The sequence below is a fragment of the Podarcis erhardii genome (genome assembly GCF_964252035.2).
Source record: "Podarcis erhardii genome assembly, chromosome: 6".
In the NCBI taxonomy this organism is placed as follows: domain Eukaryota; kingdom Metazoa; phylum Chordata; class Lepidosauria; order Squamata; family Lacertidae; genus Podarcis; species Podarcis erhardii.
Genome location: NC_138510.1, coordinates 50,084,954 through 50,224,176, shown reverse-complemented (window position 1 = coordinate 50,224,176; position 139,223 = coordinate 50,084,954). Strand labels below are relative to the sequence as shown.

Here is a 139,223-nt window from a genome sequence, read left to right as displayed (position 1 = left end):
TTGAAATTCACAGGTTGTCAAGTCTTTTTCCATGATGGCTTTCAGAGACTGGAGAGGTGAGAAGAGTAGAGTCATATCCTGTCTCAAGTCTTCTGTTTCTGAGTATTTGTGGGGAACCACAGTCCCATGGGATGCAGGTAGGGTTGACAGCTGACCTAGCCCCATCCTTACTAGTACCAACACAGAAGGGAATAGATCACATGCAATTATATAAACAGAAGGAAAAGTGGTGTCAGGACAATTGGACTGCTATGCTAAAGCACTCGTGCTTAAGCACCCAAATACTTACATAATTAACATAACCTCTAGTTTGATCCTGATTTATCCTCCTCGCGTGTGAACAGAGGTAGGGTTGCAAACCCACACAAAGAAACCCAATTTAACACCGTGTGCTTATCTATATCTGGGTGAAACCCAATTTAACACCCTGTGCTTATAGATTGATCTGGGTGAAAGGGAGATTACAGAGAGAAAAAGACCGAAGGGTATGAGTAGGGTGAGAGCAAGTTGGGGCTAGAGAGGCAGAGGGAAGAGCAAGCCCAGGCCTCTGGGATGGTACAGGGCCTGATCCAGGACATGATGGTAGCTTACCATGATCACTGTTCCATCAGCCTTGCGCAGTTCAATGTTTTCACGCACAGGGATTGGATTGCCTGTTGCCATGCAGGTAATTACAGGCTGGGAACCTAAGTTAAACTCCAAGTGAGAGACCAAGTTCTTGATCTGGGGGATCCGATCTTAGCACAGAACACCAGAATAAGGATAAAACATCATTACAATCATAATAAAATAGCATTTTTTAAAAGGGCAATATGATATTTATTCCCTGCCTCCCTTTATCTCTAGGTGGCAGACAACGGCTAACCACTATGCAGCACCCTCTCCCATTCATGTACTCGTTTGGCAGTTCTCTGGCACTGGGCCTGGTTCCTGTCATTCCCATGATACACATTCCAGAGTGCTTTTACCTGACTTTTCACAGTGCTGTCCATGCCAACCAGATGGGCAAATGCAGCCACTGAACCGGTTACAGGTGCCTCCATTCTGGCAATGACACTCCAGGGCACAGTCAGCACCGTACCTCCCAGAGGAGCAAGCTGGGGAAAGAGCACAGGGATCGCAGGTCAGTCTCCTCTGACTATTTCCCAGAGACTGGGGCTGCATACAAGCAGTGCGTTTAAGGCACAGTCAAAGCACACACTCAGAATTATAGTTGAATAAGGGTGCTGGGAATAGTGACTCTGTTAAGGGCAAACTTTAATTCCTAAGATTCTTTGGGGAGGGACAGGCTTTGAATGGCCTTTAAAGGCATGCTGTGTGTGCCTGGGTCAAGGATGTCCTACAGATTTCATGTATGCTGCTTTTAACCCGTCTCTCATTGTAAGTTTGCAGGCACGTAAGACCGAAAAGCAGTTTTAAATGTGCTGGCTTCCTTTTTAAAAAATGGATTGGTCACCTCCAGAATGTTATTAATTTTACTGGGGAGATTCAACTGCATGCCAGAAATGTAGGTTTGCAGAAATGAAGTAGATTAAAGTGCTCTGTTGCAACAAACCCACTTTTACAAATAACAAGAAAGGAGACTTTTTGCGATTTGGAAAATGACAGGGGCGGGGAGGGGGGAGCGGAATGCACTGAAAAATGTGCATAACAATAGATGGATGGGAAGACGTCTAACCTTCACACAAACAAATCAGGATAAATTCCCACTGTCATATATCCTCCCTACAAACATGTCAGAATAAATGCTCAATAATGGGTAGGCATCATATGAACTTTGCACTGGTTATATGATGCCCGTTCTTTATTGTACTTTGTGGAAGCAAACCAGGAATAATGCTAAACGAACAGCTCAGTCTGGAGGAGCCTTTTCTCTTTGCTATGGAACTTCCTGCTCACGAGGACCCCCTTTTTCTTTTGGTTTGTTGGAGCCAAGCAGGAGGGAAATGATTCTAAAGAAACAAAGGGAGGAAGCGGCTCTCTCCTGGATACAAGCCAAACAGAGTCCCAGCAGAGAAAGTAGCCAAAACTGAATAAAAATACTAAGGAATACTGTGAGTCTGAGATGAAGGGAGGGTTCTTGAACATCTTTTCCATGTGAAGATGTTCAGGAAACAATGTGACTATGCTGTTTGTTGGTAGTAACAACAATGAAACCACAAGTTTGCACTCTGGTTACGCGATTTAATGAAATTTGCATTCCTCGGTACTGTTCCAATATCCATGGTTCCTCCTAGCCACACCTGTAGGAGCTCTTCTTTCCCATGGCTTCATTATGTCTCACTTTCTGAGAGATCACATGACCCCAATGCTCATACAGTATTACCTTTTTCAGAATGATTACAGTGTTGATTTCACATAAGGACTGTTTCCCCACCCCCACCCTGAACCCTCCCTTGTGTGCTGAGAACTGGCACTTATTGTATCAAGAAAAATTCTAGCATTTGAATGAGACTTGGTAAACATTAGTTTTCTGAAGGTAATGCCTTTTCACAAGTAATTTTTACGATGTGAAACATACAAGGGTAAAAACACCACCTCATGGTAACATTACCCTATCCAAAAGTAACATGTTAATCAGATCTGATGTCACATTACATTAATAAACCGTATTCTTCATCCCATAGGACGCTCCGTCCCATAGGACGCACCTAGTTTTTTTGGGGGGGAAATAAAGGGGAAATAAATTCCTTTATTTCCCCCCCAAAACCAGGTCGGGGAAACCAAACCAGGTCGGGGAACAGCGGTATGGCGGCGCTCCGCCTCCCCAGTGTCCCCCAAGCTTGTGGGGCTGGCGCTGGGGAGAAGCACACTTCTCCCCAGCGCCAGCCTCCAAACCAAGTCGGGGAACAGCGGGATGGCGGTGCTGCGCTTCCCCGCTGTCCCCCGAGCTTGTGGGGCTGGCCGATGTCTGCCCGAAGCGCGGGGCGCTCTGCTTCAGCGCGCCCTGTGCTCCGTGCAGCAGGCTGCTATCCGTAGCCTAGGGAGCCCTGCGGGAACTCCTGCGGGCTCCCCAGGCTTGCTGATAGCTTCCTGAAGCCTGGAGAGCTCTCCAAGCTTCAGCGAAAGCCTGTATTCGCCCCATAGGACGCACACAGATTTCCCCTTCATTTTTGGAGGGGGAAAAGTGCATCCTATAGGGTGAAAAATACGGTATATGTAACCCTATTGCTGCTCTGAACACATACAAGAAGTCAGAAGCTTCAGTTTAGCAAGAAATCAATCACATGATGGCCATGTGGGTGGGGATCTACCACACCCTTCTAAAGAAAGACATGGGTGTTATTCAGCTATGTTTTACTCTGAATAGACCTATTGTAATTAATGGACCAAAGTTAAGTCATTTTTTACTATTTAAAAATACTACATGAAAATTTGATGGTGGTGCATGACAGAGTCTTTATCGTTTCCTCCCCAACTCTGGAGTTTGTTTTCCCTGGAAGTCCAGGCGGCAGAGACTCTGGTTGCTTTCAGACAACCTGTTTGTTGAGCATTCATCCTGATTTGTTTGCACAAAGTTTGTGGGGAGATTAGGTGACGCCAGAGGTATTTATTGAGCATTTGTTCTGATTTGTTTGCAGGGAGGTTATACAACTTTGAATCAAGCAATCCCAGTGCATTCTCCATCACTTTCCTTAATGCAAAAAGTCTAATATGGTGAGGCCTTCCAGTAAACTATAATTACGCAACCTGAATTTGCTGGTATGGAATTGAATCCCACCCGAAAATAGTGACAATCTAGGAGTGCCCTAAATTTGGCTTCTGCTGATGGGTAAAAACAATTTTACTCTCCTGGTTTTTTATGTTAACTAGTAGCCACCAGTTTGCCTCATTTGGTTGCTCTGTTACTGTTTTATTAATTGGATTATTTTAACATTTGATTTTCTTTCCTCGGTGTGTTTTTATGTATTGCTGGAAACTGCCCTAATGAAGGGTGGCCTACAAGTTTGCACCCTAAGCATTACACGAGGTTTGTTTTTATGCTGCCAAATGTAACATGGAAAGCAAGGGGAAAGGCAGCACAGAGTTTCTTTGGTTCTGTGGAACAGACGCCATACACTTGCATCTTGTGCCTTTCTAAGTAGGTCAGCTTCCCCCACCTCCCCATCTCATTTATCACCCTGGTGTCCAAAAGTATCATAGAGTTGGGAGAAAGAAACTGTGGGGGACATACCTGAGCCGCACTGAAGACCACTCCATCCAGTAGCACAGGAACAGCCATAAGGATCAGGCAGACAGAAGGCCAGCCCCTTGCAGCCTTGCTTGTTATGACATTTCTCCTGGCAGTTTCGCCCAAACATGCCTTCCTTACAAGCTGCAAGGCAAGAAGATTCTTGTCAGGGATTTACTGCCACTGTACTGACAAAGCCACACATGTTCACCAACCCTGCACTACATTTGCCAGTGCATTGTTCCTTCCTGTGTCCCTATCTGCACACAATCAGAACAAATCCTACAATGAATCCATAATTCCTCTTTATTGTGATGCCAAGTTTCTCCACTGCGATCTCTGGGTTCAGTCTCAAACCCATGTACCTTTTCTCACACAACACCAGTTGATCCCTCTGCAGAGATAAGGGACTTGGGACTCGAGATGTGAAGGCTATTTGGGACTCCATGGCCTTCTACCCACGCTTCATTGCCTAAGGCAGAGGCTTTCAAACTTTTTAAGTCCATGGCTCCCTTGACCAACTACATTCTTTCTGTAGCACCCCCGTGGGGCTCAGGAGCCCAGTTATGTCACCATGTGCCTGTAAGAGCTGGCAGTCTCTCCCCCTTTCTTGAACACCCTCCCTTGTGGAGTGTTCCCTCAGCCTCCTCTCCCCTCTCCTTGGGAGTCCCCTGGGCAGCCACTGCTGCTGCCCCTGGTCTCTGAGCTCCCCCCCCCCCCAGCCCCAAAGAGAGGTGCCTCCTCACTGCCCCACAGCGGCCTGGGACTTGTCTGTCCATTCCCAACAGCAGGGGCTAGTGGACTGGCTGTCTGGGCTCCCTCACCTGCTTGCTTGCTTACTCCTTGTCTCCTGACCAGCCCCAGAGGCAGCATTTGCCTGCGGAGCTTGTAGCCAGGGCTGCTGCAACAAACAGCTGTAAGAGCCTTTGAGAGGCAGAGATGTGAGACGGCATCAGAGGAGGGAGGGAAGAAAAGAGGGACAGAGGCACCCCTGACTGTCATTCAAGGCACCCTAGGGTGCCAAGGCACATTGGTTGAAAACCACTGGCCTAAGGAGTCATGCCTAAGTCTGAGGAGCTATTCTTGGGGATTCAACAGAGCATGTCTTTCCACCCTAGTCAAGAAGGAAATGTGAGCTTTCCCCATCAATTATGATTAGTCCTGACCCCAACCAGGAAACTTTCAAAAGGAAGAATACACTTGCAACCTCTGCACACCAAGGTTTAGGAGACTGAAAACTAATGCTTCTCCCACACCTAAGGACACATTCAAAGGAAGGTTTTGGAAGGGTTAGGAATTGCATCTGATGCACTTCTGGATACTGCACTGCATGGCTGGAGTAGTGCTTATACCCAACTTGCCTCTTCTTCCTGGGCAGACCATACAACAAAAGGGGTTCAGCCAGGTAACATCATTGGCCATGCAGCTCCTGCAGCTGGATTCCCAGTTTCAAAGCAGAGGAAAATTTACATGCTTTAGTCATGAGCTCTTCACAGGTACTCTTGTGTGCTTTCCACACAAAGGGCTGACTCTATGCAGGGGCACATCACTCAGAAATACAGGCAGTGCACTACCAAGGGGTGATGTGGCCCTCATATGGTACATATGGAGATACAGGGTCCAACATCCAACTAGGTTTCAAATGGCAACCATCTATACTCTTTGTGAAGATTTACAAGTGCAGTTCATGGAGCAGAGACATCTCTTCCTACCAAGACCATGTACACATTGCTTCTAACCTTTTTCACAGCGGGTGCCCATGAAGCCTGGTGGACAGATGCATTCTCCCTCAATATGGTGGCAGATGCCTCCATTCAGGCAGTCGGGACAGTCCTTGTCACAAGAAGAGCCCCATTTCTTGGCTGCACATCCTGGGAGGTTGGGAAGAGACAGACAGACAGACAGACAGACAGATTATTGCCTGAATGCACAGGAGGCCACTGCTTTGATGAAACTAGGCAGGTCTGGTTCTGGTCACTGCCTTGAGTACCAGGACGGAAGAAAGGCAGGATAGAAACATAAAATAATTAAAGAAGATTTAAAGAAGATGTGGAAGGAAGCCTGATCTCTGGACAGCAGAAGGCAGCATTAACCACAGTGCAGTCACTAACAGTCTCCAACAGCCACTCTGCTCAGGGTAAGTTCACAACTATGTGTTCATTACCCTCTGGCAGCAACTTAAAGTGACAACTCACATATGGGTAAAGAGGCACCACAGAGAAAGCCTTCTTATGATCTCAAACAATAGTTTTTAATAGAAGCTGTACATGTTCAGCTGGGAGTCTTTAAATGATGAGACACTGAATCACACCCACCCCATAACAAAGGATGTAAACAGACGCTAGTGGGGACGTCCATGGCTCCCATTGACCTGCATCTCTTCAGTTCTGCACTATCTTACCTCGCACAATCAGCCGGAAGAAGGCACTTGACAAAGGACTGTCCCCAATGAATGTAGCGCTGTAAATCCCACCGTCACTCACGCTGACAGGCGACAGGGTCAGAGTGGACTGGCTCTCCTTCACCTCCCCCTGGTCCTTGGTGTCATAGTAGGTCCCTGCAAATAAAAGTGGCAGGGACGAAGAAAAGCATGAGAGGTGACAACTGAACTCTGAATAAGCCCTACTAAGGCTTAATCCACTCCAGCCTGTGACTGGCCTGGATAGGGCTTAGAGGCTCCTGCAACCTCTAAGGACATCACTGACAGAGCAGTTTGGGTAGGAGAAGAACTGAGGAAGCACAAGGGCATCCAGCTGCAAGCCCACTGGCAGGTCTGGGCCTAGACTGCCAGCTTCGATTGACAAGGATGACTGAGGGCGGGCCTTGTTCCAGGAATGAGGTGGGGTGGGGAAGCATTGGAGCAGGGGCAGAGCTCCCCAAAGCCGTGCAGCTGGGAGAGGGGGTCACTTGCCATTCCTTTTCCACAAAATGTCTGCATTCTTCCCATGCTTTATCTTGGCAACAAGTACAGCTGGCTGGGAGAGGCTGAATGTCTGTGTCACTTTCTCTGGGACGAGGTTGGCTGCAGGGTCAGACAGAAACAGAGAGTGGGTTAGGAAGCAGGACCTGCAATATTTTCTCTTCCCTGATCATCAGAGGGTCATACTCTGGATTGCCCAGATCTGTCATTCCATCTTTGTCTGGGATTTCCAGAACTTACCTAAACACTTCATCCTGCTCAACATGTATATTTGCCTATTTTACCCTATTTAATGGAATCTGTATACCACTTAATTGGGGGGGGGGACTCCAAACGTTTTACTTAAAATAAAAAATACATTAAAATTATTGATAGAAGTCAGATTTGAAGCCAATTTAACCTTAAAAATAATAATAAAGGAGCAGCTGAAACTACACATTATAAAATAAAGTTAAAATATTATATCATATATAAAATACATGTCAGTTTCACTAATCTGGGTAGGCTTGTCTAAACAAAAAAGTTTTTAATGGCTACAGAAAACAACACAGCTAAGATGCCTGCCTAATGTCAATAGGCAGGGAGTTCCAGAGTGCAAAGGCCACCAGGCTAAAAGATGAAATCCTTACAAGGGTGGAACAAACTGTGTGTGGCATTTTCTACACATATTGCAAGGGGAAAGGTGAGCATGTAGGCTTAGTGGAGGTACTAACTCACAGTGTTCGGAACAATATAATAATAGTAATAGTAATAGTAATAGTAATAGTAATAGTAATAGTAATAGTAATAGTAATAATAATATTGTTTATACCCCGCCCATCTGGCTGGGTTTCCCCAGCCATTCTGGACAGCTTCCAACAAAATATTAAAATACAACAAGTGAGGTGAAAGTTGATGGGCCCATTTTAGGTAATGTTAGGGTTAGGATTGTTCTACATCTTATTGTTAACATCATCCTTATTCTTCTTTCCAAACCCTCCCTTATGAGCATATCTCCCAAAGTCATGCTTTAAATTGTATCTTTAACAAAGCCTGGATTTCCAGTGGTGTGTTTGTTCCGCCTCACCCAAATCAATGTTTATCATACTTCAAAGGCCTTCTAAGATAAGAAAATCTAGTCAATTTTCAGATATTCTTCCTGGGTTCTTTGTTTAAATTATCTGACTGATGTCTCTTTTCCTGGCAATAAGAATCACTCAAATGACTAATGACTGACTAGCACCATAGCATCCAGAAATACTTTTGTAGTAGGATGCCAGGGGAAATGTGTGCCCTTAAGTTCATAGAATTATAGAAATGTAGGAATCTCAACTAAAGCATCCAAGACAGATACCCTATTTACTGCATGGTTAGATCTGTGTATGCCATTCTATGAGTACTAGTAGCAACAGTTATGAAAATCATATACAGTGGTACCTTGGTTCTCAAATGCCTTGGTACTCAAACTTGGAACCCAAACACTGCAAACCCAGAAATAAGTGTTCCAGTTTGTGAATTTTTTCAGAAGCCAAATGTGCTCCGTTTTGAGTGCCACACTTCCATTTTGAGTGTTACACTGAGGTCTGTCTGTTTTTGTGGCTCTTTTTTGTTTTGTTTTTGTGACTGTGTGGAAACCAGTTCAGCTAATGAATGATTTATTGTGTGACTGCAGTACATTGTTTATTGCTTTTATGGATCAATGGTCTTGTTAGATAGTAAAATTCATGCTAAATTGCTGTTTTAGGGGTTGTTTTTAAAAGTCTGGAACGGATTAATCCATTTTGAATTACTTTCTATGGGAAAGCGTGCCTTGGTTTTGGAACGCTTTGGTTTTGGAATGGACTTCCGGAACGGATTAAGTTTGAGAACCAAGGTACCACTGTATATAAATCAATAAAATATGCCAGAATCCCTTCCACAGATGTCAGCAGGATTTTTTTTTCCAGCAAGGGGGCAAAATAAATACTACAAACAAACAAACAAACAAACAAACAAACAAACAAACAAACAAACCTAGAATTAGAGAACAGGTCTGCCATTTCTGGTAAGTCCAGTGACTAGGAGTGGCTCACCCATTGGGGTGGAGCTACAACAATAGCCTCTTGGCAGTGATATCACCAGTGAAGTCATTCCTGTGCAGCCATGACTTCACAGCAATCTTCCCACTCCCAGTAAGTGGCAATGATGCCCTTTCCATGAGGCTATTGCTGTGGGTCTGCCTGTGCTGGTGACTGAGTGGTGACAAGGCCTAGGTAGACCTGTCTTCAGAGAAATTTCCAGGTCTTCCTCTTTGCTGTGGACCTCCTTTTCATCTATGGGTAGACTGGCCTACAGACATCTTTTTCCACTCACTGTGGTGTTTTTTCTCTAGCTTCTTTCATCCACTCCTCTTTTTAAAACCCAGCCAGAAACCCAGCCAGAGGGGCAGGGTATGAATAAAGTAAAGTAAAGTAAAGTAAAGTAAAGTAAAGTAAAGTAAAGTAAAGTAAAGTAAAGTAAAGTAAAGTAAAATACATTGCACTGCTGCTGCAATCAATTTCACACACACACGCCAACACACATTTATCTGGCTGGGCCTAAAACAAAATGAATTCCCTAGATTGATTAATACTCATTTTTGCTTTTTCCTTGTCCTGGTAAATAAACATATTGCAAGAATGACCCCAGGGTCTGGGTCTGAGGAGGGTATAGAGAGAAGACTCCATTACCTTAGCCTTGGTCTTATCACAATGATGTAAGGACCTAACATTGAGAAAGAATAACTTCAAAGTACATATCACTCCCAGTTCTCAGAAAGTGCAGACTTTCAGCCTTTAGAAACCACATATCTGCATATTATCTTTTCCAGTGTCATGTTGAATCTCTCTCAAGCTTACCATCCACATTGTTGTGCACATAAACCACCCTGGTTTGTTCTGACTCAGTCTGCCCCAAGCAGTATGTGATGCCCACCAGGTCTGCCCGGGAGAAGCCGCTCATTTGCACTGCATGGCTGCTGTTCTTGTACATCTGGAATCTGGACCTGGGGTGGGTCATGACAATTTTATTGTCTCTGTCAATCTGGAGGCTGGCATTTCGCTCACCAGTCACACACGAGAGGTAGAAGTTGGTGTGTGAGGGACTCAAAACGTTGGCCATCAGGGTGATATCCATAATTGCTCCTGCATCAGGAGGACAAGAGAAGGTGTTATTTTAGGATAGGGAGAGCAAACGATCTCAGCATAATTCACACAATCGAAGCCAGGCCTTGCCTAGGCTCTAGAAGAGGAGCAGGGAACTCTCCCACTGTGAGGGCCAGCTTCACTCAGGTGAAAGTAGCCAGGGACTGCTTACCTGTGACATACTTGTGTTTCCGCTTCATGAAAGTAACATCTGAAGCTATGTGCTTTCTTTCAACTGATATAAACTCCAGTTGTTCCTATTTAACAGGGACATTGTCTCTAGTAAATCCCTAGTAAATCCCATCCCTCTGGGAAGAGCCACTGAACGTAGAATCTTTGTTGATAAGTTGAATATGTATACGTATACCTAATTGCTTACATCTAATAACAGATACTGTGCGTAGGACTGTTTTGTGTGTGTGTGTGTGTGTGTGTGCGCGCGTGCACACACACACACACACACACAAATTCTTTTAATACAAAGGTACAGTGGATGGTGCTCAACCTCTGTTGCCATTTCAACAACACAGCAGGAAGTTCTTATCTAATATGTTAAAAACAATATTATTATTCCGTCTCGGGACACATACAGTACAGGTTTGAAAACAAATCATTATACCACCACTTAAAATATTTATCCGTGTATTTGTTTGAATTTGGAAAGGAACATAGAGATTGCTTGTATGATGAGATAGCACATTAATAGCCTTTGGGCTATTGTTTTGTCAATTATGACAAAATCCCTACATGTTAAGCATGCCTTCTTCTGTCTACATGTACATACATCACAATACACAAATGTAAACACATCATGTGACAATCAATGTGTTTGTCACACATTATTTCCAGCATAGAAATCCAGAAATCTTTTCAGGAATAACAATGATGCTATTACCAGAATACTTCTATTACACATTATATATTCTGGAATGCCACCCTTATATTTGAATTGATCAGATTGTCTCTCTCATTATGCTTGTGTGACCCTGAAGGCTTGCAACTCTTATTAACCTTTCTTAGATATGATGTTCTGATGTCACTTTTCAGAAAACAGCTAATTATATTCTGATGAAACACAGAAGACGTTGCCCTTCTGCTGTTTCATTTCGTTTCATTTCACAGTATGGGTTAACCCTTTTACCTGTGCTATTTTCCCAATGAAAAATCCACCCTACCCACCTCAGAAGCTATTTCCTGTGTTAGTAAGAAACATGTGAGCACACAGGCTTGAGTATAGCTTCAATGCACAAACTTAGCTAGAGAGCAGGGCTTTAAATAATCCATTTGTGGCCTTTTGGGACTGGATACACACAATAGCTTTTTCCAGGCTATGATGGTATGAGACAGACATGATGTGTCCACTCACTGCAATCTCTCTTATGAGGAAAAGGGATTCACGGGGCATTGCAGTGGTTCAAAACTCTGCAAGATTTATCTGAACAGAGTCAAAAGAAATGTACATGTAAACCCAAGCCAACAGTGTCTGTATCACCCAATTTTCCCGTAACAACTGTGTTCAGCCATATGGTGGTTCTTTCTATCACCCAAGCATGTGTTTGTAGCACAAATGGTGGTCAGAATGATCTCAAAACACCCATCGCCCATGGAATACCACTGACGGGCATTACCAAAACTGCTTTTCTTCCATTCTCTATTCACTGTGTTCCATGCCTGGATGGAAAAGGTTGGAGATGGCCATGGAATTCAGTCTTTGAGAATACAGACTAACCTGATCTACACCTTCCAGACCAATCTGCAGATCAGAACTTAGTTACCCATCAGCTCTTCACGTTCCTCAAATGCTCCATCACAGCTCAGCAACAGTATTAAAGTATGTTTAAAGGTGCGAATTTTAAAAGAAAATATGTCTAAGGATGCCTGCAGATGTCCTTTTTATTTCATATTCATGATTATTGGTGATCATGATGCCGTTGGGGCTGTCACACATAATCCTGCTTTCAATACTGTTTTGGCCTGCAGAAGTTTTGGGGTGGTCACCCAGCTTAATTTCCAATCAGTGCATATCCTGCCACTGCCACTGCCTGCTATAACTTTCCCGAACAACAATAATGTGGTAGCACTGGGGAAGCATCACAAAGAACAAACTAGGAAATAGAAAAAAAATAAATCCACTACCGACACACTATTTTTGTGTCCAGAACATGTTGCAGAATACACTCACGATGGAACACTAGCATAGGAGGAGCCCTCAAATATGTATCTAGATGTGGAACTCCATGTAGTTTTTTAAAACTAAAACAACAACACCACACACATATACGAGAGATTAATATGAAAATGGGATAGAAAGGACATGAGTGAAGTCATGCAAAAAAATGACACAGATCAGAAATTGAATGATTTGTCCATCACTCACCATATGGCTAAGATTTTCCACTCTTAGCTGGGAGAGAGAAAGAGGATGTTGCAGAAACAGCACATGGGGCTGCACATAACAGCATCTCTGAAAACGTTTAAATCCCAGACCCACTATTCTGGTGGCACCAGGGGTTCCTCACCCAGAGCCCAATTAAACAGGGCTGACTACTGCTGAGGGTGGTCAACCTGATTAAAATACTGGACCTGTTGGTAGCTAATGCAGCATCTACACATGAAGGAATGCAGCACAACAAAGGTGGGTGTTCAGAGAGCTCGTAACAAGGTTTCCCCCTTCGTATGCCATTCAAGGATTCTCCCAGCACCGCCTGTAATTGTAGGGTATTTTCATAGTGGTTCCCCAATTTGCTGAATAGACAACAGGCTGACGCATCAGACTACCTACCCTTAATTGGATATACGGTAATGAATACCAGTATAATTCTAGATAGGAGTAGCTTGTGGCTTCCTGTCCAGAAAAGGGGATGACCACCCCTTTTTATTTATTTCTTTAATTTCATAATATTTATGAAAACGAAAACAAACAAAAAAACATTGAAGTGGTTTACAAAAAGAATAAAACAATAAAACTACCAGTAATTTTTTTTTAAAGATAATAAAACATTTAAAAAGTAATTAAAACCAATGATGCCCTAAAAGCAGATTAAAATACATCAACCTTCTACCTGTCTGGAAAGACTTGTCTAAACAACGTATTTAACCAAAAAAAGAGTACAGCGAAGGCGCATGCCTGATATCAATATTTGGGGAGTTCCAAAGATTGGGTGCTGCCACACTAAAAGACTGATTTCTTACAAATGCAGAACAAGTATTATGTGGCACCATTCTACTGACACTATGTCCCGGTCTGTTGGACTCCAATAGTAGTAAGTTCTACCTTGGCACAGAGCTGTAACCACTAGCTCTGCAACCTTCTCCAAGTTCCATTCTTTCTGCCACCAAAACCAATAGCAACCCACCTCCCACCAACCTGTTAAGGGGGGAAAAGGACTTTACCTGCCAGATGCAAGAAGAGAGTTAAAACACAAAGCCTGCCCAGTCTCATTTTCCTGAGTATACACAGTGTCAGGAGAGCTCAGACATCACGGATCCAGAAAAGGAAAAGATGATGGGGGCATTTGCGTTGTTTTTCATTTGCAGAGTGCGCCCTCTATGCCTGATGCTCCTGTGTCTTCCATTGCTTTGAATGGGTCAGAGTAGCTCGAAGGAAGTTCACACACACCCCATGAGGAAGACAGATTCTGGTTCTCTGGTTTAGAAAATCCCGCTCCTGCTTTCTGAAGTGTATGTTACGAGCCTCAGGAAAAGAAACTCTGGCTGAGTTTCGGTCCACCTGCTTGGGAGTTCAGATTGTCCCCTCCAAGGCCCTTCCACCCATTCCAGCGCTTTGTTCCCTGCCACGTGTTGCTGCAGAAGAGATTATGACCTGCCTGTTTCTTCCATGCTTGCTTGTAGAGCCTTCCTGGGGTGCTTCAGCCTGGGGTGCATAAACACACATGCACAAGCAACCTCTGGGCAGTTCAGGAGCTGATTAAGAGTGAGACTAGATTGGGCACAGCAAGAGCTGCGAGTCAGTGGGAAGAGCTTTCTCGGCTGGGATTCAGCCAGAGCAGGAATGGCGTCTGTTGGGGGAGGGATGCTTAGAGGCCCTCACAGACAGCACAGCAATGACATGAAATCCTGTTTCCCATGCACCATTTCCTGCTCTCCACCCATTGTTCCTTGCCTGTCTCTTGCTCCTGCAGGAGGAAGCAATGCACTGCGAGGTTGTTGGACTGAGCTCCCAACGGAGAGAGGCTTGAAATGAAGAGACACCCCACTGGTGTTCAGGGTTCAAGAAACTCTCTTTAGTCATGTTTTCCAAATCCAAGGCTAAGGAACAAGCCGCTGCCAGTCTGGGAGAGAAGTGGTTTTCTTACTGCCTCTTTAGATTCTAGTCAGGAACAACAGTTTACAGTTGCTGAGGAAAGAAGGTATCATGGAGTCCTGAAGTTGATTACAGTGGTACCTCAGGTTACATATGCTTCAGGTTACATACGCTTCAGGTTACAGACTCCACTAACCCAGAAATAGTGCTTCAGGTTAAGAACTTTGCTTCAGGATGAGAACAGAAATCGTGCTCCAGCAGTGCGGCAGCAGCAGGAGGCCCCATTAGCTAAAGTGGTGCTTCAGGTTAAGAACAGTTTCAGGTTAAGAATGGACCTCCGGAACGAATTAAGTACTTAACCCGAGGTACCACTGTAATCTACAGCCCGGGGAACTGTCCGCCTCTGGAAGTTGTGCATGGCTGTGATTACAGCAGTGCTATGCAACTTTTTTTACACACTACAGGAAGCCAGAGACGTGCAGATCACAATGGATGGGCAGTACTGCCTTAAGTTCTAGCCCGTCTTGTTGTGCACAACCATCATTTGTGGATCAGCCAGGTTCACTCACGTACCACAGAGTTATCAATGGGGAGAGGGGGATGCATGACCCTCTTCTGTGCCAAGTCAAACGAACCTGTTAAAGATGTAGTTTCCCAACACTCTGTGGGTCAATTCACATGACCAAATAACTATGGTGTCAATATGATCTAAACAGAGGTCAGTACCTGCTGAAGGTTTTATAGGATGATGATAACAGTGGTGATGATTTTGTGGAATTCCCTCCTCACAGAGATGTGTCTGGTAACTTCACTACACCACTTTCTGCAAATGCTGAAGAAACACCTTTGAAACCTGTGATGTTTCTGTGACTAATTTTTTTAACTTTTAAAAATACTGAATTTTAAGTTATTGTAATCCATTCTGGGACCTGCTGGTGAAAGGCAGATAATAAATCATCATCATCCCATCCTTCCTCCTGAAGGAGGTCCAAGGTAGCAATAGCAAATTATAAAATAAAAAAATCTCTAAAAATATTAAAATCATATATTACCACAGTCTGGAAACATTGCTTCAGATGACCTTGGGTTCAAGTAAAGCAGTAACTGAAATTAATATGACCACCTATGTTCCATACTGTGAGTTCAGCAACACACTGGTGGGAAAAGGCAGACTGCATCCTTTTCACAGGGGGAGGGAAGTGAGGGTTACTACCTGGGTGAGGATGCTATTGTGTGGATGCAACACACATACAAAATATAAAGACAAAAGCAGCTTCGAATCCAGAATAAACTCCAGTGTGGATGAGCCCATTATTTGGTAAATATCCCCATTTATGGTTGAAGCCTTGTGGGCAAACTTACTAGACCTGTAATCTTGTGAAATAATATTGAGCTTAACTTTCCCCTTTTGTGACCTGTAGTTCTGCTTCTGTTTAACCCATACACGTGTGACATGACTGCTTCAGGCTGTTCTCAAAGCTGCACATATACACAGATCACAACATGTGAAATGGTGCATGAGTGCAGCTGGATTCATGTATGCTGAAATATACTCAGAGTCGCAAAGTGATTTCATGCTCTTTATTCAGCTCATAGTAGTGAGGAGGAATGAATGAGAGTCCCCTCAAAGGATCTGCTTTATATACATTATTTACACAATGGGCTGCACATGATTGGCTCATTCTGGAATTCTACTGTAAGCCAATCAGGTTGTGGATTCACTTCTATCTGGAGCACGATTGGGTGGTTCCTGCCAACCAATCATACTGCTGCATTGTTCTAAGACCAATCAGACTGCTGCATTCTGAATCCTATTGTTCTAGGACCAATCAGACTGCTGCCTTTTGGATCCTATTGTTCTAGGACCAATCAAACTGCTGCAGTTTGAATCCTATTCAATTCAGTACATAACATATGCGTTCATGAAAAATGGGATGAAGCTTTGTTTGCACGTGTGTCCTGGGGCTGGTAAAACGCTACATGGAGCCTAAACATGGTTGCTTGCATTTACAGGGTTGAGGAAGGGTTACTTCCTTATGTTTATCCTCCTAGTGCATAATGTTGCTCTGTGGGACCCACTTTTTTTGTTAGTCTACACAGGATTAAGCTTGGGCCAGGAGGGTGGGAGGAGCTAGACAGAGAACAATAGCAGTTGCCTGTTTGGGTAAATAAATATGCTTGGGAGGAAGTCCAATGTTGCTGCCAAACCACCTTTCCTTAGCCAATTTCTACCCACCTTCCACCTCCACACTTAAAATGCCCATGTATCAGCAACACAGTCAGGGGCACAGCTTATTTCAAGTGTTGCCCAGAAGATGTGTCCCACTCTGGGTTACACAATGTTAATGTACATGGATGCAGAATTGCAAATACACAAGTCTAGCCTACTGACTTCAGTTTTCAAAAGTTCTGGAAGCAAGCACCAATTCATATGTTCCTACAGTAAAATCAGAAATCGCACGAATCCCATCACGTACATTGTCATGTGGGGTGAACTCACATGGAAGGGTTTATGTGCCGAGGAACTGTGAAACACGTGAAGTGCTCCCACATTGCACTGCATCATGTGCAGTGCCTCAGGGCTGACGTCCCAGACACTTTCTTAGAGTTGGCTGTGAAACCTAGCTCTTGAGTCTAGGCTGAGAAGTGTGACCATAGTTCAGAACAATTCCCACGCAAAATTTAAGGCCACTTGGAAGAAAGGGAGAAGGGGCTAGGAGGCCTGACAGAAAGTCTGAGAGCACTCTTTATCGTGCTGATAATCTAAAGCAAGCCGGGCCAGGAAGAGGAAAGCCATTCACTGTTTCCGACTATTGACGTGGAGCTCAGGAAAGCGGGTACCCCTGCAGAGCACTGGGTGGGTGAATTACAGCAGGCCTGGACTCCCTCTCACCAGAGCCAGTGTTGCCAGCTGCCTGGGGAGGAGTGCCAAAACAACTCAGCTGCACTCCCTGCGTGGGGCATAGCACCACACTCTTTAAAGAATGGGCCACATGACCAAGAGAAATAAGCAACTAAAACAAACAGCGAGAGAGACAGTACCTAACATGTGGCACAAGAAGGGGGGTGCACTGGGTGCAGTCCGCCCCAGGTGTCATCACTGAGGGGGGTGACAAAATGGCAAAAATATGTGTTTTTAAAATAAAATTTTAAAAATTGGGCTCACGACCTTTTTTTGGAAAAAATAACTCCTGCACCCACCACCCACCTCTTCCACCCACCACCCACCTCTTCCTATGCCACTGGTAGCTAGGCGAGGCAGAGGACACTGGGTAGCACACCGTGGGGCCTGCAGCGTATGTGAGCCACGCGTCTCTCTTGAAGGGGAGGCAGAAGGCAGACTGCCTGCAAGCTCTGCGCTGCTTTTTCGAGTAGCACAGGGCTTGTGGCTGCCCACTGCGCCCTACAGCTGAGGAGGAGGCTGCAGAGAGGCTCCAAGCAGCGCGCCCTGCCTTGGCTCGCCCCGCCCCCATGGGCAGCTCGCCCCACCCCTGGCTGCAGGATGCACGTGCCACACCGGGCACCCAAGTGGCTAGCTACACCACTGCACCCCAGTGCATGATTACCTGGGGAATAAATACCATAGGGTTGTAGCAGTGGGCATAGTGTGCATAAACATGTAGCCTAAGTAGCGTTTGAAAGTTAGAAGGTATTTAGTTAAAACAGAACCCCTTAGGTTCAAAGCAGGAGGACTGGGATTGAGGGTATTTCCAGATGGGAAGTGTCAGTGAGATATTGCAAACAGGTTTCTGGCAACTGTTTTGTTTTTTGTTTTGACTTATTACAATTTGTCTAGAAAGGGTAAATCCACATGAAATGGGGAAAGAAATACAGGATGGCATCTTGAGGCCAACAGTATGTGGATTCTAAGGATTGCTTGGGAAATTGTATATATTAGTCTAAACTTCATCCAAAAATGTGTTTATTAGAATAAATTTGTTAAAAGTGCTGGAAAACTTTTATAAATTTTTTTCATTGAAAATTGCAGTGGAAATGTGGAGTAGTGAATTTAAGACTGGAAAAATAGCAACTGAGAGAAACAAATTTGACATTCTTCATCCCAAAATGACACTGCAGAAAACTAGCATGCATGAGGAGCACTGATCCCCCAACAAGTCCCTGTCTGGAAGAAGCACCTTCAGTCTCTGAACAATTCAAGATGAGGTTTTTTAGAACAAAAAAGACAGTATAAACAGGAACTATGATAACTAATTTGTCTAAACTTGCTGATGTGATCAGAATAAGAACTCCTTCCCTGAAACAAAAAATGTCAACAACACACAGGAAAAAACATCAGGAAATACATAGAAACTGGATTGCAATGGGTTTTTTTGCCCTTCCAAGTAGATGAGATGCTAAAGATAAGTAATCTTAATGAGTAAGCAAGATTATTATGTTCGCAGAACTGGAGATCAATACAGAAAGCACACCAGATGAGGTGTAGGTTCATGTCAAATCTGATAGTATTTGGTGGATGATAAAAGAACCATCCTTTTTTTTTTAAAGCAGCAGCTTTAAATACCTCAAAACTGGAGAAGGAGGCACATGCACCATGTGTCATGGGTTGGTATTGTTGGGCACCTGAGAAGGTCTACACCCCAACAGGGAACCCACTACCATCCCATGGAGACCCCTAGCTCTACTCCCCTTCCTCCTTCCTATTGCTGCTGCCTGTTAATCTGCCTTCACTTACCTTCTTCCTATGTGTGTTTGTGTGGATTGGGTCCAATGGGAGAGAGCAAGTAAATGGGTGGTGCCAACAGCATTAAGGAAGAGGTGGTCCTCCTACATTTCAGTCTAGGAAGATGTGAAAAAAATCAAATGTTTACTTTCTTACAGAACTATTCACAAGTCTTAGAACACCTTCTCTACTACCACCCAAGTCCCCAAAGTTTTACCTGGTTTTCACTGAAAGGGGAAATAACATATTAACAAACTTATTAACTAACAAATTTTAGATTAAGGTAACTTTCAATCTCAGATTACCTTTCACAGGCCCACTCAGGGAGGCGGTGCACTGAAGGCATCTTGCCTAAGGGAACCCCAAAACTTGGGGCCAGCGCTGCAAATAAATTTAAATGAGTTCATTGCATTACTGTACACTGAAGAAGTTGGTGGACAGATTCCATCTGAAGCTTTTTCTGTGAGGGCATCTGGAGATGCAAAATACAAGCAACAGGAGATTTTGTTCAAGTCCCGGATAATTGACAAATCAGTTAGAGATTAACAAGTTCAAACAATATACATCCAATTTACTAAATAACTCAAATGTGAAATTCATCTTCCAACAAAAAGATGGGGCATGCCACTAAAATAGACACTCCTATAAGAGAAGAGGAAGGTGGTCAAACTAACACCAATGTTTTAAAAAGGGCAGAGGGGGAAGGACAGAAAATATTAAGCCTCTTAGCCTAACATTTGTTTTAGGTAAACTGGAATAAAGCACTGTTAGATCATTAAATATCTAGAAGAACAAATCATAGTGGATGAATTAAGAAAATCATAAATATGAAAAAATGAGGACAATTGAAAATCCTTCTAAGAGCTCCTGCAGGCAATCTATTTATTGAGCATTTACCCTGAATTGATTGTGGGGTGTTTACACAACTTTTCAATGCATCTCCACATCACTTTCCTTGCCATAAAAATAATTTATTTTAAAAAGTTGATTTGTTGTGCTAGGGCAACAGAGCACATTAAACCTAAATTTTCATGTATGCATTTGATTTCATCCTGCATAGTACTGCCAGTCTGGAGATGTTCTGAATGGCCACTTCCCTAGCAGGCAGGCAAAGCTATTCTTCCCCTCTCTCTCCTTGACACCTTATCTCTGATACTGAAACAATTCTCTAGGTAAGGTGCCTGCAAATTAAGCACCCATTTAGCTTATATAATGACAGTTTTAGTTTGCCTCATTTATTTCCTGCCTTCAGGGTTGTTGGGTGTGGGTTTTTTTGTAAATGGGACTTAATATGAATGTTCACTAACTGAGAAGTTATTTTATTTTCTGAGTAATATCTTATCTACAATATGTGAATAATCTGATTGGAGCTTCCCTCCTGGGTTAATATGGGCTTCGGGGTGGGAATTATTTTTGTCAGAATGGGGATTACTCTTCTAATACTGTTCAGGGGTACAGGACCTCAGCAGTTATTTAAGCATGAAAAACTGTGCACAGTAATTGCTTTGACACGATTAACATCATGTGGAGTTCAGCCCTAAGTTTCCCTGAAATAGAAATGGGTATCAGAAGTGATACTTAGACCAGCCTCAGGCTTTCTCCCCAGACCACACCTCTTATCCGCTTTGCTTCATGCCCTCCTTGAGTGTTTTGCTTCCCTGCAATGTGCCCTTGAACTCTAATGTGTGTTTTGCATTTACACTTATGCGTAACCAACAGTACAGGAGAGGCTCAGGGTCATTTTTTTAATGTCAAGTGCAAAAATGCTCAAAACAGTCAGCAGAACAAGCATCTGCTGGGTTAATCCCTAAATAAGCACCACTCCTCTCTTTCCCTTTGGAGAACACTTCTGTGTAAACATAGGGGCAGCTGCCTTGAAAATGTCCTTTTGAAAAACCTGCTTGCAGTCTGACAACAATAGCGGCAAAGGCAGGAACTGACCTCTCCTTGACCTAAGTCTAGATTAAGACACAGAAGGAATCTCAGGGTCTCTCTGGCAGAGTACACACATTTGCCTACGTATTTGGAGGCTAAACTCCAAGGAATAAATGAACAGGAATTGCTTCACACCATCAAGAAGGCTCCTGCTATAATAACAAAGCAGAAACTGAAATATCTTGCTTGGCTGGTTATTATGAACTGTGTATAGTCACAAAAGCCACATAATGGACAGGAACTACAAACGGTGCAGTGGGAAGGGAGGAGGGAGGCTTGTTGAAGCAAGCAGTTTTTGCATCTCTCCAGGTTGTAAAATTTTTAGCCATTCCCCACAAAGCCAGATTGATGGGTGCTTCCAGATAGGAGTTTATTGCGAGATTGGTGCTGAAAATGGCGTTGCTCATGTTTTCACACACACACCCTCCCAGAGCCACATACCATCCTCAAAATGCTAGCTTGTACTTTTAAAACCTTTGATCCAGATTTCTGTTTGCCATGGAAAACCCAATAAATAAAAATAACCCATTAAAATCTGCACTCACTGCCGCCGCCGCCGCCGAATACCACCAGCACACTTTTTTTGATGTGCGGCTTGTCACATGTGCAGTGACATTTTGATGGGTAGTCTCTATCCCCACACGCAGCGCCAGCTAGATCAGGGTGGCAGTGTGGAGCTGGCCTCCATGCAGCGATGCCACTACCACACACTAGACAGGGACAAGAGGTGGTGGTGGTGAGGGCGGGGGAGTGTTCCTATAGCGTGCCCATGATGCCCTGAACTCAGCTCCACCCTACAGCATCTTTCCAGGCCTGGTAAGTGGCAGTGATGCTGCTGCCAGAAGTCCAGGGCGCCCTACCAGCACCCCCAACCACATTCCTACTTCAGTTTGCTCCTGAGCACGCACTAGCCATTTTGTTTCTGGTGGCCCAGACAAAATGAGCATTTTCAGCAACTGCTGCATGCTGAAAGTATTTCCAAAATTTAAACAACATGGTTTGTAGGAGCTATCCCCATGCAGTGGGTGATTATATAATAGTTTATAAGTGCAGCATATACACTTTTCTTTTTAAACAAATTAATACAGAAATATTGCACAAAACATCTTTCTTACTCATGAGCAAGCTTAAGTCAGGCAAATACCATGATGGTACAGGTATTAATTAAAAAACCCAAAACAAATAGAAATAGGTATTACTCCCGTCTCCCCCCTAAAGCACAAGCCTCCTTTCTGCTCATTGTGAAACATGGTAACAAAGTTTGGTATAACTTTCTCTTGCGCTCTTTATACTTCCTGGGAATTATTTAAGGGTGTGTGTTTAAAGGTACTGAAATACCTTTGTGTGTGCCTAGAACAGAAGAAGGAAATGGAGGGCAGGGAAAACCCCGGGACACATTCCATCAGCTTTCACCCACTCATGTGGATGGCAAGTGGTAGAATAGCAACCCACATTCATGACTGAAAAATGGGAATGGGTAGAAGCCAACATGCCAAATGTTCACATAAAAGAAATGGATCTGAATGATACTTTTACAATATAATATGCAGGGAGTTGGACTAGATGACCCTTGGGGTTCCTACCAACTATGCAATTCTATGATTCTAGAAGAACCCTTATAGGCCCAAACTATCACAGCTGCACTCTTTAATAGAGTGTTGGATACCGTCCAAGGCAGATCAAGTACTCCAGTGTGGTTATGGATCCCTCCAGTGGTAGAAACTAGAAATGCTGAATGTATATAGTGTTTACATTTCTGGTCTTGTGTGTGCATATAAACATTTATGCTACAGATTTCACTGTAGTTACTTCTCTCCAGGGAACCCTGTAAACTGATTCTATGAGACGACAAGGTTAGAGAAATCAGCTTTCTATGCACCACCCCTCACACTGCAACTCCCTAGTTTATAACACTAGTAAACAGGTAAGATGTTATGATATGTGTATTGGCATTTTTTCTATTAAAAAACCCAAACTCCTTTCCCCCACTTGAATGTTGGGGTGTGGGTGCTTCCAGACAACTTGTTTATTAAATAACACTGGTTGTTTAATGAGCATGCATGCTGCTTTGTTTGAGGGGAGGTTAGAAGATATTGTGTAAAAGCACGAGTTATCCAGTGGGCTTTCTTATGTCACTTTATCACAAAAAGTCTGATTTTTTGGATAAGCAGATTTGTTGTGCAAGATCAACTTTAATTGTGCAACCTGAGAAGTGATTGAATTCCACCTGAATAAAGCAACAAGTGAGCATGTTCCTACTCAACCAAATGTTCAACCTATTCAACCAAATGTTTGGAAGGTGAGGGAATTTCTACTGAGTGGGTCATTTATATTGCTGCTGTGCTCTGTGGTTCAAAGTCCCAGAGAATGATGTGAAGAGGTGGCAGCTTAGTCCACTAGGGCAAATGGGGCATGGCTCCAGCAACCTCAGTCTGATCTTAGCCTTCCCTCATCACCCAAGAGGTAGGGCATGAATTTTTATGAATTGAAAATATTTCTGTCCTGCCTTTCGACTGTAGTTTTCAAGATGGCTTTCAAAAATTATTTGAAACAATTATCATATCATCGTAAATTAAAGGCCATTATTAAATCCAGCAAAACACATCCATGAAACATACACACACAAAACATAACTGCAGCCCCAAATCAATCAAGAAAATTAATAAATATTGTTAAATGTCCTGGGTGAATGACCTCCCCACAAACAAATCAGAACAAACACTCAATTAAGAGCAGAATCCTATAACCTCTACATCAGCTTTGTGCAAGCAAATCAGGATGAATGCTCAATAATGAACAGATTATTTTTACCTGGAGTCTAAAAGACATTAAAGTGGGCATCAGTTAAGTAATGTGAAAAATAAATAATGCAGGGAATGCTTCATCTGTTGAATTTCTGCCACCAGCAGCACAACTGACAACCCCAAGCTAAAAGGTAAAGGTAAAGGGACCCCTGACCATTAGGTCCAGTCGTGTCCGACTCTGGGGTTGCAGCGCTCATCTCGCTTTATTGACAGCTTCCGGGTTATGTGGCCAGCATGACTAAGCCGCTTCTTGCGAACCAGAGCAGCGCACGGAAACACCATTTACCTTCCCGCCGGAGCAGTACCTATTTATCTACTTGCACTTTGATGTGCTTTCGAACTGCTAGGTTGGCACGACCCCAAGGTAAAAGGCTGCATCAAATAATCTTCGCTGAAAGAATGCAGGGGGGGGTGTTTATACATACAGAGAACAGGTACAGATCCTGGCAAAGGGAAGGCTGGTTTGCATTTGGGAGGAAGCAGAAAGACTGGGGCGGGGAGAATTTTCAGCACATTTCCCTTTTCTAAGAAAGAGTCAGGTGGATCACAACCCTAATAATTCTACATTATTGCTAAGAGGAAGTTAGGAGCTTGGCTGTCAGCTGGCTGCAAGAACATAAAGGGCGCTGACAGGTGCCATTGCCCTCTTCACTTCTTCCTGCTTCTGCTAAGGGCAGGAGAAACCTAATATTTTCCCTGTATCCTTTCCAAAGCAACGGCCAGTCACTCCCACCAATTCTAATTCCTGGCAAACTGATTATGTTCCTTATTCTCCATCACATTTCGAGCTTGCTGTCCTGGGCTCCTTTGGGAGGAAGGGCAGGAAAGAAAGAAAGAAAGAAAGAAAGAAAGAAAGAAAGAAAGAAAGAAAGAAAGACAGACTACTACAGTCATACCTCTGGTTGTGTTCGCTTCATGTTGCAGATTTTCGGGTTGTGAACGCGGCAAACCCGGAAGTATACACCGCGCACACACATGCAGAAGCGATCTGTCCACTTCTCACAGTGTGCAGAAGTGCTCTATCATGCTTCGAACACGCGCAGTAGCGGCTCTCTATTTACGGACTTTTACTATTTATATTCGCGTTTGTAAGTAGAGGTACCACTGTATTCTAGTTGGTTTCAGTATGTGTCTTGTGTGTCATTGATACCTCATCCTTCACCTCAGGCAGTAAAATATCTTGGGCCAGCCCTGAAGTGGGGTGTCCACAATGAAGATATTTCAAAAACACCACACATACCCAAATCGTGTGGCGTGTCTTAATACCTCCGTTTTCGAACAGCTTACTTGAACGTTTTGGCTCCTGAACACCCCAAACCTGGAAGTGAGTGTTCCAGTTTGTGAACTATTTTTGGAAGCCGAACGTCCGAAGGGGCTTCCGATTGACTGCAGGAACTTCCTTCAATCAATCAGAAGCCGTGCTTTGGTTTCCAAATGTTTTGGAAGTCAAATGGACTTTTGGAATGGATTCTGTTCGACTTCCAAGGTACGACTGTACTTAGAAACAACCAGGGCTGCTCATACTTTGTTTTGATGAAGTCCCCTGCAGATTATTCTTTGTCACTCTCCAGCCTGATTTTTAGTCTCATTTCTGGTGTGTGGTTTAAATTAATAATAAACAATTTCTGTTAATTCCCAGAAACACAGACTGTGACAGAAAAATTCAATAACCAACTTGAATGTCATGATTTTGTGGGGCTTTTTTCCTTTTTTAAAAATAAAATACATTAAAAATGTAAAAAAAGAAGAAGAAAGAAACAACCCTCCATTTTGTACTGGAGGTTCTTTTCCGAGAACTATAGAACAGGCTGCTTCTGCCACTGGCCTGGCAAAATACTAAAGATAAAAACAAGGAAAGCAGTTATACAATAAGGGACATCAGAGTAATTTTAACAGAACCAGAGAACACTCACAGTAAATTGTACTATTGTTAATTAAGGGAACCCGTTTCCTCTCAGACAGCTGGAGAAGCCACCACATCCCTAGACCAGGGGATTCAGCCACAAAGTAATTCCCCACCCAATCCTAATGACACTCTGTGGTCAGCTATTTTGTGAGTGCTCTGTGAACCCTTACAGAGAACGCTTCACCCTTGGAGACCCGAGAGGGCAGAGCAAAAGGTGTGAGAGGAATTAAGGGAATGTGCTTCTGAGCCTGGGCGGTTCATTTTTTTCTCAAATCCCCACAGCATATAAGACAGGGTGGAGTGTGTTTTATGCTTCCTTCTTCCACAAAAGTTGGCTCTCCTTTGCACACTGTTTCCTGTTCTCTGCCAGACGGCAGCAGCTTCCTCTACAGCTGGTCTAAAATGGTAGCACTAAAGCAGAAAGCAGGAGCAGGCTATGGGGTGGGGAGAGGAGAGGTTCAACAAAAAAGTCAAATGCTTGGGTGAACTGTACTTTCCCACTCATATGGCTGTGTTAACACCAACTAGTATAGATGGAACACAGTTGGATGTACACAAAGAAAAAGCACAATACCTTCAGGGTGGAATTCTGCCTGCAGATCGCCGTGAAATAGCAACATTTGTTTGTAGTGTTAACCCTGCCTGCCTGAAAACCCCCATGGTGTTCAATGGACAGGGCACTTATTTGATATTTTATTGTAAGCAGGAACAAGCTAGGAGACCCTCACAAGATGTGCAATCTGAATCACACATGTACAACACAAAAGACATAGGAAGCTTCCAAATACAGAGTCCAGAATATTGATCCATCTGTCTCACTATTGCCTATACTGATTGGCAGTAGCTTTCCAGGGTTTCAGGCAATGCGTCTTTGCCAACCCTACATGCTTGGGATTGCATCTGAGGCATTCTGCATGCAAAACATACAATCCACCACTGAGCTATAGCCCTTCCAGGAATACTCTTTGTATATCCTTCAGGATTAATGTGTCATTCAGAATTAATGCAGGCATCCATGTAAACAGTCATACAAGTTTGCACATGACCTTTATGACTTTGTTTCTTGATCTGTGGGCAAACAGTGCCTACTGGACACCTCCCTTCCTCCTGTCCTAGGACCAGAGCCTTATTTTGGATCCTACCGTGTCCCAAAGACAAGAGGTGCCGATTCCAGTTAATATATAACTGGCTTCCTTTACCTTTCACCTTTTTCACATTCACCCTCCATTTTCTTCAGCATCTGCCACTCCCACAGTACACAGACCCAGGAAGAGAGAGAGCACACACGCAAACTGGCACGATTCCTGAGGTAAATTATTTTTCTGCCTGCAGGGAATATTTGGGGAAGAGTGAGAACCAGGCAAAGGGAACATTTTAAATTGCAGTAACTCTCCCTCATGGCATGACTCCCTGTGCTGTTTGGGTGGGGGGTTTCTCGCCTGACTCCGGCAGTGCCAAATTGTCTGTGTGGAGGCAAGGGTGAAGTCGCCTTGGGCATGGTTCAGAATTAAAAAGCCAGTCTTCCTCCTTTTTTAGCACAAGGTAAGCAATAATATGCTTCTGAGATTTTGTATGCCTTGGATGCAACAGTGTGAACAACTGCTGTTCTCGCCATGTGTAAATGCAGCCTGCAGAATGAGTGCAGGAATCTAGTCCTGAAAGTTTGGCTGTCTTACAAAGGGCACCTATTAGAATCGGCACAACTGCTGTATCTGTCTAGGCTCTTCTCTTCATTCATTATGATTGCTTTGCTAGTCTTTGAGCTCAGATGCTTGCCATCTGTCCTGTTTCTGTACACTACTTGATTTCCCCGTTTCCTGTTCAGGTCTCTGGCACTCAGCCATTCTCCATTCCTACCTCAACATAATCTTTCAATGTTCTACTATTCTTTTTAAGGGCCAAGGGTGCCTCCAGGCTGTTAGTATTTTGCAGGAGGTACTGAAGTGCATACTCAGACTTTAGGGTCTTGTGCACATTTGAGTATTATTTAGCTGTTCGTTTGCTTACAGCCCTGCCCAATTGGAATTGGACTGGAGTGGTTCACACCTGCACATATGTGAATTTGTGTATCAGGAGTAATTTCAGCCTTTCCCTTTCATACCCTTTTGTGTGTGACCCTGCCTTCTAATTTGTTGATTCCATTATATGCTGATTAAGTATTAACAGGGCATGCACACAGATAACTTTCTGTGCATTTTGTGGTTTTGAAAAATGTCCCTGCCAAATAGTGTGCAGAGACACACAGTCAGGCAATTGACGTATTCCTGAGCTATAGCTATGCTCCTGAGGCACTCTTACTAGCTTGCTGGGAAAGAAATGAAAAAAATTGTAAATTCTCAGTGCACTTTTCAGATTGCTGCCAAATACATCTGGTGTAGAATTTTTAAATGTAGTCTGTTTGTACAATGTTGTGGTTTGTGCAAATCTGGGGGACCAAAAGGGGCGAAAATAATCCATTCAGGAGTGCACTGGAAATAGTTATGAGGACAGCTGGGAAAGATATATACGCACTGAGGAAGTAGTAGACATGGACAGGAGAGCAACAGAAAGTGACAACTGACTCACTCACCCCCAAGCACGGAAAAATACTTTATGTGACCCCAAGTGAGTAAACCTGGATTTACCAGTGGGGGTGGTGGGGGTGCATCAAGTTGTGCGTTGTAAGGTCATACACAAATGGGAATGCAAATGGCTGCAAACACACAGTAAACTCCAGCATGCACAAGCTGTTTGCGCAATTAAAGTGGATTAAAGTGCTCTGTTGCCCTTGTGCAACAAATCCACTTTAAAAAACAACAGACCTTGAAATTTGAAAAGTGATGAGGACATGATTAGAAAAGAGTGGGATAAACAAATGATTAACAAGATGTGCGAACATCTCACAAGCAAATCAAGATGAATGCTCATTGTCATATAACCACTCAATAACAAGTCAGAATGAATGCTCAACAAAGACCAGACTACCGTGTAAGATTTGTGCAAGCAAATCACAGTGAAATTTGAACGAACACTTTATCTGGAGGAACTCAAAGCTCATGGTTTTTAGATCTTTTATTCATTTTGTACTTCTTCCTTCAGTTTTCCTCTCCAACCTGATGTCTTGGCTTTAACCGCTAGAATGGACTCCTGATAGTGTATTTAGTGTATTTTTTATCTCTGTTGGAAGCCGCCCAGAGTGGCTGGGGAAACCCAGCCAGATGGGCGGGGTACAAATAATAAATTATTATTATTATTATTATGATACCAAATTAGTTTCTGAAGGCCAGATATTGCAAAGTCCACCCATACAGTTCATGTGTGTGCATTTGCCCACGTTAAATGCAATACAAAGGAATCTGCATTCACAGCCATGGAGTTGAAAGGCACCAGCACTTCTTAATGACAGGGAAGAGTTTGGATTTGATATCCCGCTTTATCACTACCCGGAGGAGTCTCAAAGCGGCTAGCATTCTCCTTTCCCTTCCTCCCCCACAACAAACACTCTGTGAGGTGAGTGGGGCTGAGAGACTTCAGAGAAGTGTGACTGGCCCAAGGTCACCCAGCAGCTGCATGTGAAGGAGCGGAGACGCAAACCCGGGTCCCCAGATTACGAGACTACCGCTCTTAACCACTACACCACACTGGCTCTGGGAAGCACCCTGAAAATTGCTCTGCCATACCCATCCTACCCACATCATCCGCTTCTTACCATGGAGCAGGTCTCCAGGATTCTTGTGTCACCAACTGTGCCATGGCATCCCTCTCTTTCTTTTACAGCTTCCTGAAGCAAAATGAAAGATGCCTGGTATTTCTGGGTCTCCAGCATGCTCTGGGTATGGCCTGTGGCATCAGGACATCCCTGCAATATTGACAAGCAGGTAAGCAAGATATACATCTGTATATAGTGAAGAATAATCTGAAAATTCTGCATCCTGGAAGATCTTGATCAGTTTATCTGATTAAAGGTTGGCTGTATGGGATAATCTCCAGATTTTTCAGTTCCACTTCCCACTTTTTAAAAAAAGTTATGCATTCTAATTACATTCACAATTAAAGCATACACTATTGTACAGAGGCTTATTCTTCCAATGGTTGTTATTTATATACGATAATGAACACTGTCATGAACTGTGTCCTGTAGCCTGATCCAAGGCTCAGAAGTCAGTGAAAGTGAACTTACTTCCAAGTATGTTTGCACAGGATTGCAATCCTAGTGAAATAACTACTCCAGACATAGCCTGGATTTAACTAAACTGGATCAATATGTGATTTAGCTATTCAGCTTTATCAACACTAATCCCCATACTGATCCCTGCTACTCTAAAGGGCAGATTGGGGAGATTAACAAGGTCAACAGGAGGGCAGCCCAAGTGAAGGGTTGGTATGCATAATCTCTGCGTAATTGATTTTGCCAGTACTCCTTTATGCATTTCAAGTATGTCACTAACATATGTTTGGGAAATGTCAGCTTGCTTCAGCTTTAGAGCACTCTAGTTCAAATTTAACACTTTTTTAAAAAAAAACTTACATGAGATGTTGCAACTTGTAAAACATGGTTATTTGCTAACAGTAGCATGCAAAAGCAGCCTTAAATTTGAGCATCTATATACTTGGCAGTCAGTCCCAACCACTTTTAATTGAGGTGAAGGCAAGCTGCAGAAGCTTTTCTGTCGCCCAGTAGCTAAATGATTCTGTTAAGGAAAGATCTTGTGATAGGAATTTTATGGTCTTAGATATATGGCAATGTTCATAACCACACGTACATAGATCAGCACAGGAAAGCCAACCTGGAACCATTTTGATTCCTAAACTGAGCAAATGTTTCTCTGCATGGTCAAAATGGAAAAGCCTCCCCATTGTCTCTTCCTTCACAAATCCTGTCTTAATCTAGTTACAGATAGGTAGCCGTGTTGGTCTGCCATGGTCAAAACAAAATAAAAAAATTCCTTCCAGTAGCACCTTAAAGACCAACTGAGTTAGTTCTAGGTATGAGCTTTCGTGTGCATGCACACTTCTTCAGATACACTGAAACAGAAGTCACCGGACCTTTCTATATAGTGAGAAGGTGGGGAGGGGTATTACTCAGAAGGGTGGTGGGAATGGGTGATTGGCAGATAGCTGCGATGAGCCTGTTGACGACTCTTAACGACTGCAATAGGTCTAACAGGAAAAAGCAAGGGGTGAGAAGGTGAAAAATGGCTTTGTCATGTATAATGAGATAAGAATCCAATGTCTTTATTCAAACCAGGTCTCTCCATAGTTTTAAGTTTGGTGATAAGTTGCAATTCAGCAGCTTCTCTTTCCAGTCTATTTCTGAAATTCCTTTGTAATAGAACAGCTACTTTGAGATCTTGTATAGAATGTCCTGGGAGATTGAAGTGTTCTCCTACTGGTTTTTCTGTCTTGTGGTTCCTGATGTCGGATTTATGTCCATTTATTCTTTGGCGTAAGGTCTGGCCTGTTTGTCCAATATAGAGAGCTGAAGGACACTGTTGGCATTTTATGGCATACACAATGTTAGACGATGAGCAATTAAATAGTCCCGAGATGGTATGTGTGATGTTGTTGGGGCCAGTAATGGTGTTGTCCGGGTGTATGTGGCAGCAAAGTTGGCATCTGGGTTTATTGCAGGCTCTGGTGCCAGTGTCCGTGTTAAGTCTGGTTATAGTATTATTGTGGGTTAGGAGTTGTTTAAGATTGGGGGGCTGTCTGGAGGCAATGAAAGGTCTTCCTCCCAGAGCTTGAGAAAGAGAACTGTCATTGTCCAGGAGAGGTTGTAGATCTCTGATGATGCGTTGTACTGTTTTAACTTGGGAGCTGTATGTGATGACTAGAGGTGTTCTGTTATTTTCTTTTTTGGGTCTGTCTTGCAGCAAGTTCTCTCTGGGTATCAGTCTGGCTCTGTTGATCTGTTGTCTAACTTCATCTGCTGGGTATTTTAGTTAACTAAAATACCCAGCAGATGAAGTTAGACAACAGATCAACAGATCAACAGAGCCAGACTGATACCCAGAGAGAACTTGCTGCAAGACAGACCCAAAAAAGAAAATAACAGAACACCTCTAGTCATCACATACAGCTCCCAAGTTAAAACAGTACAACGCATCATCAGAGATCTACAACCTCTCCTGGACAATGACAGTTCTCTTTCTCAAGCTCTGGGAGGAAGACCTTTCATTGCCTCCAGACAGCCCCCCAATCTTAAACAACTCCTAACCCACAATAATACTATAACCAGACTTAACACGGACACTGGCACCAGAGCCTGCAATAAACCCAGATGCCAACTTTGCTGCCACATACACCCGGACAACACCATTACTGGCCCCAACAACATCACACATACCATCTCGGGCCTATTTAATTGCTCATCGTCTAACATTGTGTATGCCATAAAATGCCAACAGTGTCCTTCAGCTCTCTATATTGGACAAACAGGCCAGACCTTACGCCAAAGAATAAATGGACATAAATCCGACATCAGGAACCACAAGACAGAAAAACCAGTAGGAGAACACTTCAATCTCCCAGGACATTCTATACAAGATCTCAAAGTAGCTGTTCTATTACAAAGGAATTTCAGAAATAGACTGGAAAGAGAAGCTGCTGAATTGCAACTTATCACCAAACTTAAAACTATGGAGAGACCTGGTTTGAATAAAGACATTGGATTCTTATCTCATTATACATGACAAAGCCATTTTTCACCTTCTCACCCCTTGCTTTTTCCTGTTAGACCTATTGCAGTCGTTAAGAGTCGTCAACAGGCTCATCGCAGCTATCTGCCAATCACCCATTCCCACCACCCTTCTGAGTAATACCCCTCCCCACCTTCTCACTATATAGAAAGGTCCGGTGACTTCTGTTTCAGTGTATCTGAAGAAGTGTGCATGCACACGAAAGCTCATACCTAGAACTAACTCAGTTGGTCTTTAAGGTGCTACTGGAAGGAATTTTTTTATTTTGTTTTGACCCTGTCTTAATCTGTGTTTGAATAAAGGTGTGAGCCTGTGACCTGGCCCAGGAAATAAGTATTTTACCACTACAAAAGAATGGCAAGGCTCCCCAAGAAATCCAATCAAGTAACCTGCCAGACAGGAAATAAACAAAGCGACAGGAGAAAACAACATGCAAATGTTCTGTTTTAGATCTGCCTTATCTGAGGGGTGGTCTTAGGTTACACCCCTTCTGTGATGAATGCATAATGTTTCTGGGGGTGGTCTTGATCTAGAGGATGGGAATTTCAAAAGTCTTTATAAGGCCTTGCGTGCCATTGTTCTGGGTCCTCCTCCTCTCCTGCGTGTGAGGGGAGTACCCTGTTGCAACAGATCAATAAAGATCAAGCTTACTAGCTGCTTTGCTTCTCAATATTCTCTGGTTGGCCTCTGTTATTTTCTCCTACCAATAGGGAACCTATGTAAGGACTCTATATGGGCTCTTGGATACCCATAAGGGAAAAGGGCATATTTTTATTTACAACAATCTCAACCCAAACTAAATAATTGATTTGAATGATGATGCTTGAATGTCTTAAGGTTTCATGCCGGTAGTATGATTCTTCACAGGGATGGGCAGCCTGCAGTGGAAAGAGCCTTCTCCGTGCTCCAAAATCTCTTCCCAGACATATCACCAACCTGGACCTGTCTTTTAACTCATTGATAATGCCCAGACATGGAACATTTCTGAGAAACTTCCCTTCTCTGCATTCTCTAAACCTCTCCAGCAATACCATTCCTACTCTCTATCCTGGCCTCTTTTGTAACCTGGGTGCTCTCCACCTCTTGGATTTAAGCAGTTGCAGCATTTCCAGCATGCACTCAAAGAGCTTCCTGGGCTTGAAAAACCTTCACATACTGTTCCTGAAAAACAATAAACTTCAGTATCTGGAACCCTCTGTGTTTCCTGCCTCTGGAAACCTCGTCCATCTGGACCTGCAGGACAATGAGCTGTTATATTCAGCTGAACTTGCTCGGTTACTCATGCAAAGAATCCACCATGTTGAGCTTCAGGGGAATCCCTGGGTGTACAGTGCCTCCATCACTCCTTCCCAACAGGGACTACAACAAACAGAAGGTGAGTCAAGCAATGGGAAGTGGGTTGTCAAGTGGACAGTACTCAGAAACATGGAGCTCCCGATACTCAGTGTTCAAACCAAAACAAAAAAAAGCAGCAGGTAGCATCCAACTAGAAAGCACTGTGGTTCTCTGGGTATGATAGAAGTTTATAAAAGGGCTAGTTAAAAGAAAAGCAACCCTTCTACCAAGGAAAATGGCAGAGCAGTGGTCTGTCCTCTTCAAGCAGGCCGCTCGCTTGCCTATATGGAACTCTATACTGTATGCCCCTGCTTGAGGCGTATAATGGGAAAACATGCACACAGTCTCTGATAATTGGTTTCTAAATAACAACAACAACAACAACAACAACAACAACAACAACAACAACAACTTATTTATACCCTGCCCATCTGGCTGAGTTTCCCCAGCAACTCTGGGCGGCTCCCAATCAAGTGTTAAAAACAATACAGCATTAAATATTAAAAACTTCCCTAAACAGGGCTGCCTTCAGATGTCTTTTAAAGAGAAGATAGCTGCTTATTTCCTTCACATCTGAAGGGAGGACGTTCCACAGGGTGGCCGCCACTACCGAGAAGGCCCTCTGTCTGGTTCCCTGTAACCTCACTTATCGCAATGAGGGAACCGCCAGAAGGCCCTCGGCGCTGGATCTCAGTGTCCGGGATGAACGATGGGGGTGGAGACGCTCCTTCAGGTATACTGGGCTGAGGCCGTTTAGGGCTTTAAAGGTCAGCACCAACACTTTGAATTGTGCTCGGAAACGTACTGGGAGCTAATACAGATCTCTCAGGATTGGTGTTATGTGGTCACGGCGGCCACTCCCAGTCACCAGTCTAGCTGCCACATTCTGGATTAATTGCAGTTTCCGGGTCACCTTCAAAGGTAGCCCCACACAGAGCGCATTGCAGTAGTCCAAGCGGGAGATAACTAAAGCATGCACCACTCTGGCAAGACATTCTGCAGGCAGGTAGGGTCTTAGCCTGCGTGCCAGGTGGAGCTGGTAGACAGCTGCCCTGGACACAGAATTAACCTGCACCTCCATGGACAGCTGTGAGTCCAAAATGACTCCCAGGCTGCACACCTGGTCCCTCAGGAGCACAGTTACCCCATTCAGGACCAGGGAATCCCCCACACCCGCCCACCCCGTCCCTCAAAAACAGTACTTCTGTCTTGTCATGATTCAACCTCAATAATAAGATTAAATACTCCTGTAAAAAAAAGAGGATACAAAATAGAACCAATGGAGGGCAGGTTTTCAGTGTGTCACTGACTACACCCAGTAAGATGTGTTCATGACAAGCTCTCTGCACAACTGCAGTATTTCTGCTTATATTGAGGGAATACTGTAGAGGCTTCATATCTGACAAAATGAAGACTGAGGAATAATCCCAGAAAACCAAGTCGATTTAGGCAGTCTCAAACCGGGAGGTGGGCAAAAGGTTTTGCCTCTCATAAAACCACCTAAGATTTGTATTATCTCAATGGAATGAACCTAGGATGGAAAATAAACTGTAATCTCTCAGTGTGAATGGACACTAACAGCTTTTGTGTCCCCTAGTTGAGCTGATCCATGATTCACGCCTAGAGCTCCAGACTAAAGAGATTAGAACTCTGGACTATCAGGACCAGGGACACAGAAGAAAAGTGAGGGCCCCTCCGGATGAACATTCAGCTACTGGCAACCTGACATCTAAAAATTACAGTAAGTGAAGCAAGACAGGCCACTTCCAGAGTGTCACCATTTTCAGGTGGGATTGAATAACATACCAGCAGATTCAGGTTTTAATTGATGTAACCCACCCTGGAATCTTAGGGTAAAGGATAGGCAATAACTAAATAAATAAATAAATGCAGGTTGGGAGGTCTTGAACAACAAATGTGCTTCTCCCCAATACTGGTCTTTTGTGGTTAGGAATGTGATGGGAAAATGCACAGGAAAGCATGGCATAACACAGGCTTCCTCAACCTCGGCCCTCCAGATGTTTTGGGCCTACAACTCCCATGATCCCTAGCTAGCAGGACCAGTGGTCAGGGATGATGGGAACTCTAGTCTCAAAACACCTGGAGGGCCGAGGTTGAGGAAGCCTGGCATAACACTTGCTTGACCTAACAACATATAACCTCCTTGCAAACAAAACTGTATGAGTGTTCAAGAAATAACCAATGTCATCTAACCTCTCAGCAACCTTGGGGCAAACAAATCACGACAAATGCTCAATAAACTGGGGGTCCTTCTGATGAGCTATAACACCCATTTTGTAATTTTTGCATTTGACATTTTTTCTCCAACGAATCCCAGAACCATCACTCGCTGGTGTTCCCCTAGGAGAGCTTTCTGTGAGAATGAATTAGAGTCGCAGTCACCAGTGCAAACAGCATGTGTTAGGGAGGCCAATTCCTGCTCGTTTTTTGCTGATCCAGGCATACTGAGATGATTTGGCAGGGTTGACAGAGGTATCCCATTCTGATTAAAACCATAAAGGGTAACTCTAAATCCTGGTAATGAAAAATGTTTTTAATGACATGCTTCTTTCTGTGTTTCCTGTTTACCAGCATTGTTGCTCACAACAGTGCTATATAAAAGCAGGAAATCCTTCCTGATGGTGGTGGTGCTTGCAACAGTCATTTACAAATGAGATAATTAGCTGATTCTAGCTACCAGCTTCCATACAGTTATGAGAAGCTTACAATGATGATCCCAAGGCGGGGGAAAAACCTCAAATCAACCCAACCCTAAAAGAGCCAAATCTCTATGAATGCCTTCATCCACAAATGAACAAGGTAGAATTTTAGGCTTTGTTTTGCTCTAGATTAGTTAGCTGGGGCTGGATCTGCAGATTACTCTCAGCAAACTTTCTTCTAGTCACATTGTGCTGTGTTTTATGCCACTATTGTATTAAGCCAATATTAGATAACCTTGTAGAAGGGAAGGATCAGGCACGGAAGGTCAGTGACAGGCTCCACTGTAGTCCCTGACTCAGTGAATGAAATGCTTGCTATACTACTCTGTGTTGACATCAATAACTTCCAATTTCAGCTTGACATGCTTAGCCCAGGAATGGGTGCCATTTGCCAGGGAGAGTGGCTCATATCTCCAATGACCTCTGTCACTGTACTATTTTCATCAAAGAAAGGACATAGAACTATGGTTTCCCCCTGTTCATACCTATTAAGAAAAAAGACAGAGGTGTGCCATGCAATTCAATGCATGCTTACTCACAGGATTTATTCCTGAGTAAGTTTTTACATAGGTTTGTACTCAAATATATTTCATGAATGAGAACATGGGTAGTGTTGTGACGTGGGGTTTGTGATTTCAGCTCTCTTGACATAATATGCTGGAGACCGTTCTCTAGTAACACTTCTTTATTAACGCAACAAGACTGAAACTTGAGGAGGGGAGAGCTACATTTATAGGGACAGGGAACTAGCTAGAAAGGATACATTTTGGAGGGAACAATATCAGGCAATCACAGTCCTGCCTTTTGGAGGCAACCAATAAGACAGAGGATCCAAATACAGCAGCTTAAATGAACCAATAATAGCTGTACCCTCTGGAACCAAAAGGCAGTTACTTTACCCTAATGCAAATACAGACAATAATAATACAGATATAAAATCCTTTGACTCAATACACAACAGGTAGTGAGTATTTTAATTATACACCAGCTTTCCCTTCCTTTGCAGCCTCTACTACCACAATTCCCCCTGGAAAAGTTGCTCATAGCTGGCCATACTTCGCTGCATTTGTGCTTTCAGCTATCGCCATCTCCTTTGTGATTGCATTGGTTGCTAAATGCAAATTGTTGCAGAGGAACCGTGCCAGCTACAACCATCAACGGCTGCCTGATACCCGCTCCATTGGAAGCAGCCATGCTGAGGAAGCTGACATGGATGTGGCCTATGGGAGGAACCAAGGGATCCGTAGAGTAGCTGGGTGTCCTGCAGAGGATGATGATGGTTTCATTGAAGATAACTACATTGAACCCAATCAAGGCTTGCAGGAAGAAGAGGAGGAGGAGGAGGTGGCAGAGGAGAAAGAGAATGAATTGGAACCCCATTTCAAACTTTGAGAGGATATCAGGAACCAAGCACCAATTTTTCATATTCTCCAATACCTTATCACCCCATTTTCTAGGAGCTTCCAGTTATCTCTTACTTGTTACAGATTCTCCTACCTGCTCTTTGGCTTCAGACCAATATCTGATCTACAACCCTTAGCTTCTTGCCAACAACTATATTTCCCCCCGTTTTCTGTACACTGAACTGCAGTAGCTTCTCAATACATTTCATTTGTGTAATTTGAGGTTATCCGTGGATTACCTCCCACATTATTGTGTACTAGACTGCAGGTTTAGGCTATTGAAAGACAGGCAGAATTTTAATGAACCCAGCCCACTGTGGAAGCAGTTTTTAAGTGTAAAAAAACCCAAATTATGTGGTATTGTTCTTTAAAGTCCTAGCATACACTTGATCAGATAAATATTCAAGGTACATGAGGGAAAAGCTGCATGTAGTAGAGGTGGGGAGAATGGTGAAGAGCAGCTTTTCCCAAACTGATGCCCTCTAGATATTGTTGGACAACTCCTATTGTACCCAAGCTAGTGAAGAGGAAGAGCTGCAGTGATCCACAGAAAGAAGCCAGACTAAAAAGTAAAAAGTCCAGACTAGCACCCATCATTACAATGTTTATGCATGGCCTCTCTCTAAAACCAGTGTCAAGTTTCTTAATTTTGTAGTGGTTCCAACGTATTTCAAGATGGAGTGGAAATTGTGAGAAGAGCCTTGCTGTGAGATTTTTGGAAGATATGTTGCCAACATGTGGAAGAGAGATGTGCCTAAACAAAGAAGTTATTCTAAGGATAATACAGGAATGTGCTAGGAGGGACACTTGGTTCATTCACACCTTGTTTGTGGCCAACATTTTTTGAGTGTTGCCTGTGATAAGTGAGAAGTGCACGTAAAGTGCTGCAGGCAAGCAGCTCCAGGATGCAGCTCTTGCAAACTTTGTAGGAATTAGTTCAAAACAGAAGCAGAATTACAAGGAGCATTGCAGCATCTCACTTTCTGCTGCCACTGGCATCACTCACACCAGCAACACTGCTTGGACTGAGGCAGAGGTGTGTTTTGCTATCTAGGTTTTGTTCCATACCCTGGGCTGCACATTGTACAACCAGTGTATATAATTCCCTTATACAATCTCTTTTATCTGTGTATCAAATGATATTTATGCTTCCAGGTAAGCCATCCACTCTGTGCTTGGTATAATTGAATTGAGAACTGCCCATTGCAGTGGCTTTAGAAATGTAGCAGCAATCCTCGCTCTTACTAATTTCTCATTATTCTTCCTTCTGATTGTAGTTTTCCTTAACTACCAGTTGACCACTGGTAGTTTCATTAAGTGTTCAGCTTTAGAACCTCTCCTGTTTGATGCAAGATGTTCAGATGACAGTACATCATAGGCCCTTCAGATTATGTGGGCATGTACACCTCTTCCCTGAAGCTGTGCTTCTGTCAATATAGCTTTTGGCCAGTACTGAAACCACAATGGTTTCACTACTGGAGAGTCTCCTTTTTCTCATTTCTGCTATCCTTTTCTGAGAATGACGGCAAGGTTGCTTCCATTGCAGCCAAGAGTTTCTCCCTCCTCCTATGAGAGGGCTTTGTAGCAGGATCAAGCAAAGGAAACAATGGCACATGTTGTAGAATCAGGTATAGCCTCATAAACTCCAAATCCTATGTTAGTGCAAAACAAAAAATATTGCCCCATTTGCTGTTTCAATTCCTTCCTGATATGGCAATGTCAACCCAGTGTTGTTTTGGGTGAACTGAATAAGGCTTTGGGATCAGAGAAGGCAATATGTTTCCCAGTATGCGAACATCACCTTTATTACAGTAACTGTATCAATAAGAAATTGCTCATTTAAATGATATGAAAGTATTTCTAGGATGAAATACAAGGGAGACTTGAATGGAAATTATCTCCACCAGAATCTGTGCAGTGGTGTGGCTGTTTCATAATTAAATACACTCCAGTGTTTTTAAGCAAATGATAATATTGTGAATTTAACCCTGAAAATGGGATCATTTGGGTGTTTATTCTCAAGGTTTATAAGATCATACAGTGTTTTCCCTTTAGCCAAACAAAACATTGAGCTGCACCTTCTCTTTACTTCTCTACAGCAAGGGGATTCTGTGCAAATACCAAGTCTCCACATTATGCCTTAATCAGATATTTCAGCTAGTCGTGCAGTATTGCCAGAATTATTCATAGCAATAAATTACACTCCTCATGTTTAGCTGTTTTCTCCCTGTTTGCTCAGACTTCTGTCCCTCACTGTAGAGTTATGGTTCAGTTTTGCAGCATCACATCAGAAGATGAAGAGGTGCTGGAAGGAAGCAGCTTGTTTTCAATACAAAAACTGGGATATAAACAAAACAAGGCCTGCAGAAGACATCTATAGCAACACACACAGGCTTCACCCAAAGAAGTCATGAGTTGCAGCTACTTCCATTCCCTGTAAATGTCTACTTCCCTCAAGGAAGCAGAAATCTGAAGTGACGGACATCATGATTCTCCAGCAAGAAATTGTCCATGTGCAGACAAGCACACTGGAACTATGCAAAACTTAATTTAAACATCTAAATAAAGTGGGCTGGGTTAGAGGCTTCCTTTTGCTGCAGGATATCTATAAAAATATATGTGAAGCTTTTTAAAAAAAACTTGAGTCAAAGTAACCCAATTCCATCAAGTTTGACTGGAGCAAATGCATTACCAAAAGAAAGTCAAAAGAGGTAGGACCAATCAAGACATTTTGTTGCCTGAAGCAAAAGACAAGACAGTGGTTCCCCATTGTTATTTTCAGGTGGGATTAAATCACCTAACGGGAAATTCAGGTTGCACAATTATAGTTGATTAGAAGCTCTTGCAGAACAATCAAACTTCCTCCAAAGAGTGGACTTTTTGTGGTAAGGAAAGTGATGAGAAAATGCATTGGAAGGTTTGGAGTAATGTTTTGAAATAACATCTTACCTCCTTGCAAACAAACCAGGATGAATGCTCAATAAATAGACACCCTTACGCCAATACCGGTGATGGGAGAGCACCCTCCACCACATCTGAGGGCAGCAGGCTAGCTTAGAGGGCACAGGTCATCAGTTGGCCACATGACACACACAGCTATTCTCTTAACAGCTTGGTACCACTACTCTACTCCCTGGAAACTGCTGACTGGTGTAGCACCCTCACTCAGCCTAATGATAGTAGGCTCTGAAAAAAGGGACAGATTTGTATATACTAATATATACTAAGAGGCACACATGAAGAAATTGCTACTATAAATGAAAATAAAATATACCTCACCACTGTGGTGTAAAGTCTGATCACGTGATCAAGCTTGCCAAGCTTGTGTTTTCTACTTATGGGCAACTTCCAAATCCCCTGTTCTCCCTTCTTATATTCTTTATATTTAAAAGGCTTGCACTGAATAGTCCTTCAATCACAGGCCTCTTTCAAAAGACTGTAAAGCCAGATGTATGGTTAGCATAAGCCCACCCCATTTTTCTGAGAATGACACTTCATTTTTCTAACTTCCTGCCATAAGGGGGAGATGAGTAACAGTTCACTGGCAGAGTACAGGTTTTGCATTCAAAAGGTATCAGCTTTTTCCCCCGAGTAGGGCTGGGGGAAACTGCTCCTAAAACTCTGAAGAACCACGAGCCGTTAATGAAAAAAACCCAAACAGGCACTGAATTAGTTGGACCAAAGGTCTGGTTTTGTACACGGCAGCTTCCTACGTTTCTACTTGTTAACGAACTTCGCCGTAATAAATTTGGTAGTCTTTAAAATGGCGGGACACTAACAGAGCTAACTCCCCCTCCACGCGCGCGGGAGGCGTGACTGCTCGCAGCCAGTCACGCTGATTCAACAGTGCAAAATGGAGCCTCTTAATTCAAACAGGAAACTGGAGAGGGGGCGGCTCTGCTACCAAGATGAGCGATGTAGAGCGCCTTCCGGAAATGATGCCGCGAAGCGGAAATCGCTGGCGCCCGGTCGAGGGACTGCCCGCTTAGAGGAAGGTGCCTGACAATGTTCTGGGCGTTTGAGTGTGAAGCGCTTGCAAGTGAGTGACTGCCTTGGGTGGGGCGGGGGGGAGGGGGACTGGGGAATGGGAGAGAGGCGCCCGCAAAAGAACCCGAAAGGGATAGAAGGAAAAGGATCGGGCCACAAGCAGGCGGTTTCCCGCTAACTGCCCGGTGCTCCGTCCTCCAGCTCTCGAGCTCCCTGGCACATTTCTCCAGCTCTCGAGCTCCCTGGCACATTTCTGTAGGGCAAGTTAAATAGGTTTTTCGTTATTCTCTACGAAAAGAACTCCACACACACTTATGCTAGCACTTGGAAATTAGACCAGAAACACAAGCTGGAAATTAAGCCTGAAATCCCAAGTATGATTGCTTGAAATTTAACTCCCATCAAAATCCATATCACATATTTCAGAGAATGTTCCTTAGGTTCGGAGCATTAATGTCAGACCATTGTTCCATCTATCACAAGATCTTCTGCACTGACTGGTAGCAATCCCCTCCCCACTCCAGCCTTACCTGGATAGGACGGGGTTTGAACTTGGGACATTCTGTATACAGAGCTCCTCTTACTATTCGGTGATCACTCATAGCCGAGTAAGATTGTCTTTCATGAACATGGTCTTAACAGGGAGTCCATAAGTGACTGTGGAGGCCAATCCTGGATTCACACATCCGCAGAGGGGACATAGGTTTCTGGGTGGGAATTGAGCATGGTGAGGGTTTGCAAAACGTGTCTTCCTCTTAGCTCCTTTCTCCCTTTTATCCTGAGTTCCAGCGTCTTTGAAGTCCATGACAGCAGCTGCCGAGCCACTGAAGTATTATTTCCCTTTCTGAGTTCTAACATGGGGCAAAGTTCTCTCCCTGCACCCCCCTCTCATATTTTTTTCTGGTTCCATTGTTGTAATCTATGCATGGCTTTCATGCTTTTTCCTAGACTGAAGTTCTACACTGGTGCACAAAATGTGTAATATACCAGTAGCCCATCTCTGCTTGCTAATATTTGACCAGGTGTTATTCTCTCCAATCCCTTTCCCAGTTCCCTTGTGCTACAGCACCGAAGGCGGTAATTTTATTTCCACTTCCTTTGGGGGCAGTTCCTGGCTCCCTAATCACAAATCCTTATTTATATTACTGACTGCAGTCCTAGCTATATCTGTTCAGAAGTAAGCTCCATCCAGCAGGACTTATTTTCTAGCTGAGTGCATAGGGTTGTAGTCTTGAGTTACATTTCCACCTCCCTTTCAACAGGTCTGGTGTGGCTCTCTTGGAATTAGTAGGCAAAGAGCTTGCTAGGTTTATTGACACAACATCTAAACCCACCCACCTCTGCCTCATAGCTGGTGCAAGACCCAGTTGGGCCATGCTGATTGTCTCTTGTTCTGTTTGTAGACCAACCAGACAAGATCATGGCAACTCAGAGTTCCACGTCACTGCAGGATTTGATTCGGGAAGATTTTTTGACTTGCAAAATCTGCTATGAACTGTATGTGGTGCCCAAAATCTTGCCATGTCTGCATACCTACTGCCAAAAATGCCTAGAGCCCTTGGTAGAAAATGGGACCATACATTGTCCTGAGTGCCGTCTGCAGTCAGAAGTTCCTGGAGGTTCTGTGGGGCTGAAGACCAATTTCTTCATTAATGGCCTTTTGGAACTGTTCCAGATGAAGCACAACAAGGACCTAGAGTGCACAGTCTGCTCTAGTGCTCAGAAAGTTGTGGCTGCCACTGCCCGTTGCCTGGATTGCAAGGATTTCTTGTGCCAAATATGTTCCCAGGGCCACTGCTGCTCCCGCCTCACTCTGCACCATAAGGTGGTGAACCTGGAAGAGTTCCTTGCTGGGCATTATGACACTGAGGTAAGATTCTTACAGGAACTGTGGTGCCAAGATCACCCACAGGAGGCGCTCCGTTTCTTCTGTGATACCTGCAGCGTGTCCATCTGCAGGGATTGTCGCATGCTGGAGCATTTCCAGCACAAAGTGGTTTCTATGTCCAGTGCAGTGCAGCGGAAACGACCTTCTGTAGAGCAGTTGATCAAGAGCTTGCAGGGAACAATTACCTGCATCTCTGAACAAGAGAAAGCTGTGGAGGAGGCAAAGGACAAACTCAAAGTAGAGAGCGAACGTGTCAAGGAGAAGATCTGCAAGTATGTGGAAAATATCACTACTTACATCTTTGCCCAGAAGGACTGTGCTTTGGCAAAACTGAACGCCTTCCTAACAGAGCAGCTGGAGCGTTTTTGTTTAGCACAGAAGGAGCTGCAGAGTCAGAAGGACAAAGCAATGAACACTCAAGAGTTTTCTCAGCGTATTCTATGTGTTGGGAAGGACTCTGAGATCCTTCACCTGGAAGGAATGATCAGGACTAGAGTTGAGGAGCTTCAGGCGCACAAACTGCCACAACTCCAAAGTCAGATTCCAGAATTAACCATTGCCTGGGATGAACCCCAGCAACTCTCTGAAGCATCAATTTTCAGTCTTGTCTTTCCTGGGGAGCAACCCACAAGAAATGCGCAGCCGTTGGAGCTGGGCAGTGAGTCATTGACGTCTCTGGGCGAGGAGAGTGGGGAGGTTACGGGCACTCCTTCTGATTCAGATGAAGACTCCCTCACAAGTGGATCTGACTTTAAAAGCCCTTTTTGCTCCACTGGCTGGAGCAGAAAAGCAGGGTATGCTTTCAGCTTTCAGCTAGATCCATCCCTCACCAAACAAAAGCCTAATATCACTGGGATTGCTGTTGTGCCTCGCAGTGGTCAAGTCGTCCTTTTGGATCAGGCAAATGCTGAGATAAAGCAATATAGCGCCCTTGGCCACTTTGAGGGGGTGATTCCTTTGCCTGCATCTAATTCTGTCTTCTGTGGCATCTCTGTGTGTGGAAAGTTCCTGGCCTGTTCCTCAGAGACTCATCTTTTTTTCCTGAATCTTGATGGATTATTCCTGCGTAAACTGCAGCTGAGGGGCTCTGAATCGTCCTATCCCCTTGCCTCATATGGAGACTCTTATGTGGCTGTTAGTGAAGGAACTCTCTGTTCCATCTCATTGTATAGCCCATCTGGGGCATGTGTTGGTAGAGTCCAGCCAGACAACTATCATGGGGGGAAATTCCTGTTCATTGCTGTAAATAGCTGGGAGGAGTTTGTTGTCTCAGACTTCATTAAGAAACAAATTGTGGTCATGGAGAAGTCTGGGGTTGTTCTGAATGTGCTTAACCCCTCAACTTCACTGCTGACCAAGCCATTCAGTATCTGTGTTGATGAAGACAGGAACATTTTTGTGATTGATCAGTTCAAAGTGATACAGTTCTCGCCATATGATAATACTGGGAAGGTTGTGTTCAGTGGCCAGGGTCAGATGGGAAGACCCAGAGTCCTGGCCATTGATGGTAATAACCTCATTTTAGTGAGGGAAGATGGAAACACTCATGTCTTTTACCTATACGGTCGTTTGCTATAGCTCATTAGAGTATGAATCAAGTGCCTAATTCTGAAATTCTGAGCATCTTTCTGGAAACAGCATCTTTCTGGAGACTGGCACTATTGTGTTAACTAGATATTGAGATGGGCTTCAGCCTTTACTAGACCCGAGATCAGACCCTGGGTAAGAAATGCTGTTACACTCAGATGAATATGCATTGCTGAAGTCTTCTTGCTATTGTTAGAGCCTGACTTGAGAATAACGGCAGTAGATTAAGATCTTACAGGTACCTTTAAACCATGCATTGCATTCACACAATTATTATGATCTTGTCTTTGTTCAGACTTCAGGAGCCTGCTGCTTCAATGCAGATCTCAGTCGAAGGACCCATGAGAACAGGTGGCCAGACTTTTATTTGGAACCGACATTCCTACTTTCTCTGACATTGTGGTCATGGCAAATTTTGTAGATGCATCAGCAGGCTTGGTCCTTCATTCAATGAGCAATAGACCAGCTATTCCTTTTTTAATCTCATAATTCAAATTCAGGCATCAGGATTAGTGCTGAGGAGGTCTCGGTCCTACCATTATATTTACAAAGGCTAGGCTTATAACATTCCACTTTCTTCACCTGCTGCTGTGTGGACCAGGAACTATTGTGCCTTGCCATCAGATTGAATTTTTTTGAGAAGGGGCAATGTGAACAAGCAATGTAGTTTCTAGTGTAATTTTAACAGTAACATGCATTCAGTGTGTGATTTGTGGAAATGTGGATGTGTTTTCACATACATCTTCTCACAAGCATTTAATGCGCTTGCATAATCCCTGAGTACCCATGGAATTGTAGAAATTCAATAATTCTCCTTGCATACATGTTCCTTACTCAATGCCTACTAAATATGCTGTCTTTGCTAGGGCTTCACAACTGTCACTAGCTTCATAAGCAAACGTGGAGGTGCTGAGACCAGGAATATTGTATTCCAAGCTTTTTATAGGCACACAGCCAAGGCCCATGTCTTAAGCAGTGTTTCCCAACCTTGTGCCTCCAGCTGTTTTTGGACTACAATTCCCATCATCCCTTGCCACTGGTCTTGCTAGTCAGGGATGATGGGAGTTGTAGTTCAAAAACAGCTGGAGGCACAAGGTTGGGAAACACTGGTCTTAAGATCCATGCAGATGTCACCTATGACTGGCTATATGCACATGTAGTCAGCACTGAGATCCGTTGTTGGTGAGCTACTGTCTAATCTTCCTGCTGTTTATTTTGGTAGTAAAGTAGTCATCCAGTTCCCTGACTTTCCACATTTTATGCCCAAGGATGCACAAATGACTAGTCTTGAAGATATAGAGCCCAATATCACCTTCTGCAAGCACACGTATTGGAAGGTGGCCTTTCTGCTGTCTTTTAACACAAGGCCAAGATTGTTCCTACAGATCATTCCCTTTTTGACCAAGCTATGCTGTAAATTTCCTTTGATAGCTCTGTGCTTGGGAAAGTTGACTAGACATGTATTTTCTGGGGAAAGAAGACCAAAACCTAAAGAGTAAAGGGATCATATGCTGCCTGCAAATCTAGTTCCTGTTACATCTAGTTATCCTCTGATTAAACAGGAAGGAATTTTATCAGCCTCAACATCCCGCACCTATGCTAGGCCCCTGAGCCTCCCTTCACTCCCTTAGTTTTACAGATACTATGACATTGTTCAAAGAGCAGTGGCCCAGAGTGCTTCAAAGCTGTTGCAGTCACCAACTGGGCTTCTTACCTTTGTCTTTTGGAGTTGTTGTAGCTTGACTTCCTTCCTCTCTTCTTCTGTGCCCTCCCCTTTCCTGGAGCAAGGTTGGGGAACCTGTGGTCCTGCAGAGATTGTTTGGACTCCCAACTCCCATCAGCCCCAGTTAGCATGGCCAATGGTCAGGGATATTTGGAGTATCCATCCAACAGCATCTGGAGAGCCACAGGTTCCCCATCTGTGTTCTAAGAAATTGGTAACTGTTGAAGGTATGAAGAGGAGTGCAGGTACCTCTCTGCTGAATGCCATCATGCCTCATGAGTAGCCAGGGTCAAGGGTACCCCATTGTGAATTACTTTATTCTTAAGGAGCTGTTAACATTTCTTCAGTATATGCTTTTGATATTAATAAAATTGAATAAATAACCATTTTGTTGTACATTCTCAAGCCATGTGACTTGGAGCTGGTTTGTAGACAGTAGAAAAGTGCAAGTCTCAAGTTGCCTACTAACTTTTCACAAAGAGAGACACTATGTGCCTCTTTTTGCATATTTACTCAGAAGTAAGTCCCAGTGAGATTACTTCTAAGTAGGCATAGAGGTTTTTGCCATGTTGGAAAAATCTTGAAGGATATACATATAGTTTACTGAGTTTTTGCAGTAGATCCACAGCCTTATATCAAAGCCATGCCTAATCCTTGGAGCATGAAAAAGTGTTGTGTCCTTGGCTTTCACCTTTGTGCGATATAAATAACAGGAATATGACTTTGAAGCCTTGGACTTGTGGGCTTTTACCTTAAGGTTTAATCACAGATGGTTTCTTTGAGGACATGTGAACACAACTTAGATGGCACTTATAGTGTGGGGGCTGGTAGGGCAGGGGTCATGGGAACATGGTCTGTTTGGGATGCCAACATATTATTCACCAAGGTATCCTAAAAAAATCTGCTATGACAGCACCTGGACCTGAATAATAGGTGCACTTTTAAGTTTGGACCTTGAACCAGTTTGGTGAATAACTGCATGTAGCCCACACTCCTAGCAACAAACCCACTACAATTTCTATACTTTATTTCACATTGGTTTTCAGTGCACACATGATCAAATGAGATTTAAAAGGGGGAGGGAGACTGACCCAAGCATCATTATTCCCTAGATACAGCACTGGGGGAGCTGACAGAGGCATTAATAGATGAGACAAATTCATCCTGCTGCATCGTACTGCAGTAGAAGAATAATAAAGGACTGCTTGAGACTTGTATGAATTAAATCTCTTGGAGCTCATTTCCTCTGTAGGTGACCTCACTACCACCATAACATTTCACACATCTCATTTCCTTACATCTCCTGTAAAACAAACTTGAGATTTTGTATTTGGAATGAAAAAAGCAAACATTAACTTGTTACTAATTTGTATTACCGGTATTTACTGTTGAGTGCACAATCTAGAGTTTCTTTGTACAAAATACCTAGATTCTCCAATTTGCATACTGATGGCATACACTTGTATGGTTTGTGTTTGGTATAAGGGCAAATTGTGAAGGTGTAGCCTTCTGCCTTGCCTTGCTGTAGTATATCATGGGAGACATTGCCATGCTTCTGCTTCTATTGTAAGCCTTTCAGTGATCCCGGCCCTTTAAAAAAATTATATCAGCTGTTGCAAATACTGCCCCTTGCTCTGCCTGTTGAGCATCAACTCATTCAGGGCAGAGGCTGTGGATTCTGGGCTCCTTTATAAATCAGGGCTTGGGGGTCACTTCAAGTTAAGAATTGGTTCAAGCTAAAGAGATATGGTTACACTCGTGTGGGGAAACTCAGTTGGGCACAATTGTGTTCACAAAATAAATTGTACCCACTGATTTTTTGTATCCACATTTGAGTCTACTTCAAGACCTTTTGGGAAGGTGCTCTAGATGGAAACTGACAGACAGAGCAAGCCTACTTGGCTGTTAGCTTTGGTGATTTCCCTTACAGAGAGGTCTCTTGAGTAAGCAAAGAAGTTATTAATTCCTCATACTCTATGAACTACGGTAAGTGCCCCAATGCCAGCTGTATTCGCCACCCATACATTGATGCTCATCTTGTATACATGCACACATTCCTGGTATCAGTTTCCATAGTCTTGTTTCTAACCCTGAGTACCCAGGGGCATTCAAGCCAAGAAATGTTACTCCCATCTATGTATCCTGCTATCAGGTGCCAGTGCTGGGTAGTTAAGGGTGCGTGTGTGTGTGTGTGCCTGCCACTGTCTTCACTGTTTTGGCGAGGACAATAAAACTGTTTGGAGATATGCTCCATGCAGCTTAGTTATCCCTCAGCCTCCATGCAACTATCCATTCAAAACAGAACTGTATGCATTCCATGATAATGACAATCACATCACACGAAAACAGGGTTTGGGTACCAAATTCCATTTCCGTATAATTGCATCATTCATTTTTGTAAAAGTAAGTAGACCATGGGGCTGCAAAGATAAACATTAAGAGGTTGGGAAAATCAATATGAATTATTTTTTAAAAAAAGAAAAAGGTTGGGGTAATGCCTGGTGCCACTTCAGAAATGTTGGGGAAACTAATTAATGAAACGAACATTTGTGTGTGAGAGAAACACTCTATCCAAATTGAACAGCCTCTAGTACCATTTTCACTGTTGTGCTAGAAAAGCCTTTCTTTGGAACGTCGACTATTTCCACACCTTTATCTCCCAGCACTCAGTAGCGAAAACATCTTTATGTGTTGTGGTCTCTGGCCAACAAGCCCAGTCCGCTATCTTGGCAGCACAGCTCTGCAGCAGAAATTCTGGCACATTGCTGAGTGCAGCACAGGAAGACGCATCTGGGCCAGGCTGGTTGTTGTAAAGTGCAAATGCCAGTCCAATATTGAGAGTTCAACCCTGCGGTCAAAGGCGGCGGCAGCCACTAGGCGTTTACTTGAGGGTTAAATGAGATTTGCTGTGCTAGAGGTAGGAGCGAGCCGCCGGTCGGCTGAGATGCGTCCCGAGATGGTGAAGAGGGTGCTGTTGTCCCCAGCGTCCCGGTTCGGAGGTACAGCTGAGCAACAAGAAGTCCACATCAAATAGAGCAGCAGGCTGAGCAGGATGATCGCTCCGGAGGCTGTGAGCACAATGCCACTGACAAACATGCTGGCAAGGGGGCGTTGGGCAGTTGGGTTGCTGCCAACGCTGGTGGTGGAAAGCACAGTGAGGACTGTACCACACACCAGCAGCACCAGGGCTGTCACGAGCAGCACCGCACAGTCCGAGGCACCGCCGCTCTTCAGTAGCGCAACTTGCTCTCGGCTGCGAATGCAATTCATGTCCTGGATGGCCGAGCTCAGCAGCTGCTTCAGTAAGACCAAGAGCGCCAGTAAGCAGAGTGTTGTGCCCACTGCCAGCCTCCATTCCCCAGAGCGGCTGCTTGTACTATAGAGCAGTGCAATGCCACCTACCCCACAGGCAAGGATCAGAGCCACAGCTACCCCATAGCAGACAAATGACTTTCTGGGCTCCTGGAACCACCACAGCTCCACGTGTTCCTCCAGAATATTCCTCTGGATCCGGCTGGCGTTGGCTGGGGGTCTGGGCACACCCAGCGGCTCTAATTCAGGCATGGTGGACACTGTATTGGCTCCTACATAAAGGTGGGTCGTGCAGATGGAGCTGCCGCTTCAGCTGGCAAGCCTGGATGGGTGTGACATTTCCCAGCAGGAGAGGGCAGCACCCTTCACTTTTTCTTCCTATGTGAGGGAGCAGTGCCAGAGCCAAAAGCCTGCAGCCTGCGTATTACTGTATGCTGTTGGAAGCGCAGCACAGGAGGAATGTAGGACTCCTCTCTCTTGAAGCCAAAAGTGAAAAGCTGCTTCAGCCTCGTAGCTCATTTGCTTCCAAGCTCATGGGGATCCTGGCACATATCTGAAAAAGAAATGACGGCAAAAGGTTACGAAATGAAGATTGCCTCTAGAGAGGGAAGGGACCCACCTCCTTTCCCTTGAAACTCCACTCCCGGAGTTCCAAAGAAAAAAGAGTCATAAGGAAAACGCCACTCCCTCTGGGGTCAGCTAATGTCCATGCAAGTAAAACCTGCTTTTTATGGGCAGGGCAATAGCCCTGTCCATGCCTTAGGAAAATAAATCAAAATTCTGCACTTTGCCAACCCTAGCTCCGCATGCCAAGAAAAGCAGAATTCTGCTTTCATAAGTAAATTGTAATTTGCACTTGAATTATCCGTATGAAAACAAACAAACCATTTGGACAGATTTTTCTTGTTTTGCAGAATCCAAATCATTCTGTCTTGAGAAGCTCCAACACTATACAGGAAATGCGGTTCTCATCTCTGCCTCAGCTTTTATTGATTTTACCATGTGCTGCACACCCATCTTGAGGACAATGTTATCTTCACAGTGCTTAGAATCATTTTGAAAAAGATGAATGCTGTTATTCCTCAGGATTCTGAGTTCTATTCTCTGTGTTAACATCTGTGCTGGAGTGAGGCAATTGGGAATTGCACCCAGCTTTGCTTATGACACGAAAAAGAGAGATAGAAAAATAAATAGAATTGGGCAGTTCTTTCATTAGATAATGGTGAAGGGTGAGTAGCCAAAGCAGAAATCCAAGTTTTGTGATTACTTCCTTTAGTTTATTTTTTCATACAGTATTTAAAATATACACGATATCATATGCTTTTATCATTGGAGACATCCTCCAGTCATATTACTGTCACAGAAGCAATGAAAAAACAAAACACCTTATCCAAGACTGTTCAGAACTTTCCAGTCAATGTTAAATAACTGTCAGAAGACTGCTTCCAGGCCCCTCCATATTTGAACAAATATACTCTAGACAAATATGCAGCTCTCTCATATTAACACTTAATCTGTTTTAGGGCTATTCTTGCTGTTTCGCATGTACAAAAACCTGCATAGGGTCCTATTGTCTGTGGAGAGAAACAGCAAATGGAGAAATCCACTTTACATGTGTATTGATCAGCACTGGGTGCTACTGAACATGGGTACATATCTGCTTTCTTGGTCCAGTGCATTTGGTTATTACGTCATTTTGATAGTTGCATGCAACACCTGGTTATGAACAACTCTCTGGATCGGGGCCAAATATGGCCTTGCATTATACAGGTGGTACATGACACCAGTCAAGCTTGCAAAAATTTACCATTTGCCTGGAAATAAATGTTGGAAATGTAATGAGACTGAAGGTACATTCTTTCACCTTTGGTGGACATGCCCAAGGATTAAGACATTCTGGGAGATGATTGATAATGAAATGAAAAAGGTATTTAAATATACCTTCCTGAAGAAACCAGAGGCCTTTCTCCTGGGCATGGTCGGCCAACTGGTGCCAAAGAAGGATAGAACATTTTTTATGTACACAACAACAGCAGCAAGAATACTCATTGCAAAATATTGGAAGACACAAGATCTACCCACCCGGGAAGAATGGCAGATGAAGGTGATGGAGTACATGGAATTGGCGGAAATGACTGACAGAATCCGAGACCAGGGAGAAGAGTCGGTGGAAGAAGACTGGGAAAAGTTTAAAGACTATTTACGGAAATACTGTAAAATTAATGAATGTTAGAAAAATGTTGGAATGAAGTTATATGGCTTTAGTAGAAATGTTATAAGGAATTAAGAATAAATAGATTAATAGAGTATTAAAGGGAAAATAAGGTTAGAATGTGTTAAGATAATTATAGGATTAAAAATAGAGGAAGATGGAAAGGAATTGCTGAAAAAATTAATAGAAGTAGAATACAAAAAGGGAGGTGTGAGGAGGTCGTGGAAATAAGGGAATGAAAGATAAGATATTGAAATTATTTGATGTGTCTTAAATTGTGTTTGTTTTGTTTTGTTAGTTTAATGTTAGTGTTTTGTTAGTGTAATGTATAGGTTTTTTGTTTGTTGTTTGTATTGTATTGTATTGTATTGTATTGTATTGTATTGTATTGTATTGTATTGTATTGTATGGTTTTTATTTTTTGTAGTATTTAAATTGTCGGAAAAGGTAATAAATATTATTTTTTTAAAAATAAAATATGGCCTTGCATTAAATCCAGAACTGCTAAAATCACAATAATAATCATCTTATTTGTATGCTGCCTTTCCACAAAAGAACCATTTTACAAGAAATAAAAATGAACCACATCTGAAAATCAACCGTCGTAAGAATAATTCCATAATAGCATAATAAACAACAGCATAACTGCAAATCTAAGAACATACAAAACACATTTCAGTACTATAAATATAGCAAGATCACATTAGCAACATTATACCTCCTAGCAATAAATACCAAAAATAACAAGGGATCTTGACAGTTTTGCCTTGCTCCTCCATTCACCTCTCCCAAGATGTTGCTCACAGTCCCTCTCCAGCAGGTTTCCAAAGGCAGGAGGTAGCTGGAAACAGGGGAGAAACTAGGCTTTCTTTCACCCACGTCAAAGACTTGGCAAAAAAACCCAACCCATGCAAGTCTGCATACATATGCTTGCACACATACACACAACCTCAACACATTTGATCTTCAAAGAGCAGAAAATGTTCCCATACAGGGTCTTTCTTATCGGGTCTATTATAGCAGAGCAGCACAAGATTGTACTGAAATCTTTAAAAAGTTGTACAGTGGTACCTCGGGTTAAGAACTTAATTCGTTCTGGAGGTCCGTGCTTAACCTGAAACTGTTCTTAACCTGAAGCACCACTTTAGCTAATGGGGCCTCCCGCTGCTGCCACGCTGCCACCACGTAATTTCTGTTCTCATCCTGAAGCAAAGTTCTTAACCCGAGGTACTATTTCTGGGTTAGCGGAGTCTGTAACCTGAAGTACCACAGTGGTACCTTGGGTTACATATGCTTCAGGTTACATACGCTTCAGGTTACAGACTCCGCTAACCCAGAAATAGTACCTCGGGTTAAGAACTTTGCTTCAGGATGAGAACAGAAATTGCATGGCGGCAGCAGGAGGCCCCATTAGCTAAAGTGGTGCTTCAGGTTAAGAACAGTTTCAGGTTAAGTACGGACCTCCAGAACGAATTAAGTTCTTAACCAGAGGTACTACTGTATATTGTTGATTCACTTTGCCGTCTAGAAATAGATTAAAGGATTTAGAGGTGTTCGCTTTCCAAACAGTAACATCCTTATAGCTTTTCACAGCAGTGCAGGAAGGTTCGTTAGTACAATAGCACGCCTAATGTAATCCAAAGAAGTCATGACCACCAGGGATTCAACAAAGTAAAGCCTATATGCAGGAGGAGTAGCACTGATGGCTAAGGAGATTTGGGCTTGAAGAGGCAAAGAGAGAGCTGGGTTTCACATACGATTTTGTCTGCGGGTTTTTAGTTCATTAGCACTCTGGAGAGAATGTGAGGCAAAGTAGCAACATTTACCGTATTTTTTGCTCTATAAGACTCACTTTTTCCCTCCTAAAAAGTAAGGGGAAATGTGTGTGCGTCTTATGGAGCGAATGCAGGTTGCGCAGCTATCCAGAAGCCAGAACAGCAAGAGGGATTGCTGCTTTCACTGCGTAGCGATCCCTCTTGCTATTCTGGCTTCTGGGATTCAGAATATTTTTTTTCTTGTTTTCCTCCTCCAAAAACTAGGTGCGTCTTATGGTCTGATGCATCTTATGGAGCGAAAAATACGGTATAGATGATGCAAATGGTTTAAGATAATTGTTAATAAACTGATTTTCAAAACAATCTACAGCCATTGTGGCTTTTCAAAGCTGTTCACAATATCCATGGGAAGCAAGTAATTTAAAACTGCAGGCAAAATCACAACATAAAAAAGCAGATAAAACAACAGCGCAAAGTCAAAAGCTTCAAAAGAGTCAGCAAAAATAAAACCGAGGGGCAAACCCACAATGAGAAGTTAGATTTTTGTAGTGTGCCTACACAACTGCAAATGATTACAAGAAGAGAGTAAAGAGGTCAGTAGCAGCTAAAATTTGCAGTAAAATTCTATGCATATTTAGTTCATCTGCGCTTACTCCCAGGTAAGTAGTTAGAAGACTGCAACCACAAGGTTGCTTAGGAGCAAAGTTGTGGGAATGGCATGGGGAAGAATACCTTCGTCATGTATCCTACCCTGCTACCATTCAAGTAAGATAAATATTGCTTCTGCACGCTTAACACCTAGAAAAGCAAATCAGTTGCTAGAGATTATTAAGCAAGACAAATCAAAGTAGTCCCCAAATACCAGCATTGCTCCTATACAAATTCTGCCTACCTCATGAATCTTAGTGGAAGATAACAGGCCTGGTTTACGTGCAGAAAAAAGCAACCAAAATAAGCAGAAATATGCAATACCTTTCACATGACAGCTTATGAATGTAGGACTACAGTATTCAGAGTAGGCAGCTGGAAAGTTGTAAGTAGTTAGGTTAGAACTTCTTATCAATAAAAATCAAGACTGGTTTGGAAAACAAAAAAGGGAAAGGTGGTATTTTGTATAATACTAGAGCTGGTGATCATTCTGTGAAATAAAGGCACAATTTTTTTTTAAAAAGGCATATATTCTTGGAAAATACATGCAATATGTGCAAAAATAGCTGGTTCCTTAGATGCTCAGGGTATTCAGCATAACGAATAAATAGTAGAAGCTAGCAATCTTCAGAAAAGTATTAGCATCCCCAGTTGCTACACTTTTTCAACATCTCACCACAAGGGCTAAATTGATGGACCTCATTAAAGCTACCCCTGCAATAAAGCTTCTTCCCAGTGGATACTTAAAATGAGACTCCATCTTCCACAGGGCTGATAAAAGATCCTTCTCTGAAGTGATCTTCCACATGGGGGCCTTCGCAATGACATCCCACTTCCAATGAGGATTAGGGTTGCCATATTTCAAAAAGTAAAAACCAGGACACGCTGAAGACCCCAAATCGACTTGCCTAAGATCCAGGACAAAGCGCTGCCTTTTGGAAATTCCCCCCAGATGTCAAATCTGCCTTTGAAATCCCAGTAATGTCTGGGAAAATCTGGACCTATGGCAGCCCTAATGGGGATGGGTCAATGGGCCCTCATAAGCAGCACCCCCCTCCAGGAATTCTAATAGATTCCACTCACTGGTGCTGCAGTCTGGGATCTCCCCTCAGCAAGCTTGCCCCTGGTGCTATGGTGCACCTGTCTTGTAGACTACCTGCCTTGTCTGTCAAAGCTTAGCTGCATTAGGGCTCCTGGATCAGATCGCCACAACATCCCTCAGCTGAGCTGTGCTCGCCTCTGGTGCTGGCAGCAAGGATAGTGGCAGAGGGCAGGGATCCCACACAGTAATAAAGCCCCATTCACAGCAGCAGCCTCACATGGTTCCTCATCAGCATCTGCCTCTTGTCACCAACTGGCTCTCCGGCTTGTTGAACAATAGATCCTTGCGTCAAGGCTGCCTTAACCCTTGAGACGCAAGTCTTTGTCTAGGAAGAACGGAGACCTGGATAGGGTGCTAGGACCTTCTGTGTAGTAAGCTCTCCCCCCCCCCCCACTGCTCAGATGCAAACCATTTGTCAGTTGTCTCTACATGTAACCACAAGTAAACACCTTGCTCTTCTGACCAGTGGTGGAGCTACCTGCTCTGGCACCAGGAGCGGTGTACATTTGGGGGTGTGGCTGGCACACGTCCCAGGGGGCATAGAGTGCCGCCTGTGGGATGCGTGGCAGGCAGCACACGTCCCGGGGGTGCGCAGTGAGCGCCGAGCGTCCCAGGGGGGCGGGGTGGCCGCGATGTCACCCCCCTCGGCACGGCACCTGGGCCGGACCACTCCTCATGCCCCCACCTTCGTCCGCCAGTGCTCCTGACGTCTCCCTCCAGGGAATCTCCAGGAAATGGCTGTTAAGTATTCCCATACTTAACAGACAGAAATGCTACTGTCCCAAGCAAGTGCATCCCTGCCAAGGCGACCTTGGAATATCTTTGCAGCTACAAACTTTGTTTAGAAGGATATTGAAAATGGCAGGAACAGAATGAAAAACAGAGTCATTTTCATGAGTAAATGCAGTGCTCGCTAAATCTGCATGCTGCCCCTTAATCTTCTGAAAGCCACTCAGCTTCTTGCTGTCTACCTTTTGCCTAGGACTGACCTGTATTTTACGTACTGTATAGTATAGTACCATTTGTGACTTTATAGCAGGAGTGGGGAGCCGGTGGCTCTCAGGATGTTGCACTACAACTCGCGACATCCCACGAGACTGATGGAAATGGCGAGATCCACAGGCTCCCAATTCCTCTTACAGAGCAGGATAAGGAACCCTTTACAGCCTGAGGGCCCACAAGCCAGAGGTGGGCAAGATCAGAAGCAAAAGTAGGTGGGGCCAGAGGCGTATTACCTTTTTAGGATATGTATATTTTTATGTATTTTATTATGTGAATCATTCAATATGGTTTAACCGTACGTATTCTGTATGTAAACTTCTTTGAGGTGTTTTGGATAGTAAAACAGTCTATAAATGGAATTAAAAAAACAATATTAAAGAGTGGACAGAAAAACAAATAAGTAGGCCTCATTCCACATATGAGTAGGCCTTATTCCACACATCTCTCCATCTCCCATCCAGACAAACAAAATCAATCAATCAAGACAGGCCTAGGGCATAGTCCAGCCAAGCCAAAGCACAGAAGGTGTGGGGTAGGGCCCATGTGGGGTGTAGCTTAGGGAGAGTCCCAAGGCTGCATTTGGTACCTGGGCCTGAGGTTCCCTGCTCCTGCTATAGAGTATACAGTGGTACCTCGGGTTACATACGCTTCAGGTTACATATGCTTCAGGTTACACACTCCGCTAACCCAGAAATAGTGCTTCAGGTTAAGAACTTTGCTTCAGGATAAGAACAGAAATCGGGCTCCAGCAGCACGGTGGCAGCAGGAGGCCCCATTAGCTAAAGTGGTGCTTCAGGTTATGAACAGTTTCAGGTTAAGAGTGGACCTCCGGAACAAATTAAGTACAGTACTTAACCTGAGCTACCACTGTACCACATGTGAATGACTGAAGACAGCCCGTGTGGAGAGGGAGCTTTGCATCCCACTATCTAAGCTGGCAGAGTTTAAAGCTTCTTGCACGATAAAGCACCAGCTCACTCTTTTACCATTACACGTCTGCGGTGGGAAAATGCCAAACACTGGTAGGAGGATATGCTAAAAGTAGAGCAACACAATGCTATGATGCATTTTCATTACGATTTTTCACTGTAAAAGCTGCCACTTGAAAGTTTTCACAATAAATAAAATCCCTTACCTTCATCCTCTTTTATCCTTTTTTAAAGGGCCTTTTCACAAATATGGTTTCCCTGTACTGCCACTGGTGTAAGGGGGAGAAACTCCCTCACCTTGAAATGCGCATCCCATTGGAAGCAATGCAGTCCAGAGAAATTACACCTGCATATCTTGTCTCTGCATTGCATTCCTTTCAATGGGAAGCACTTCGTATGTGCATCCCAGCCTGAGGGAACGTTTGCCCTGTTGCTTTGGCAACAGAGGCATGCACACTCTTCCTCCGGCATCCACCTTCTTACAGTTTATTCATCCCCTTTTGCCGAGGAATGTAAAAAAATGGATGAAAAAGCAAGGCATCGTATCAGAGGGGCCAGAGATCCCCACAAAATGCACCACTACCCTGTTTTAGCTCAGCACTAAAGATAACTGCACTTTGGAGATATCAGTCAGGTATCAGGACTGAACATAAGCAGGAAATGTGGCTCATGGGTCAAAGTGAAGTGAGGTCTAATCATACGAGCATCTTACTGTTAAAATCCACCACTATCTAAGGCTGCAATCATATGCACACTTACTTAGAAGTCAGTAGGAGTTGCCTCGTGAGTAGACTTTTAAACATGCATGGGTCCAGGCTATCTTTAAAAGCCAGTTTAAACTCTTGTTGCTGCGTCAGTTAAGAGATCTGGAAGATGTTCAGTACAAGTACTACTACTTTACAGGGAACTAAGGGGATAGCTAAAAATCCCTGCTCCTCTTGTAACAGATCCCCTTTATTCCGGCCAATTGCTTAACATCTAGATCAGTGGCTACTTGAGCCTTGCCTTGGCAGAACCAGGTGGTCAGAGAGGGGAGGGGCCTGATCCAGACACAGCCTGACCGTGTCAGGCCAAGCCTGACAGAGCATGAGATCACTCTTAAAACCATAAGGAGAACAGGCTTCTTCAGGGCACGTTGCCAGCTGAGGCTGCATTGATGCAGAAATCAAAGCTCAGTGACTTGTAGGAAGGCCAGGGGGAGTTGAATAAATTCCCCCACCCTCTGCGTGCACCACACAAGCCTTTCCATTCTACCTGTGTGTGGAGGAACAACCGATTGTACCCTGTGGATTCATGGGCAGAGGCATCCAAGTCCATGGTTCCATCCACGTCACTTATATGCCAAGCCGGCAAAAGAGCAGCTGCGTGCTCTAAGCGGTACTTGCCTGGAATCTGTGCTGCTGTTGGCACACGATGACTTCTAACACACTGCTTGCTGTGTTTTGCTGGATTGCCTGCGGCCAGGAAGGGATTACAGCCAGCTTGGATTGTCAGCTATTCAGCATTAACCCATATGGGAAAGGACCTCTCGCACTCCTTCTCATCCCTTCCTGCTTTTAGAACCGTAGAATTGTTGAGTTGGAAGGGACCCCCCCCCCCGTGTCATCTAGTCCAGCCCTCTGCTATGCAAGAATCACAGCTAAGTCTATGGGGCTACTGAACCAGGGCAGACATAGCGGAATGCTTCCAGGCACTTTGAGATCATGATATATTAGAATGGTAGAGTTTGAAGGGACCCTGAGGATCATCTAGTCCAACCCTCTGCAATGCAGGAATCTCAACACACTGTCCCCCGTCCAATATGAAACCATATCAGACTCTGCTTAGCTCTGCAAATCTGCTAGCAGTTTCACAGTTGCAACAGATGTTTCCATTATTAAATGAAGTTAAAATAATGGTGGTGTTGGTGATCAGAGGAAGAGCAGCTTTGAGGAAGGACCCCGTCTACTTTCCACACATCCTCATATCCTGAAGGTATCTGAGCACAAGGCAGCACACCAATCCCTCAGGAATGCCTCTAAACATAATTGTAGGCTAACAAGGGACGAGCAGTGTGTACGTGTGGAATTTGAAGAGCTTCCAATCCCACGCCAAGCCTTGACTGAAAGGGAAGATGATAGTATGTAGTGGAGACAACCAGGTAATTGCTGGAAGGGACATCAGCTTCACTCACCTAAAGCTGATTCTTCACAGAAGATGCTGTAGCAAGTCTTGTTTCTTTTGCCTAAGCTCTCGGACTTGCCAGAATGCTGGTATCGTCTTCTCCTGCTATTATACTTGACGGATGGGACAATTTTCAGGTTGTGGCCCGAGGATAAAATTAAAATCTATCTTCTTCCCTCCCTGCCTGCATCTACCTGTCAAGCAACAGGTGCAAGTCCCACCTCCTTCCTCTGCTTGTTCTAGCCCAGGTGCCGCATCTGATAGGCTCGTAACATACGCTGACCTTTGCCCAGGCAGGTACATTCTCCAGAAGGGTGGGGATTGAGAGACAACCTGCTGTTGTCCTTGGAAGCATTCCAGCCTGGTGACTATGTGCTTGAGGGAAGCGGAAATAAGGCGGCTGATGGAGCAAGTGAAACAGGAGGATATACAATACAGGCAGAGGTAAGCAAATACAGGTTGAAAGAGTTCTACGTTAACCCTCACCAGACAAGCTCCTTGCCAGACGGGTTCACATTTCCACCCCCTAAGGAGCAGCGCAGTCACATTCTTGACTTTTGCTAAGGGGCGACAGAGAGGCATGGGGCCATTTAGGATGCAGGGTGGTGCCAGGAAAGAAACACAGCCATTCTGCATTTTTGTGCACCCGTCAGGAAGGTAGGAATCTTCATCAGACTTCTTGAAAAGAGAGCTTTTCTTTTAGCCTAAAGCAAAGCATTTTATTGGCCTTTGGGCAAGATCTTCTCAAGGCCTTGGTGCAGGCATAGGCAAACTCGACCCTCCAGGTGTTTTGGGACTACAACTCCCATCATCCCTGACCACCAGTCCTGTTAGCTAGGGATGATGAGAGTTGTAGTCCCAAAACATTTGGGGGGCTGAGTTTGCCTATGCCTGCCTTGGTGTCTAAGTAGTAACGGTATGACTAGGATAGTATACTATAATCATTTCTAAAAGAGTAGGGACTTGTGGGAATATTGGCTAATGAATGGATCAGACTTTGACTGATGGGCAGTAAACCCCTTACACCCTTGAAGCCTTTCCTCCCATGATGGTTTCATCAAAATAAAGTAAGTGAATAAACAAGATACTTGGTTTTTGGATTAACAAAATAGAGAGACTAGGAACCATCTCTCTCTGCCCCCCCTTCTACCCATTAACTTAAGGTTCCCAAATCCTTTCAGCATACAGAGCTTTATTTAAGTAATACTGAGTGGGTAGATAAGTACCATTGCTATGGGACACTCAAGATAGTTGGTGCAACACAACATTCAGTTTTTTGGGGGGAGAAGATTGCATATGATATTTTCTAAGACTTGTAAATGCCTTGCATTTCATGGGATTGAAGACTTGACTGAATACATAGTTTTATCTCAGTACTCCAATACTGCCTGTACTTCATTATTGTGGGGGAGGGGAAAGCTTATATGTGGTTTGTTATTTCCATTTGACAGAGAAATGCGATCGAAAGAGAACCATGTATATGGTCATCCAGCAAGCTCACGTCAAGAGTTCAGACTTGAAAACGAACTCTACAATAGCCAACTTCAACCATCTTCTCACCAGGTCACACTATTTGTCCATTTTGTCAGCATACCCAACACACGGTCAAGCCAAGTGCCACCAGGGTTTTGAGTGCTAAAAGATTTGTGGTTGATGGTGACAGCAGCAGTCTAGGATTTATTTTCTTCCTTTTTCTCCCCTACCTTGCCATCACATACCGCAAGGCCTGTCTTCCATTGGCTTCACATTTCCTACCTACCTCGTTACTGACAAAAAGTCACAATTCCAGGTTATGCGATTTCTAAATCATGCTGAGTTATTGGATTCTGTTACTCTTCCCTCTCTTCATTTATTGTGTCTTCCCTTACCTGAGTGTAATACAATAGCACATATTCCTTTCCTATAAATGACAGTGGTCATATCTTCAGTTGGAAGGATTTTTTGAACTTCTGGTAGGCTTCTTGCAACATAAACTGCCTGGTGTAATGCCTGATTATGTGCATAAAAATTCACATTTCCTTCTGTAAATCTGTGGTACTACTTCACACCCTAACCCTGTCTTCAACACCTTTCTTCTGGTTGACTACCAATTTGCACAACTGTATACAGTATAATACGTGCCCTCTCCCCTACTCTAGAGATACTGTCTGATTTAAACAGGTATGTTTTAGCAGGAGACAATGCTGCACTGATACCGTGTGTGAATTGATTCCTGTTAAAAACATGCAAGCTTTATTTGGAAAACACTGGGTGAAATATGAAGACTAAGTGTGCGCTGGAATGCAAAGCATGGTTTTCATAGCTATGTTGACACAAAGAAAAATGCTAACACCTTCTTGTAAAAAAAGAAAAGAAAAACCTTACCTTTTGATGCAGGCATGACATGAGCACAAAGGATTGTTATGCTGCCTCAGAATCCAAGACATGACTGTAAACATAGCTAAAACATCCAATAAAATCTACATTGCCATTCTGCCTCTGTTCCATGAACTTCCTCTGGTCTAGGAGTAATCTTCCAGCAAGCGCTAGACTCCAAAAGTCCCTTGGTGAGATGGTTTGTCAGCAGTGGGTTGTTCAGCAATCTTCTCTGATCAGGACAATATCCTTATGGCATGTTCTCTAATTACATCTTCTGAAGTGCCTGTGTGTGCGTGCACCATGGGAAAAACTTCTCACCTGAGGGCAGCATTGCACCATTGTGGAGCAAAGACTAAACTATTAAGGAGTGTTTTAAGCACCTGTCAGAGGAAGATCACTCCTAGCTACCTAATAATTATCAAGAAAAAGATTGATTCACATCCGCTGCCATTGCCGGAAGAATTAGTGATGGACATATGGAAGAACATGGGATATGAATGATTTAGGTATTGTAGGCATGCATATTATTAATTAGTTCATAGAAAGCATTACATGTAGCTTACTCTGAAGAGTATCTCCCCTCTGCTGATCTTCTAAAAATGTTTCTAAAGCAGTTATAGCAACTACCCATAACATAGGTCTGGTGAATTTCAGAAGGCTTTTGATTTGTAAATGCAAATAATTAAGAGAATAGTGAAACTACTTGACCCAGGGTGCTGCAGACTCTTGTTCTGATAAGTCAGGGAGGAATAACTTCAAGGGTATAGCTTATCACCAGCGCACCATTAATTGCTGAAGTGCTTTTGCTTTGTTGCCTCATGGAGGACAGAAAACAAATGGTTGTGTTGTGAAAAGGATACGTTACTAAGGAGATTAGATTACAGAACAGTCAGTGTTGGTATCCGAAAAGCAGAAGGCATATTATTGTTGCAAACACAGTCAGCCAGTTTTATTGCATTTTCACTGGCTGTCAATATGCTTCCAACTTCCATTCAAGGCCCTGATGCTTACCTATCAAGTCACCTTACCTACCAACACAAGCATATCATGGCAAGCATCAGTTGCCCCAAGGTGGAATTCCCCAAGGTCCATTATTCTCCCTCTCTATTGGCATTTGGTGTGCGCATGCACATGTGCCTACATATGCAAATATATTTCTGTTTAGCCCTCAGTTCAGCTGGCAGTTTTGTTGGTTTGTTTAATTAGATATGTTTATTTTGTGCTTTGCAGATTTTGTGTAACTGGTGTATCAATTTTTTTTAACACACACCACTCTTTGTACAAATGATTTAAATAAATATATTTATCATTACTATCTAACACATGGGGATAGTGGGTCCCTTCTTTTCCTTAGTATCTCCCATTTAGCATTATTCACACACTGTCGAAAGGTTTGTCATATTCGTGTTAATAGTTAGTTAGCAAGATATATTTGAGAAGAGAGATATAGGGGTGAGGGGGAAGGATTGAGGACTCCTAGGTTGGGTATGTGAGTGAGAGAGATATTGCTCAAGTAAGTAGGTTCACACCTGCAGTCAGCCATGCACAGACTTACTGTTCTGCAAATAGCTGGAAAAGCAACTCAGAACAGAGCAACGGATCTGCCACAGAGTGTACCAACAGGTCTCAGGTTCATCAATCAAAGTTTGGCTGCCAATGGGGAAAGATGCAGGCAATCGTTTATTTCCCAGACTAGCTCAGAGGACAGAGAATGTGTAGAGTCGAGACTTTCTTGCATCAGTGCTAGGCACAAGGGTCCTGTCTCCAACAGGATTTTTGCTTTGAGTTGAAACAGAGCTATGCTGTGTGGTAGAGATATGGCCTCACCTATGAGCAGCCAGCTTTTTCCCTGGTGCTCTGCATGTTTTTTCACTTGTTTCTCCTGTTTGGAGACTTGTAACGTATTAGCAAGAGGCAGACAAATCTGGTCTGACCTGTTTATTGTTTCCTTTCCCTATCCAGAATCAGAGGTGCTAAAACAAAAACAAAGAACCCAAAGGGGTCCTTGCTCTAGAGATGCAGAGAAGATTAGCTAAGTTTGGATGCCTTCTGCACGTGTCATTGTGATTGTTCACGGCTGCTTCTGTCCAGTTCTAGCATGGGAAGTTTCGAACCTGATGTAGGCCGAACCGCAAGAGCTTTTTCCTGCCCTTGCATTTGATCTTGGAGGTACTTGATTTCCAACCGCTGCATTTCAATGATCCTCTCCGTTTCCTCCTCTGGATTCAACCGTAGGATGGTTGGAGTGTGCCGTTCAGGGGAGGGAGCTGGAGGAAATGGAAAAATCACATTGCTTGGTTGGTAACTGTAGAAAATACCCCAAAGAGATGAGCCAGGATGAGAGATAGCCATGAACACAACAGAAAGGACAAAAGGAAAACAGGGGTTGGAATTACTGGGCAATTTCCAAGGTCTACAGCAAAGAACAAGGCCCACTGACAGTTCCTGGACACTTCACGACACTCCTGGACACTGCGTGTTCACCTGCCCCCTCTCTAAGCAGTAAGGAAGCAGTGAGAGGAGCTAAAGAACCTCTGCATGTTTTCATCCTCTCTACCTCTCTCTAGGAGGTGGCACGCTAACTTAGGGAGTGGGGGCTCACTAACAGCATCTTGTTCAATCCTCTTTGCAGAAAAGTAGAACTGAAATTGAATGGGAGTTGGAACACTTAGGCTTTTGCTTTGCTTACAACCAGTTGTTTTGCAAAGGCAACTGTTACTGTGTTAATCCCAGAGCAATATGACTATAAAGTATGTAAGGTGCGTTTTTTAATTGGATCAGCATCTACAATAACAGCAGAACATAATTTTTTAGATAATACAAAATACCAAATGAGTGTAGAACATGAGAGACTTACACATGCCAGCCAACTTTTGATCAACCCCTCCCACTGGCAATACAGCACCACCAACAGCTGCATGTCGCTCTTGGGAACAAAACAGTTGCCCACCCCTGTTCTAGGGAAAAGGGGCCAAAAGGAAAGAAATGGAAACATATTCTAGGAAAGAACAGAAGGGGAAAGTGAGCTGAATAACAACTTGGTTACCTAGGGATTGTGCTGGTTGCTTCTTGCGTTTCATAAGGAGCCCCAAGGTTGACTGGAGGTCAAGAACTTGAGTACGGGTGACCTTCAGTTCTCTCCGCAGCTCATTTATTTCCTTGATGAGGCTCACATTTTCCTACAGAAACAAGATGTAGCATAGCTAAGGTGATAGGAAATTTACTGTCTATACACCAAAAAGAGATTGCTGACATTGTGGAAAAGTATACTGATATGCAGAACAAGACCAAGAGCTAAACAAAGCAGATGCTTTGGGGTATAAAGGAATGGGGGATGCCTCTTGTGTTCTCCATATTTGCCAGGTAAGCATTGCCTATCTATTAAAACAAAACAGGGGTTCTCCTGAGCTCTACAGAGCCAATTTAGGGGGGCACATGGGAAAGCCCAGTTGTGCCAGTAGAAGTTCTTGTGCAGGGCTTCTGCTGATGGGACTCGTTAGGTGAATCCCACCGACAGTACTTTTCAAATCCACATTTGAAATTCATTATTTAAACTGAAATTTCTGGACCTGGAGCAAATAGAATTTTTTTCTTATAGCGATTTAGAAGAGTGGACCTGCCCACTTCCCCTCACAGTGCTAGTACCTGCATGATGCGCACATAGTCTGCACGATGTACCTCGCTTTCTTTTATCACCTTCTTTTTCAGTGTTGCCAGGTTGCGCTCAAGATGCTCTCGCTGCCGTGTGTACTCTTGATGCAAGTCTGTGTCAACGCCAACAATTTCCACCTGATGGAGCAAATGAAGTGAGCTCAAAGGAAGTATGGTGGTTATCTGCTGCTGAGAGAGAAGAACTTTCACTTACCATATCTGCCTTCTGCACATACTTTTCATAGATATCCCGGATGCTCTCCTTCAATTTCTTGGGTTCCTGGATGAGGCCTACACAGTTGTGAAGATCTGTTTTAAATCGCTTGACAAGTGCTTCCATGTCTCGTTCCTGCAGTCAGAGGAACACCAAAGCTTGATGCAGCAGAATACATTGCCTATTGGTGAGGCTTCCTTGCTCTGGATCAAATTACACCTCACTAATTGTCTGTGGGACAAATATTGGCCAGAGGGTACCCAACCTATTGGGACAGTGGTAGGATGGACCCTGTTAAACATTTCAAATCCCACAATACTTATTCATCACTTGAATTTTCAGCTCTACATAGCTTGCTAACCGACAGCTGAATGTACAAGTTGTCTTCAGGAAAAAGCAGAGCATTTAGTTTTAGGAGATACAAAATAATGTGAAAGCCTGAAATGAAATTGTTGTTTTACATATGCAAGTCATCAAGTCATGGACAGGCACGTGCGGAGTCACCTATTAAATTATTATATTAGAGCAGCCCCAACACATTTGACATTACCTTGCTTTAATGTGAAATTTAAACACTAGATTCAGTGAAAGAAATTTTCAATTACCATTATAAAATCATAAAGATGGAAGGAAACTTTAGAGCTCATCTTAGTCTGTATATGACACCCTAAAGAAGGACCGGTTATAATTTGGTGTACCACTTTTTTCAGCTGCCATTTGACACACCTTTTGCATCTCTTTGTGCATCTCCCGGTCTGTGGCTTTCAGTTTTAGCCGTAGCTCTGATATGTTCAGTTCCAGTTGTGTGTTCTGCTTGTGGAAACGTTCCAGCTCTCCTTCCATCTGCACAGATGCATGAGAAGAGAAGAGGTTTTAAAGGAGGCCTGTGGCCTGCTATGGTCTTCAAGCTGGCCCAGCTTCAGGGCTGGGAGTGGGCTGCCTAATCTGCTTCTCACCTCCTGGATCTGCTCCTTCATAGCTTTGATATCATTCTCACGCGGCTCTATTTGCTTCTTCAACTCCTTTATTTTATAATCTAGTACAAATTTGAACTTCTCCAGTTCCTGGTTTTTTTTCTTTAGATCGTAAATTCGCTTCTCCTGGGACAAATAAAATAGAGACATGAGGTGAGCGGTGTCTAAAGATACAGAGAGATCTCTTACAACTTCAGCCCTACATCAGTGGAGTCAAGAGACAGTGTGTGGGACGGTGGCATATGAGGAAGAAAAAGCAAAAGTGTCAGAAATATCAGAGAAGGGATAATGAATTCTAAGCTCCATCCTTCAGACTGGGAGGCAGACACAGAGAGGCACTGCTTAGTGGGTCAGAGCCTTTGTAGATTTGGACAGCAAAATCCAGCTGCGGGTAAAGGGGTGGAAAAGGAGCATTGATCCAAGCACCTCACCTTGTCTTGAATGGTCTCATCTCTTTCTTGAATCTCTCTCTTCAGCCCCTGGATGTCCTTCTCTAAGGCTTTAATGATTCCTTGCAACTTTTGCTGCTCCACCTTCATTGCCTCAATGTCACTGCAGCGCTCTTCAATCTCTTTCTGCAGACTGTTGAACTAGAGAAAAATTCATAAGGTACCTTTCAGTCTGAAGCCAGTGTCTCACCCAGCAACAGTTCCATGAGAATTGCTGACAAGAATCAGTGAAAGCTACATGGTGGGCATCTCCATACAGCTGATGCCTTCAGGAAGCAGAATTGATCATGCCCCATCAACTGATGGACAGTGAGTTCAAACCTGTAGGATTGGCTGTGCAACCAAATCTCTAATGGGAAACTCAGTCAAACAGCTGATCCTTGAAGAAAGGAGCTTTGCCAACCCTATACTGGGTGCCTGGAAAATGCTGAGCATGCCAATAACTTTACACAGAACTTCCCAAACACCTAATAGGCAGCTGGATATTGGGAAGCACTGCATAAGGGAGTTGGACAGGTGGGTGGGATGACCCACCTGTCAATCATCTGACAATTAAAGAAAACAAGCATGCAAGGGCCATTTGTACGATTAACATAACATTTAATTTGGCCCTTTGCTAGCATTCCAGCCTTTAGATAAAACCTTGCATTTTAGGAAATAATTTTACTTTAGATATAAAATAGATTTTTGTTGACATTTCTGTGACACTGGTTCAATAGACAGTTGGGTATTAAAATTTGTGTTGCTTTTTATAATTTTAATCTACTCTTATTATCTATTTCATTGTCATTTTGTTGCCAGAGAAAGTGGTATATACATCTTGAAATAAATGATCACAAACCAGAAGTCTGATACCCTGAAACAGGCGAGCATACCTTCTTCCTCATGATTCCTGTCTCCCCTTTTAGCCGCAAATTTGATTCTCTTTCCTCACGAAGTCGCCTCTCATACTTAATTTTTATGTCCTGGATTTCTCGATCCTCATCTTCTTCAATTTGTTTCTTAGTTTCCTCAAATTCTCGGAGCTGAGTTCTTGATTCATCTTGAGCCTGAAAGTTAGAAAGGAGAAAAGTAAAAAGGAGGAGTTAAAGGAGCCACGCTGTTAAGGGACCAGACTGAAATGATTGCCTGGGAGGCAAGACCCTGGTCTAGTTTGGAGATGAGGCAGATTGACACAAGCTCTCCGGGGATGACAATGCAGCAACATGATGTTACAGTGCTGGGGGCTTAATTACATGTTACAAAAGCACTGAATGACCCAGTTCATAAATTAGTGGTGGGTAAGTGGATCTGACCAGTGCACCAAATTTTTACCTCCACCAACCTTGCAGGTGAACTCTGACAGGTGGGCAAGTCTGGATATAAAAAAGTATATGTATGGAAAGGTGAATGATAGAAACATCCAGCTACTTATGTCACTCTGAGTACAATAAGGATGAAAAAATGAGAGTTTGGAGCTGTCATTGACTTCAGCCAGAAAGGACAGGTGAAAAGGGTTGAGCATAATCTACTTGAAGAGTACTTTAAACTAGAATCTCTGTAGTTGTGAAATTGCTTAGTAGGATCCCTCTCCAGTAGAGTGGCTCTTTTTTGGGGGGGGGGGTAGTGTTATTGGAATGTTGTTTTTATTTTGATTATATATTTTGTGGTTTTTATGTTGATCTTTTCTGTGAACCGGCCTGAGACCTCCAGGTATAGGGCAGTATATAAATCCAATAAATAACCTGCCATATACAAGCTTCAATATACAAGCTTCTGGACAATGATTAAAGAATAGTGTTCCTTTTGTTTTAAGTTCCGTATTTTTCGCTCTACAGGACGCACCAGACCATAAGACGCACCTAGTTTTTGGAAGAAGAAAATATGAAAAAAAAAAAATCTGAATCCCAGAAGCCAGGACAACAAGCAGGATCACTGCGCAGTGATCCCACTTGCTGTCCTGGCTTATGGGATAGCCGTGCGTAGCCTCTCCTGGCCTTCATCCCCTGCCCAGGAGAGGCTGTGCACGGCTAAGGCTCCCCCAAGAGAAGCACTCCCTTTAAAGAGCGCACGGAGTGTGTGTGTGGCTCTTGGGGGCTTTTCCTCAAGGAGGGAGAAGGGCAACCCGAAGAGCCCCGACGCTCCACACGGCTCTTTAAAGGGAACACTGAGCAGAGCTTCCCGCCTGCATTCGCTCCATAAGACGCTTTCCCCTTACTTTTTAGGAGGGGGAAAGTGTGTTTTATAGAGCAAAAAATACGGTATGAATGTTGTCATACAGAGACTTTTTGTTGGCGTGGTTTACTTTTACTTTTTGAAATATGGCAATCCTATCTAAGCCAGAAACAGGTCAACCTCCCTAGGGGTTTTATCTGAGAGAACTGTAAGTTAAACGCACTAACATGTGGCACTCAGGGAAGAAGAAGACTGTAAAGATCTGTGTTTGGGATGGGTGATGGTTGCCTAATCAGGAGGGGCAAGGACAAAAGTGTACACAGATCAGAGCTCAACTTCAGAGCACAGCTAGTGGAAGTCAGAAGAGCGATGAAGGGCTGAATCAGTAGTAACTTCAAGCATAGTAGAACTGTGCCCATCCTTAAAAATAAATAAAAATGAAACCATCACAGCTCATACCTCTTCCAGCTGAGTGGTTTTCTCAAGCAGCTTTGCCTCATAATATTCTGTCAGCTCCTCCAGCGCCTGGTTTTTGTGCTCTTCCATTTCATGAAGCTGCTTCTCATAGTCCTCCTGCATGCGTTGGGATTTCATCTGAAGCTCCTGGTACTTCTCAAACTCCAGCAGAAGCTTCTGGTTATTGCCAGATTCTGACCCAAAGACAGAGTAAAAAACAAATTAATGTGTGTGGGGGGGGGGGATGTATTACAGAGTAAGGTATGTCTTGTCCTCTCCGTTATCCTTAGTCTTAGGGAGCCGTTTTAGACCCACATCTTGGTGCCTGCTCACATCTCTCTCCTCTAGCTCATACTATTCCTCAATCACTAGCTTTGTAGCCCCATTTGCACACTCTTTACAGGTGCATCTACATCAGAACTCCATACTCAGTAGTTCTGGCTCTTTAGGCACAAAAGAAAATACTGGGGGATTAACTTCTGTATGCCATCCCCCTAAAAGTGGGAATGATGTGATGTGCATAATGCTGTGCAGATGCTAAGATGATACAGACTACTCCACTTGTGGTGGATTTGCAATGACAGTAATATACTGATGGCCATGGAAGAAGTGTGCAGTAAAACCTTGTTTCTTGGTGGCTTGCAGAGATAAGATGCTTTAAAAAGGTATCCCCAGTTTTCAGAAAGTTACCTACCTTACTATGCCCTGCTTATCTATTGCCCCTTTATGTTCTTCTTTATTAGGTTTGCTCATTTCTTCCTGCCTTTATTGGCAGGGAGATATAATTATAATTAAAATGATGAGTTAATTCCAGTTACATTCAAACAAATTATTGTCAATATGCCTGTGTACTCAGTCCTCTAAGTTGCGCCTTTGCCGTGACCGACAAACACTCAGCATGGGAAAACTTTTCTTTCTTCATCTTTCACCATAGGGACTGAAGCCCTTTTTCTGCAGGAAAGTGTGACTTAAAGTCCTCCTAACCTAGGTCTTGCACCTCTCTTGCCTGCTTCTCTGTTAGTTCTGCAACTTGTTCCTGGTGCTGTGCTTCCTGCTTTTCTTTATCTGCTTTCAAAACCTGAAATACATAGAGATGAGAATTACACCTGAAACTAGGCATACCAACCTTCAAATCCCTCAGGTGACTGCATGATGGGAAAAAGAAGACACAATAATGCTGAGAGTTGTAGTTATTGCTGGACCCTCACCTGGTTTTTGGTTTTCAGTGATTCCATTTCCTGGATGAATTTCTCAGTTAGTTCTTTAATCTTTTCATTATAATTCATGTCCTTGAGGCGCAGCTGGTACTCATTTTCCATCTTCAGTTCCTCTACACGTGTTTTTAGTTCTAACATTATCTGAGTCTGCAGGGTAAGGAATCATAAGAAAAAAAAATTGGTGACAAAACATTCAGATTAAATAATTAAATAAAAATCTACTGTACATAGTATCTTGCCAGATCTATATTTTAGGGCTGTTTCATATGTTAAATTTGTCATGGATACACACAAGGCATTTCAGGTGGAATTCAAAATGGTGGCCTTCAAATCGTTCCATTAGTGCAAGCATTCTAGCATGCCAGGCAGAACAATGCCCCCTCTCTTCCCCCGAATGCTATTCTGGGGGTTCTCCCAACCCCCACCAAGCCCATGTCAAGCAGGTGGGGGAAGAAGCCCTACTGTGCAAGCAAAAGTCCTTGCACAGGGCTTCCACTGATGGGTGCCAGGTGAATCCTGCCCTTCACGTTTATCTGAAAAACTATCATATATAAAGACAGCATATATTGTATCTGGCCATATATATGCATTTCCTATAACATGTGAAGTAGGTTTCAGGACAGGGAGCAATGTAGCTCATGAGCTACATTTTAAGTGTACAATGTTTGATTCTTGTATTATAAGGCTAATTCAAACCTGCTGTCATCTCTCTACTAGGGCCATGATATGTACTGGGTAAGTGCTGCCCCCATGGAGATAAAGCGCATTTGGGTTAGTTGATACAACGTCTTCTGATGTGTTCTCTTCCCACTTCAAAACTCATCCGTACTGACCTTCTCTTCCATGTCTGTTCTAGTGATCAATACTTCATCAGAGTATGGCACATCTCTCTCCCTTTTCAACCCCCGCCCTTCTTTGTCATAAACTTTCCAGATAAATATACAGCCATCCTCTGCAGATGTTAGTAGGAACTGATCATCAGCTGTTATGGACATCTGTGGAGAAAAAAAGGCATACTGAACTCCAATAAAACACAACTGGAGAGTCAGAGAAAAGAAAGGGCAATTGGCAGAATCAGAAGAAGATGCTCCGGTTGGAATAATAAGGATCAATTATTTTTAAAATATATCCATCTCTTTGCCTCTAGTGATATCTCTTCTCTTCTTCTCCACTTTCCCCATTATGCTCCAAGCATTCCCCTTGCCATTTGTCAGGCTGTTGTCCATTCCTCAGAATCCATTTAATTAACAACTTGTCCTTGTTTTCAGTGGCTTTTCCATTCGCTCTCATTATCAATCTCAGTCTTATCTTTTTAATGAGGCACAGTAGTAGACTGATTTTAAACATGACACCAAGAAGCACAGTCACCCTCACGCCCTTGCTCCCAACATTACTGGAACCTATGGTGAAAGTATAAGTGATAAACAAGCCTTCTGGATGAAATAACATTTTAAAAATAGTACTGTACAGCAACAATGTTGTAAATGTTGCACTCCAGCATCTGAGAAGTTAGCAACCCAGAGAGATTTCCCCTACACTCTCCCAGCTACATACACTCAGCTTGGAAGAGAATGAGGCTGATGGGTGTACTGTTTAGGTAGAACTCATTCTCATTATTTTCCCCATTACTGTGATTAGAGACTCTGTTGTCTATTGTCATTCTTATTAAGCTACTTTGATACACAATAAATATATCATATTTAGATATGCCCATTTGTGGCTCATTGCGTGATATAAGGTGTACCTCCTTTCATTATTTGTTGCTGCAGACTCAGAAAAAGAAGGGATAAATAAAGGCTATGGCAATCAAGTTGACCTGGAGACTGACTTGGCCTTTACCTTGGTGACTGGACCAGCATGGGCTTGGTATTCATTGTATTCCTTGTGCACAGGTAGTGGGTATTTCATGGACCGAATGGTCCCTGCAGAGGTTCCGGCGAACACCATGCGTCCAGAATGAGATACCACTATGAAAGTGTAGGCAACTTCAAAAGTGGGCACTTCTCGCAGTATCTGAAAGAAAGGACACCCAACATGCTTTTAGCAAGTCACTCAGCAAGTATTAAATTTGCACTGGAAAGTGGCAGAGGGTACACAAATCCATCATTTGTTCTCTCTACTGTGAATGTCCTATTATCCTCTCAACGCCTCAAGAGTCATGAATTTCCCTCTCAACTTCGTAACTGGGAAAAAACCCACAATTTTTGGCAACCAAGGCAAGGTATAGATTCCATAGATGGCTATACTCTTATAGAGAAGAAGAAGGAAACTATGAACACAACTATCACTACATGGGATAGGCAACCACTGTTGTTAAAAGCTGGAGGGGGGGATGGGACTGCAAGTCACAGCCACTGGCGGAGGAAGAGGAGTGCGGGGGGAGCGCACCGCCCTGGCAGTGCAATCCCAGTAGGGTGCCATTGCGGCTGCCCCCCCGCCCGAGCTGGGCACCCCGCCCCCGCCTGCTCTCCGCCCCCTGTTGCCGGAGTATGAAGCTCCGCCACTGGCTACAGCACTGGGTTCACAGCTTCACTTTCTTCTGCATTGTTTGCTGCACTTTGATCAGCTCCATAAGTGTCTGCACATGAGCTCACCGCAGAATCACAGATCTCCTTGATGCTATGATCAGATCCAACAGCAAATATGACTTTTGCATCAGGTGATATTGCCACTCCATTGTAGCTGCAGGACTTGAGCACACACTCGGATTCTCTCTTGCCATTCTGGAGGTTCCATTCATATACTGCCCCATCTGTGCCACAGGAGACCAGTTTATAGTCATCCATGCTCCACGCCACTGCGCGTACCTGGAGGGGCGAGTGAGAATATATATAAAATGCTCAGGCAATCCTTACTTAGGCACAAGAGACAGGTTGCTGCTTGGTACTCTGCCTGTTTACCTGGTGTCATTGCATCAAACCTTTTACATAAGAAACTCACAGAACACAGCCCCTTTTCACCCTGTGTCCTTTGTGCTCACAGTTTACCTGTAAGCAGTTAAGATAAAGATTCCCATTATAATCCAGCAGGTCAGGCTAAGAGGGTCAGGAATTATGTTCATGAACTGAATTCCGAGTTATAACAGCTCACACATTTGGTCTCCAAACACATCATAGCTAATAGCCAGTGGCAAGGAAAGGCCTGCAGATTACCATCTGTCCTTGTTGCTCCTCAGGTTTTGTCCTCCCCTGCTCAAAGTTCTATGCCTTTTTTGACAAATCAATAAAAAGTGAATAACAAAAAACATGCTCTGTAGTTTTTGAACCCATACATATTTCTAATAACGCAGTTAAAAAGGTATTTGCTTCATTTTCACATTCACCTTGCTCTCGTGTATATTGTAGTAACTTAAAAATGTTTATAAATACTGGAGTCAATTATAAAATTATTTATGAAACTCTCCCAAATTATAATAAATTATCTGCCTAGTTGCCTGGAGGCAATTCTCATCACATAAGAGTAGCTGTTTACAAACTTGCTTTATTCTGTTTAACCTTTTCCCTTATCGCTAATAAGTCTTATCTCATTCCATCCCAGATAGTTCCCTTGCTTTCCTTAGCAAAGCTTCAGCTTCTTTCGCTATAAATTGGACTCACGAGCACAAAATGGTGAGATAAGAGGGCACTGAACTGCTGTAGGTAATCATGGGTGGAACTTATGGAGCTATCTCAAAACATTTCATAAGCTTGGAATTTACCTATTTGTGATCACTAGGGCATCAAAGCAGGGCTGATGACAGTTCCAGAGGAATCCACTTGCTCCTTAAAATTCATTGGGTCAAAGTTCTTAAATTCAGGGTATTTCAAGTCTTTTTTGCACTGATATTTGGGAGGCCAATTACAGCAAGGGAGGTTGGAGGGAATGTCGTCTCCACAGTCATCTAACAGGTTGTTGGCAATTCAGTAAACAAACATTAAATAATATATCTGTTTTCTTGATAAGCCGAGCCCAGACAAACAAAAGTACTTTTAAGCCCTACTATTTCAGCAAGAGAAATTTAAGCACATTCCTATTAAAATCAGTAGTAAGTCCCACTGAGTTCAGCTGGACTTACTCCCAGCTATGTGTGTATAGGATTACAAAGTACTGTAAAAATGCTGGCTTTCTTTTAACCTAAGCTATTGCACATAACAGAGGAGAAAGCTGATTCCACTGTTCGTAAAAAGTGATCCAAATTATATCTGCACTGCCAGAGAACTATACTCAGGAGCACCTTGGAGTATTTTTAATCCTTCACTCCTATTCTTTAGTTTCTAGTGCCTTTGTAATAAAAAAAAAGAATTCAATCATAGGCAGAGCCTCAAAACCAGCTTCTTGAGAAATCCTGTTCTTTTGGCATTTCAAATATATTCAGTTTAATGTACTATTTTACTTGTATTGTAGGCATCACTTACTGACCTTCCCATTGTGTCCTTTCAAGTTAATGATGTTTTCAAAACTTATGGCAGAATAAATGTGAATCACATTTCCATTTACTGCTGCAAACAGATGACCTCCTGTACTGAAGGCACACTGTAGACAGAAGCAGGAGACAGCATGAAGCAATGAGACTTCACATAGGTAACCTCTTTGTGAAGGTACCAGATATCCATAATTTGGAGGCCATGCAGAAAACAGCCTCTAATCATCCTTCTTCACAACCAGATGCATCTGTTGTCAGAGAGTGGTATTCTGCTATTTTGTGCTCCTCCTTTGGCTCCAGATTTTGTCTGGGAAAGTGAGCTATTAAGGACCTACCAAACTAGGACAAAGTTACTTGAGGGTCCCACTGAACTCTACTGAAATGGAAAAGGGAGTGTCCACACACTATACAGTGGACGTATACCTTTGGGTAACGTAACTTTAGGGTTGCGAACCCGGCAAACCCGGAAATGTATACTTCCAGGTTTCGCCGCGCGTGCATGCGCAGAAGTGCTCTGCACACCGTGTGTGTGCAGAAGCGCTCAATCGTGCCGCGTGTGCAGAAGGTAGCCTCTGGCTACAAAGATTTCAGGATACAGCCGGGCCTCCGGGACGGATCCCATTCGTAACTGGAGGTACCACTCTATACTGGCATAAGACCTTCTGAAATGCTTAAATGTTGAATCTTCCTTCAAATCCTAGCCTAATTGATTCGCAACAGAGAACCCTGAGACTTCAGGTGCCTGTACAAGAAGTATCCTAAACTCTACCTAACTCGAAGACTCTCCTTATTCCATAGGAAGAAGGCAATAGTCTTTTTGTATGTACCTGGAAATCACCCTTCTGGAATCACACCCTACTCTGTATTCCAGCAGAATGTGGGGAAATTCCTCTAGCATTTTTGAGCAAAATCTCCCCCAGAAATTGTGTTCTGGTATGGGTTATTTCCTGAACACAGAAAAATAGTCTGTCGATGTGTAGGGAGAGACCTGTTCCAAGCAAACGTGGTAACACAACTTACTAGTCATAAAATGCCTGTGCCACCTCCCAATCTGGTGTTCCCCATTCAAGCTCCTCCACCAGTTCCTTCCCCTGCACTGCTCACCTCTCTGCACCCTCGTACAGTGAAGTCCTTGAAAGTTCGGATGTCATCAATAAGCAGATTCATAAGTCGGAGTTTGTCAGCAAAACCAACCAACACATACAGTCCACTAGGGTGAAGGGAAAGTGCATATGCCTCTTCTTGGTATTCCTTGTACAGGTCCAGTGTGCTGCAGCAAGAGCAACCATTGCAATCAAAGCACAGACCACGCTTCTGTGCAACTAAGTTGTACCTAGAGCTATTTTTGGTCACAGTTCCCCCAAGAAGGTCAAATGCTGGGCAACAGTGAACAAAGGGGAACAAAGACAACTTGACAGCGTTATAGATATACCAGTCCCTTTCAATGCATACATCAGGGCAGCAAAAATAATTTTTCACATGACAGGCAGTTCATACTGTCAGGCAACCAAATTAATTCAGCATCACATGAGAATCAATTTATAACCAGAAATAACAATAAAATTGCCATTTTTAAAACCTAAAGTTGATAAAAGAAATAGGCTTTCTAATTTTGATAGCTCCAGATTTTTAAAGAATTTTTCTGGATTTAGAACTAGGGTTATGCTTCTATTACATACACAGGAGTCCCATGAAGAAGTACAATTATGTATCTGAACATTGCCTATCAACTGATTTCTAGAGCAACCACCCTCTCTTAATATTATTTTGTTCTCTGAGTAAATATAAGCAGTTTCTATTTATCAGAATAGGACTGACACTTGCCCTGATGATTGCCTGGGGCTCTGTAGTGAATTGCCACTCACTCATGGTCTGAGTACAATTCATCGTCCGAGTACAAATCAAAAGGCTGTGCAACAGATCATGTCCCCTTACTTGTTTTCATAATTCCAGATGCGGACAGATTTGTCCAGTGAACAGGTAGCAACGAGGGGCTTGCGAATGCAGGTATCCAAGCCAGTAATGGAAGCAGAATGTATTGGGTGGTTCAGGTATTCAAAGTGAGCTGTCTCCCCCTAGTGAAATATCACAAACATGTTAGCTAGAGCTGCTCACGTGATGGTGTAACACCAGGCAACACTGAACTTCTCTCCATAGCAAAAAGGAGGCATTTGATATGTACTAAATTTATCAAAGCACTGGAAAGTGTAGTGACAAATAGGGCATTTGTAGAGAAGTACACCAGTGAAGTACTCTGAAGAGGTCCAAACAGAAACAGCCACTACTGGAAATTTGACTGGAGAACAGACCTTACAAATCTTGGGGAGATTTTCCGCAAGAGGTATTTAAGATAGCTGAAATGTGTCCTTGCTGTCTCGCAGGAGAACATGACATTTTGAATTGTTTTGATGACGATTGCACCAACACGTCTATGCACCAGGGCAAAGGAGGTTGCAACAGGAAAGGCTGCCACTCTCTATATCCATAAATTGATACTGGCTATGGTCCGGATGGAAATACCAATGAAAGGCCTAAGTGCTGTGAGTTGTGTGGTCATGATATTGCTGCATGGTTATTGGTGCTTTCAGTGTGAAGTTGCTGTAGGAGTTATTCAGTGGTGATATCATGACTGGTGAAGAACTGTGCAACTGAGAGTATTCTTTATGTTGCTGGTTCTCCTTTCAACACTTTTTTTTAGGGTTGCTGAGTAATTGATTTGATGCAGTCATATTACCAGACCGTCTTGGTTTCTTGTTTTCGTTCTGTTCTTTGCAGCACAAGAATATAAAATTACTTTGAACACCACATTTCCGAGTCGTTGCTCAGAACACAGTGCTCTTAATGAACTCACCTTGCTTATCTCAGCTGCTGATATGGAGAGGAGATAGAGCTGATTCTTAGTTGTGCTGATCAGAAGTGTTTCCTCTGCAGGACTGAAGGCAATACACACAACATCCTGTTTGTCCGACTGGTTTGGATCATTGCTGCACTGGTCTTGTGGAATCTATGAAATAAAGCTGCTTAGTTAACCACTTTCCTAGATACATACTTTCTAGTCCGGTTTTGCAGCAGAGTAATAGATAATATTCCACAAACAATGGCAGCAAGATTACCTTAATAAAGATTTTCACCTTTAAAAGCACAGAGCCAAAATGGCACATGGACCAAAAATGGGCAGTTCCAGGGCAGAGAGGGTTTAGTCCATAACCTAAATTGCCTTAACCCCAATTCTGACCCCTATGTTCACAATGTTATGCTGGTAAAATAGGGGATATAAAAGAAAGTTTTGAACCGAACATAATATCCACCCCTACCTTACATTGTCAAACGCTCTTCAGCCCTTGTGTTTTGAGGGATCATAGAATCTTAGAGTTGGAAGAGACCAAAGGGTCATCTAGTCCAACCCCCTGCAATGCAAGAATCTCTGCTAAAGCATCCATGACAGATGGCCATCCAACCCCTGCTTAAAAACGTCCAAGGAAGGAGACCTCTTGTGGGGGCCTGTTCCACTGCTGAACAGCTCTCACCATCAGCCTGGGCAGTGAAGCAGAAGAAATAGTGGGGCAGCGATGTCCTCCCAGCAGCAGCAGGATGAAGTGATGGTGGTGAGGTTGGGGAAGCATTGGGTTGGTGCCATTGGCCCTGCAGATAGGTGTACACCTACAAGGGTATTTCCACCATGGAGCTCTCCCAACCTCACTGCTGCCACCTAGCGTCATCCTGATGATCTCATCACTGCAGCTGCTGCAGGGATCTCCCCACCCCATGATTCATAAGGGCTAATGAAGATTACAGTCAACACAATCTCTTATTCAATGCTCTTTCTTAGCTCATCAGAACCCTCTGTAGGTTGGAGGGGGCTGGAGCTGGGGATGGAGAATGGGCTGTTTCGCTGGAACCATGTACTCCATTTTTGCTACTATGACTCAGCAACATTCTCTTCCATCTATGAGCTCCAGTGAAGGGTGGGGGCAGGCTCCTTGCAGCTCACAAGCTCACTACTGCTACAATGATAATTCAGATGGTATAGGGTGGGCAAATAACAAGGTCTGCTGTGGCAATAACCTGCAGAACTGGCAATCAATTAAACAAGCAGAGCAGGGAACAAGTACAGCAAGGTGGGATGTTAGTGGCTGCAAGATGCAAACAGCAACCTGGGTGTGAGAGAGCAGCCAACTGGAATGTGAATGCTTCCCCTGATTGCCTTTGGCACCTGTAGGTGTGTGAGGACTTTCTCCAGCAGTCCTCACAATATCATATCCAAAGCCTGAACCTGAGACCTCCTGTATGCAAGACTTGTGATGCACCACAGGGTAGGGTTTGTCATTTAGCCACCTTGGACCTCATTGAGTCTGTTGGTTGGGGATTAGCAAATGCCTCATTATGAGTTTGTCTCCTGCCTGCGGCTGGGGGTTGAGTGGTGCCTGGCGCAGTGTGGGTTCTAGTTCTGCTGAATCTCCTCCTTTTGCCTCCAACATTTATATTGTTGGTGAGCTATGCAATAAATCAAGCATTCCATGTCTCAGACATCTTACCTACCCGTATCTCTCGGCTTTCTCTGTAACCTTCCTTCTCATCTGACTTTTCAAACAGTAGAACAATCCCGGGACCAGCTGAACAAGCAAATCCCTTGGAATATGCAGCAATAGCAGAGACCCGAGGTAAAAATGCTTGCTGCTGTGCTTCAGTTTCACAAACCACCTCAGTGGAAATCTCAGGGGAATTGTGAGCAGGAAACTCAATAAGGCTGTAAAAAGAAATTCATCAATCAATCAGCAGCAAACAGAGAAGTCTAACAAGTTCCAAATGTCAGTTGCATGAGGCGTAAAAAAATGATTGTTGTTCATTTTAAATTTGTTTTTTCATTTCAGAGATGCCACATAGTCCTAGTATCAACATAAAGTTTCCCCTATTTGAAATTTTGTACACATATATTAGGACATAAGTCTCATTGAACTTGGTATAACATTTCGAACTCAACATACTGAAGGGTTTAGGGAAGATACTAAAGCTGTGCACACACTCACATTTACTCTGCATTCAGTGCACTCTCACTACTGGTTTCTGAAGCCATGTCCATGCAATGTTAGCCACAATCCACACCTGTCCTGTAGTTGTTTGTGAAATACTGTGTTTTCATGTTTCTTGCCTCAATCCAGTGTCAATCTGGATTGAATGCACCCATGAATGCACCATGCCCCACTCTGCCCACTAATGTGGGCAGACAGCATGTGACTTGGAAACATATTCAACTGTACTGAGGTGTACAAGGGCATGCCTATGCAATTCAACATGCAGCAGAGGAGCAATGACCTTGCTACATTTTAAGCCAGTAATGTATACAAAGCCTAACACTCCAATCCTAAGCATGCTTCTTGAATTTAATTAGCACTTTACACAAGCTTTTAAACGATATCTTATGAATTTCAGTTATTCATCCTCCAACAAATGTGGCAGATCATGATTAGTCCCATTTGACAGTGAGACAAAACAGTTTCCATATGACAGTGGGACAAACGGTACAATCCAGTGCATGTCTATGCAGAAGTTAAGTCCCACTGAGTTCAATGGGACTCACATTCTGGAAAGTGTGTATAAAATGGGTGGACAACCTTTTCAAGCCTGAGGGCTGCCTCAGAGGCAATAACTTTTCTCAGAGAGGCAATACAGTCATGACCATGATACCATTTGTAGATCATAGTAAAACACATTATCTGCTGGAGCACATTGACCACTCCAGTGTCAATAGTTTGAAGGCAGTCTCACCTCTCTGAATCCTGTTGTGGTTCCTCCTTATCTACTTCAGAGACTATCTCTTTGCGCTCAATACTTGTCTCCCAGCGAAGATCACCGGAGTCAAATAGGTAGATCTTGCCTGTGTCAGTGCCCACAACCACCTTCTCTTCAGAAAGCCAGGCATGAGACAGGTAGTTTTGAGGTTCCCCTCGCAAGAAGTTGGTCTGTTTTAAGGTTCCTTCTGTGTATCTAAATAGCTTAAAAATGCCATATCCTGTAACACAGACTTGGGTGTTATCCTGTGGATTGAAGCTCACCTGGAAAGGAAAACAATATAAAATAAATGATTACTTGATGAGCAACATGAACAATTGATTAAAAAAATTAAGAGCAAAGGTCACCAGAGTGTTACAATATAAAATGTGTAAAAATAAAGGAAACAAACAGGAACAAAAATCATAAATATTTAAACATAATACTTCAGAAAAAAAGGCCTCCATGATAAAACAAGGAATAGAGTAGGGAATTTGTCCCGTCCTTCTTTGTAACTGCAGAGTTCTGCCTAAGCAACCTAAATAAGAAAACTGACTCCAGCTAGGAGCCACGTTTAGGACACATAGTTTGTGAAATAAATAAGGATGTTACACTGCAGTACAATTCTCAACCACTTGTTGAGACAAGAGACAATGGAGTGCGCCTCCAGGGGTGAAGTCAAACTTCTGTGTTAACAGCACCGAAGTGACCTCCCTAGGGCACAAGCCTGGACAGTGTGTATGGAGGTCCTGGGCTGCCCAAACAGGACCCCTTTCTTGGGACCAAAGGTAGACAAACTACCTCAGAAGGAGCACAATATGTTCTCCACCAGAAGAACTACCCCTCCCCTAACACTCCATACACCTTAACCACCAGGGTCAAGAAAAAGACAAAAGTATAGTTGCGGATCTGCAATGCTTATATACCCATTCAATCATGCAAGTTCTGTGTCTCAGACGTATATGTAAATATGTGAATGTGAACAAAAGATCTGAGATTTCACACTGAGTCTATCTCCATATGGCAACTTTTCTCACTGAAGTCTCCAATGGTGGAGGCAGAGTCTTTCTCTTTGAGGCAATGACAAGTGGCGATAATTACCTCATGTACCCAAGTACTATACTGATGCATGTGGTGCTTCTCTTCTATGTTACCTGATAAAGAGGATTGTTCTGGACATCAACCTTGATAATTGCCATTGTTCTTTGCTTTTCCCACATCCAGTAGGCAAGGTTTGATTCAGGAGGTCCTGTCTGCGCCACTAGATATTTGGAATCAGGGGAAAAAGCTACACTAATAAATTCTTGGACCGCAAAATCAAAACTGTTCAAGATCTTCCGCTTCTTGCATGGGACAGATGACAGTTCATAGATTGTGATGGTAGGTTTATCCTGCAGTATCTCTGAAATAGCGAGATAGCGTCGATTTGGACTAATTGCCAGTGCTAGCATCCCTTGGCTCTTTTCTGAGCCTATAAAGCACAGAGAAAAAGCTTATGTGAGCTTCATGTAGGAACATTACATTTTCAGGAGCCAAGTCTAATATCAAGGTTGCCCATGTGGGCTTCACCTTTTTTCAAAGACTTCAGGAAATAACTACATATTACTGAGATGATTATAGAGATGATAATCCAGGAAATTGAAATCCCAATAATTTCCTTGTTGTAGAGACACTGGCTCAGTTCACACATAACATTAAGCCAAACTATGTATTAGCATAGTTGAATCTATGTATTAGCATGAATCTGTGACCATGCAGGTTCTCAGAGAGGGGATTGCGGTCACTTTGCTCTTTTACTAAAACAAGCCAAGCTTCAAATATTGGTTTACAAACTTGGCTTGTTTCAATAAACAATAATTAAATGTCAGGTAACTGGTAACATAGGCTAGCACTTCCAATCTCCTCAACACAGCCACCCTAAAGGAGAGAGAAGCATGCAAGAGCAAGGCCCATGGAATCATAGAATCATAGAGTTGGAAGGAACCTCAAGGGTCATCTAGTCCAACCCCCTGCAATGAAGGAATCACATGACAGGTGGCCATTCAACCTCTGCTTAAAAACTTCACTCAGGTTGATTCACAGGATGCTAAACCATAGTTTCCTGAACATCTGTTTTGTTTATTTATGACATTTTAATACCACTTAATATAATCAATATCTAAGCAGTTTATACAAAAACATTCCAAGGATACTCAGATGAATTGTTCAGCAATGCTTGAACATAACCATCTCTAAAATATACACCTAATGGGAAGTTGCATTTTAAAACAGCATAAGCAAGAAGCGAAAATGTTTATATTTCACCTAAATCTAGACAGAACATAACAATGGGCAGAAGCCACTTTGCAACCAAGTGTCAACGACATTGTTGTGAAAGCATATAAAAACAAATACTGTAATTATTTTTTGGAAACCATGAAGCATGAAGTTTCCTACCAGTGTCAACAACATTGTTGTGAAAGCATATAAAAACAAATACTGTAATTATTTTTTTGGAAACCAACTTTAATGTGATATGTGGGTTCTGAGCATACCTTCCCTTTTTTTTGCGGGAAATTCCCTTATTCCAGCGCCACTTCCCGCTGCTATCCCGGATTGTTAGATATCCCATAGACTGTCCCCAGGACAGGTGAGTCTGCTGATCCCTTATTTTCAAATCTGAAAGTTGACAGCTATGGTTCCGAGCCTGAATCTTTAACACTGCAACTATTTAAACCCAGGTGGCTACTTTATTAGTAAGAAATAGCACAAGTATCATGTCTAAAATCTGAAAGGGAAGGGTCGGCAGCTAGGAATGCAGACGAGGCCTTGCCTATTTAGAAGACTGATATTTCAGGAGGGTGGCTGCACCTTCCAGCTTCCTTTCCTAAATTTCAGCCTTGGCAGTGAAGGGACATGGGAGAGCGGGGTGGGGAGGAGGAAGAGGAGGAAGCTGATTTACCTGGGATGAACTTCTGCCATTTCTGCTCAATGTGATATTTCACACAGCTATTCCCCGCAGGGTACACTATGATCTGTTCATCGAAGAAGCAAATATTATTTGCCACCCGAGACTGGAAGCCAAAGATATGGAGGGCTTGCGCCACAATCACCGACATGGCGCCTGAGAGTCAGCAAACTTTGCTGGAAAAAGAGAAAAAAGCGTTAGGAAGATTTCCCAGGTGGGGTTGTCGTGCTCCTTCCCCAGCAGGCGCCCAGGGAGGGGGCCCCGCCCCGCCAAGTCGTTTTGCTTGCTCGTCCCGGGTCTTGCTCTTCCCTAACTACCCAGACCTCTCTCCCCTTTGGGGTCCCGCTCAGCTCAACTGTCTCTCTGCTTCTCTCTCTCTCTCTCTCTCTGGCCTTAAGGTAAAAAGAGCAGAAAAAAGGAAGTCGAGGCTGGTTGCTATGGAGACGGCGTCCTGGTCGCACGGCGAGCGGGCGGGGGAGGTGGGGAACTCTAACCGGAAGAGGAAATACACGGAAACCGGAAGTAGCTTTGTGCCGTTCCGCGTGGTTTCTGAACCAGCGTCTGGCTGGAGTCGTGGAAGGGGCCGCCAGAAGAGGAGTCGTGGTAAGACCAAGTCTATAGTAGTATGTATGGTTTACGTGGGAGTAAGCGCTATTGAATACAGCGGGGGCTCCTTCCGAGCAGGATTATAAAACGCGAGGCGGTTTCTAGGCAGGGAAGAAGCCCCAGGTTCGGCTTAATGCAACGTTAGGAATGTTTTGGGGCGGCAGGTGGAAGTTCAACAGGTGAAGCATTCCCGGAATTTAAATGTTTGCCGTTTCTCCGTCTTTTACCAGCCTGGCCGCGGGGAGGCGGGGAAGCAATACCAATCTCTCCAGTGGAGAAATTGAAGGTGGAGCGCACTTTCTGTGTCCCCCCCCCCCCGTTCTTCGTGTAGCTCGGTGGATTCGAGGCGCCCCAAAGCACAGTGTGCAATGCCTCACGTAGAGATGGAGGAGGGCTTCTCTTCATCGGATTCGGAAGAGTCTCTTGTCACTGACCGAGAGGTAAGTTTAGTGCTGTGATCATGCTGCGCTGGAGTGTGGGCAGGATGTTTGTTATGGCTGGTGATGTTTAGCTCATTTCTCTGTAGCCTGCCGTGGAGGGCTACACTTCATTTCTTACAAAGGTTGTAAGCAGGACTATATTTATATAATAGCAATACCTTAAAAATAAAATTTATATAGGGCATTTCCCTATATAAATATCTTTACTTGCATGTAGAAGCAACACAGAGACAGCAGGGCTAGTCCTTGTTAGCTAGAGCTGCTCATGTGATGGTGTAACACCAGGCAACACTGAACGTCTCTCCATAGTGAATTGTGTAGGGAGCTTCCACAACCCATTTCATGGGTTCATCATACATCACATACATTTTTTGGTGTTTTAAGTAATAGCCCTATATTATTGTTCATATTGTAAGTAAGCAGCTGAGGTGGAAAGAATAGCAGCTTGCCTAGTTGGTTTATGACTAGAGTGAAATTTGAGTTAGTAGCTTACCGACTCACACTCCTAGCCACCAATACCTGTTCACAGTAGCACGTCATAGTACAGTGTCAATTCAGCATCGAAAGCAAAGCATGCTTACATAGGGCAGATAGAGAGCTGCTTTGTCTAATCACTTGCAATTTGAGCGCTTAATTTTAGGTTTCCTCTCACTTGTGCTCCTGTGTGCTTTGTTTCTTACGTTTTCCAAGGTTTTTATTATTAAGGGTTTGGGGTGGGTGAGCTAACTTCCTTCTGTTTCAGCAATCTGGGATGCTGCTGATTTTATAACTTTTCTTCCATATAGCTCCAAGACGCATTTTCTAAAGGTTCAATCAAGCCAGGCCTAAACGTTGTGCTAGAGGGACAGCCGAAAGCTTTCAACAACGTGGTGAGTGCTGTACGAACATGACCTTTGTGGGATTAATTTGTGTGGGCAGATTGAGCTTCATTTGGATGGGTATACCATTTAGCCAGAATAAAATTGTTCAGCCACTCAGTTCAGTCTATCTGCTGAACTAAACCTTTAAACTGAATTCCTGGCATCTACAGTCCTTTTCAATTTTTGGAATGGCTTGGGCTTATTTATCTGCATGCTTGATGAGTCTCATCTTTTAGATAGGGCATCATCCACCACTTACATGGTAACTTGATGCTTTACTTATTTGGACCATCAAGACATGTTGGAGGTGGGACAAGAAAAAAAGTTGACACTTATTTGACTACACTCTATCAAAATAAGAGTGGTACCATGTTCTGCAGGCTGATAAAATCCCTTAAGTTATTCAGTTTCTTTCAAATTTATAGAAGAAATTCTGTATTGGCCTCTGTTTGTGTTGTCATTGTTAAGACTGAAGCACTAGGAGGAGTTTGAGGCTCAAAAACCTCTGGCATCTGTTTTGATAGTGAGCAGAAGACAATGCATCTTTTTGGGGTGGGAGTATCAGGACATGGTCTGTTTGGGTTGGAGAGATTCTAACATGGTTGGCATGTTAGTTATCGTGTAGATTTTGCGTTGCATTTAATACACAATTAATATGCTCTTTTCTAGGATGGATTGAAGCAGTGCTTGTCTGAATTCCAGAAACACCTGGCCTGGATTGAAAGGCTTGATGTTACCTCTCATTTGGAAACAAGTGCCACAAATGCAGCTTCTAGTCAAACACTTGACAAAGATGATGTTGACCCTGAGGATGACTTCAAGAGAGAGATGAGCTTGTAAGTCTGTGTGTAGGAAGTAGAGCTGCTTCTTATCAGCCTGGTGTGTTGAGCTTTTAGCTTTTTTCAGCCATATGCACAATGGAACAATATGTTAGTAGTTCAAGAGTTTTTTATTGTCCAATGGAAAAAGTAACAATTTACTAATGGTCCAATGGCTGCTTGCATATAACATCTTAATACATTATCCTGTGTTTCCAGCTATCGTCAAGCCCAAGCATCTGTTTTAGAAGCTTTGCCTCGGCTGCATAAGTTCAAAATCCCTACAAGGCGGCCTGATGACTATTTTGCAGAGATGGCAAAATCTGATCAGCAGATGCAGAAGGTAAGGTGCATGGTTCCTCTTCTTTTCTCATCTGGCTGCTATAATAGATATGTTGCTGCTCATATACAAAATTGTGGCTCATTGGGTCAGGTATTTTGATGGTGCCTGATTGTAATGCATCAGCTAATGGAGAAAAAGAGCTCTAGCAAAGTTCTTCTCAGTGCATAATGCTACAGATCATGAATTGTTAATTAAAAATTTGTTAATAAAAGGCCATAAAAAGCTTGCTTGTGAGCATTTTCAGTTTGTACTGAACTCTTAAGAAAGAGGGACTATAATGAAGATTGATTTTGTGTGGAACATAATGCTGCTATCACATACAACATTGGGTATGGGGCAAATGTGTGTAGTTTAGGGAAACAGGTCTTGCAGACTCAGTTGGAACCTGTGTCAGGCCTAGTTAAGCCTTTGGGTCAGAGGTTCCCATCCCTGCTGCATATTGTCTTGGGCCTTCAGAATAAAGAATTAGCCTTGGATTCTGTAGCAATTCTTTGGCAGCAATACATCCTTATCAAGCTCTTTAGAGAACTGTCATTTTTTCTGTATTAACAGAATGATCCATCTAAGGCCATGGATGCATTTTGAGGCATTAATAGTGAACTTGTGCATCTGCTCTTACCTCTCTCTTTGGTCATTATGTATCCAACAAATAATGGTGGGTTATGAGTTTCTGGCATGATGCTTTTTCTTGTCTTGTGTGACCTTGCTGGAGAAAGACAGCAACTTTTGCCCAACAGTTATAGAGTTTGAGTAGTCCTAAACAGTTGAAGCAATTGTCAAAATTCATGTTTAGGAGTGCAGCACACTGAGCTGTTTGCTTTTCATTTCTGAAATTAAAAAGAGCATCATTGCCACAAACAAGCAGATTTCCATAGTCACAAATTCAGGGAACCTGCTTTCATCTGCATAAAAAGCACTTTGGTTGCTCTCTCTCAATTAGATTCGGCATAAGCTGAAGAGTAAACAAGAAGCAATGGAAAAGTCTGAAAGAGCCAAACAGCTCCGTGCCCTGAGAAAATACGGCAAAAAGGTGAGAAAAATGGTGACAAAAACATAGAAGCCCCCTTGGAATGGAGGAAGCGGGAAAGACACACCCATTGTTTTGATTGGCAGTCTCAGCATTGGAATCCTTTGGCATAAGTATCTAGAAATATCATGAACAGGACTCCTAGGGTGTGGGAAGGATACATGTGTGTGCAAAAAAGGGAGCATTTTGGAAAGGACTGGGGTACTGTGGAAGGAAAGCCTCACTTTTTATTTCTTGTTGGTAGGTCCAAACTGAGGTGCTGCAGAAGAGGCAGAAGGAGAAATCCACAATGCTGAATGCAATCAAGAAATACCAGAAAGGTGAGGCACTCCACTCCCACGTTATCCTTCACTACTCCCTCCCCCAACCCTTACTACAGCAGTAGAAAATTGTATCCCTCTTCAGGCATTCCACTTGCATGTAAAAGCAACATGAGAGAGGGGCTAAGTATGCTCAGCTCCATCACAGTCCCTCCACAACTTGGGAGGGCACACTTCTGAAGCAGAGAGCTTCCTGGGTTGTGGAAGCTCCCTGCATGATTCAGAGCTCTGCTGTTGCTGTGTTGCTTTTGCATGCAAGTAGAATACCTAAAGGAAGGCTTATGTGTAGTCCATGTTGCAAGAACTTGGTTTGTGGGAAAGCTTGTTGATACCTCCAGCCACTGCTGCATAGAAAATATAGAAATTATAATCTAGTACTTGAGAGTCTAAATCAGGGGTCAGCAAACTTTTTTGGCAGGGGGCCGGTCCACTGTCCCTCAGACCTATATTTTGAGGGGGGAAAATGAACGAATATCTATGCCCCACAAATAACCCAGAGATGCATTTTACTCCTGTAAAAACATGCTGATTCCCAGACCGTCCGCGGGCTGGATTTAGAAGGCAATTGGGCTGGATCCGGCCCCCGGGCCTTAGTTCTAAATGCTGCACAATATTCCTGTGCATAGATATACCTCTTTGGGTGACAAAGCAAGCCTTCCTGCAGTGTTTGTCCTGGAGTTTCTTTTCTGGCTTGGCATGCAGCTCATTTATTCTGTCTTTTATTCAGGTCTTTCGGACAAGCTGGACTTCTTGGAAGGTGAAAAAGCACCAGCAACTCAGGGAAAGAAGGCGGGGGCTGGAGGCCAGCATAAAAATAAAGGGTAAGGCCTGTGAAGTGCCGGGATGTCTACTAAAACTTGCATTTCTTTTGCTTTACCATGAATAAGTCTTTTATTGGATCAGTTTTGTTTTGTTTCATGTTTAAGTTCTAAGTTCTTCTAATAACAAAAGTTGATTCATTAGCAGAGCACTGGAGGGGGAGCGAGGCGGCAGCGATTGGGTTGGATTGGCCAAAGGTGTCCCTCTGCCCAGCTCTCTCAGCTAAAGCAGCCTCCTGATGGCAGCTGAGTGGCATGTCATTCCATTGATGTGGCACTGCCCCTTTCATTTGCAAATGCATGTGCACAAGTGTTGTCAGTGAGGTGCCTGCTGGTGACAAAACGGTGTTTTGGAGGTGGGGAGGGGCTGAGCTGGCCAGTTGGATCCCAAGTTGATCTCACTGCCATCACACCGACAGCACTGGAGCCCAAGATAAAAATTTAACTTCTTTCATACCTAACACCTAAGACTGATGCTCTCAGAGCTAGTAAGATTGAACTGTCTGAGACCTACAGCCTTAGAACTGCTGCTGTTTGGGTACACAGAAAAAGCAAACTGACTACTGGCTTCCAGTGTTTCTGTTTGATGCTGAATGAGTAGTCTTTGCCGTTAGGTGTCTGGCAAAGTGGGAAGCGGGTTGTGAAGTGTCAGGAGGGGGTGTGGGGTGCTCCTTAAAATAACGGTGTACTGAAGTTGGAATAATTCCTTTTGAGGGCAGGGAGAGAAAGATAAAAATGTGTGCTGAGGAGCCGGCCAGTTTTTGGGTAGAAAGATGGCTAAGTACCCAGCCATAATTAGCTGGTTGTTTTTCTTTCAGACCAAGTGCCAAACGACGCTACAAGAATCAGAAGTTTGGTTTTGGTGGCAAGAAGAAAGGGTCAAAATGGAACACTCGAGAAAGTCACAATGATACATCCAACTTCCGTGCTAGTGTGGCCCACCACAAGGGTCCTGGGAAAGCAGGGAAAAAGGGTGCCAGTGTGAGTACCTGCCATGAATTGTTTTTATTTAGACATTTAATGTTAATGGACAGAAGTGGCTTATAGTAATTTACCAATGCATTCATATAATTTGGAGGGATTTTAATCAGGCTACACTTCTTATGGTTTAGAGTGAGCTCTTAGTATTTATTTATGGCTGCTGTTCATATTGTGGGTGTGTGTTTGAGTTTTACTTACATTGCTTTATATATTGCTATCTTCTTTTTTAGTGAACTTTGTAAGGCAGGGTATGAATTCATTAAATTTGTAAGTGCATAAATTAAATGATTAAAATTTATCAGGGTGTCTTCTGCTGGCATAAATAAAAATTAGCAAACAGCTGCCAACTGGGAAAATCTTGCTGTAATCTGGCTGCTAGTGGAGCATTCGCTGAGCTGGTTCACACCTCACATTAAGCCACAGTAACAATGGCATTCTGTGAATGAGCAACAAGCAGGACTGTTCAGTCACTCTGCCTTGCGCCTGGACCCAGAAAAGCAACCCACAAGGCTTGGCTTGCCATTACATGTGAAACAGCCCATTGTGGTACACAGCTCCCCCTCTCCCTCCCTGCTGTCACCCTTTCCCTTGTACAGTATAGCTAAGGTAGTAAAATGATAACATTCAACTTGTATCTCATTTTAGAAGAGGCCTGGCAAGAAGGTGAGGCAGAAAATGAAGAACCGTTCCCGATAATGAGTAAAATGGGTGACCTTTCCTTCTTTGTGAAGTGTGATTCCCTACGGAACGTTGGCGTGAAGTGATGCTGACCTGGACAACATAGCCATTCAGATTGCCATTCAGAGTCAGCAAGTGGTACTGCCTGACACTGGGTGTATGCCCTTCTCATACATAAATAACAAGCAGAAGCTTCTGGTTGCCTATATTTCATACTGATTTGGTCTTTCTTGATCCTCCTTGTGCAAGATTGTGAATTTAAAAGTTTTGATAGCTTGATCATCTGTGTCAGGTTGGGAGAGATCCTTTCTGGTTTGCACAGGGTCTCACTAAATCCTTCAATTTTTTTGGTACCTCATACATAACATCATCCTGTGTGCTCCTCCTTGTCACCCAGCAGTGGTGCATGCAGAGTACGAAGCAATAGCTTTTGTATTTCTGCCACTTTATGACTTTCTTTGCTAAGGGCATTGGGTCCTCCTCTTCCATTCAACAGCAGAAGCTGGTGGTTTACCAGCAAACAATCACATGAACTACTGTTGCTGCTCATACCACAACTTCTGGTTGAGAAACAGATTGTCCTATCCACCCACTATAAAAACTGATGACTTGTACAAAATGAATATGGTGGCAGAAAGAATAGCAGGCAGTTTCAGGGCAGGTTTATTGTAATATTAAACGTTCACATAACACAGGACTTTCCTATACCCACTGCCTTGCACCCTGTGTCAGGCCTCTGTCTTATGCTTTGCAATAATTAAAAGATGGAGACCATGGAAGTCTGGAAGCCTAAATTTATGTCTACAGTCCTTCCCTTAAAGTCCTGCAATGCTGTGTTCCTTTATCGCTTATCTTTTGTCATCCCCTTCAGGCGCCACATAGCTGCCATATATCTGGTGATTTCAGTGCTCCGACTTGGGAAGTATAGCCTGTTGTCATTCCGGTTTACACTGATCTGTGAAGGAGAATATTACCATAGTATAAGAACATTTGGCGTAAGGGAGGAGCTAGGATTTGAATATTTTCCCCAAATTATCTCCCCATTTGGTGAAATGTCTAGATTCTGATAGCCAACCAGGTACTCCTTACAAACTTTCAAAGCTTTCTCCATAGCTATAACAGCTTAAAATTATTTTCCTGTAAAGTCTGGATTCTTAAAATGCCAGACAACTACATACACTTCCCCAGAAGCTCCTTAAAAACCCACTTACCAAAGGTGTGGAAAACCAGCCGATTTCTTGGCTTTCTGTTTGTGGTTCTGTGTATTTCTTGTTTGGTTCAAGTGCAGCATGATGAATTAGTTTCAGGAACTTAGCTATAGGGTTAAAGCATTGGCAATGAGACTTGCTTAGTGTAGACTGGGTGCAAGGCACTTAGATTGCACTGAAATTTTTAGATGTGATGATGCTACGGTGCTCTGTTAAATGCTTATACAGTATCAATTTCAATGTTTGTTCTGCTTGCATAACTTATTAGCTTGCACCTGAAGTTTTTACATACTTCATTTATTTCACAATGCATATGCTGCCTTTCATGGTCAATTCTCTCAAGCTGGCTTACAACAAAATGATACAACAAAATTAATTATATACCAATAATACCCACCACCTACCCCCTCAAAAAATGTTAGAGGAGTTGAACATGCTTTTGGTTCCTGCTGTGAATGAGGAAGGACAGCTGCTTTGCCTGTTCTGTGAGCAGCATTGCAAAAAAACTTGGTATCTTTCGTTCTGTGTGTGTCAAATATCTAAAAACACTGGCAAACCTAGTAAAAATGCAATTGAATTTTCGTTGTATTTAATGACAAGGTCATAGAATAGGATAGCCCACCCTTTGGCAACCTGGTGCCCTATAGATGCTTGGGACCACAACTTCCATCAGCCCCGGCCAGTACAATTGTCCTGGTTGGAGCTGATGAAGAGTTGTCATTCAAAACAGCTGGAGGGCATGCACTTTGTGAAGGCTGGGATAGCAGGTACTAAATCCTTCTGAAGAACACACTCTTAGCTTGTGTTATGGCTTTGTCTTGTTTCTCTTATTTTCACTCGGGCCTAAATTACATAATGAAAGTGGCATTTGCTTATCATCTTGTTTCCTAATACAGTGGTACCTCGGATTACATACGCTTCAGGTTACAGACTCCGCTAACCCAGAAATAGTACCTCGGGTTAAGAACTTTGCTTCAGGATGAGAACAGAAATTGTGCTCCAGCGGCGCGGCAGCAGCAGGAGGCCCCATTAGCTAAAGTGGTGCTTCAGGTTAAGAACAGTTTCAGGTTAAGAACAGACCTCCGGAATGAATTAAGTACTTAACCAGAGGTACCACTGTATTTCCAGTAAGTCTTGTACCCTGGCCCTAATTCTAGATTTCCAGGCACTGCTCTTCTGCACAGAGTATAGCAACTGCATGCTAATGCCTATGCTGCCATGCTCTCGCTCTGTAGATGCATGACAGGAGAATGAAGCTTGGAAAAGATCTTCAGAGAAGTTCACATCTTCTCTAAGGCACACAGGAGGCCTGCATTGTTCTGGTAAAATTGGATGACTACAGTATTTTGTATAATTTAATAGAGGTTGCAGAAAACCTCAATTCCCAAAGACACGTCCTCTTGGCTGCTCTACATTTTACCCTTCCAAAAAGGTTAGCTGTCACTGGCCTTAAGCTAACTTCATTGTTGTTCCAAAAGGCTTAACTATATTACAACAGTATTTGCTGGCAAGAATTCAAGTTACAAAAAGGCCACAAACCAGTGTCCATCCTGAAACCAATATCCTGGATAAAGGCATTTCAACATAACAAGCACCATTTAGGTCTCTCAGAACCCTTAGAAAGGTAAAGAATTAAACAGATGAAATGGGAACTAATCTAGTGACATAATATTAAGTTGGAAGTGAAATTTGATAGTATCACTGTGTGGCTAGGTAAGTTGGGGTTTGTTGCTTTGAATATTGAAGCTTGTGCTTTTAAATATTTGCAAAAATATATCATTATTAAGAAATAAACATAATGGCAGTGACTTTTTTCTTAACTTGAAAGTTTCAACACTCCAACATACTTGGAAAGGAATTGATCCAATAAAAGATCGATCCCAAAAACAAGAAATACAAAAATTGGAGCTATCTGCTGTCTCTTGCCACATTCCATTGCAGATTATATAGTATAATGCTTTTTGGTTTACAGAGGGAGAAAGAGAGTGAAGTTTGACGTTTAAACTTCAGTATGGTGCTACATACTTTGCCTTCTTTGATCCATGCTGGAAAACATTTCATAAATGACTCCTCTCTGTTTCACTAACTTAAATGTAACTGTTTAAAAGCATGTGCTTACCATCTGCAGGTTCCTCTAAGTTATCATGCCAAGAGGTAGGCTTTCGAGTTATGGTGTAAACTAAAGGTAAAAGCAAAATAAGGCAAATTAATCACTAGATAACCTTAAGCAAGGGCAGAGGAAAACTAACAAAGCTTAGAAATTTATCATTCTTCTTTCCCCACACCACCCGTCTTTGGCAGGAATTTAGGCCTTTTTCTTAAATGCAGGTTTTCAAAGAACCACAAGGATATTTGGGGGACAACTGTTGCATAACTTTTGGGGGTCCCACAGATAGGCATGGGAGACACTACAAAGCCAGTGCATCATTTTAGAGGAAAAGACTGGCCCCTGGGATCAAAACTATTAGAGAGATTTGTGTAATATGTCAGTTTCCAGAGGAGTAGGCCTGTTGGGGTATGTTTATGTTAGTGGCTTAAAATGCAGCAAGGCCATTGCCCCTGCTGCTGTGTTTAAAGCTGCATTTGCATGGTGGTGTTCACATCAGAGATAGGGCGGGGTTGTCTCCCCACATGTGACATCTTTTCGATTTCTTGCCCCTGCAATCCCCACCTTCCAACTCCTATTCATGAAGCTGTCATCTGTATAAGTGTGCTCATCTGGGCATGTGAGATAGCTGTCTCAAATGTTCACATTTAATAGCCAGATTACAGCTAATTTGGGAGAGGGGCTAGGAAATGCATCAAACAATAGTATTTGTCAAAGTACAAGATCAGTATGGATTGTGGCTAACATCGTGTGAATGCGGCTTCAAAAAGAAGTGGGTGCCCTGGATGGGGAGAAAGTAGTAATGTGAACATATCCTTAGTATGGATATTGTAACAACACTTTTTTGACGTGTTTATGAAACGGCTCAGTCTTATTGACTGAGTTTTAGGACTGCAAATCCACGCACACAGAGAACTGCAAAGATATTACCAACAAATGGCTCTATTCTATGAATCCCTCCTGATTCAGTTTGGCACTGAGAATGTGGTTTAGGAATTCAGGAAGCTGCCTTATACCAAGTCAAACTATTGGTCCATGTAACACAGTATTGTCCACACCAGCTGGCAACAGCTCCAGGATTTCAGTCAGGATTTTCTCCCAGCCTCACCTCTAGAGATGCTGGGAATTGAACCTGAGACCTTCTTAAGGCACTGAGCTACAGCCCCTCTCCTTTAGTTGTTGCACCTCTTAAACGCCCCTGATCCTATGGAGATCTAACAGCTCATATTGCAGCTCATATTTCTGCTTGGGCATTTAAAGTGCACTTTATGTGATATCACAAATTGCTGCTGCTGTGAGGGTCAGTCTGCATACCTTTAAGCTCCAATTCAACTGCCAATACAGTACTGCTTTTGCATTCCTTTGCTACTTGTTTCCAACCTACAAATTTCCCTCCTTTACACAGATGTGTGTGTGGGTCAGAAACCTGTGGATCACACTCTTTAAAGTGCCACAAACCCCTCTGGTGGTGGTTGGTGTTTTTTTTTATATTTTAGTTTGCAGCAAGTGACTTGACCTTCTAGAAACTTATGACAACCAGCACCCAAACACGGTTCATTTGTGGAAAGGGGGGAAACTAGAGCCAGCTGGAGTCAAGAGCCAGGGGACTCCCATAGACCTAACTGGGAAGCTCCGTCTGCCCATGAGAAGGGGAGAAGTCTCTCCCCTCCCCCCGGTACCCCCGTACCCGTCATCAGGGGGTTCATCGCGTATTCCGTCTGCAGGCGCTGGCATCGTAGCTCCTTCCGGACCGTCTCACAGAAGATCTTGTTCTGGCTTACTGGGTCCAATGGTTCCTTTGGGACCCGCGCGGCTCCTGCCATCTGCCGCTAACCGGGTGGGAGACTATTTAGAACGTGCCCGGAGCGCCCCGAAATGCCCTTTGTGTATGTTGCGGGCGGCGTTTCCCCACCTTTTCGTATCCTAGCAACCGAGCGGAACGTCGCAGCCGAAAGTTACGCCGGGATTCTGACCGCGCCCCTTCTCTATTTCATTGGCCGAGGAGTTAAATCTCCCGCAGCGCTGATTGGCTGCTGCGACCCCCGTTAAAGGTTTGAATCTGCTTGCGGCAGAAGCTAAGGCACGGCTGGAAGAGTTACCGTACTTAGGCACATGGGAGAAATAAGTGGCTGCCGAAATCAACGCGAAAGCGAAAGGCAGCAAGAATACGGCATCTTTTCAGTACAGACATTTTAGCTGGTCTCAACTTCTGCGTTGCCTCCTCGTTATCAGTCGGACGGAATGCAACCAGGCTCCGAAGCGGACGGTCGGGTTCGCTGCACCGTAGCGATCGAGCACCTGGGTGCTGCAGCAGCCCCGAATCGTGTACTTCTCCGCGATGCTTGGGTCACGCTGGGCCGGGACGAGTTCCAGGAGCTGGTGCTGCAAGTGGCCAGCGCCAGCGGTCCGGGGCGCCCCCAGAACTTCCCCTTGCGGCGGGGTGAAGTGCGGCTATTCACACGCTTCGTGAAGGAGGGGAAGAGCTCGGTGCAGCTCGGTGCAAACCACAATCACGTGCAGCTGCTGCTCTCTAATTGTCCTCCGGATCGGCTGCGCCGCTTCGTCCACACGCTGCGCATCAAGCACGCAGCCGCCCAGAGGGGGACCAAGCCTGTGGCCGAGCGAACGCGGCTTCTCGCCAGCCTGCCGCGGACGTTCGACACGGTGAGCCCGGTGCAGACTCGCGACTTGCAGCAGGCGAGCGCCCGGCAGGCTCTGACTGACGTGACAAGCACCCCGCGGAAAGGTCAGTCCTTACGCTGCGCGTCTCGGAAGCGGATCCGGAGTGAGTCCATCGAAGGGAAACAGGTGAGGCGGCTTCTGCCGGAAAGCATGATCTAGCTGGGAGTTGAATCTGCCCATAACAAAAGGATCTCTGGCCGTCCAGGTATTGTTGGACTCCAACCCCCATCACCCCTGGCCTGTCAGTGCTAGCTGGGATTGCTGGGAGTTGGAGTCCAAGGATACCCGGAGGTTCCCCATACTTGGCATGAGAGTGGTGGCTAGTTCCTGAGAAGTGGACCTGCTCACCTGCTAATCCCAGATGCTGAAGTTGTGGTTATGCAAAGTGACAGATTCATGCACTCCTTAAGCACTTCAGAAACTCACTTAGCAAGTTCCATAACTGAGGCCACCACAGAGTAGGCCCTTTCTCCAATGCATACTGGTCTTACTGGCAGATACCTGAGCAGAACCTCCAAAGTAGTATGGGCAAGGTCAAATTATTCTTTTATTTGAACGTAAGACTTTTTTGGTCCAATTGAAATTCAAAGAACTATCCCTCTGGATAAGAGAGGCATTTTCCTCTCTGGCTGCTGTAATCAAGAGAGATGGGAGGAAAATTCTCATGAGCACTTTGGATTCAGAAGAGTTTGCCTTTTGGGGGATGTGTTAAGTTCTATTATGCAGGCAGAATGTCCCAGGTTCAACCCACATAATCTCCAGGTGGGGCTAAAAAACACCCCTGTCTGAAGCTGCTCCCAGTCAGTGGATACAGTACTGAACAAGATGAGCCACTGGTCTGACACAGCATAAGGCAGATTTCTGTGCTCTTTTCAGGTGGCTGAAAAGCAGCAGGTGAAGAAGACTTGGTCCATGTGCTCCCGAGCAAAACTCTCCCAGGAACAGTCAATGGTGTTGAATGCAGTGCTGAGTGGGAAGAATGTTTTCTTCACAGGCAGTGCTGGTGAGAGAAGAGGGTCAAGGAGGGTCTATGTGTTTGCAGGTTAGAGGTGGTAGTGGCGTCATCTACTATGGTGGGAATCTCACATTCCTTCCAGGATTGAACAAACTTGGAATTTAAGGTATGTAAAGTTGGTGATTCTGAAGTCTCTCTTTTTTGGGGTAGTGGCATGGGGCAGGTGGAGATTTATGAGAGGCAGGTACCATTGAGTTGACTTTGATTTACAATCTAGGTGTCACTTCTAAAACTGATCAAGTTTTGCATCTACCTCTTGCCATTTAAATAGTTCTGCTTTGAAGGGAAGTATGAATGGTGCTGGAATAATTGTAAAACTAAAAATTAGATTGTGTGCCTCTAAATACAAGGGCTCTCTCTGTAAAAGGTAAAGGTACCCCTGCCCGCACGGGCCAGTCGTGTCCAACTCTGGGGTTGTGCGCCCATCTCGCTTAAGAGGCCGGGGGCCAGCGCTGTCCGGAGACACTTCCGGGTCACGTGGCCAGCGTGACGAAGCTGCTCTGGCGAGCCAGCACCAGCGCAGCACGCGGAAACGCCGTTTACCTTCCCGCTGTAAAGCGGTACCTATTTATCTACTTGCACTTAAGAGTGCTTTCAAACTGCTAGGTGGGCAGGAGCTGGGACCGAACGACAGGAGCGCACCCCGCCGCGGGGATTCGAACCGCTGACCATGCGATCGGCAAGTCCTAGGCGCTGAGGTTTTACCCACAGCGCTACCCTCTTGCCATTTAAATAGTTCTGCTTTGAAGGGAAGTATGAATGGTGCTGGAGTAATTGTAAAACTAAAATTTAGATTGTGTGCCTCTAAATACAAGGGCTCTCTCTGTAGGGACTGGAAAATCCTACCTGCTGAAAAAGATCATCGCCTCGCTGCCTCCAAACAGCACTTACGCCACAGCCAGCACAGGGGTGGCAGCATGTCAGATTGGTGGCACTACTCTCCATGCCTTTGCAGGTAACTGGGATCCTGGGAAAGGAGGGAAGCGGAAAAGGGCCTAGTGGTGGGTTACTGCTGACATACTCTTTCCCCTCTCCTTTGATAGGTATTGGGTCCGGAAAGGCCTCCCTACATCAGTGCATTGAGCTGGCTCAGAGACCCGGAATTCGGCAGCAATGGCTGAACAGCCGCCATCTGATCATAGATGAAATCTCTATGGTGGAGGGGGATTTCTTTGATAAACTGGAGGCAGTAGCTAGGTGGGTGGAACCTTCCTTTTGGGGGATATTGCTGCACTTGCATTAATCCTGTGTGTACATGGCTTTGGAGAGGGTATTAATAGGGCAGAAGACAAAACACTGCATAGTTGTTTTAAAGTTCTGCCTAAGCAGGCACTTGATGCAATTCTGCAGCAAACAGTCTCACACTCACAGCTTTGCCCATGTATTCTCTTCAGTCCCACATCTAGTTTTGGTAACGCTGTGGCCAGTGCCCACCCAGAGCCACCAGTCAGCATTGCAATCTCTGTGCTTCAGTCCTGTCTGTTTCCCATGCTCCTGTCCATGCACAATAGTTTTAAAATGACTCCTTAAGTATAATGTGGTCCTAGAAGGGGGGGTTGCAGCCACAGAGAGTAGCAGAACTGAATTATATTTGTTACTCTGTCTTAGCATATGCAGAGCATGTGTAAGTGTTGCAAGGGAAACAGGAACAGGGAATCTTCCAGATGCAGTTGGATTACAATTCCCATCAGTCCCAAGCAGCATGACCAACAGCCAGGCATCATGGGAACTGCAGTAGAACAACACCTGGAGGGCCACAGGCTTCCCATCCTTGGTCTAGGGTATTGCATTTCTTTTCTCTTGGACCAGAATAAAATCAGCTCCCTGAAGGTGTCTCCATTCTCTTTTGGTAGAGCGGTCAGGAAATGTGAGGATCCATTTGGAGGAATCCAACTCATTGTATGTGGAGACTTCTTGCAGCTGCCTCCTGTCAGCAAATCCTCCGAGCAGCCCAGGTTCTGTTTCCAGGTGTGCTGCTGTTGCTCTTTGTCACTGCATGCTCTTGTCACAGGCTGAGCTATAGTTTGATCAAAGGGTTTCCTTCACAGGCAAAGAGCTGGCGCAAGTGTATCCATCTGAACATGGAGCTGACAGAGGTGCGGAGGCAGACTGACAGGGACTTCATTTCTCTTCTGCATACTGTCCGCCTGGGCAGGTGAGATGCCATCGTCCCCCAGCAGAATATCTGGCTGGGGAGATTCTAATCTCTTGGGGTGGAAGTCCTATGTCTAGAGAGACATCACCAAACATTTGAATGCTGATATAGCTGCTTCTGTCAAGTTGGCTGGCCTGCTCCAATACTTCCTTTAAACTCATTGCACTGTTTGAAATTTGGGTCAAGTACTCTTTGAGGAACCATGGAGAAATGCTGGGAGACACTGGGTTTGGAGGAATGGGGAATTTAGAGGTACTGTGTTTGCTGGGGTATTCCTTCACCTGCAAGCATCCTCGCTCACATACTAGCGATGCACAGAGTTGATCTCCATGTTTTGGTTCTGGTTACGGCCTCGTGTTCTCATGGAAAGTAATTTGAATGGGCACAGTAGCAAGCTTGATAGTTCTTCTTGGTCTTCAATGTTTCTCATCAGATACAAATGTCTTCTTAATTTTAATTGTCCCCATTCAGATGCACAGAGGAGGTTACCAGACAGCTAACTCTAACAGCTACCCATCGGGTGGAGAAAGATGGAATCTTGGCTACCCGGTTGTGCACGCACAAGGATGATGTGGAGCTCACAAATGCTAAAAGGCTGGATGAGTTGCCTGGTGAGAATGCTGCAATGACTCCAACTGTGACAAGTAGCCCTTTCCTTTTAGAGACTGACTTTCAGCTAAGAGCTGGGAACCAACACTTGGGAACTTGCCCTGCCCCTCTTCTTTCTGAATAAAACAACATGAGACCATTATAAAATTAGGCAATACATCCCACTGACACCAACAATTAGGTTTTCCAGTCCTGATATTCTTGCCACTGCTTTTTGATAGGTGAATACAAGGACACATTTATTTATTTTATAATATTTTCTTCTGTTGCTGATATCTGCAGAAATGGGAAACATATTATGATACGTATTGTCTGGAATTCTGGAAGTTTACAGAATTATGCTTTCAGAATAGTGGGCAGAGCCCTAATACTTGGAGCTCACAACACCTGGGGCTGTGGAAGGATGAAACAGAGCCCCCTACATGCAGCTGAGCTATTGGGAAGAAACCCTTTCAAAACACATCAGGTAGGAGGGATGCAAGTTTTTCACATCTTTTCTAGGAGAACGAAGGTCCTTCAAGGCAGTGGATAGTGACCCTGTACTGGTGAAAACTCTTGATGCACAGTGTCCAGTAAGCAGCAACATTGAACTTAAGCAAGGTGCCCAGGTGAGCATTGCCCAAGCGAGAGGTGGTTCTTTAGTAGGCAATGGAATTTTGCTTTTTTTTTGGGGGGGGGGAAGGTTTTTATGTTATCTACTTCTCACACTAGCGCCACAGTCCTGTATTCTCCACCTTTCCCATGGGGTCTCACAAAAGGGGTCCCCAACCCCAGGATACTGGAGTCCTCTTGATGCAGAATATGACAGCATAAAGAGTTACAGGCAAATGCTGGCTGGATCTTACAGGAGCAGGCAAGCAGAGTAATCGTAAAATGAATGGTTTCTATAACAAATATCTATTATATAGTTCATTTGAGGGAGTCATGGTGGCACTTACAGGTAATTGTTGACTGTAGCTTGGAATGTCAGAGCTATAGGCTTGGACACATCTGCAAGCTATTTATATGTGCTCAGTATTTTGCCTGCTGAGCAATTCAGTTACTCCTTGCATTCTATTAATACAGTACTGATTTCTCTCTTACAAATGCATGGCTGGCCAGCACTGATTATAGCTTCTCAGGAATTGTTACAACCACTGCCATGGCTAGGTTGGACAGATTGTCACTTGACAGAACCTAGAGTATCAGCTGAGTGAAATGATACTCTTATGGACCCTAGTGGCTTCCATTTGCTTTCTTTGAGTTGGTTGTGCACTGCTTTTGATAACTTTTAAATATTAAAACTGGGAAGTCAGGCCATGCCAAATGCCACAGTCCTTGTCTTTTAAGAGCTGCACCCAGCTGTTAAATATGGGTGGCAAATCTGTGATGCTGTTTAACTGAGATTGTATTGTAACATTAAAGTTTAACTGAGGCCAGTTACCATTTCCAACACATTATTCACTTTATTAGACGGATTACTGTTTCCCCCCCGGTCTCATATATATGTATTTAATATTTCACTGTTTGTTTGGTTATCTACCTTGTGTGCTGCCTTCTTGAAAAGCAGGATAAAAGTGTATACAGTGAATAACATCCAAACAAGTATGAGGCATTCCCTACCCGAGGAACAGGGTGGGGACATTCTTGTTTGTTTTCAGTGGCAGTTCTTGAGACTCTACTGTTAATGCTGACTATGTACAATAAAGTCAACTGACTGGATAGGTGAAAGCTGTTTTTCTTCATCAGTAATTTTTACATTCTTTCACTAGGTGATGCTTACTAAGAATCTTGATGTGTCCCAGGGTCTTGTGAATGGGGCTCGTGGAGTTGTGATTGGATTTGAAACAGAAGGAAAAGGTTAGTTTCTGACAGATGCACTTATCACCCATGACTGGGTGTTCTTTAGACTGTGTCTGAACTGCTCTTCTAGATTCACAATGAAACTTTGGTAGGTGCCTCTGCACTGTGCCAGAGGTGGAGGATTTTTTGAGACACAGTTTCTGGTCTTTGCCATCCAGTATTTTGTACATGAGCTGCTATTCTACCGGTGTCCCATTTACAATAACTCAAGTGGATGAGTTCTAGGCTGCCTTGCAATATCTCCTTAAAGACAATTGATATTTGGGAGGTTACCCGCCCCTTACTCCTGGGCATAGGAGATCAAAGTTCTGACTCGGCTCTCTTTCTACAGGGCTACCGAAAGTGAGATTTCTGTGTGGTGTCACTAATGTTGTTGGGTTGGAACGATGGGTTTTAAAGGGACCAGCAGGAATTTATCTGAGTCGCCAGCAGCTGCCGCTGAAACTTGCCTGGGCCATTTCCATCCACAAGAGCCAGGTTAGTGATACATTGTGTGATATTCTGTACAAGAACTCAAGACTGTAAAAATGGTCCATAATGGGACATCTGTAAGGAACTTGTTTATCTAGGTTTATCTGTACTAAAGCTCCCACCCAAGTTACTATGGTTCTGGGATGTTACCAGTTGGGCCCCACATCTATGGGGGATCTGTAAGAATCTGCTCATGTGTCTTGTGCCCCCCCCCCCCGATTAATTAAAAGTCAGTGGAATCTAGGCAGACCAATCTTGTACACCAATCAAACACAAGCTGTTTTCCTTGCAACATGTGGCTATTCTAGAAACACTGGAAAATCACACCACCCTGCAAACAAAAATATAAAGGGTGAGGGAACTGTGGAAATGTTGTTCAGCAGTGTTAATTCTTCCTATTTGCCTGGTACCCATTTTGCGGAATCAAGCATCATACATAAAATATATAGGTACTTTACTGTACTGGGGGTGCACATACTTATCAGAATAACTAGGGAGTATCTGCTTCCTGACTTTTTCTCTTTTCCTAGGGTATGTCTCTGGACTGCGTTGAGATTTCCTTGGCTCGTGTTTTTGAATTTGGCCAGGCTTATGTAGCACTTTCTCGAGCACGTAGCCTTGCAGGTCTTCGTGTTCTGGATTTTGATCCCAAGGTAGTGAGAGCCAATCCATATGTGTTGCAGTTCTACAAGCACTTGAAGAGAGAAAAATTTCTAAGCCAGGTAAAGTGATAATCTGCCACTAGGCTACCATAGCCACCTGCAACGTAGACATTCTGATTTTGTGTTGTATAAACTGCAAAGAGAGGAGGGTGGGAGAAAGGAACGGCAATATAGGAGCCTGGAACAAGGGCCACAGGTGACTAATGGCATTGTGAATTAGGGATATCTGGCCACCATTCCTCTGTAACCCTGAAAAAGACACAATGTTCTTGAGCGATTATCTGTCTGCAGCCCTAATTGCAAAATGTATCTTCCCTACATTTCCCTCTTCAAAGAAAAATATACTGTTACAAGCCCATACTTTATTAAAGAAAAAAGTAGCGGAAGGTCATAGTGAATCCTTGCCCCTTCCTTCCATATGGCAGAAATCCCCCCCCGCCCGGGGGATCAGTGGCGGAGCAAGCTGATTGGGTGCCTGAGGAGGCACACATGCCCTGTGCCCAGGGGTGGGGCCACCCAAGCCGGGGCAGGACGCTCTGTGGGGCCTCTGAGGAGTCTGCCTGCCTCCTCCCACTCAGCCGCCCTACAGCTGAGGGAGAGGTGGCAGGCGGACTGTTTGGGGCAGTGTGGAGCCTGTGGGCGCCCAAGCCATTGTGTCACTCCCAGGAGAGACACATGGCTCAGGTGCGCTGCAGGCCCCGTGTTGAGTGCCACCCTGCATTTTGTCACCCCCCTCAGTGGCGACACCTTCCTCCACCCCTGGGGGAATCATACAAAGTGTGAGTTGCTGTGTATAATTTGTTACTTTTGTTCTTTAGGCTTTGCTGCACTCCTCTATTCAAGGCAATAAAGAAAATGAAGAAGCTGCCTGAACTTTACATATTTTTATTGCTCCTTGTACTTTTATTGAATCTACACCACTAAGTGGGAAACTTCTTCCATGGAGAATCAGCTCGTGGATTTTCTGCACTGCAGCTCCTGATACTTCCAGGATCATTCTGTTTTCTAGCAGTAGAACAACATCCTGGAAACATTTTCCACAGGCTATCATAGTTCAAGAGATGAAAATAAGTCAATTTTTTAACCAAAATCTGTTATTAGGACGGTAATAAGATGTTCTGCTATCACACCTTCAAGAAGTCTTTTAATGCAAACATCAGCATTGACAGTATTGTACCTATGGCAAGAGTTTGACACACTGAATAATAAAGAATGCACTTTATTTTTAAAGGACATAAAAGTGAATGAAATTGCTGCTCTCAGTGCAGCACATAATGCGTGTACGACATGCCAAGAGTCTGAGTTTACAAAGATGGCACACTAGTCTTCTAGGACTTGCCTGTTACTTACATTCTCTACAGGAGGCCTCTTCAAATAAAATAAATAAAGCAAAGATGCTAAACTGTAGTAATTTGTTAAACTATATATGCATGTTGCCAATTTAGGAGCTAGGAACTCCTTCCCAAGTTAACATGGTTCAGTTAAAATTCAGATTTTGAGAAGTGCATTTAATCTATGTTTGAAGTAATATTTACTTAAGGTGCTAGTTATGTTACAAAGTATGCTTTCTTTCCCCAGTCCCACCAGTTTATGGCAAATGCTGCTATGAGCTGTTATGAGTCCAAGTATATCCATACTAATATCTCCTTAATAAAATAAGTACTAATGCTACATGGAGGGTTTACGTTTTGACACAGGCTGTTGTAGCATTTATGCTTCTATGCTATAACATAGTAACTTCATCTTTGCATTCTTCAGTGCCTACAACTGTAACAGTTCAGTATTGTATTAGTGGTAGATGGGGGGCATTTCTTCCAAGAAGATCTACTACATCATCAAGCATTGCTTAACAGTAACATTCCTAAGCATGTTATAAGTTAACTTTGCCTAGTTTATTTCAGTTAAAGCCTTCATGGCTTCTATAGCTCCTCAAAACGTATTGAAGGTAACCCCTGGAGAGCATGTTACAGGTAGAAGGCAAAAGGCACTTGGCAAGTAATATGAGATTATTACAGCTTTGCAACTGATATTTTTCAGGTCCATATTTTTTTTTAAAAAAACGGTTATTACAAAATAATTTGACTATTCTGTGACTCAGGAATGATATCCAACATCACTTATTTTACTAACCGCAATGATCTGTAGAAGACCAAGGTCAAGATTAACACTCAAGGCCATCTCTGAGCTGCTTCATAGCAACTGGCCAAATAAGATCTAGCAGCTGTCGTGGAGTAGTAAGACCAGACTTCAGTGTACATATAATATTAATACAAAACAAGTATCATACTCATGAGCCAAGGTGTAAAAGAGCAGGTCAGGCTGCTTAACCCTCATGCTACGATGAGGGGGATCATGGCTAAGGAAAGCTCAGCAAGCTTGTTTAGTCTTCCCTCACATGTTATGAGAGGACATAGTTCATTACTGGGCAGCACAGAATCCACTTCCCTCAGCCAAAGCTTTCTTCTTTACGTGCAAGGATAGCTAAAGGAAACAAGAATGGATTCAAAGGGCAGATACCCAGAGTCTTCCAGTCCATGGCAGAGGCAGAAGTTGCATCATCTTTGGAAGTGGTGGTAGAACTACTACTCTCCTCCTGTTCTGGTAAGCCACTAGTAGCTGGCTGCACATGCGGAAATAGCTCCCCATTATTGTTTACAGGCTGGTTGCCCTCTTTCATTCTGCTTCTTTCACCCGTGTAGTGGGTGTTCAACTCTGTGTAACATTTGTGCATGTGACTCTTCAGCTTCTTAAAGTCCAGAAAGCCCAGCTCTTCTGGCAGTGACAGTAGCAAATCTAGGACCACAGCTGACTCTGCAGAAAGCAAGCAAAATGTATGAGGAGAGTGGCTACACTCACTTTGGCAGAAACATAGGTAGGATTTTTTTATCTCCTGTTCTCCCAGTTACAGATTCTGAAACTTCACCCTGCCTCCAACATGTGTAACAAATGTAGTAAATTTTCTCACATTAACAGCTAAGCTATTTTAGATTTTTAAAAATTATGTCTTAGACGTTAAGGATAACTTTCTATATAAGAAGTTTTATTTTAAAAACTGGAAATCTGATGAGAACCTTTTATCTGTTTTACATTATATGACAAGTTGCTGCTTCCTCTCACCTAGGAAAACTCTCCCTGTCTCCACGCTCACGGGCCACTCATATTTTCACATATAAATATGAAATTTATATGTGAAAATATAAATTGTGGGGAGAAACATAACAAACAATTCCCTTCTGAAATGTTTTCCTTAGTCCCCCAAATCCCACCCATCATCCATAACAGTAACCTCAAAGGTTACCCAACTATGCCCAGCAAGGTGGTTGTTGCTTTTAGTAGCACTAAATATGTTGGAAGTTTTGGCAGAAGGAGTACAGTTTTTGGCAGGACACATAGTGTTTCCAGTCCTAGGGGATGCTCCATTTCTGGGAAGCATTTTTAAGATTTAGTGTCCAGCCCTTCAGCTGAAATAGAACTCCACAGCAGATGACAAAAATGGCACAATAAAGAAAAAGCAACAGAATAAAAAGGAAGGGATGGAATGATTGCAAATAAAATTCAATAAGGCAGCTTCCATAAGGAGAAATGTTTTTGCCTGGCACCAAGAATACAGTAGGCATGCTGTAATAGATGTCTTGGTTACCTGGAGTCACATTCCAGTGCAGAAACATTTCTTCCAGTAGCTGCCTGTTATTTAAATTCATCTTGGTCCAACACAAACGCCGACTTACCACCTGGTGGGAGTTCAGGTGCCTTACAGCCACGTGAGATCACAGAAAGGTACTTGTAGATCTTTTCAAAGTCCACATGGAACCCACTGTTTTCTGCAGGGGCTATTTCCTCTACATCTGATGATACAGTTGGTTCATGAGATTCTTCGTTGGATTTCCTACTCTCACTATGAAGATTTTGGGATGAACATTGAGAATTCTTTATCACCACTGACTTTGGAGGCACGGAATGGAGCAAGGTGAGTGGCTCAGTAGATGCAATTGTCCAAACCTAATGAGTAGAGAAAAAGTCACAATCAAGTATGGACTTTGTATGCCAAGCAGTCAGGGATTCTCTAGTAAACCAAATACATTTCCCAGCATTAAATCTGTCTGAAAAGTTATACAAGAACCAAGAGAACCAGGACAGAGCCATGTATTTCAGAGACGTTTTGTCAGATGGAGACATACAGATATCTTAAATTACTACACCAAGAACAATATCTATCTTATTAAGATCATGGAAAAGGTTACCTGGGAAAAAGCAGTTGCCACAGCATCCTCAAGGGGACCCGTCAATTTCTCAGCTAACTCTGTCCATATCTAAAAAAAAAGGAAGTGTCAGTTGTGTGAATAGCCCTTAGCTTATGTTGTGCCATATCACATTACCTACACTTTTAAAACTCTCATACCTCAATAGGTGCTGGAATAGGAGCATCCTTCTGTTTACGCTGGCGATACTGATATTGTTCCTTGACTGCTTCCTTTGCCACACGCTCTTTCAGGTGCTCCACAAATGCCATGATCTGCAAGAGCAGCACATGTTAGGGGACGTACGTTGAATGTTTTGGGAAAGACAGTATCCTACTTTCTGAAGACATAAAAACTGAGTATTTCTTCAAGGCAGAAAGTTTGCAATTACTCCCCTTTAACTAGGATTTGCCAGTATGAATGTGTGTAGAAGGATTAAAAAAAGGAGCATAGGTCTCTTCCAATTCATCCTCCCAAGTCCTCTCTTACAATTTATCTGCCAAGGCCACCTAGCTCTCCTGGCTGACCAGAGATGGAGTCCTCGTCTCCAAACCCTGCATGCTGGCCATCAGTCCGCCAACTCGTGGGATTGTTAGGAAGCTCACAGCCCGGCCAAGTTCGAATCCTGCCCTCCACCACGTGGCCACGCCTCAACCCACCTCTTCTTCATCCCTCGAAGGCAGGTACTTCTTCAACAGCTCGGGCCGCAGCGGACCCTGGCCGTGAGCTCTCAAGGCGCGAAGAAGGCGTCGCTTTTCTGGGTCCGTCCAAGCCTGGCTCGTGGGGGCCGTCCTGTAGCGAGCAGGGGCTGAACGCTGCCTGGAAGGCGGCTTCATGGCGCTGAGAAGAGAAAACAAGAAAAAGCTAAGAGCCTAAGAGGAGAAAACACGCCCAGCGGTGTCAACTGCCACCCGCCCAGCACCTATTCTCTTTAGCGCCTCACCTCTAGCCACCCGTTCCTGGCTTCTAAGGCGACACAACGCTGCTCGTTACCTTCCGGTAGTCCTCACCTCAAACACAACGCCGCCTAGTTTGCGAAAAACCGTTGCTTCCAGGTTGTCGCAATCGGATGACGTATAAAAACGCGCGGACGGGGGCTGCGGAGGACCAAATACTATCAGAGGCGTACGCAACCTTAGCAGCGTCTTCCGCTGGGACGGTGGCGGAGATGGGTTCTAGAACGCCTCGACGTCACGAAGGAGCTCTAGGTTGCGTAGCAACCGCATGGCTCTTGCAGGGATTCCGGAGACCCCTCCGTTCTCACGGGGGGCTCTAGAATGGGACAGATCGCCCTTAAGTCTGGCTACATGTCTTGCTGGTCGGCCGGCGTCGCTTTGGGGATCCTAGTCCTATTGCTGTGCGATGGGCCCGGTACGGAGAAGGGTGCTATCGAGGGGCTCGGCTGCAGCCGGGTGTCTCCTCGAGGATGTGGTGGTAGCACATCAGAGCTGCAGTCGCCTGTGACAAGAGCCAAGGGCACGGTCTCCTAAACGCCTGCCTGTTATACGAGTTTATTAATTCAATTAACATTCGAATCTGCCCACAAAAACGGATGGAATCGCCTCGCAGGCAGCTCAAAAACACAATATTCTGGACCGAAATGGCTCCTTGTATGGAGCTAGAGAGCTGGAGTGAAGTTCAATTTGAGACTTCTGAAACCGACTTTGTATATTGCTATCACATCCTGAGGTCTACCAAATGGTGTCAGGAGCAAGATCCTGGCCGGGGTGGGTGGACAGTACAGAGCCACATTGTACAAAGGTGGCGGTGGGAACAGGATTGGCACTCCATGGAAAAGGGTGGTCAGCAGGCAGAATTACCTGGCTCACCCCACAAACCATACACTGGAATAAACTACATACACAAATGAAAATGTATTGTAACAATAAGTACATCAAAAAATAAATATATAATTAATAATTCAATATCTAAGTTACTGCAGTTTAGGGATTTTAACACAGAACTCTAAAACTGGCCAGCGGCAGCCAATAATGCAATCCTATGTGTACTCAGAAGGAAGTCCTGTTGAATTTACTAGGGCTTCCTCTTGGGTATGGTGATAAGATTGCTGCTTACCTTCCAGGTGAGGAGCACTGAGGCTGAGAGATAAGTGATTTCTACAAAGTCGGTAATGGCAGATATATATCAGTTTTACTTGCTGTTGTGGAAATACTCTGTCATCCGGGGATTTGCCAGTATATCCCAATTTAACTTCCGACTCTCCCTGGTCAAAACATGGGAGCTCTGGGGTGGGTTTCAGACCGCACAATGTACTGTGATGCTGGGAACTGCTGCTTTATGAACACACAGATACAGCAGACAAGTCTGTAATAATACTTTCCAAAGGAGGCATCATGCTGAAGTCTGTGCTCCTTTTCAGGCTGTGGACTTCACCTTGACTTGTCTGACAATGGAACTTCTGCAGGACTGGCACGTGTTAGAAAGACAGCTGGAGAGATGGGTGAGAATGTAATAAAGATCAGTTCCATTTAGCTGACACTGCACTAAGTAAAATAAGCAAGCAATAAATGGAGACAATCAGCTCAATCCACTGTGGCCTTGTTTCATTCATCTTCACTGGCGATCTGATCTGTGCCTAGAATCCATGGCCTTGGCACTGCGCTATGGCCACCTGAGCTAGCCAAGCGATAGATGATCATTAGATGATTTGTGCCCATTAACACAAAGCCCAACCAAGAACCTTGTTTTCTCATTGCCCTGTCACCAATGCCAAATTGATTCTTCTGATTTATTCATTATTTACTAAATTTAAACCCTGTCTTTCCTCCAAAAAGCCCAAACCAGAGTACACAGCTCTTCCACCTTCCATTTTATCTTCATGGCAACCCTATGAGGTAGATTAGGCTGAGAGGTAGTGGCTGGCTCATTTAGGGAACTTCATGGCCAAGGGGGGATTTGAACCCGGGTCTTCCTGGTTCTAGTCAGACACGCTAACCACTATACCTACCTATTTTTTCAGACACCATCTTTGTCCACATTGGTGCCAAGGAAATTACTATCCCCTGCAAGTCTCCAGAGATGGATGTTGTGATTGGTATGAATCCCACCTACAACTGGAGCCTGGAAAATGAAGGTTAGGCCTTATTCCTTGGGACTCTAGGATCTCTCAGTAGATGTCAGGGACAGATGTGTGAGGGAAAGAAGAGGATGGATTACTTGGGAAAAGGCACCTGTTGGTGTCCCAGGGATGCCAATATTTTTTCTAGAATGATCAGCAACAGATATTTTTTTGCACCTCAGACTGATTTGAACTTTAGCACCCAAGATAATATTTTCCAAGCATTTTATGTTGAGAATTAGTTTAGTCTTGCCTGTGCCCTCTGTCCTTGTGCCTTGGGCAAGAGCCCATGTTGTGTCACTCCTCCCCCTAATGACTGCTACAGAGAGCCCATTATGTGGCTAAAATTGGAGTGAGTGGGGATTGGGCCCTGTGGATTTCATTAAGGAGCCCATCTTTACCTCTTATACCAGTTCAATCACTGCTTGAGGTGAGGATTGGAAATGTATGAAAAGGTAACTTGCAAATATATTGATGCATCTGTTAAACTTCCCAGATGTGAAACCAAGTTGACCTGAAACTGCCTGCCCAAATTAAAGTCTGGAGAGTTCAACAGATTATTCTTCACAACAGGCATATTGGCAAAAACATCAGAACTACTGGAAGTGAAATTGACCCAGAGCTCAGCTTTTTAAGGTTTCTGTTACTTAAAAGTTATGACTGAAGCAAGCTATGAGACAACTTGCTTTTCCAAACCCAAAACTTGGTTGTAAAATAGTATCAGCATGTCACAAAATATTGACTAACTGTACCTGCCAATCTAAGCTACCCAGTGCATGGTTCCTATAATAAGATAATACGGTGTAGAATGTTGGGATTCAAGAAAGGTATTTTGTATGGGCATTCATGGCATAAGGGCAGCAGAAAATAATTAGACTCTCTTGATGCATCCATGTACCAATGAGCCGAGAGCCACATGAAGCTATAGAAGTATTAAAAGGGGGTTTCTCTTGACCTCAGTATTGGTGCCTAAGCTGGTTGTAACAGAACATTGTTCTTCTTAGGCTGATTCTGCCCTCTACTTTCAGGAACCCATCCCCTCAGTGGTGATGCTTCCCTGACTCTGCATGATTTTCATACTGATGACAGTGGACTGTATACCTGCACAGTTTCCTACACCATGGATGGCCAACTCCATACTAAAACTTTCTATCACACAGTGGTGGGTGAGTGGATTCCAGATGTCTTGAAGGATAGTGAAACAAAGGGGACTGAACTATTTGATGAGATGGGTGATTGGCTGGAACCAGGAGGAAGATAGTGGGGGGGGGCATATATTGGAAGAAATGTGGGAGAAGTTTTGGCCTGTGGCCAGACCCTGTGGCCAAACATAGGTAGTTTCTCTCTGTTCTCCTGAGGATCTACTGTCTTTCTTAAGTGTTTACAATTTCTTTCCGTCCTCTTGAACTTCTTCATGGTGGACATGATGTGGAAGATGTGACTTTTGCCATGTTTTGAGCTCCTGTTTTTGTAGGAGAAGCTGCCTTCCAGATTCCCCTTCCTCTGCCTCTTTTCCCAGGCTACCACATACGTGCAGAGCTGCACGTCCTATTGCTTTTTCAGTGCAACTCTTGCGATGAGGAATTGACGCACGGGTTCCTGAAGACCCTGCGAGAGCATCTGAGCGAGGTGGTGCACCACCTCCACTGTGAACTTCTGCTTGGGGCCATCAGCTGCTTCCCCACCATGGAGAAACCCTTGGATGAGTTCAACTTCCAGGTAGAGCTTGAAGGTCAGAGCCAAGAAATTCAGGGTGTTTCTAGAGGATGGCAGAGGAAGTCAGGATGACTGGGTTCAGTCACAGTTTGGGGAGGAAGTGAAGTTTGGAGCAGGAGAGGCTCGTGCAGAAAGGCAGGATTTCACCAGCTAGGACTGCCTACTGAAAACAGCAGAAGTAAGTGTAGCCTCAGTGTGTGTCTTTGCAGAGAACAGACAGATTTGGGGTAAAGGTACATTGCCTTGGATTGGCTGGAGGAACATTTCTTAAGCAGCAAGGGTGGCAATGGATATGTATCATGCTCTGGAGGGTTGCGCTAAGTTGAATTAACATACCGTATTTTTCGCCCTATAAGACACACTTTTTCCCCTCCAAAAATTAAGGGGAAATGTGTGTGCGTCTTATGGGGCGAATGCAGGCTCCTTGGCTTCAGCGATAGCAACGCGAAGCCTCCGAAGCCTGCGCTCCGGAGGCTTCGCGTTGCTTCCACTGAAGCCAGGAGAGTCTGCTCTTTGAGGATGGGGCGACGCCTTCCCGCTACTCTCCAACCCGGCTTCGAGGCTGGCGGTGGGGAAAGCAGTGCTTCCCCCATCGTCAGCCCCAGAGGATGGGGGGCAGCAGGAAGGTGTGCGACGCCTTCCCGCTACTCTCCAACCCTCCTGCGGGCTTTTGCGGCAGATGGGGGAATTCCCCCACCTCCTGCAAAAGCTGCACACTCTTTAAAGGGGCTCCGCGGCTTCTGCTGGCTTTTCTACGAGGGGGGGAATTCCCCCACCTCCTAGAAAAGCCCGCAGGAGCTGCGCACCCTTTAAAAAGTGCGCCACTCTTGGGGGCTTTTCCTCGAGGAGGGAGAAGGGACTGATTGGCCGTTTCAGTCCCTTCTCCCTCCTGGTCGAAAAGCCCGCAGGAGTCACGCTGGGCTCCTGTGGGCTTTTGCGGGAGGTGGGGGAATTCCGCCACCTCCCACAAAAGCAGGGAGAAGGTCTTGGAGTAGCGCACAGGCTGCGTGCAGCCTGTCCATTGCTCCCAGAGCTGCGGGGGGGGGGTCATATTTTTTTACTTGATTTCTCCCCCCTGAAAACTAGGTGCGTCCTATGGGCCGGTGCGTCCTATAGGGCAAAAAATATGGTAATTAACTGCATTCATGCAAGCACCATATAGTGGATCTATTTTGCCATATCCTGGAATGAGGGTTTGGACTCTGTGTGCACTGATGGAAGAGCGAGCCTATTGGCAAAGGGACTGTAACATATTTGTCATTGTTTTCTAGTATCTCCTTTTGGGAAGGACTGGGATAAGTTCTGCTCCCCCAAGGCTGATGCACTGGAATTTGATTGTTATAATGGAGCTGTCTTGAGCAATCTGCAGCAGGTACGTCACCAAACCTCATCTCTACCCTACCAGGAAATCAGTTTGCTGGGGTTTTGTACCTACATATGTTGTTGAGCTGCAAAGGGCAACCATGTCTTTTATCTTCTGGAACAAGGTTATTGTGCATCGCTGCACATGGAATGGCTGGGGTTATTTACTTTGAGGCAATAAAAGCAAGAACCTCATGGTTATGCATATTTCAAAGAAAGGATGGGTGCTTGCATTCTAGGCATTTACTATGGAATTGCCACATTTTGTTCACTCACTCTTGTGATGACCCTGTCACCAGATTCTTATCCTTCTCTGTTTTCCCTGCACTCCTGTTTTCCTTCCTTTTTCAGAAAAAAAGATCAATAACAAAAAGCAGACCTCCCAGTCTTCCTTCCCTCACTCTTGAACCACCCTATGCATCTCCCTACAGGCCGAGGAAGCAATAACCATATTCATGGAGAACAACAAACGTTTCCCCTTGGGAGAGGCGCCCACCTCCCGCACTTCCTTTGTCAACACCTTTGTCAACTTCCTGGAGGGTGGAACATGCCTGGACGGTTTTGGACAGACCCCGGAGCTACAGGCACGCTGTCCCGACTGCTGTAGTGAGTGGAGCAGGTGATCCATGAGCTGCTGCCTCATCCCTCCTCAGACGCTGCCTCTGGTCCCATAGACTGCAGTGTTTGTTTACACCACTGGGAAGCCTCTTGCCACATTTGTTCTTAGCTGTCACCCCAGCCTTTGCAAACCCAGTGCCTTCCAGATGTTTTGGAACACAACTCCCACCAGCCCCAAAACATCTGGAGAGCACTGGGTTTGTCATGGCTCTCTTCTTTCTACCTTCCCTTCCTCTAGAGCAGTGTTTCACAACCTTGGGTCTCCAGCTGTTTTTGGACTACAACTCCCATCATCCCTAGCTAGCAAGACCGGTGGTCAGGGATGATGGGAACTGTTGTCCGAAAACAGCTGGAGACCCAAGGTTGGGAAACACTGCTCTAGGGTTTCACTGTAGCTCTGCCAGGTGCCCTTGGGCTGTGTACACTTTAGTTTTCACCCCTTATGGAGCTATATTTCTCAGCACCCTTAACAAACTACAGTTCCCAATATATTTTTGGGGGAAGTCACATGCTTTAAATGCATGGTGTGTACACAGCCCTTGGATCCGATCTGCAATTCCATCCATTCAGAGCTATTTTGTCCACCTGTTTAGCACATTGCGCTAAGCATGACTCCCTTGACTCCAGGAAGAGACACCATCTCCACAACTCCTTTGAGGAGCAGAATTGAAAAACAATGCCCCTTGGGTAGGGCTCACACGGTATGCGGCCAGCTTTGAAACCCCTCTCTCCCTAAGCCCCAGCTTAGCTGATGGAGGAGTGAAACCTGTGTGCTGTCTATATTTCAGGCTCTGCTCCTTTCGCTCCCCCCTCCATGCCTTTATCTGCCATTTTGCTTGACAGCCGTGTGCCCTCCTGGAACATATAGTGTGGCTGCAGCTGGAAATTGTGTTCCCTGCCCAAACGGATCATACAGCCTGCGCTATGGGGCAACTGTGTGCATTCAGTGCTACCACAACGGGTCAACCTTGCATCCTGCTGCCAGAACAGCTGCGGAATGCATGAGCCCAGAAGGTATGTATCAGGTGGGTGACATGAGGAAGGGCTTCCTGAGAGACCTCTCTGGATTTTCCAGCACAGGTTCTTGGACTTAGCATACTGAGAATCAAGCTAGACACAACATAAAATATGTTCAAGGTTTTAAAAAAATGCACATAGCATCAACTGTGTGGCTGGGGCTGATAAGTATCATGATTGTAGGGGGTGAAGGGGGAGGGGATTTTAACTCTTTCCTTGCCACAGTCCTGAGAAAAATCCCTCCTCTGAAGTTGGGAAGATTTGCTGCAATGGAGAATTTCTTCCCAATGGAAATACTAGCTCCAGAGGAGGGATTTACTTCAGTCCTGGATGCTGGACTTGAATTAGTTTCCTTGGTTCTGTGTTTTATTTAAAAGGTGGCCCCTCACCTGGGTAACAGACAGAGTGATGTAGAAGTAAATTCTTACCAGACGACTCAGACTCACAACAGGAGAGTTAAATTTCACCTCCTGTGATCGTGTTAATTATCCATCTTCCCTAAGGTGATGCTCTGTATACTTAATGGCCCCTCAATCCTGTATGTTAAATCCAAAGACAGATTTATCTTCAGATGGCTATGTTCCACCTCCACTACTGGCTGTTGCACTCATGTCCTGCTTGCAGGCTTCCTGCAGACCTCAGTGAGAACAAGATGCTGAAGGAGGTGGTCCTTTGGCCTGATCTAGCAAGGCTTTTCTTGTGTTCTTAGGTACCTAAGAAACAGCGCTTTTAGACTGCAACCATATATACGAGCATCTAGTGAGGGAACAGTTCTGCGCATGTGTGAATTTGGTCCAAACAGTGTTTGTTTATACTGGCTGCCTATTTCCCTTTGGCCTTTCTTTCCACTGTGATACTTAACCTGTCATCCTGTTTAACTTAATAGAGGCAGGTGCTACTGCTGGATAGGCAGCTTGGCTCTGGGTGCTGAGGAGAACTGGCACTCTTGAGTGATCTGTGTCTTTTTCCACACAGTCCCTCCAACACATGGATTTCCTGCTCTGTTGGTGATCTTTCTCGTCCTGCTGCTTACTTGCCTCTGTATCATTGTGCTGTGAGTTCTGGGTTTTCTTCTTTCCTGTCTAAGCCCGCTTCTGTAAAATTTGGTGGGCCGAAGAGATGTGTGGCTGGTCATTAAGTTAGGGCAGTGTCCCAAGAGATCCTGAGAAATGACAGTGGCTGTGCAACCAGTTATCACAGATAATTGGGGGTGGGGGTGCCCAGGGAATGCCTCCACTACAGGATCATATTTCTGCACCACCAGTGCAGTGCAACTACCAAACTTTTAGAAGATGTCTGAAGCCCTGTTTAGGGAAGCTTTTAATATTTAATAGGTTATTGTATTTTAGTGTTTTGTTGGAAGCCGCCCAGAGTGGCTGGGGAAACCTATCCAGATGGGCGGGGTATAAATTATTATTATTATTATTATTATTATTATTATTATTATTATTTTCCTGGCTTCTGGGACTAGAGTGCACCAAACAGGTATTGCTTTCATTCCACCTTTGCCCTTCCTCTGAATACAGCCCCCTTGCATAGTTTCCCCACATGCCTTCTACAATTTGATTATTATCACTTTTCAGTAACCACCACCTGATCCTGGCCAGGATACCCCAACCAGCATACCCTAACCCAGGGGTCAGCAACCTTTTTCAGCCTTGGGCCGGTCCACCGTCCCTCAGACCATGTGGTTGGCCGGACTATATTTTGAAAAAAATAATAATGAATGAATTCCTATGCCCCACAAATAACCCAGAGATGCATTTTAAATAAAAGCACACATTCCACTCATATAAAAACACCAGGCAGGCCCCACTAATAACCCAGATATGCATTTAAAATAAAAGGACACATTCTACTCATGTAAAAACATGCTGATTCCCAGACTGTCCATGAGAAGGCGATTGAGCCTTAGGTTGCCTACCCCTGCCCTAACCCAACAGAGTTCTTGGGCAAGGGGGATGTTACCACTTTCCTATGCATCTGGCTTCCATATTCCTTATATGTGTCCCTTCCTGTATTTTGCTCGTGGGGTTCTGGGCAACCAGAGCTGTATGGGAGGGGTGCCTACTAAGATCCACATGCCTTATGGTAATAAAGATTCCCTGTCTCTGTGCAGCTGCTGCTGGTACTTCCGTCGTAGAAGGAAGAAGAAACAGGATTCTTTTCCTAAAGGCGATGGCGAGACCAAGCAGGAAAAAGAAGTCACAGTCCTTTCTGTTCCGGACTCCCCAAAAGATGACTCTCCCCTGTTGCCTTCTATCACTTTGGAGAATCCTGAAAAAGATGACTCTCCCCTCTTGCCTTCTCCCACTTTGGAGAATGCTGAAAAAGATGACTCTCCCCTGTTGCCTTCTCCCACTTTTGAGAATGCTGAAAAAGATGCCTCTCCCCTGTTGCCTTCTCTCACTTTTGAGAATCCTGACCAAGAAGGTGTCATGTTTCTAACTCCTCCCAATCCAGAGGAAGAGCCAGGTGGGGCTATTTTGCCACCCCTTTTTGAGCTAGAAGAGCAGCCTGTTATTGAAAATGTTGTGTTCCCATCATCCTCGCCTATCTCAGATTTTGAAAGTACATGACTCCCAGTAAATTCATGTCCAACAAACAGACCTGCTTCACATGTTCTTAAAGGTTGCTGATAATACTAACAACTTGTTCCCTTGCTCACGGTCTGGGCCCTGCAAGGCCTCCTATTTTCTTGAGTTCGGTTCTGCATCTAGAAGAACATGGGAGAACTGAAAACTTCTTCATCACTAGCCATAACACACTGTACCTCAGTCCCCTAACAAAACCAGTGTTGGAAGTGAGCGGCCTGAAAGGAAACTGAGCTAATCTTTAATTTCCAGAGGGCATGGAGGGTTATGCTCAGACTGGGCAAGCAACTGCAGTGAAGCAGCTGAAGGCTCTAACCTAACAGTACCACAAATGAAGCAGCAAATGCTGCAGTGATTGTTTTGTGCTTCTGGCTATTACCCAACTGAGAAGATGTCAATATGTGGGGGCAGCACTGTGGGCTGACCTTTATGAATGGAAGTTGAAAAACCAACCCAGTCCATTTTGACTGAAATGTCAAAAACAGCAGACTCACTCCTCTCCTCCTAGCTACCAAAGGCCTGAACAGATGCACGACTCCTTTATTATTTATGGAGGTGAATTTGGAGACAATTCAAAAGCCTCAGGGCCACTACTGAGAAGGCCCTGCTCCATTCCACAGCAGTCCTGTTGAGCATAGGATACACGGGGGCAGGGGAGCTTTCCTGATCATCTTAATAGGTGAGGGAGCTCATATGTGGAAGAGCACTCTCTGAAATATTCTAGAACCTTTCCCTTGTCATTCCCTCCTGTAGTTAAATAACAGATTTAGGATTGGGGATTGCCTGGCTATAGGGAGAGCAGCCATGGTTCTAACTTTTACAACTGTTCAACTGTGTGGTGGGGTTTCTACCTCTTATAAGAACATCTCAGAGTGCCCACAAGTTTTCAGATATTTACAGCTCCCGTGGAATGGGTAAATTGGCTTAAAGTCAAATACTTCTACTTAATGCAATCTGATTAAGCAGATGTCAAGTCAATTCATTTTCTGTAGGTCACACGCAGAAAAAATCTGTTACAATGCAAAATACAAAACAGAAGCAAAGCCTGAAAATTGCCACTGTTTCCCCACTGTTTTGTGATTTCCCAGAGCCTTGTAACCCCAACTCTAGGTATCTCCTCCCCACTTGTATTCCTTAGCAAATGCCTGATATCATTCTAGCTCCCCTTACTAGTTTTCGCTATGATCTGGGTATGCTCTCCGGGCTTATCCCTATGTTTTCGTATTTGTTCAGCATAAACAAAGCAGCTCCATTTTATATTGGTTGATATAAAACATAATCTCCGATCAAAGGAGTTCAAAACCTTGCACATTATGTACTGCGATGTATGTGGGTTTAGCTGAGGTAATCAATTTCAGGCCCCGGCAAAGCAAATCAAGAGAAAATGCCAAACCTCAAGATGGAGAGATACCGTACTCCTCATCAAGTGACATGAACACATCTTCAGGTGAATGCATCAAGCAATCTGAAATGCTACTCGACTGAATGGTACTTGGCATTAATGGTGCACACACTCCAGGCACTTAAGGCATTACCCAACACAGCCCCATTGGGTGCTTACAAATGAGAAAAGTCACGTTGAAGGTAGACACGTACATGTGCACTGGAGTTTTAAGAGTACTCTTTTTACACCTGTATCAGATTGCTCCAAAGTGTGCCCCAGAGTTTTTTGTGGGGCTCACTGTCTTAACCCAGAAATTATCTTCAGGGCACCTTAGAGGTCTCCTGCCCCTTTGACCTTTTGTTGGCAACATTTTTTTTTTATGGTAGCAATAATTTGAAGCACCTTCCTCACCAAAAGAGTCCTGGGAACCATAGTTCAAGGGTGCTGCGAATTGTAGCTCTGTGAGGTGTAAACTACAGTTTCTAGAATTCTTTGGAGGAAGTCATTTGCGGTTGGGAATCTTGGAGGTAAAAAAAGTACTGGGGGAGGGGGGGTAATAAATGGCCCACAGGTTTCCACCCCTGCCTTAGGTCATTTGAAAATGAAATGAAAGCAATTGTGCAATCCATTGCGGTAAGAGATTATTAATTTAAAACATATTAATGTTTCAAAGCAAGGACTCATTAGTGCTTTCCATTAGGGAGTAAGTTTAAAAATAATAATCCATGCCATCAATATCAAGCTAACACAAGTCAGTTCTGTTTTCTAAAGGATGATGCAAAAGATTTGTCATCGTGGCTACAATGGACAGTGTGGGAAACTCACAATGTGACAGCCTCAATACTTATAAGCTGTACATCTGAAAGATATGGTTGGCTTGGCTGGCGAGCAATCACTTCAGAGAGGCTGTTTTCAATGACAAATGTAAACTGCTCTTTCCTTTAGTGTGGGTTGAATAAAGCCCAATTCAGAATTACTATAGCTTGGGAAGACAGCTGTTTTTGAATGCTAAGGTGTCCCAATGGGCCTGCCCACCTGGTTCCAAATTCTACTTCAAAATGGCCCTGGAGTGGCATAGGATGAAGCCCACTAAGCAGGTAATTGTGCTTCAAGCCCAAGTGGATGCACACAGGTAAGGCAACAGTGACATCTTGTGGCTGTGACCATTCAAGTCTGACCTTGGTTCGGTACATAGTTCACTGCGGAAGATTGCCCTTTGTGAATGGAATGGATGAAGTTGATTCTGTTGTCTCTCCAAATGCAGGACAACCACAGTTCTCCGCTGCAAAGTGCAGATTGACATTGCAGAGACAGCAGTGCATATGTGTTGTACATAGGCAGTATTAATGGAAGTTTGTCTCCCTGGAGACATTGCTTCAACAACAGCACTCAAATCCTTTTCATGGGAAGCCTATGGACTCCATGCAAGACTCTCACCCATTCATTTATTTATTTACAGCTGTTTCCTGTGCATGTGTGTGTGCATAACTGGCATACCCCCCCCCCCACAGAGAGAGAGAGCTCTCACATCTCTTTCCTTGCAGCATAAGCCTATCAACAGAGCCTCCCTTTGCAGGAGTAGTCTACCCCTCCAACAACATGTTTCATTCCTATCAGTTTCCTTACTGCTCTTCACATGTAGACACAGGCAGAGACAAAGCAGGAGCTGTGCTGTATCCTTCTATTCCAAATAGCATACAGCTCCCTGCCCCACCTCTCTTTTGGTGAGTCAGAAAAAAAAGCCAGCTGCACATTCAGCTCCATAAATTATATGTACACACACAGAGATGCACGCTCAGGGGAGGAAAGTTTGGGGTGCGGGTGGGGAAATCAGCAAGTACCTTTAAAAGAATACATTGCATGCCAGTTTATTTGTTTCAAAAGGTATCATTTTTGGCATCATTAAGTTATTGGGTGTAAAAATAATAACAACGCAGGGCTGTATGCATATATATATTTATCTAACTTGTGTAGGTGTTTGATATGTGATGCCTATGTTGGGCATCAGCTGCTGTATTCCTAAATAAGTAAGAAGTGGGGAGGGAATGTAGTTAGTTGCTTCCTAAAAATTGAGATGATAGGGCCATGGGATTTCCACCAAAGAAGGGATCGGAAAAGGCAGCTACCCAGACAGAAGAGGGGCAATTGGAGGACATTCTGCATTCATGCTGCACAGTCTACTCTGCCATCTCACTCTGCTGCATGCACAGCCTTGGGCTCCTCTTCATTCCAAGGATGGGACCCTGGCTCCAGGGACATTGCTAGAAGCTACTTAAAGGACTTGGGGCACAGGCCCAAGACACATTTTTTAAAAAATAACATTCACATGTTAATTTATATGTATAGACACTACCGGGCAAATTAAGATGATGAATACTGTGCTTTAGTGTAAGCGAAGTTATATATATGTAGAACTGGGGTTCAGGCCCACTGTCCTACCCTCTTACAAAGAGATGGGGGAACTGTTTGGCTTCGAGCAGGACAGGTTAACAACTCATCCGTCAGCTGCATGGTGTGATTATGACATCACATGGTTGATAGGGGGGATGTTGGGTGCTTGGGAACCACTGCGCAAGGGGTGTTGCCAGCCCTATGCTTGCTGCGTTGGGAAGAGCCTAACACCCCACCCCAAATCAGGCTCAGTGCCAGTTGCTTGCTCCCACTGATCATTTGTTCAGCCTACTCACCAAATGTTTGACTTTGGGTGCTTGGTTGGCTCAAGTACCACTATGGGATTTTCTTTTCTTTTTTGCATGTGTGTGCATTTTACTTTTCTAGGAGGAGAAACCGAGCACACCTGTAGTTAGGCTGAATCTGACAGGCTCTGCTATTTCGCCCAAAGCTGACTGAGTTTCTGGGCAGGCATGATAAATACAGCCCCCATCTGCCAGCTCCTGATAAAGAGCTCAGAGAATGTCTTGCTAATGGGAAAGAGGATAAATGGGCCTGAACTGAGGCTCCATTTCAGACAAAATGCCCGATATTAATCTTGTCAACAAGGATAAGAAGGGAGGCAGGTTAACTGAGTGCATTGCTGGCAGACAATCAAGCAGCAGTAGTGTTTTGCACCACTGTTTGTTGTTCTGATCACAGCCGGTGCTTAGATGTTAAACAAAATTCTCAGTTTTGGTAATATGACGATGACCCAGGCATTGGCCAACAACAGGGATGCAGAGGGCTCAGTAGATGACAATTTCATAATTGGAATCACAGATCCCCAAGATTCATCTTTTAAGTTTGCCAGCTTCTTTGATGGGCTGCTGTCTCCCTAACACAGGGACGGGCCACCTATGGCCCAACTCCCACCAACCCTCGGCAATACTGGTAACTATGATGGCTGGGGCTGAAGGAAGTTGGAGTCCAACAACATCCACAGGGCCACAGGTTCCCCGTCCCTCCTTTGAGAGCAGTTTGATGTGCAGATAGCAGCAGGTACTATTGATTTCTTTCTCCCAATGAAAGCCTTCCCTGCTGATTTCTGCAGATCAAGTGGCTGTCGAAAGCACATGAGCAAGCAAAGCTGTTTTATCTGGCCAGCTGGCAACCCGGTCAGCACCCTCTGTATTGGAGAGTGGTTCATTGAGGGTCTGAGTGGAATCATCAGTGATGTCCCCCAAAGGAAAGCTCCATGGAGAAGTTGCTGTTGATTTCAGCACAGCAAGACAGATCCCATGTTGCACCGAGGTTGGCACAAAAGAAACCTGAGTTGCTGGGATTGTTAGAGTAGCTCACTGGAAAAATATGCATGTGAAGTGACCAAGGCCTCTGGTAATGACTATGTTAAAATACAGTCTGGATCAGATTGAGCTGGACTGTGCACGTATAATATTAGGTTGAATTCAATGGCAGTTTTGTGGTAATAGAAAACACTTCCGCTTATGCAAGGCAGGAAAAACACCCAAAAACCATGAAACCCTCTCCAGCCTGCCAACCTCCCAGCTTATATCACCGTGTTGAAGTGTTGGTTATGATAGGACTTTGTGTTGTCTCAGCTGCTCCTGAACTGGGCAAGAGTGGGCTTTCACAACTGTTTGTGTAGGTGTAGCAGCAGCATCTCCCTGCCCCCCAAAATGGTGTATAGGATTGCTCAGTTAAAGTCTCATTTAGTTCACCAGGAATGGTAAGCGTGTGCTTAAAATATCTTCCATTACAAATCTCTTCCACTGAAATCAGTGGGACTTTAAAATGTAGCTGCTGGGTGATGCAATGGCTGCAAGCTCATAGCCTCATTTTTGTTGCTAAAAGTGATGCCAGTTGTGAAAACAAATACTTTACAGCATGAAACACAGCAGCAAAGAAAGCCATTTATATGCATATGACAGTAATGCTATTTTTCACAAGGCCCGAGGTGAGGCAAGAATAGATTTCTGTCTTAACCAAGGGTGTGCAAGGTTAAGGAAGGCTCAGAAAGAAGGGGGTGAAGTAGACTTGTTATTTTTAGAATCTCACGTCTCTAAGCTTCAGGATCTATCAGTGCAAACCGTGCTAGAGGCCAGATTTATTATTATTAACATGACCCATGCGATAAAGAATCCTGACTTATCAGCGGTTGTCCAATCCACATTTCCTGCTTAGGGTCAAACTGCACACATTATGTAGGAGGAGATAAGCTCTCTCAGTGTTTTGCAGTGCTAAAAAAACAGCTGCAGGGTATGGGGTGGTGGTGGTCTGAACTGCATGAGAGCAGTGGAGTGGGGGAAGAGAGGTGAACATTTTCCCCAGTGCCGTTTTCCTGATCTAAATCCCACCCCCAGTTGCTATTTGCCACTTTTGAACCTATGTAGATTCCCTGCAAGGCAAATAGCAGCCTAAGGAGTGAGGGGAGACATTCAGATAGCGGGAAATGGTGTTACTGGAAAGGGCTAAGTCCCTCCTGCTCTCATCATAGGAAGCTGCCCTACACCACGGCAGACTATTGGTTCATCTAAATCAGTAGTATTTATACTGATGGGCAAAAGCTCTCCAGAGTTTCAGACAGGGATCTTTCCCAATCCTACCAGGGCGGAAGATGGCAGAGATTAAATCTCAGACTTTTTGAAGACAAAACAGGTGCTCTGCCACTGAGCTTTGGTCCACTCAGTCCTTTCCTCCTGCAACTGCTTTTAAGTGAAAATAAAAACTTTGGGAGATCTAGCCTGTGTTAACATGTAGCGTCATCCTCAAACGTGGGTCAAACTTTGGCATTCAAAATCAACCAGCTCCAAGCAGGGTCGACACCTCTTTCTGTGGTACTTCCTATGTCTTTATCAGCTGCGAAACAAGTCGGTCAGCTGGACTTTTTATGAAACGTACCTGCAGTGATGAAGGTTCACAGTCAATCAGCAGCTGACAGTCTGGACCGGTCTAGCTGTAGTGGCTGCAGTTCTATGTGTTTAATCGGGAACCACCACCTGACCCTCACAATATAGAAATAAGGGTGGCAAAGGGTGTGGTTTTAAAAAGCAAAAAAAGGCGCATATATATATATATATATATATATGCAGGTTTTGGTGTCCTCGGGTGTCTTCCCGTGTAAAAGCTGGGGTGTCTAGGCGACGTTTCGACGAGGTCTCACTCGTCATCTTCAGGCTGGTGCTTTCGGCTTCTTGTTACTGGAACAGAGCAGGATCTCAGTGTTTGAGTTCCTATAAATACTGTAGAGGGGGTGTGGTGTATAGCCTCCAATGTTCTGGGCAGAGAGGAAGTTCCCAGGCTAGTGTGCCTTTTCTTCTTTTGTTCCTTAATTACTTGAGAGATATCTTGAGTGATTTCTTGAGTGATATCCTGAGTACCACTTAGGTGGGTCATTAGGTGTGGATTAGTTGTTAAAGTCTTTGTGTCTTGACCTCTTGAACTTTGTGAAGAGTTTTCCTGAGAAGATGGCTGTACTGTACTTAGTTGTGCTCTGGCTTGGCTTCGTGTATAGGGGCGAGCTGTGGTTTTGTGGCTTGTGTCAGCCAGATCTGTGTAGGGATTGCAGGGGGGTGCAGCATCCGGAGGTGCCACCATGGATTGGCTACTGGATGGTGTCTGTAATTCATCTGTGGAGAGGGTCTGGGTTTGGGTCTGGTGTGGTTGATTGGTGTTGGCGTTCTGTGTGCCTCTGGATCTGGTGTCAGTTTTTGTGGGGAGGGCTAATTTCCAGATGTCTGGCAAGCGGGATGTGTCGTCACGCTTGTTCATGTTGTGAGGGTGTTTCTCTATCTCGATGGCTTCCATGATTATTCTCTTGTGGTGATGTTCCGTGTTAAAGAGCAATTTGGAATCTGCAAAATTAATTTCGTGTCCTGTTTCTTTCATGTGTTGGAAAAGAGAGGAAGTTTTTTCTTCTTTTTTGACGGCATTCTTGTGTTCTGCGATACGTGCATTTATTCGTCTGTTTGTTTGTCCAATGTACGTGGCTGGGCAGACTTTGCAGGGTATTTCATAGATCCCTTGGTTTTCCAACTGGATTTTATCCTTGGGGTTTCTGAGGATATTGGCTATTTTTTGGTTGGTGCAAAAGGCTGTTTTGATATTGTGTTTATGGAGGATTTTGCTAATTTTATCTGTAGTGCCCTTGATATAAGGAAGGAGGGCCATGCCATTGTTTTCTTCTGTGTCTTGGTTTTTGGGGGGTGTTTCCTTTTGGATTAGCTTCGTAATCCTGTTTTGCTGGTATCCATTGGCAATTAACACGTTTGAGAGATTCTGTAACTCAGTTGTCAAGTGGTCTTTGTCAGCCAGGCGTTTGGTTCTGGAGATGAGAGTCTTGGCTACGGAGTTTATTTGTGCAGGGTGGTGGTGTGATTGTGCATGTAAGTAGCGGTTGGTGTGTGTTTTTTTCCGGTAGATAGTGTGTCCTAGGGAGCCATCAGGTTTTTTGTAGATTAGGACGTCAAGGAAGGGAAGTTGGTTGTTGGCTTCTATTTCCATAGTGAATTGTATTTTGGGGTGTAAGTTGTTGAGATGTGTGAGGAAGCTATCCAGTTTTTCTTTCCCGTGTGGCCAAATTACAAAGGTGTCGTCAACATATCTGAGCCAAAGTTTGGGTTTGTGTTCTGACTTGTCTAAAGCATTGGTTTCAAAGTGTTCCATGTACAGGTTTGCGATGACCGGTGAGAGGGGTGATCCCATAGGTGCTCCTTCTATCTGTTTGTATCTTTGTCCATTGTGGATGAAGTACGTGTTGGTTAGGCAGTGGTTGGTCAGGTCCAAGATGTATTCGGGGGGATTGTATTTGTTTTGAATAGCTGTCAAGGCTTCATTAATGGGCACTTGTGTGAAGAGAGATACAACATCGAAGCTCACAAGTAGGTCATTAGGATGTAGGTTTTGCTTCTTTATTGTTTCTATGAACTGGAAGGAGTTTGGTACGTGTGAAGAGATGGATTCTGCATAGGGCTGAAGTTGCTTGGCGAGAAATTTAGCGAGATTTTGTAGAGGTGAGCCTATGGAGCTGACTATTGGTCTGAGTGGTGTTCCTTCTTTGTGTATCTTGGGGAGGCCGTAGAGTTTGGGGCATCTGGATGATTTTTCTCTGGGGATGATTCTTAGCTGGATTTCTTCACTGATAGGAGAGGCTTTTATTTTGGATTTGGTGGTTTTTTTCCAGGTAGGTGGTGGGATCTGTTTTTATAGGTTTGTAGGCAGGATCTTGGAGTAGATTTGATAGTTTTGCTTGGTAGTCCGATGTGTTCATCACCACTGTGGCATTACCTTTGTCTGCTGGGAGAATGATTATGTTGTTGTCTTTCCTCAGGTTGGTGAGTGCTTTCTGTTCTTCTTTGTGTAAATTGCTTCTGGGTGGTTTGCTGAAGAATAGAGGGCCATGTATGCATTAGTGGAAAAGAGGAAATGCAAAAAAGAGGACAGATATTTCTGTGAAATTTGCATAGGTTTATAGATGCAAGCTTAGATAGTTACAGTAATTGAAACAGAAATCTCACCATGGAGGGGAAGACTGCGACCAAATGACCTGTGTGCCTGCTCAGTCTCTTGTTCAGGTGCTAATGTTGATGGGCAGTTTCAAGGACTTCTCAGGAGTCCTTCTCGTGGCTCTTTAAAACAGAACTGAAGGAGTAAAAGTCTTTCAAAACAGAAGTAGAGCACATGACCACCATCCTCCCTCGCCCATGTCTTGTCTCCCTACAGTCCATCATCCCATTTACTTTTCTCATAGCTGGAGAGCTCCCATACAGAAGTAAGCTCAGCAGAGTGCGCTTTTCAGATCATGATGTGGACGAGCCTATATATGGACAGTTTGTACATAGACAAGTTTTTATCTGCCACTGTGAGCAGAGTTATGTTTCTGTAGTGGGGCTCAAATCTGCTCTGCAGGGTCCCTCAGTGCTCTGGAGTAGATTTGGAAGGGTGAATAGGGGGTGCAGAGAAGAAGAGAGGGTTGTTCTGTTGTGCAAATGGATGTCTGCTACATGAGTGGAATAGCAGCATATCACCCAGAGGGTTTGTGCAGATTATGTGTATAAGGTCAAGGTCAAGGACCCGTGGACAAGTAAGACCAGGCAAAGGTGACTATGGGGTGCGGTGCTCATCTCGCTTTTCAGGCTGAGGGAGCCAGCGTTTGTCCACAGACAGCTTCCTGGGTCATGTGGCCAGCATGACTAAACCACTTTTGGCGCAACTGGACACTGTGACCAGAGTGCACAGAAACACCGTTTACCTTCCTGCCACAGTGGTACCCATTTATTTACTTGCACTATAATAATAATAATAATAATAATAATAATAATAATAATAATAATAATTTATTATTTGTACCCCGCCCATCTGGCTGGGTTTCCCCAGCCACTCTGAGCGGCTTCCATAAAAACCAGAAATACACTAAAATATCACATGTTAAAAACTTCCCTGAACTAGTATGCTTTTGAACTGCTAGGTTGGCAGAAGCTGGGACAGAGCAATGGGAGCTCACCCCGTCACGTGGATTCGAACCACCGACCTTCCACTTGGTGAGCCCAAGAGGCTCAGTGGTTTAGACCACAGCGCCACCCGCTGTGTACAGAAGAGGAGTGCTATTGCCTTCCACCCCCTTCCTCAGAGTACACACAATAAAAATTATGAGCACAACCTTTGGGCAAGGATGTCGCAACTTTTCACTCTCTCCATCACTGCACCTGCGTGCTAAAAAAAAGCTTTACCTGTTGAATTCCTGCTTTTTATGCATATATTAATGGCATAGGAGCCCTGCCAGAAAGAGTTGGCAACCACATTCTAGAGAAGAGCTAGAGCAGAGTTAGTCGATAATAAGCTCTTGCCAAGAAATGCCAGCATTCCTTACTCCTGCACAGGAGTTTTTATCCTGCTAGTTTATTGTCAAATGATATTAACAGTACCTTAAAGAAAAACTGTACAGCAAATGGAAGGATTAAATGAGATAGGAGGTAATTGCAATGATCTTAGATATGACATTATCTATCCACCAGGTGGTGTTCTACTCTCAGTCGGGATATACCAACTATTTTTCTGTTTGAGACTTCTAATATGTTGCTATTTTTTTTAGTCTATGGCTGATAAATTTCATCTGGAATACGGACAGCATCAATGGGAAAGGAATTTCATTCTCATTTAGAAAAGCCTAACCCAGATGGCTGGGAAGTAGCCACAAATCTCTAAATGTGCCTACAGATCACTACAATTTGCCTGCCCCAGAGGTAAGTCGATCAGGAAAAGGTAGTGGGGTCTTTAGGTAATGGTTTCTGCTGCCACGCTGCTATCTTTCCATTCTATTTCATTTTGACAGGCACCTCATATGTACACAAGTCTAAGCTACCTCTCAAATGTTGAGGGGTTGATGTGTCATGTGTGTCACTGGTAACAGTAAACAGGGTTTGACAAAATACAGTGGTACTTCTGGTTACATACGTTTCAGGTTACATACACTTCAGGTTACAGACTCCGCTAACCCAGAAATAGTGCTTCAGGTTAAGAACTTCGCTTCAGGATGAGAACAGAAATCATGCTCCGGCGGCGTGGCAGCAGCAGGAGGCCCCATTAGCTAAAGTGGTGCTTCAGGTTAAGAACAGTTTCCGGTTAAGTATGGACCTCCGGAACGAATTAAGTACTTAACCAGAGGTACCACTGTATGCACACACACAAAACCAAGTGTCAAATACAATGCTTTTCACAATGTGAAATCCTGGCTTAGCCACACTGAAAATGAGAGCCAGCAGGGGAGAGTGCCTCAGATCCTCATAGCCTGCTTGTGGGCTTCTGATTGGCATCTGGTTGGCCACTGTGAAAACAGAATGCTGGACTGGACGGACCACTGTGTTGATCCAACAAGTTATTCTTATATTCTTAAAAAGGTAAAGGTAAAGGACCCCTGAGAGTTAAGTCCAGCTGCAGATGACTCTGGGGTTGTGCCGCTCATCTTGCTTTACTGGCCGAGAGAGCCGGCGTTTGTCCGCAGACAGTTTTTCCGGGTCATGTGGCCAGCATGACTAAGCCGCTTCTGGCGCAACAGAACACCAAAACCAGAGCAGTGCACGGAAACGTCGTCTACCTTCCTGTGGAGTGGTACCTATTTATCTACTTGCACTTTTTGGCGTGCTTTCAAACTGCTAGGTTGGCAGATTTCAGGCACTATTACATACTTCTAAAAAATAAGAGAACCCAAAACATTATACTGCTTTTACTCTCTGCTGCTGGAATTTTTATGCTGTTATATTTTTTTGCTTTTTTATGTCTTATAGTTGTATTTTAAATATTTTTATTGGTATCCCAAACCTGCTATATTAGTATAGCAAACAATTAAACAACTGCTCAGAGCATACACACAAACATAAAAGCAAGCCCATCACACAACACACACATACATTATAACTTTCCTTCAAAAACCATTCTCTCTTAATACTTGCTACACTACAGTAATATGTGAATCCATATTATTCTAATTTTGAGTTCAAGTGCTCCTGCTTCACCACCAGCCCATAGGAACTTTCCCAGGCTCCATGGGAAATTATTTGTTACTATGACCATTTCTGTAGCCAAACAATTATTGGACAGACCCCCAGTCTGCTATTCAGAGGGAGCAAAACAGGAATAAGCTGCCTATCCATTTTTAATAAAACCACTTAATCTTGCATATGAATATGGCATTAACCTATTTGTTCTTTCTGTCCTTTGATAATTAGGAATAATGAAGAAAGGTTATTCTTATTCCTAATCAGCCAGCGTTTCTGTACTAACTGTAATGATGTGAAATACTTGTGGGCTAAAGTGCCATTAAACTTCAGCAGTGAGCAAACTTCTGAACCCAGTTCCTTCACTATATACCATGAACATCAAATGTTTTTATGAGTTGTTCTAGCACTTTCTATCATGGGACTTCTGCTTAAGATAGAATCCTTCTCTAGAAGATTCCTCTATAAACTGAATTATGTTTAATTCATCTTACAAATGTGTGGTTCTGAGGAACATATCTCTTCTAATCTGATTTGCTTTTATGTCAGCATCTGCTATCACAGAACATAATACTCACAGGAGGCCATTATTGGCTCCAAACAACTTTTAGACAAGTTGAAAGGGGATGCTGAAGATGTGCAGTAGAAATGTGAAGCCAGCAAACTATTCTAATCATAAATTACTCAGTCAAGTTTCCCATATTTGGGGAACTTGCAGGGGTCAGTGCACCCAGAGTGCAACGGATGAGCCTCATCCTGGGAAAACTCCACTTTAATGAGTAGTGTGAAGTTTTAGGGGTGCTGCTAACCCAGGTTTAGTTTTCTTTTGGAAGTCACCAGAGATAAAATATTTACATTTACAGTGTTTACAAATGTACAAGTCCAGCAGAGTTGGAGAGATGCAGCTTAAACATTCAGAACAGATAGGCTTGAAGTCCACTGGTCCTACACAAGATCTCTGTGGAGACTGCCAGAAACCTGTGATCCATACAGATATTAAACTCAGCTCTCTGGCCCTTCACTTATTTCCAACTCAAACTTTTGTCTGTCCTGTATAGACATGCACCTGGATTACTGTGCCCTTTGCTGGGAAGGAGTGCCCTGCCTTGATTCGTCAAGGGCCTGGCATTGTTTCTCTGGAGATGCTGGAAGTGGCTGGTGCAGTGCTAGAGTCAGGAGCCTCCATAGGCTCTTCAGATGTTGTGTCATGGGGTCTTCATTGGAGGAGAAGTTGTCGTGGCTCAGACCTGAGTCAGGCATGACAAAGAGGAAGACCTGCCCCCTTCTCTTCTCAGTTTTTCCTATTCAGAACATTCCTAAAATGATCCTACTTCAAGAAGTAGCTGACGAAACATTTCATTTCCATGGCAACATATTGATTGTAGTTAATCTAACAAAAGGATGTGCCCTGCTAGATCTGGCCCATGAACCATGTCCTGTACCACTCCAGAGACTCACAACAATGTATGACGACTTCATACAGAAAGCTATGGCTTGGTATGCCTTCTCTATCTCACTATAGAACTGGAGCACATGGATTGGCACAATGGATGAAGAAGGGGATGTAAGTAATTTTTCGCACAGTGCTTCTGTGTGGCTATGGAAGGATCTCTTTTTTGTCACCTAACATGGCAGAGAGTCTTCTGAATGATTTCTTGAGCTGGTGTGAATCAGCATCGCTCAGCTGATTTCAGTGAAGTGACACAAATAGATACCATCTTGGGATATGGCCCTCTTTGTTTTGAACAGCAGATATCTGTAAGTGACTCTTTCGACATTTTGGTTGCTGCAAGGCATACATAAAGCAGAACAAGAGCAAGTTTATAGGTTGTCACATGACTCTCCTGCTGTTTTAAGAAATATGTAGGACACACATACTCCAAGGAGGTGTTATCCTCAATTTAAAGTTGGCAAGTTACTGGTCTTCCCTTTGTGATACTTTCATTCTTAGACAGTTCTTCACTGAGTTCTATACTTGGTTTATTCATGACGTCTCATCATTGATAGACCAGAAAACATTCCACCTCTCTTTCAGTCCTGAAGCTGAAAACATCAGGTGGAATTGAAAGAAGAGACAAGAACAAAAGAGATGGAAACTGCAGCCGCTGAAGCAACTGAACACTTGACAGGTGTGGTAGCTGCAGGTGAATGGTTGTGACTACCTGTCTATGCAATTGACCTATATGTGTTCAGTTAGGTTAAGGCGATTAATAAGACAAATTTGAAGGCTGGATCAGGGGAGAAGGCTAAATAAATCCAGTGAGAGAAGGACACAAAGCAACAAACTTAACTTCCCCTCTCATTTTTCTAGTCTTAAACTCATTCCCCACGTTTCCATATTTGACAGCAATTGTTTTCTTTTCATCAGCGTTACGAATTTATTCTAATGTACACATTTTTGCATGCAGTTTTGCCCTACACAATATAGTTGGGAATGTTATGTTCACTAATATATGCATTTCTGTGCACACGTTACCATATAATATGCCTTTTTTTGTATGGATTACTTGACAGGGGAACGGCATTGAAAAATTCAGAGAACTATGAATTTTGAAGGACTGCTGTGTTTTGGTTTGTGCATTGTTTCCAAAGTGTGAATTGCATAGGCTCAAAGGCAAACTAAACTGAATTCTACCTCCATCTCTATCCATATCCCACAAGAGACTGTTTACTCACCTCACTCAGTTCCTGTTTGCACTGGCTCAGTCTCTCCTTCAGACCTGTGTTTCATTGGATAACCACTCTCCCACTGATTCTGAACAGAGGAGAGGTGCAAAGAGGTAGCATGGCAGTGGCTGAAGCAGGTCTTTCCCCCATTGGTGGTGTGGCCAATGTGGTGTGTGTGTGTAATTTCCTTTTCAGCTGTTTTGGATGTGACAGCCATTTTGTGCTATGCCATGCCCCCACTGTTTTTTACAGGCCGTCAACAATGCAAACCCCCACACTGCACTTCCACTCAAAGCAGGAGGTCAGCAGCAGCAGAGTGATGGTGGCATCCCTCTGCAGGCAGTGGTTGGCAGAAGCCTGCTGGGGGCTGGCAGGGCTGTGTGGAGGTTACCTCTGCCCAGTCCAAGCCCCAGTGCCCCTGGCTGTGGCAAAGGGGATTTGGGTTCCTCAGCTGATTAAGCACCTTGTCCATATTCAAAATTGACACATCCAGCTCAGGCTCTTTCATACATACAAGCTGATGCCCAGTTAGAGAGAAAGTACTTAGAACTGATGTATGGTTGCAACATATTGGCATTTGGCTGGGCAGTGGAGCCTGTGCTAGGGGCTGGATCTGTCTGTCTTAATAATGTGTGGCATTTAAAGAGGCACTGCCATAGACAGGGATCTCATCTCAGTGCGGAAGGCATGCTCTTCCCATGCAGATGCAAACCTAACTGCGACCTGGGTAAATGCAACATGAAGGAATGAGAAAGCATCATGCTCATCAGGATTTTGTAGGCAGTCGCTAACTTTGTTATTATTAGCTTTTTGAAAGGAGGACAGGCCACCAGACTTGAGGGGAGAGTACTAACAGCTAATCTCTTCACTCAACTTTCTCTCTCATATGCTGTGAGTGCTGTTTTGTATTATTTCAGTCTTTAAGTCTTTGATCTGCATAGATATTGCACCATACCAGCTACATAAATCTGAATTTCTTTTTCTCTGCCAATTCCCAGGGGCAATGGTTACAAGAAGAAGACAAGAGTGAAGTCAACTGGGAGGATTTGATGTGTTTTCTCTCTCTTGAGCTCCAGGAAGTCTTCTTCCTGTGGAAGACATTTAAGTGGGAGTAAGGATTCTTTACCGCAACACAATTAATATGGCAGATCCTCTGATCCATGATCAGATCTCCCAACATTTTTGTGTGAGGATGGGCAATTTAAACTGGGCCTGCGGTGCTTGGATATAAATTTTAACACTTTGCCTCCAGTGTCTTGTCCCCAGTTTAAATCACACTCAAAGCTGTCATTAACCATGGTGGTGAAGAAAGACAGGGACTTGCATGATAACTGTCTCTTGGAGAGAGGAATTATCGAAATAATAAAAAACAGTACAGTGGTACCTCGGGTTAAGAACTTAATTCTTTCTGGAGGTCCATTCTTAACCTGAAACTGTTCTTAACCTGAAGCACCACTTTAGCTAATGGGGCCTCCCGCTGCTGCCGTGCCGCCACCGTGCGGTTTCTGTTCTCATCCTGAAGCAAAGTTCTTAACCCGAGGTACTATTTCTGGGTTAGTGGAGTCTGTAACCTGAAGCATATGTAACCCGAGGTACCACTGTATGGAGAAAGACCAGGCAGGGTTAACTCTTCTTCCCCCAATACCATGGTATCAAACCAAATTCTCCCTACTGCACCGGCTTTTAACCAAAGACATCAGGATATGCAATTACATGAACATCTCAGCTTGTCTCCTAGGCTTAGGAATGGCCACAGCCTGCATCTCACACTCTCCTCTGCATACAATACTGGGACAGGGTCACATCACATCTGCACAAAGAGAGGATATATTTAGATCATGAGTGTAAAAATTTGAAACAATGCAGTTTTCAGAAAGCAGAATGGGAACAAGAGGACTAAAACAGATAGCATCATTATTTTCCAGATATACCACTGCGTCAAATCAATCCAATGTTTGGTGATATATGACTAATAGGATTTCCAGAAGGAGAAACATAAAATGGGGGATGTCTGTCTTTGATAACAACTCAGGCATAGGAAGGAAATGAGTGGCCTCAAAACATTAAACACTGGATAAATGATTGTGGAAAGCAGCCCAGGAGGTCTAATGCAAGATCTGGGGAAGGAAGAATAGTCTGGATTGTGTATGACCTCCTAATATGGCTTTAATTCCCAGAGAAAATGGTTAAATAAAAATGTTTGTGTCATTGTTCCAAATTCATTACTGAAGTTTGATCTGTTTCCCTGCTTCTTCCTTCCTTAATTGGTTAATGCATGCATGACTCTTGGAAATTAAGTTCTACAATTAAGGCCACATTTTTGGTTGACAATCTAGGTGTAATTCTTTCCTGCCTAGGCAAAATAAATATTTATGACCTTCTCCATTACATTTTCCTCAGTCTGATGGTTTCTTTGAAAGTGATAAGTTTCTGATAATGCGATGAGAGGGAATGTTTCTCGCACCTCTTAGTAATGACATCAATCATCATACCCTCTGAGGTTGTTGAAAAGACTATGGGAAAATGAATAGTACGGGGTACAAAGGTTTGAAATTTGGATCAGTGATTGTATGGCCCAACTGACCGATGGCTTTATCTGTGCTGGGAGAAAACTCGGTTTTTGCACTGAGGGCCAGCATGAGGGAAGATCACATGCATAATGCAGTGCAATTTCACATGCTACAAAGCTTCCAGAAGTGAGCTGGCAGCATGGCACAATAAAAATGGGTTCAATTATGGTCTGGATATGTGGTGAAGAGAACTGTGAGCCCCTGTTGAAACTGAAAAACCATCTGCTCACCAAGGCAGGTATGTCAACTGAATGCCTAAGATGTACCAACAGATCTTTGCCTACCCCCTAGTATGATCTAGCTTCAGCTATCCTGAGGATGCAACTCTGGGGTGGGGGCAGGCAGGAAGCTTGAATGGGGAAGGGAAAATTGTCAAATCTTGTGTGGAATCCCACCAGATTTTGAGTGATCCTCTGTTTCAGCATCCCCAGTGCCCCACCCTATATTGTTTACATCCCACCTCCCAACTTGTATAAGTTCAGGATAGCCTCCCTATCTCTCAGACTTGCAACTAGAAATTTTGTGGAGATGAGGAGGTAGTGAAGGCAGGATCACTCCAAGATACTTTGCAGCCTGAGGTGGAGCAGCAAATGTGACTCCCTTGCTCCACCCACTCCAGCCAAAATGCACAGTACCTAAGGCTGGTCCAATTACTTTGGAACCTGACGCAGAGCAGAAGCCCTGGGAGGTGTCATCCTTGGTGATGGGCCCCAGCACATATCATCTTCAGCCATGGATGTGATACGAGGCCTGACGATTTATCCTCACATACTACCCCCTCCCATTGTGGCAGGACCATAGGATTACCTTTCCTGTTAGTTGTGATGCTTTCAATTGGTTTGTTAATGGGTTAAAATCTCTATACTGTCTTGTTACAGATGGTAAGTTTAATTTTGCTAAATAATACAGGCAAATCAATTACAATTTGGAAAATCATCTTCAACGTGTAGCCTGAAACAAACTATCCACGTTGTTTACCACATCAGCTGCATGGAACACGTTTATGAAGCAGCACTGATTAAGATTCAGTTAAAATTCACATTCAAAATCTGCAAATAATAATGTGATCCACTGAATTAATTGACTGTTTGCAGCCCTGAAGGTTATAAAAAGCTAGGGCGGACTGTCAACTAGATCAATTGATTCATTAATGACAAAGATTTAGCCAACAAATTAACCCACTTTGGCCTGCTTAGGATTTACTGCTCTTTAATGTATGCTCCCTTGGCCAATAAAGCGCGATGAGCACTGCAACCCCAGAGTCGTCCGTGGCTGGACCTAACGGTCAGGGGTCCCTTTACCCTTTACCTTTAATATATGGATATACAGTGGTACCTTGGGTTACATACGCTTCAGGTTACAAATGCTTCAGGTTACAGACTCCACTAACCCAGAAATAGTGCTTCAGGTTAAGAACTTTGCTTCAGGATGAGAACAGAAATCGTGCTCTGGCGGCACGGTAGCAGCAGGAGGCCCCATTAGCTACAGTGGTGCTTCAGGTTAAGAACAGTTTCAGGTTAAGTACGGACCTCTGGAACGAATTAAGTACTTAACCCGAGGTACCTCTGTAGACTTGATTTTGATCGTTGTTTTCATTCTTTTTGAGTCATCTGGGCAATAAAGTTTTTGGCTTTCTTTTTTTGTTTTGTTACTTGTGCCTAATTAGAGTTTATGATTCTCTTTGCAGAGGCAAATCTTTTAAAACCACTTCTTATGGTTTCTGTCCATATTTTAAGAAAACTTGTTGATTCCATGAGACTCAGTTTTTTAAATGTATGAGACAGGACACATTTATTTCTATCATCAGTTTCCCTGGCTATCCCCAAAACCTATAACACCCTAATATGTAAAGCCTGCTATGACCAGATAGTTGTTCATAGTGAAATCTTATATACGACTGAAACCTCTCAGTTTTCAAGGGATGTTCCAGAACATCACTTCCATAGAACATAATTGATCTCTCCAGTTTTTAGTTTGAATCTTAGCACATCAACATAAATGTAAACTGAATCCATCCTCAGTCACTACTATGCCATGTAACTTAGGAGTTGCACTGGCATAGGGGATTTAGTGACAATCACAATTCTGTCTTGTTCAATTAGTGTAAACTGAGGACAGAACTGCATTATTTCTTGGCTGCAATTCTGCTTCTTATTATCACTAAAAATGTCTTGAACACCCCCCCCCCGTACATTCTTTTTAATCAGTTGCTCTCTAGAGCTTTCTCATCATGCTTCTGCAAACCAAGACTGGATGATACACATCTCTATTATGATGCTCATTGATCTAATAAATTAAAGGTTGCAAAGATTTTTGAATAATGGATAAAATTGTTCTAAGAGACAAAGCCCGTATTCTCCTTGCCTTTCACTAAGAAGAGAATAATTTTATTTCAAAGCCACAGTCTATTCTCATGTGCCATCTGAATGTCCTTGATAATGACATGAAAGATGTTGAAGGCACACTGAATCATCTGCTGTTAGTCTAACGATGATAGCAGGTTGGTGCTTTATACAAGAAACTGAAGCATACAACTGCTCTTGCAAAGCAGCAGTAGCAAAAGAGGAAACTTGATGTG

At 43.9% G+C, this 139,223-nt stretch overlaps 10 protein-coding genes across 23 annotated transcripts in view; 5 read left to right on the top strand and 5 right to left on the bottom strand.

The window, feature by feature from the left end:
* The window catches only part of TIE1 (tyrosine kinase with immunoglobulin like and EGF like domains 1), a 26,756-nt gene extending 12,506 nt beyond the window's left edge, over window positions 1-14,250 (bottom strand). The window contains exons 1-9 of one of the 2 annotated variants that reach the window (XM_081865481.1): window positions 13,625-14,250; window positions 9,947-10,231; window positions 7,083-7,193; window positions 6,573-6,728; window positions 5,911-6,042; window positions 4,175-4,315; window positions 969-1,097; window positions 592-737; window positions 1-48 (exon numbers count right to left, since the gene is read on the bottom strand). The exon at window positions 1-48 is cut by the window's left edge and continues 97 nt beyond it. In XM_081865481.1, the coding sequence (XP_081721607.1) occupies window positions 1-48; window positions 592-737; window positions 969-1,097; window positions 4,175-4,315; window positions 5,911-6,042; window positions 6,573-6,728; window positions 7,083-7,193; window positions 9,947-10,231; window positions 13,625-13,673 (1,197 nt within the window). In that variant the 5' untranslated portion in view covers window positions 13,674-14,250. The remainder of the gene's footprint in view (window positions 49-591; window positions 738-968; window positions 1,098-4,174; window positions 4,316-5,910; window positions 6,043-6,572; window positions 6,729-7,082; window positions 7,194-9,946; window positions 10,232-13,624) is intronic. The other variant, XM_081865480.1, reaches the window with a different exon arrangement.
* A 12,685-nt stretch (window positions 14,251-26,935) lies between these two features.
* On the top strand, window positions 26,936-40,171 carry LOC309343719 (type III endosome membrane protein TEMP). 2 transcript variants are annotated; one of them, XM_081865565.1, is made up of 5 exons: window positions 26,936-27,130; window positions 29,578-29,678; window positions 33,366-33,873; window positions 35,431-35,574; window positions 37,560-40,171. In XM_081865565.1, exons 2-5 carry the CDS (start codon window positions 29,592-29,594, stop codon window positions 37,943-37,945), a joined length of 1,125 nt encoding a protein of 374 aa, XP_081721691.1. In that variant the 5' UTR covers window positions 26,936-27,130; window positions 29,578-29,591; the 3' UTR covers window positions 37,946-40,171. The 2 variants fall into 2 exon arrangements, with proteins under 2 accessions (XP_081721691.1, XP_081721692.1); XM_081865566.1 differs by lacking the exon at window positions 26,936-27,130 and adding an exon at window positions 27,140-27,363.
* A 1,076-nt stretch (window positions 40,172-41,247) lies between these two features.
* On the top strand, window positions 41,248-46,385 carry TRIM56 (tripartite motif containing 56). Of its 2 annotated transcripts, none has more exons than XM_081865499.1 (2): window positions 41,248-41,951; window positions 43,347-46,385. In XM_081865499.1, exons 1-2 carry the CDS (start codon window positions 41,810-41,812, stop codon window positions 45,407-45,409), a joined length of 2,205 nt encoding a protein of 734 aa, XP_081721625.1. In that variant the 5' UTR covers window positions 41,248-41,809; the 3' UTR covers window positions 45,410-46,385. The 2 variants fall into 2 exon arrangements, with proteins under 2 accessions (XP_081721625.1, XP_081721626.1); XM_081865500.1 differs by having other exon boundaries at window positions 41,900-41,995.
* Window positions 46,386-48,136: 1,751 nt separating this feature from the next.
* Window positions 48,137-63,144, bottom strand: TMEM125 (transmembrane protein 125). Of its 7 annotated transcripts, none has more exons than XM_081865605.1 (2): window positions 62,649-63,144; window positions 48,137-51,006 (listed from the first exon to the last, which is right to left on the bottom strand). In XM_081865605.1, exon 2 carries the CDS (start codon window positions 50,703-50,705, stop codon window positions 50,034-50,036), a length of 672 nt encoding a protein of 223 aa, XP_081721731.1. In that variant the 5' UTR covers window positions 50,706-51,006; window positions 62,649-63,144; the 3' UTR covers window positions 48,137-50,033. The 7 variants fall into 7 exon arrangements, with proteins under 7 accessions (XP_081721731.1, XP_081721734.1, XP_081721732.1 ...); XM_081865608.1 differs by having other exon boundaries at window positions 62,748-63,144; XM_081865606.1 differs by lacking the exon at window positions 62,649-63,144 and adding an exon at window positions 60,295-60,450.
* A 1,421-nt stretch (window positions 63,145-64,565) lies between these two features.
* Window positions 64,566-85,241, bottom strand: CFAP57 (cilia and flagella associated protein 57). The gene is made up of 22 exons (XM_081865479.1): window positions 84,870-85,241; window positions 83,083-83,399; window positions 81,926-82,212; window positions 80,699-80,906; window positions 79,011-79,163; window positions 78,095-78,234; window positions 77,264-77,429; window positions 76,156-76,269; window positions 74,352-74,564; window positions 73,597-73,770; window positions 72,591-72,752; window positions 71,749-71,904; window positions 71,525-71,618; window positions 70,544-70,734; window positions 68,806-68,979; window positions 67,913-68,071; window positions 67,464-67,607; window positions 67,234-67,350; window positions 66,508-66,642; window positions 66,288-66,431; window positions 65,689-65,821; window positions 64,566-64,909 (listed from the first exon to the last, which is right to left on the bottom strand). The coding sequence occupies exons 1-22, from the start codon at window positions 85,024-85,026 to the stop codon at window positions 64,701-64,703; spliced, it is 3,747 nt and encodes a 1,248-aa protein (XP_081721605.1). The 5' UTR covers window positions 85,027-85,241; the 3' UTR covers window positions 64,566-64,700.
* Window positions 85,242-85,372: 131 nt separating this feature from the next.
* Window positions 85,373-92,045, top strand: EBNA1BP2 (EBNA1 binding protein 2). 2 transcript variants are annotated; one of them, XM_081865578.1, is made up of 10 exons: window positions 85,373-85,478; window positions 85,712-85,921; window positions 86,707-86,790; window positions 87,451-87,617; window positions 87,819-87,942; window positions 88,883-88,972; window positions 89,214-89,289; window positions 90,017-90,110; window positions 90,926-91,088; window positions 91,734-92,045. In XM_081865578.1, the coding sequence occupies exons 2-10, from the start codon at window positions 85,850-85,852 to the stop codon at window positions 91,782-91,784; spliced, it is 921 nt and encodes a 306-aa protein (XP_081721704.1). In that variant the 5' UTR covers window positions 85,373-85,478; window positions 85,712-85,849; the 3' UTR covers window positions 91,785-92,045. The 2 variants fall into 2 exon arrangements, with proteins under 2 accessions (XP_081721704.1, XP_081721705.1); XM_081865579.1 differs by lacking the exon at window positions 85,373-85,478 and adding an exon at window positions 85,481-85,498.
* A 367-nt stretch (window positions 92,046-92,412) lies between these two features.
* Window positions 92,413-97,008, bottom strand: CFAP144 (cilia and flagella associated protein 144). Its single transcript, XM_081865618.1, has 4 exons — window positions 96,769-97,008; window positions 95,094-95,153; window positions 92,978-93,081; window positions 92,413-92,721 (listed from the first exon to the last, which is right to left on the bottom strand). Exons 1-4 carry the CDS (start codon window positions 96,902-96,904, stop codon window positions 92,608-92,610), a joined length of 414 nt encoding a protein of 137 aa, XP_081721744.1. The 5' UTR covers window positions 96,905-97,008; the 3' UTR covers window positions 92,413-92,607.
* An 82-nt stretch (window positions 97,009-97,090) lies between these two features.
* On the top strand, window positions 97,091-106,567 carry PIF1 (PIF1 5'-to-3' DNA helicase). Its single transcript, XM_081865526.1, has 12 exons — window positions 97,091-97,889; window positions 98,640-98,766; window positions 99,608-99,733; window positions 99,822-99,975; window positions 100,632-100,746; window positions 100,827-100,933; window positions 101,405-101,544; window positions 102,044-102,150; window positions 103,294-103,381; window positions 103,716-103,861; window positions 104,386-104,577; window positions 105,336-106,567. Exons 1-12 carry the CDS (start codon window positions 97,323-97,325, stop codon window positions 105,387-105,389), a joined length of 1,923 nt encoding a protein of 640 aa, XP_081721652.1. The 5' UTR covers window positions 97,091-97,322; the 3' UTR covers window positions 105,390-106,567.
* On the bottom strand, window positions 105,721-109,867 carry SNAPC2 (small nuclear RNA activating complex polypeptide 2). 2 transcript variants are annotated; one of them, XM_081865575.1, is made up of 6 exons: window positions 109,749-109,867; window positions 109,415-109,595; window positions 108,917-109,030; window positions 108,759-108,827; window positions 108,246-108,516; window positions 105,721-107,328 (listed from the first exon to the last, which is right to left on the bottom strand). In XM_081865575.1, exons 2-6 carry the CDS (start codon window positions 109,589-109,591, stop codon window positions 106,964-106,966), a joined length of 996 nt encoding a protein of 331 aa, XP_081721701.1. In that variant the 5' UTR covers window positions 109,592-109,595; window positions 109,749-109,867; the 3' UTR covers window positions 105,721-106,963. The 2 variants fall into 2 exon arrangements, with proteins under 2 accessions (XP_081721701.1, XP_081721700.1); XM_081865574.1 differs by having other exon boundaries at window positions 109,699-109,849.
* Window positions 109,868-109,930: 63 nt separating this feature from the next.
* On the top strand, window positions 109,931-119,154 carry LOC309343707 (zona pellucida-binding protein 2-like). Of its 3 annotated transcripts, XM_081865532.1 has the most exons (10): window positions 109,931-110,126; window positions 111,136-111,216; window positions 111,736-111,849; window positions 112,863-113,000; window positions 113,354-113,566; window positions 114,822-114,922; window positions 115,344-115,518; window positions 116,374-116,544; window positions 117,523-117,601; window positions 118,667-119,154. In XM_081865532.1, the coding sequence occupies exons 1-10, from the start codon at window positions 110,033-110,035 to the stop codon at window positions 119,124-119,126; spliced, it is 1,626 nt and encodes a 541-aa protein (XP_081721658.1). In that variant the 5' UTR covers window positions 109,931-110,032; the 3' UTR covers window positions 119,127-119,154. The 3 variants fall into 3 exon arrangements, with proteins under 3 accessions (XP_081721658.1, XP_081721659.1, XP_081721660.1); XM_081865533.1 differs by lacking the exon at window positions 112,863-113,000; XM_081865534.1 differs by lacking the exon at window positions 117,523-117,601.
* Window positions 119,155-139,223: the final 20,069 nt, after the last annotated feature.

Excerpts from the sequence above, each read along its gene's own strand:
- CFAP57 (XM_081865479.1), bottom strand. The coding sequence starts at position 85,026 with ATGTCGGTGATTGTGGCGCAAGCCCTCCATATCTTTGGCTTCCAGTCT. Across the intron at positions 76,270-77,263 it reads CTGTACGAGGGTGCAGAGAG|TGTGCCTTCAGTACAGGAGG; the intron begins GTGAGCAGTGCA and ends TTCTGTCTACAG. Across the intron at positions 66,432-66,507 it reads ATGTGCAGAAGGCAGATATG|GTGGAAATTGTTGGCGTTGA; the intron begins GTAAGTGAAAGT and ends TTGCTCCATCAG.
- TRIM56 (XM_081865499.1), top strand. The coding sequence starts at position 41,810 with ATGGAGCCTCTTAATTCAAACAGGAAACTGGAGAGGGGGCGGCTCTGC. Across the intron at positions 41,952-43,346 it reads GACTGCCCGCTTAGAGGAAG|ACCAACCAGACAAGATCATG; the intron begins GTGCCTGACAAT and ends TTCTGTTTGTAG.
- PIF1 (XM_081865526.1), top strand. The coding sequence starts at position 97,323 with ATGCAACCAGGCTCCGAAGCGGACGGTCGGGTTCGCTGCACCGTAGCG. Across the intron at positions 97,890-98,639 it reads AGTCCATCGAAGGGAAACAG|GTGGCTGAAAAGCAGCAGGT; the intron begins GTGAGGCGGCTT and ends TGCTCTTTTCAG. Across the intron at positions 104,578-105,335 it reads GAGAAAAATTTCTAAGCCAG|GCTTTGCTGCACTCCTCTAT; the intron begins GTAAAGTGATAA and ends TTTGTTCTTTAG.
- CFAP144 (XM_081865618.1), bottom strand. The coding sequence starts at position 96,904 with ATGGCAGGAGCCGCGCGGGTCCCAAAGGAACCATTGGACCCAGTAAGC. Across the intron at positions 95,154-96,768 it reads GATGAACCCCCTGATGACGG|TTTACACCATAACTCGAAAG; the intron begins GTACGGGGGTAC and ends TTTTACCTTTAG. Across the intron at positions 93,082-95,093 it reads CTTAGAGGAACCTGCAGATG|CTAAGTTCCTGAAACTAATT; the intron begins GTAAGCACATGC and ends TTAACCCTATAG.
- LOC309343707 (XM_081865532.1), top strand. The coding sequence starts at position 110,033 with ATGGGACAGATCGCCCTTAAGTCTGGCTACATGTCTTGCTGGTCGGCC. Across the intron at positions 110,127-111,135 it reads ATTGCTGTGCGATGGGCCCG|GCTGTGGACTTCACCTTGAC; the intron begins GTACGGAGAAGG and ends GCTCCTTTTCAG. Across the intron at positions 111,850-112,862 it reads CTGGAGCCTGGAAAATGAAG|GAACCCATCCCCTCAGTGGT; the intron begins GTTAGGCCTTAT and ends CTCTACTTTCAG.
- SNAPC2 (XM_081865575.1), bottom strand. The coding sequence starts at position 109,591 with ATGAAGCCGCCTTCCAGGCAGCGTTCAGCCCCTGCTCGCTACAGGACG. Across the intron at positions 109,031-109,414 it reads CTTCGAGGGATGAAGAAGAG|ATCATGGCATTTGTGGAGCA; the intron begins GTGGGTTGAGGC and ends CTGCTCTTGCAG. Across the intron at positions 108,517-108,758 it reads TGGCAACTGCTTTTTCCCAG|GTTTGGACAATTGCATCTAC; the intron begins GTAACCTTTTCC and ends TCTACTCATTAG.
- LOC309343719 (XM_081865565.1), top strand. The coding sequence starts at position 29,592 with ATGAAAGATGCCTGGTATTTCTGGGTCTCCAGCATGCTCTGGGTATGG. Across the intron at positions 33,874-35,430 it reads GGGACTACAACAAACAGAAG|TTGAGCTGATCCATGATTCA; the intron begins GTGAGTCAAGCA and ends TGTGTCCCCTAG. Across the intron at positions 35,575-37,559 it reads CCTGACATCTAAAAATTACA|CCTCTACTACCACAATTCCC; the intron begins GTAAGTGAAGCA and ends CTTCCTTTGCAG.
- EBNA1BP2 (XM_081865578.1), top strand. The coding sequence starts at position 85,850 with ATGCCTCACGTAGAGATGGAGGAGGGCTTCTCTTCATCGGATTCGGAA. Across the intron at positions 86,791-87,450 it reads CGAAAGCTTTCAACAACGTG|GATGGATTGAAGCAGTGCTT; the intron begins GTGAGTGCTGTA and ends GCTCTTTTCTAG. Across the intron at positions 87,618-87,818 it reads TTCAAGAGAGAGATGAGCTT|CTATCGTCAAGCCCAAGCAT; the intron begins GTAAGTCTGTGT and ends CTGTGTTTCCAG.
- TMEM125 (XM_081865605.1), bottom strand. The coding sequence starts at position 50,705 with ATGCCTGAATTAGAGCCGCTGGGTGTGCCCAGACCCCCAGCCAACGCC.